The sequence below is a fragment of the Stenella coeruleoalba genome (genome assembly GCF_951394435.1).
Source record: "Stenella coeruleoalba genome assembly, chromosome: 11".
Taxonomy (NCBI): domain Eukaryota; kingdom Metazoa; phylum Chordata; class Mammalia; order Artiodactyla; family Delphinidae; genus Stenella; species Stenella coeruleoalba.
In genome coordinates, this window is record NC_137157.1 from 59,340,314 (window position 1) to 59,446,519 (window position 106,206).

Sequence of the window (106,206 nt, forward strand, 5' to 3'; positions counted from 1 at the left end):
CTCCCTCCAAAGTGACAAGAGAAAAGCCTGCTCCTCAATCTCTCCAGAGCTGCAAACTCAGCTCAAGTTAACTTCTGACTTCCTCAACCTGCACCCTGGCCTGCCGCTCCTGCTTCCTATTTAGGTGGGAGGGAGAGGACTTGACAACTCATCGAGGTGTGGGGGCTGAGGGGGGATTCATCCTCGTCTCCTTTGATGACAGGTACTTAGGAGGAGCAGGAGGCCCTGGGAGGACTGGAAGAACACTCGTCCCCCAACCACGTGAGTGCATTTCCACCAGGTGCCAGCTTCTCAAAGTCAAACTTTGTTGGAGGAGAACTGATCTAGGCAAGAGGATCTAAGGTTAGGGAAGTCTTGTCCCTAGCGGGGACCTCCTTCCCTTCTGGGTCCCCGTGTGCAAACCACATTTGTTCTTTCCCTCCCAGGCCAAGTGCCAGAGGGTGAGATCCCCTCGGCCAGGCCCCGGCCCCCCTGCACATGAAGGCTGCCCTCACCCACCCACTGGACTGAACAGCATAGTGGGGGAAGCACTGTTTTTACTGCCCAAAGGAACGGGAGCTCCTCTGCAAGCATCTCGCCCCGGGTCTGGTGGGAGCGATAATTCTATCTCATTGCTGCAAACAAGTTAATGGAGATTTTAATGAAAACACTGCACTGATGAAAATGCTGAGGCTAGAACCTACTCTCTGTCTGTGAGACAAAACAATCGGGGTCAGAATTTCTCCTTGATATTCATTCTGCAGTTCCTTTTAGACCTAACTAAAGCGAGCTGGGGATCTGAGAGGAGAAAGCAGTTCATTGTTGATTGCATCCCAGACTGTAAGAGGTCAGAGACCCTCCTGGCCAAGGAAGTAAACTGCCTAAAATGCCAATGGGTCCTGTTACCTCATCTGTCCTTCACCTCTAGACAGTCACCTTTTGTTTCAGGTGGTAAAGGCCATATGTCCTCACCTTCTCCTGTTTTTGCTCATTCTAAGGTCTCTGGATTCTAACAAGTAAGCCTTCCCTGATGAAGAGACAGTTGGGGAAGGTAGAAAAGGTTTAGGACTGAATGTCATATTTGGGTCCCAGTTCCAGATGTACTGCTAAACATGTGACCTTCATTAAGTCATTTAACATCTCTGAATCTGCTTACTGGCCTGAAATAGGGAAGCCTTTCCCTGGCTACCTTGCAGAATTGTCTTAAGGATGTGAGAGCACTTTGAAAAATTTTATGTGGTAGAGGAGTATGTGTGTGATTATATGTTTATAAAAAGATATTATGTCGGGCTTCCCTGGTGGCGCAGTGGTTGAGAGTCTGCCTGCCGATGCAGGGGACGCGGGTTCGTGCCCTGGTCCAGGAAGATCCCACATGCCGCGGAGTGGCTGGGCCCGTGAGCCATGGCCGCTGACCCAGCGCATCTGGAGCCTGTGCTCCGCAACGGGAGAGGCCAAAACAGTGAGGCCTGAGTACCGCAAAAAAAAAAAAAAAAAAAAAAAAAAAAAATATATATATATATATATATATATATATATATATATAATGTCATTATTACAGATATTATGTCTACCCTCTATTCCCCTGCAGCAACTTGTCTTGCTGTCCTCCTTTAGAAAAGGAGGACAGATTTGTGTTGCCAGGGGTTAGGGAAGGGGGAGGGGGTTGCAGGAGGGACATAAAAGAACAATATGAGGGGTTCTTTTTTAAAATATTTATTTATTTGGCTGCATCAGGTCTTAGTTGTGGCGCGTGGGCTCTTCTTTGCAGTGTGTGGGCTTCTCTCTTGCTGTGGCACGTGGGGCTCAGTAGTTGTGGCACACAGGCTCTCTAGTTGTGGTGTGCAGGCTCTAGAGTGCATGAGCTTAGTTGCTCCGTGGCATGTGGGATCTTAGTTCCCCGAGCAGGGATTGAACCCACGTCCCCTGCATTGGAGGGCAGATTCTTAACCACTGGGCCACAAGCGAAGTCCCTGAGGGGGTTCTTGCAGTGATAAAACTGTCCTGTGTCTTGATCATGGTGGCGGATGTGTGAACCTACATGTGATAAAGCTGTACAGAGCTAAATACACACAATGAAACGAGTATTGAGACTGATAAAGTGCTGTTGGCAACTTGTGATTAAAAAAAGATGTAAACATGAAAAAAAATCCTGGTTATGATGGCATAGTATAATTTTGCAAGATGTTACCTTTGAGGAAAACTGGTAAAGGTACACAGGATCACTCTGTATTATTTCTTACAAGTGCATGTGGATTAACTATCTCAATAAATATTTTAATTTAAAAAAAAGTGATTATGTCTACCCTCTATTCCCCTTCAGCAACTTGTCCTGCTGTCCTCTGGGAGGCTCCTCTTAGCGATTCCACATGTATATGGAAAAAGGATCTCCCAGCTCCTCAACGAGAAGATCCCAGCAGAGATATAAGAGGGTAAGGGTAGTTGCTCAGATATTTCTGAGCTCTCTCTTCCTCATCAACTTTGCCTTCAGTCTCAGTAGGCCTGACCCCAAATCACTCCTTAGAACATAATGTCCTTTCCATAGCACAGAAGGACAATTCGCTGACGCACGAAGCAGGACCCTCTGATGCTTCTATCCTAAAGACTAGACAATTGTTGCTAAGAAAAACTTGTGTATTGATTATGGCTGCCAAGTTTAATGAGTATTGACTAAGCCTGGGTCTCGAGAAATAAAGATCGAACACACAAATATCTAAAAATAGCTAACAAATAGCTTTAATGAACTCCGATGGATTTGCTGAAAACCAAAAATCGCTTCCCTTTTATCATGGAAGTATAGACATGACCCTAATTAATCAATTAGTTAATTATATTTGCCCATTCCAACCACTCTAGACTTGTGACATACATGATCTGTTGCTCCAGTCCTCCCTGGCACTGGGTGCACAGAAGTGCTGGATGGGTGCCACTGTTTCCTGCCACGGAGTTAACTAAACCTAGTTTAGTGCTATCTTGAATGCCCTGGGCTTTGTGACACTTGAAATTCTAATTAGTGCAGAAAAGGGCGAAGCTGAAACAGCTTGTACTCCCTCAAGTATACCTACTCTCAGGGCCCTGTAACCTAATGAGGTCTATGAAATTTAAGATCTAGAAGAGAAATTCCTGCCTGGAGCAACAGCTGTACCCAGGATGACAAGGGGATTTGGGTTAAGTTAGTCCCTCCAAACAGGGGGGAGAATACCCCCAAATGCTATGTGACGGAAACTCACATGACACTGGTCCAATTAGTTGTCCTGTGACCTACAATTAATCTAGACTGACCCTCTGCTCTGGGTTGTGGCGATGTCAAGGAAAAGCAGGAGGGTTAAAGTTCAACAGATGAGAGGACTTAACTGGTTACCTACAAGGTGTGGTAGGGCAGGTGAGGGGGGGTTTGGGGCAGTGAAAACCTCTCAAGAGCACTTCCTCGTTGCCCCTGCAGGCCGCAGAGCTGGAAGCAGAGGAAGAGACTCACGGCTCCTACAAGAGCTCCCACGAGGGAAGAAGGGGCTCCTTTGCTACTACTTTGCAGTAGGGGCAGGCCGAACGCTTGCTGAACACATTTGGAAGAGGAAGAGAGGAGATAATCGTCCTAATGAATGTGCAGAAGACAAAAGCAGCTCCAGTGGGAGGATTATAGGCTCATTATGGTTTAATATGATGATTGATCATCTCTGCCCGCCAGCATTGTCCTAGAATAGTGATGAAGGTCGAAGAGACCCATGCCAGTCAGAGCTCAAGCTCTAGTCCCCAGAAGATAGAAAACATACTTGTGTGTCAAGTTTTTTTCATTGTAAAACTTCATACCCGTGGCCCCAATCCCCTAAATTTTTTCCATAAAAAATCCTCCACTCCCCGCCCCAGTGGGCCCCACTTGTCTATGATATCTCAGCCCTGGGCTGTTCCCCCATATTCCTCTTCACCAACTCTGGCTGATCCTCTCTCTAGCGACCCCACCCTTTGAGAAAATAGCCACAGTTTCCACTGCAGCGCGGGCTGAGGCAGGTCCAAGGGGCCCTTCAGTGGGTACTGGCCGACACTCGGTTCAGGTGGAAGGCCCGGGATACCTCCCGATAGGCATTTCGAAGCAGGACATACGGGAAACAGGACTCCAGCATGTCCAGAGTCAGGAAGGAGGATTCCTCCACCACCTGGAAGAGAAAGGGCCAAGACAGATGAGGACCCCAGGTAGGGCGTACCTCAGTGACACCCTGTTCCTCTTCATTCAGTTCCCTGGGCCCTCTGGGGTGCTTAGAGTTACAAGTGAATGGGGTTCCCAAGGCACTGTCCCCCCGTTCCTCCCACACTTCATTCCACTCTAGGAAAGCAATGTGGCCTCTTCAGCTCCTTATAATGGCCTCTGTGCCCCTCCTCAGGGTTATATAAAGGGCTCAGAAGAAGAAAGCAGGAAAGAATCACTTCTCTAGCAACGGAAAAACTCCCATTCTCTCCCATTCTGGATGCTAAATCATACGTGGGTGGGCAGCACAGATGCAGGTAAAGATGGATAAAAGAGCTAAAGACAAAGCTCTGCAGAGAAAGAAACAATTACCACTACAGGCCAAGAAAGAGGGGTCTGGAATCCACACGGGTCCTCTTGGGCTGGGCCTCAGTCTCCTCCCTCCCTTAGTACAGTGCTTGGGGAACAGTAAGGATGCTGCATGAAGGAGCAGGCATGATTAATTAGTTTAATTAGAAGCCTGTGTGCTGCGGTAACCCCTGCAGCCCGCAGAGCCAAGCAGAATGATAGATGGAGATACCTGGGTAAGACAGAGGGAAGCGGGGCAGGGAGATATTAGCGAAGAGCAGCACAGCCTAGCGTTGGGCCAGAGGGCCCCCTTCCCTAAGGAAGGAACAGGGTGTCTTTCCTTCGGTACTCTCCTCACCCAAGAGGTTATGGGACTAAAAACACACTCTGGAGAGAAGTGTCCCATATCCTCTGGCAGTTCACACAGATGGGCCTTCCCAATATGTCTGGTGTTTCAAGTCCTGAAAATTCACTCAGGGAAGAGAATCTACCGTCTCTACTCTAACATGTGTCTCTCCCTGAAGCCCTTTCAAGTTTTAAAATTTGTAAGATACTGCAATTCTCAAACCATGCGCACACAATACACACAACAGCCTCAGAAGAGCAGACACCACAGGCTGAAGGAAAGGAAATCTGCCCGTAAAACTGTAGCTCTGATCTTGGGTTGGATGACAGAAAGAATTTCTTGCTACACACGAGACTTTCAAAACTTAAGCCAGGAGACAGATAGGATCTCTTTTCCAGGACATGACCCTTGGGTACAGGGAAATGAGTGGTGGCTTCAAGAAGACCCACTTGCCCAAGACTTCTATTCTCCGCTCTATTAAGCACAGAAAACCACAGGGCTCCTAACTGGAGGAAATTCATGGTAGCGGAAACAGCCCTAGAGTGAAGGCCAAGCAATGGGTTCTAGTCCCAAATCTGCCCATGTATTCTGGGGGAGACCTTGGATGTCATCTTTCCCTCCCTCTCACCTATGAATTGTGAGGACTGGACTAACTGCCCGCATCTGATCTGGTTCTGACATCTAGGATTCCATGATCCTATGAGAGAGTCATTCCTTCCCCCGTGACACCCAAGCCAGGAACAATCTGACAGTAGTGGGGATGGGCACTGCCCAGGCTTGACAGCCAAGACAGAAAGACCCCACAGACAGAAGTGCCTGCCCAGGATTTGGGGCTACCTGAGTAGCCTCTTAACTCAAAATACAGCCCCTTCCCCTCAGTCATTTCAAATTCTCTGTGGAACCATTTGCATTTAAATTGCTTTGCAGCAGCTAGGCCCTCTGTCTCTTCCCTCCTACAAAAAGTGCCTGGTCCTAGCTCTGTTCCAGCCACTCTGCAGGCCTGTGATGCCTTAAGGGGCAGACAGCTTCCCACACTTTGGGGCGGGGGAGGGTGGGACGCAAAGCAGAGGGAGGAGATGGCACGGAGCGGCAATACAGCATCACCTCCAACCTCACAGAGGTGAAAACTGCCCAAGGGAATGAACAGGCGTGCCTAAATCATCCAGAAACTAAACTAAGCAGTGGAGAGAGGGGACTAACATTTATTTAGCCTCTCTTAGGTAGTAGGCACTTTTATATATACCGTCTCATGAATCCTTGCCCCTCTATCATAAGGATAATTGACCACTTTCATGGCTGAAGAATCAGTCTCAGAAAGGTTAATTAACTTGCCCAAGGTCCCGCTGCTCTGAAGACTGTGCTCTACCTAGCATACTATACTTGCCTTCCCTCTGCCCTCCTTTGCCTCCTGTGCCTTCTCACCCCTCACCTCACCCCCGCCCCCTCAGGTCCATTCTCTTCTCTTCTCCATCATAATCCTTAATCAGCCCAGCCTAGGCCTTTTTCAAGCTGGAGAAACGGAGACACAGACACCACTCAATGCCTGTGTATTTAAAGAAGGAGACCCAGAGGGAGTCCCAGGCTTGCCTGCCCCTAATATTTGTCGGCCTGGCCAAGAGTACAAATGGAAGCCCATATACCAGATGACTAAATAAATCAGACAAACTATTCTTCCTTGTGACCTTTGCAATATGTAGTCGTCTCTCAGTATTCATGGGGTACCGGCAGGGGATTTGTTCTAGAACCAGCCCTGGAACTAATTCAGGGGATTCAGACACCAGAATCTGTAGATGCCCAAGTTACTTATATAAAATGGCATAGTATTTGCATATAACCTACAATATCTTCCCATATACTTAAATCACCTCTAGATTACTTACAATACCTAATACAATGTAAATGCTGCATAAGCCATTGTAAATACAGTGTAAATGCTTAAATAGTTGCTGGTGTGGGCAAACTGAAGTTTTGCTTTATGGAACATCCTGGAATTTTTTTTTTAATATTTTCAATCCATGGTTGGTTGAATCCATGGCTGAGAACCTGTGGATATGGAGGGCTGAGTGTACCTTTACAATTTCATGGAAGACAGGTTTGAATCAAGAATTCTTAGACCCCTCAGAGTTCTGCACCAGAATAGGGGGAAGAGAGGGAATCAGCCTCCAGCCTGGCCCCCTTCTCCTCCCACCCCCAGTCTGGGGGATCTGTATACACACATAAACTTCCTGTCTGCACATCTAAACTCCAGCCATACATTCCGTGGGCTCTAGAGCACAATCTGCCTCAGTAGGATGGACTTGGAGAAGCTCAGCACAAGCCCTACAAGTGGGCTGGAGCTGCTTAGCAGAGAATTCTGAGGCCCTAGAAATCTTTAGTGGGGGCTTCAAGGTGGGGCACAGGCTCCAGGTGGGCATGTCCTCTTCCTGTAGGCCAGAGGGGGCCACTTAAACCCAGGGCCCCGGACAGGAGCCCCTCCTGTCCACATCTAAGTGCAGCACTAACCGAGGGAATCAAACTTTAGAGCAAAAGAGTAAACATGTTGAAGAGGGAAACAGGGTCAAAGAGGAAAAGATTTTTTTTAAGTTAACTGGGTCAGAGTTCCCAGAACTTTCTGCCAAAGTCGGGGAAAGGCCACAGCTTGGGAAGACAGAAGAGACAGCAGGAGCTGTCTGATTCATGGCCCACCTGGCTCCCTGCCTTACAGCTTTTCAGCTACAATCCCATCCCTCCTCTGAGCCCCCATCCCCCTCCCCCAGTTCAGCTGTGTGCTACTCAGCACCTTCTTCGTGGTACTCTTAAGGACAAGAAATACAGCGGTAGGAAGTGGTCAAGTAAAACCAAACATGTACTGGACAGATAGTTAAGGATGAGGGACACAGCTGCCCCACCACATCAGACTCAAGAACACTGCAGGGAACGGGGCCCAGTTAGCTAGGGGCTGGGAAGACCCTGTCCTGCAGAGAAGTCCTCGAAGTCTCTACTACCTTGGGATTACAAGACAAGTCTAGAATGTTAGCCAGAACGTAAGGCCTAGACCTCCTCAGGCAGAATTAAGTTCTTAGTTAATGCTTTTGGGTGATAATAATGGCTGGGAGCCAAGGACCCTAAAGAGGAACCTCCTTCTGGCCCTTCCTCTAAGACCAACTTACACCAGATACATACCAAGCGCATAAGCAGAGAAATGGATTCCCGATTTCTGGTTTTAAGCTTGTCAGTCTCCTGGCCCAGCTGCAGGAGGCTGACGGAAGCTACCTGTAAGGGAAGAACTTGTAAGGAAGCAGATTTTTTTTTTTCGCGGTACGCAGGCCTCTCACTGTTGTGGCCTCTCCCGGTGCAGAGCACAGGCTCCGGACGCGCAGGCTCAGCGGCCATGGCTCACGGGCCCAGCCGCTCCGCGGCATGTGGGATCTTCCCGGACCGGGGCATGAACCCGCGTCCCCTGCATCGGCAGGCGGACTCTCAACCACTGCGTCACCAGGGAAGCCCAGGAAGCAGATTTTTATGGTCAGAGTACAACAGCCTCAGACTAGGAGGTGAGTTAAGAAGTGCCGGGATGCTCCTGGAGGCTCAGGGTGGGCAAGCGGCAAATCCCCCAGGTCTCAGAGATGCACACTGCCTCTAAACTAGCCAGTGCAGACAACAGGAGGTTGCTGGAGGAGAGGCTGCAAGGGGCGAAGAAAGAACCTGCAGCAGAGGCAGGTAATACTGTATGCCAGGAGATTAATCTCTTTTCCTAGGCGGCCTCCAGACACCACTGTCATCAGACCGTTTACAGCTGACTCCCCACCCGACCAGAGACAGGGCTGGGCCTCTGATTCAGACACAGCGCTCTTGGTATTCTCCTCCTGTCAGCTCCCGAATGGCTGTCCTCTTCGTTCACCTTCAGGCCCCCAACAGATCAAAGAGGGAGAAAGATATGTCACTAATTGCATCCCAGGCCCAGGTTACCTGTACTCAGCAAACAAAGAGGGTAAAAGGGGAAAGGCGGGGGGTGATTCCCTTCTCACCCCATCTTAGAGATCTGGTGTGACTCCTCTTTCTATCCAAGATGCTCAGAGCCCATTTTGTGTGGCCTGTTGTCCCAGTTTAAATAGAGGCCCTCTCACTAAGCTTCCAAGTCCCTGACAGAAGTCCCTGACAGAGAAGTCTCAGGACAAGAGTGTGATTCCCTAGAGCATATGATCTACTGCTTCCTCCTAAAAAGAGACAGATAAGGACCTAGTTTTTAAATCAGGACCGTGCTTTGCAAGAGAATAAGCTCCCTATTGCTGAGAATGCTCCAGCAGGCAGTGGGTGCTGGACCATGTTTCAGAGGTGTATGGATGGGATTCCTACATGGAGTATTTAGAATGGGGAGCTCTGGGGCCTCTTTGAACAAAGGAAAGAGATTACTTATTCTGTGATTTTCCAGAGGCAAAACTTAGATCAATAATGATAGCTACAGGGAGTCAAACTTCGGCTAAAAACTATTTTAACAATTTTTTTCAAACAAACTGGCCATAACCTATAGTAAAATCAGCTGCTTGACTGTAAGTTCCAGTCCCTAGAAATCTAGACCAGTGATTCTCAAAGTGAGATCACAGGATGGGCAGCACCAACATTTCCCGGAACTTGTTGAAAATGCAAATTTTCCAGCCCCACCTCTAATCCACGGAATCAGAAATTCTCCAGGAGATTCTGACTTACAATGAAGTTTGAGAAGTTGAAAAAAGCTTGACTTTTTATCAGTATTAGAGTTGGAAAGGGCCTTATAGATGATAAAACTCAGTGTCTCTCCAACTTCACTGTACATCTGGTCTCCTGGAGACCTTGTTAAAAACAGAGGCCTGGACTCACCCTAGAATATTCTAATTCAGTAGGTCTGGTGTAAGGATCAGAAATCTGTATTTTAACAAATTCCTCAGGATAATGTAATGCACACCAAGGTAGTGAATCATGGATTCAGTTTAATCTTTCTAGTTAATAAATGGGAAAACTGAGGACCCAAAAGTTTGGGTCTTCAGAGATCACACAACTGCTTAGTGGCAGATCCAAAACTAGAGCTCAGATTTGCTAACTCTTAGGCCAATGCTCCTTCCAAGTATTTGGGCAGAGGCTGAAATACCAGCTGTTACAGAATCTAGAAGAAACCCCTGCCTTTCACAAAGTGGCCTCTCACTACTTCATGAATAGGATGGGAGGTTAGGCTCCAAGACCTGCTCAACAATAACTGTCTATGGATTTAAGTCAAACCAATTCCCACCAGACTTTGCAATCATCCATTCCTTATAACCTATACCCACTCACCACCAGAAATTCCTTGAGGTGAGTTTCAATGTTCTTGTTGTAGAGGGTGAAGAGGGCAGCAGACACCTGGATGATGGCTTTGGTCAAGCAGTGAATATTGTTGCTGTAACCTAGGTAATTATTGACAGAGAGGGAGAGAAAGGAAAGGGAAGTGAGCCACCCCAGGCGACCCCAGCTAGTAACTTCTCATTTTTTCAGGCTGGGCCATCCCTATTTGACACCGAAAGGACTGGAAGGCATTTGAGGATTAGGAGAAGGATATTCCTATGAAATTTCACTGGAATTGAATTTTAGGAATAGTTCATTCTCAAGTGCTTTTTGAAACAGAACTTTATATCTGAGTCAGAAGTCTCTGTTTTCCAGATAAATGTCTCCGTCTCATATCCCGACCCCAGGACACTAACCTAAACTGCACTGGTTCCTCAAACCTACTCCTTACTTACCATCCTTCTCAATGCTATAGAAGGAAGCTGGGTCCATGGCAAGAAGGGGGAGGGAAACGGCAAGAAAGATCAAGAGCAGGCAGGCCACCTTATATTCTTCCTCAGGGGATGACGTATCTGGAAAGAAGGAAAAAGGAAAAGAGAGTAAGGTCAGCAAACAGGAGTTTTCTTCCAGGGGGTCCTACTTCACCGAATTACTAGGAGGATCACATGAGAAATATCTGTGAAAATAATTTGTAGAGCACTATAGGCAAGTCATTACTGCTGCAGGGGACAGTACTAGCCTCCACTGATAGTGAGAGGCCTGAGTCCTGGAGGCTTCCCCTGGTGACTGAGCACAGCTCTTGGCAAAGGGCTCTGCTGACACGCAGTTTGAGGGCACTCTGTCAGCTACCTGATGGGGTGCAGAGGCAGGAAGGAGAGGAAAGAGTCTCACCAAAACCGAGAGAGAAGAGGGAGAGCCAGTCTGGCAATTTTAAAAGGGCTTACTACCAGCCCCCTGATTCCATCCTATTCTGAGTGTGTACAAGTATGAATGTGCTAATCCGAGGAAATGTGTAATGGAAATATAAGAGACAAGTGTGAGTCCAGGGGAGGAAGTGCATGGTGTCAAGGTGATTATAGGGGAGGGGGAGCACAAGATCATTCTGGGCAACTTGGATGCTATACCACACAACCTAGTACGAATTCACGTCTACTGTGTATTGTTCGCTCATCGTTTCATCTGCATTACTCTTATTTCCCCAACCAGATTGTAAGTTCCTTTGAGCACTTGCTGAGTACCAGACTCTCACTTAATACTTTTTAGCTGATTGACAGATCAACTGGTTAGAACCTGACTAGAAATCTAAATTGCCTGTGGAAGTATTTTCTGGGAATTAGAGACTATGCTTTAAGTCTTTCCTTAGCTCCCAGTTTATAACCTCTGAATTCACAACCCTAAATAAAGGTTTCTTTGAGACTGACATTTTTCCACCCCAAAATAGGGCCCAAGCCCTCCGTTGCCCCCTTTCCCCAATCTTACCAGTTTTCAGATTGGCAATGGCAGCCACCAGAGCTGGGTCAATGTCACAGCCCACCCCTGCAGCAGATGCTAGCTCAAAGACACTCAGGGTCACCTGGTAGAGAAGAAAACAACATTCTGGAGGGTATCCCCTGGAGAGAAGTGCTTGACAGAAGCTACAGGCAGTCAAGACTCCTGGATCACAGATTCTAAACTTTTGGTGTACTATCATCTTTGCTGCGTATTCCTTTCATAGATCTCCCTAACCTACAGGGGAAAGAGGAAAAAAAAAAAAAAATCCAGTGCTTTAGCTTGGCATTCAGATTCTCCACAATACAAATTTATTTTTTCAACCTTATTTCCTCAAATGCTTCCTACAGTCAATGCAGCCAGGGTAATTTATTCACTGTCTCCAAGCTACAACTTACTTTCTTACTTGCATGCTTCGGTTCATGTGCTTCCCTCTTCTAGAGTGTCCTTTCTTCTTGAGAGATGATAGAAAATATATATATTGGTCCCTGCCCCTGGTTCCTGACACAGGGCTCCTAAAACCCTTGTAATTCCCTAAGTGATAAAAGCACTAGGAACATTTTTTTGGTCTTATGTGGCAGCTCTGGGTGTGCTCCCGAACAGCTCCCGGAGGCGGCTGCTCCCCAGAAAGACCACGCTTGGGTAGAAGTTGGGAATTTCCAGCCGCACCACACCCCCACTGCTCCAGAGAGGGGAGCGGGCCTGGATATAGGGTTAATAATTGATCATGCCTACGTGAAGAAGCCTCCATAAAACCCCAACAGGACGGAGTTCAGAGAGCCTCCAGGTTGAGGACACATCCACGGACCAGGAGGGTGATGCAGCCCAACTCCACGGGGACAGAAGCTCCGGCCCTCAGGATCCTCCCAGACCTCGCCCCACGTATCTCTCCATCTGGCTGTTTATCTTATATCCTTTATCACATCCTTTAATAAACTGGTAGATGTGTTTCCCTGAGTTCTGTGAGCCACTCTAGCAAATTAATGGAAAATAAGGAGGGGGATATTGGAACCTCCGACCTACAGCCGGTTGGTCAGAAGCACAGGTGACAACTCAGGTTTGCAACTGGCTTCTGAAGCGGGGAGTAGGTGCAGACTTGTGCGAGTGAACCCTTAACCTGTGTGATCTGACACTATCTCCAGGTAGATAGTGTCAGAATTAAGTCTCAGGACACCCAACTGGTGTCACAGAGATTTGGTGGGGGAAAAACCTCCACACATTTGGTGACCAGAAGTGTCAGAAGTGAAGTGTTCTGTGTGAGAGGAAAGAAGACTCACAGGAGAGAAACACGCAGGAAAGAACTGGGTTTTTCCCTACATAGGAAGGAAAAAAGTCTAGAGTTTTTCCTATTTACCTCTCCTCTACTTATATCTAAGTGACACCCACCCTTGAGGCCTAACTCAATCTCATATTCTCTATGGCGCCCTCCCTGCTGACCTCAGCCCAAGCTCATCTCTCCCTCCTTAACCTGGTGCCACTTACTTCACAGTGGTCACACACAGCACCTGGTATCATCAGTTTTCTTTTCAGATTGGAGGTGAGACGTATGGCTTATCTCATCAACTAGATTACAATTTTTTTTTTTTTAACCTCATGGCATAGAGAGGGGAGAAAAAGGCTTTGGAGTGAGAAGATCTGGGCTCAGATCCTAGCACCACCACTTACTAAATGTGTGACCTTGGCTAAAAGTTACTTAACTTCTTCAAGCCTCCATTTTCTCATCTGTAAAAGTGGGATAATGATACCTACCTCACAAAGTTGCTGTGAAGATTAAATTAGACCACATGTGTAAAGTATCTAACCTAGTGACTCACAGAGTCACTAAGACACTAATAACCGTTGTCCCTTTCGCTCTACTTCCTTTCTCTCAAAGCCAGGAACTCTGCATTTCTTTTATCCTCTCTAGGCTTTAACACAATGCTAAGCACATAGAAGGCATTCAGTTAATATTGATTGATTGATTCCTGAATCCCTCAGTGTACTTAGAATCAGGTTCCCAAGATGTAGCCCCAAACACCCACCCACAAATTACTCAGACCCCTTTTGAGGTTAAAAAAAAAAAAAAAGACTTGAAAATGTTCTGAGAGAACAAGGATAACTGTTTCAACAGTAGATAACTAAGTAGAGTGTCAACCCCACAGACATAACAATAAACACACTGCCTGTGGTGCTGGACACAGAAAGTTAACCTCAGCCACATTCTGCTCTGCCCTTTATTTAAATTCCCTACTAACTAAATAACCCTGCTCATGGCACCCATGACCTAGGAGATCAGGGACCTGGTCCATGACCTGTGGTTTTCTGGAGGAAGAAAGTGATCATTGAAGGAGCTTCTGTTCTCTTCTCCTAATCTTCTCACCCCTCTGAGGCAGTAACAGAATCTCTGACGGACAGGTCATCCCCCACGCCACCCGACCTGCTCATTCTCCCAGGCAGGCAGAGCCTAAAGCTCGGAGCTGCCTGGGAGATGCCAGCTAGACACACTCCTGACAGGCCAGAGAGTTCAGCCCCACCACCAACACCTGCCTGAACCCCAGGCTCACCGTGACACCAAAGACCTGCCCTGAAGGAGCAGCCAATCCAGTGAAATGTCACCCCCTCAGGGCCCGTGACCCCTTGACCCTCATCATCTGATTTCAGGCAGAGAGGAGGAAATGTTCACAACTCTTTTGACCTCAAGGTAAAGGAAGTTTTTTTCTCTAAGTTTTCTTTTTTTTTCCTGACTACTTCCTGTTAACCAGTTTCCTCTGCTCACAGACCTCCCTCGTTAACGGAATCAATTATAAGAGAAGTGCCCTGCCCTGTGCATTTGAAGGCCCTTGTTCCCAGCCTTCAGCTGTATTTCCTGCAAAACATACTTGTTTGTTCTAGGTGATTCAACAGGCAAGCTGACGTGAGGTGGGGGAGGGGGAATGGATGTTTAACTTGGGTGCTTACAGAGTCCCCTCCGCCTTTCCCCATCTCTAGAGGAAATGAGGCCCAAGGCAGGTGACACACACACAGAGGAACCAGAAAGTTTCAGAACTAGGAGGAAGAAAAGGCCAGAAAAAGAACGGAAAATCTGAGGGCAGACAGGGTGGGTAGGAATGGAAGAAAAAAAATTTACAAAAAGTACCCAGGCTCCTGACTAAAGAGGGGACTTGTCTGCATATAGTTGGGTATCTAATTTGGACATCTTAGGAGAAAAGCTGTAGAAACTATCCTAGAACTTACTCCTCTCCCTCCAGTAACGTTTCCCTAGCCCCCGCAGGATCTCCCCAGGGCTCCCCAGCTGTGCACCCTCTCGCCTGACCAACGCCCCTCCCTCCACAAAAATCTCCCCCAATGTGTTTCTATTCAAATTCTGGCTCTTCTCCCTGCAGTATTCTTCAGAGCCCCCTCTCCCTTACTAGATCCTAGCTCCATCCATTTTCAACAACAAAAATCTCCTAATTAGATTCCACTTTGCACTCTCCCATACCTTGATATCTGTGTCTGGGGTGACAAACTCCTTCAGGCACTCAATGGGACCCATAAGAAATGGGCAGTGGGAGGAGAAAACCTGGAGGAAAGAGAGTACAAATGAGTCCAAGGGACAGTGGCCGATGCCTTCCAACAGGTGGAAACAAAGAAACAAAAAAAAGGCCTCAGCTTAGATAAGAACCTAGCCAGCTTCCCATGCCACTTCTCTCCTCACGCGTCTAGGTTTCTTCAGCTCATCTAGCCTCAAAGAACTTCCAGGACCTCTACCGAATTAAGCTCCGTTCTCCTCAATGCTCACCAACCCTTTCCACAACTTCTCACACAAGCCCTACCCAAGGCTTTATCCTGTGGCAGCCCCCTCTCCCCCAGCTCACCTCCCGAAGTCCCTCTTGGGCCATGGCCCTAAAACTGAGGATAACTCCAATGATGGTCATACGCTTCAGTACATTATCAGCCCCTGAGGAGAAAGAAGAGCATTCAAGAAGAGAACTCAGGAGAATGGCAACGGTTTTGCTTCTTCAGACCCAGCCTAGGCCCCAGAGCCCCAAAAACCTGTCATCCACAATGCTTTTCCCACAGTTCCTTCTCCCTTTAGGAGACGTGCTCACCCATCAGCTGGGGAAGCAGAGAAGCCATCAAGTCTGCCTTGCTAAAGTTGGATCTGATCTGAACAAGCACATCCATGTTTTCCACCACCAGCTTCTGCGGCCGGGACACAGAGCCATTAAGCACGAAAAGATGAGACCCATGGTACATCTTCCCCCCAGTCTCCTACCCCTACCCTTCTTCCCCCGGGGGCTGGACCTTCTTCCCGGGGGCTTGCTTCCACGGTACCTTCAGCTCCACGATCTGAGAGGTCACATGCCACATCAGGTTTTCACTCAGGAACTTCATGCCATAGGGGCCCAGGAGTTCAGCCAAAGCCCGCAACTCTGGAATAGAGTCACAGAGGCCCCAGGTGGGACTCAGAGAACGCCGGTGCGTTTGCACAATAGCTATAGGGTAACGTGAACACCTTAAGTGTTTTCCAGCAAGGAAAGGAAGTGGGAAGTTGGAGAGCAAACGTAGCCTGAAATCCTGTATTCAGGTGAGAGGTCTGGCCTGCCTGTGGGACAATTTACCCTCTCCCCACTGGTACCCACACCAAGACGTACCACAAATGATAACTATTTACTTTTCATTCCCATAAGAATCTAGACTTTCCCAGTCCCTTTACATGGCCCTGGACTTTACTCTTGCTGGACCAGTCCCTTTACATGGCCCTGGACTTTACTCTTGCTGGACCAGTCCCTTTACATGGCCCTGGACTTTACTCTTGCTGGACTAGCTGCACTAGCTTTATCACATGTTAAGCTCCTCTCTGAGCCTCAGTTCACTTCTCTGTAAAATGAAGAAATTAATATCCACTCTGAATACCTCCCAGAGTTGATATGATAGCATAATCAGTACACATCCCCAGACTCCCAGTTGTCTTTTCCCCTAAATTCTTCTTCCCTCAAGTCTGCCCCATTACCTTATCCCTCCCTACCCAACCTGCTTCTGGCCCTTTGTGAATTAAATAAAACCTGGCTGAGGAAATCCCATGTTAGAAACACTAGTGACAAATTCAGACAGGGAAGAGCTCCAGCTATGACCTTTGGCTATGGGCGGTCCCAGCAGAGAAAACCATAAAGACCAGAAGTAACAAGAGACCAGTAGAGGAAGGGTGAGTTTAATATAGTTAACAAGAGTTCAGAGGGAAAAGGAAATCAAGGCTCCACACTCAAGTGTTTAAAGGCAGGACCAGTTGATCTCCACCTCTACCATTGACAAAGGAAGTGGAACTGGTCACAGAAGCTGACACAGAGCCTCATGTGGAATAAATACTAAACATTTTTAGTCACCTATTTACAATAGGAACAACTGAGCTGAGAACTAGAAAAGGATTTCCAAACTGGTCAACTTAGATAATTCTAAAATGGCTGACAGAGAGGCAGAGGGGCTGAACTGCCTTCTCTGGAGAAAAGACACACTGATCTACTGATTTGGATCTGCCAACTCTCCTTACTCTGGTCCTCTCTAGGCTAGTAACCCTAGGGCATCCTTCTCTATCCATCTATCTATTTTTGCAGCAGCATTGCCCCATCACCATGGTAACCCAGGGAAATTGGGGTGGGGGTGGTAGAAGGGGGAATCAGCATTACCTCCTGCGGCTCGTCAGTTGTCAGAGAGACCTAAAGCTGATTTTAGATGCTGCCTACAGTCTGTGGGAGGAGCTGATAAGAAGGGGACATCTGAAGCCTCCAACAGGTAAAGGGTAGGGTCAGCTCACTGATGGAGTCAGTATGAGGGTAAGAAGAAGGCAGAGCTGGAAAACAGAACTGTATACTCTGACTTTCATAACACCCCCCAAGGAAGGGGAAGAATGGAGAGGGCAGGGTCATTGAAACATCTCCTACCTGTCTCAGATACCACGCGGGGTCCATGATTTACATGGAGGTGAGAGGAAGGAGGAAGCAGTAGGATAGTTCATGAATCAGTCAGTCAGTAAAACAAATCTATTAAAAAGGATCTGCATGGCTTCAAGCCCTCTTTAAAAAGAGAATAACTTCCCAACTCATTCACGACACACTCCTCATCTGCCTGCCTTGAGACACAAAAGCGCTTCTATACACTGGGAAGCAGCGTGACATAGTGACTAAGCACCCAGGCTCTGGAATTTGACTGCCTTGAGTTGAAATCCCAGTTCTACCATCTATGAATGATGTATGACCTTAATCAAGCTCCTTAACCTCTCTGTGTCTCAGTGTCCTCATCTGTAAAATGGGGGTAATAAGAGTACCTACCTCAAGGCTGCTGTGAGGAGTAAAGGAGTTAAATACATGTGAACATTTAGAGCCAAGCCCACACTAAATGTCATCCATTAGCTCATCATCATTATTAAACATCAGCAATCCAAGCACTAGCTAAGGCTCTAAAACTTATCCCTCAGGAAGAATATGCCATGATGTCAGACCACTGTTTAATAATTCCAAACATCAGAATGTCCTCCTTACATTTATCCTTTACCCCTCATTATATGTCCTACTCTTTACTCTTTGTGGAAATGGAAAATAACCATTTACTACCCTTCGAAGAATAAATCCTTTCAGTGACTTGAGTGCCCCTGCCTAGCTCCTAACTCCCCGCATCTTCCCTCTCCACCTTCAACCCCCAAGCCACTCCTCAGTTCTGGGTCTCACTTGAAATCTCTTTTTACTGTCCCTAAGGTAGAATCTAGCAGAGATCTAGAAGAGTACAGAATGAGCCTCTGGGAAGGTAGGAGAATTTAGATGGGATCCATAGGTTAAGATATTGTATTGAGGGGAAAGGTTCGGCTCCCTGACAGGAGACCAGGCTCTGGGCTCACCAGAGATGTCAGAGAACTCCTCTGCGCTGAAGTTCTGCTCCCCGTCTCTGGGGAGGCTGATGAAGGCCTGCATGGCTGGTGAGAGGATAATGGTCCCACTGCTCGCCTGTCTAAGCAGACTTTCTAGGTACCTACAAGGTTGGCAAGAAAGCACAGAAGATCAGTGTTCAATCCTTTCTCCCTACCACCACCACTGGGCTCAGGAAGAGAAACTCCACCAAAGGCTGGGGTGGGGAGAAGAGACTCAAAGAAGACAGTACAACACTCTAATTAACACCCCAAGCTGTTGGCTCAAGAACAACTGGCAGTAGCGTGGTTCCGCTTTGCCTCTAATCTGCAGGGCATTTGGCTGTGCTGTCAGGCGTAACGGTGTGCACGCCCTACCACCTTTACCAGCTACTGCATGCCCCTCACCCTTGGCCTTCCTCTGTCAGGTGAGACAAGCCTAAGCTGACAAGACAAAAATTCCTACTAATTGGGCTCCTCTGAAATATACTTAGCCTCAGCCTCTCCAATGAGAGTGTTGGACTAAGGGCCTAGGACCCTGGAAGCAGGTCTCAAGTCAAACCTCCTGGACAGAGAGAGGCCCCGTGAACACTTGTCATCCAGTCTCCAAATATGCCCTCCTGACCTCCGGGCAAGCTGAGAAGGCCTCCAGCCAGTGTCAGGAGAGGGCGTGGCAATGCCTGCCACTCACCCAGGCACGAGCTCCGGGCCTAGGTCTTACAAAAGTCACAAGCTAACCACGGGTAGGTCAAAACCAGCACTCAAACGTGAGGTTTTTCTCTTTTAAGTTGAATCAGTTGTCAAGTTTTTGAAACTGAGAGATTTTACATTAAAATATGGATTTAGTGGGGCAACGATCAGATGGGGCTAAGTGGTGGCCGTCGCCTTTCAGAGGGGCATGCCCTCTCCAACTACTCAAAGTCCCCACCTAGCCCACAACACCCATTTACCTTACCTGCCAGGCCCCTGTTGGCATTTTATTGTAAACCTTGTCTCAGTCTTTCTCCCTCCTCAGGGGGTTCTTTGCAGCCGGGCGGGCTCCTGCCGAGCTGATACTGGATTAAGAACGCCACCCAGTGGCTTAGGGAGGTAGGAATCCAGCTCCTCTCCATCCTTAACCCTCAAAGGAAATACTGCTGACCCCTGCCTCCTCCAGTCTGGAGGAGGAGGCCCCTTTCGCTATGAAGAGCAATCTACTAGACGCGACACGGTCATGTCGGGAGGTAAGGAGGCAGTGCTCCGGAGAGATGGTGTGAGACAGAATGGTCTCCAGGGGGAGAAACTGGACAAAGAGAGAAATAAAAAAGAACTTCAGAAAGAGGAAGAGAGATCATTTGAAATGAAAACAGTAAGAATCCAGAAAAGGAAGGTTAAGAACGGCAGATTAAGAGGAAAAGGGTCAAATTGTTACAGAGTAGATCAATGGATGTTACATGGAAGCTTAGAAAGAGACCTCATGGTGGACAGAGGGGATCTGAGTTTGCCCCAGCTTACAGCTCCAGTCCTCGGGCAGAAACAGGCTTCTGTTTGGGGGTCTATGACCCTAGGAGCTAAAATGCCTGGTCCCGAGGTCCTACTGCATAAAGGAAAAAGTGCTAACAAAGAAGCAAGGCAGCGAGAGAGGATAAGCAACACTGACCAATTTGTGTACAGAGTGGTGATAGTCTGTTCCCCACACGAGTCCAGTGGCTGCGTCTGCTGCAGGAGGGCGTTGCGGATGACTCTGGACACATCTGCACCCAAAAACTGGGCCAGTGACTTTATGAAACCGATGTACGCTTTGACTCCTACCAAGAGCTCAGAAGGCCTGGCGATCTCCTGGGTTGTGGCATTGTAGCCAGCCAGCCACACAATGGCTCTAGGTGACAAAAACCATAATCACAATCATAATGACAAACATAGTAACAGTTATCACATTTATACTGTGTTCTGCGTGCTGTACTATGATCTAACTACACGCATTATCTCATGCAAATCTCACAGCAACCCAATAAGGTAGGTACAATTATTATCCCCATTTTACGGATGAAGAAACTGAGACAGACCACACAGCTGTGGTGGTCTGTGAAGACCACACAGCTAGCAAGTGGCAAAGCTGGGACCTGAATCAAATAACATTTGATTCTCAATCACCATGCTCTTCTGCCTCCTCTGGAGAAATTAAATCAGGTGGTAAAAGACCTGGGCTCCCAAATGCCATCTAACAGTACGTGCTTGCTTACAACCTCCTGCATTCTCAGGGCCAGCATTTGTCTTTTCTCCTCAGAAAGAATTAGTTCCAATGACTGTCAGAAATGGAAAACCACACCCAGAAATCCTTAGAGGTGCAGTGCAATCCCAAGTGGCCACGGGATGCCAGGTGGAGAGAGGGTACACTTGGTTGGCACACATCTATAGCCAACCTTAGAGAAGGTAGAATAACTGTTCACACTATTATTTTAGGGGCACACCAGGAACACCCCTCCTCACTGGACTCCCAGCCCCTTCCAAAATACCTTCCCCAGGAACCTGAGAATTCACAGTTAGAGTCAGTCCTCTGCCTGAGGCTTTCTTCCTTGTTAAAATGTAAACAGTAGGGGAAAGAGGAACATTAGACTTTGCCAACACAAGCTTTCGTCAGTCATCTGCACATCAGTATGAAAGAGTCCATCAGGTTCTCCCTAAAGCCACAGATGTTTGGGCGTTTTTTGTTTGTTCTGTGTTTTTGGAAAACTTTATGGCAGGGGAGGGGAAGGGAACAGGAGGGCCTACTCCCCAGATGAAAAGGAAAAGAGAAGAGGTACCACTTGAGGAAAAATACTACGGAAGGGACAGATGGGAGGCAAGCCTAATCTATTTTAGAGTTTTCATTGAGGCCAAACCTTTAGGCCAACTTCCAGGCTTTAGGAACAATGATGCCAGTGACATGCTGCTCCAGGGCCTAGAAACCATTGCCAGCTTCTGAAGCTTTACACATGGATGATCATCAAATTGTCATCTTCTTGACATTTTACATGCACCTGAGACACTTCCTTCCATATAGCTAAAGTGTACGGAATGAAAACAAACTAATTTTACTGTCACCCAAGCAAAAAACTAATTGAAAAATTAGCCTGCATCTCCTACAGTCAAGGCACAGACTCCTAACTGTTCTCCCTACTCCTGTCCTTGGCCCCCCTAGTGCAGACAGAGTGAACCTACTGAAATGTTGAATGAAATCATGTTCCTGCTCTGTTCAAACCATGCCTAGGCTCCCCGTCTCACTCAGGATCAAAGCCAAAATGCTTACGATGGCATAGAGCCACCTGAACCGTCAGTCTGCCACTCCTCCAGCCTCTCTGACCTCACGTCCTACCAGTCTCCCCCTGGCTCATACTGGTCTCCTTGTTCCCTGAACACACCAGGCATGTTCCCACCTCAGAACCTTCGCACTTGCTGTTTCCTCCGCCCAGAATGTCCTTTCCCCAGATAGTCACCCACTTGGCTTCCTCAATTCCTTCAGGAGTTCACTCAAATGTCACTTTCTCAAGCAGGCCTTCCCTGGCCACCCTATGTAAAATTTCACCACCACCACCACTACACACTTCCCATCTCCTTTTCCTGCTTTAAACTTTCTGCTTAGCACTTATTTTCTAATCTACCATATACCCTACGTTCTTATTTTGCTTGTCTCTCCCGCTAGAAGGTAAGCTTTAAGTGGCCAGGAGTCTTTATTTCTTTTGTATACTGCTGTATTAACAGCTTTGAGAACACTGATGACACACAATAGATGTTCAATAAATACTTGTTAAGTGAATGAGTAAATATACTACGTATTGCAAAATGAAACACAGAAGACTAGGAGATTATTCATAAAAAATTTTTCCCCTCACTCCCCTAATTTGCCTACTATAGTGCCCAATTTGAATATAAGGAATGTTCCTGCAGCTTCAGGGAGCAACAGAATGAGAGGCAAAGTGGAAGGAAGGGAATTTATTTTGTTGAGGCCTATATATGTCACTCATTATTATCTTTAATTCTCTACCAATTCTCAGTTACAGGTAATTCTCATTATAAGGTAAAGATCATTATCCTTACTCTATAGGGTAGGAAATTAAGGCTCAAACAAGTTAGATAACCTGCTCTGATGTCTTAGCTAACAGCATCGACACAGATCTGCTGACTGCAAAGGCCCCAGTCACCCTACTAAACCAGTGATGACCAGTTCTGGTTGTTCAACAAAACCACCTATAGAGGGACTTCCCTGGTGGTCCAGTGGTAAAGAATCCGCCTTACAATTCAGGGGACATGGGTTCGATCCCTGGTCAGGGAACTAAGATCCCACATGTCGTGGGGCAACTAAGCCCGTGCACCACAACTACTAAGCTTGAGCGCCTCAACTAGAGAGCCTGTGTGCCACAAACTACAGAGTCCATGCGCTCTGGAACCCGTAAGCCACATCTATGGAGTCCACGTGCCCTGGAGCCCGCACACCACAACTAGAGAGAAGCTCACGTGCTGCAACGAAAGATCCCACACGTCTCAGCGAAGATCCAGCATGCTGCAACTAAGACCCGACGCAGCCAAAAATAAAATAAGTAAAAAATAAATAAATAAATAAATAAAATAAGTAAATAAATAAATAATAAAATGAATCTTAAAAAAAAAAAAGGAACCTATAAAGGTTTGGGGTTCTTTTATTTGTTTGTTTGTCTGTTTGTTTTTGGCTGCATTGGGTCTTTGTTACTGCGCGTGGGCTTTCTCTAGTTGCGGCGAGCAGAGGCTACTCTTCGTTGCAGTGCATGGGTTTCTCATTGTGGTGGCTTCTCTTGTTGCGGAGCATGGGCACTAGGCACACGGGCTTCAGTAGTTGTGCACACGGGCTCAGTAGTTGTGGCTCGCAGGCTCTAGAGCACAGGCTCAGTAGTTGCGGCACACGGGCTTAGTTGCTCTGCAGCATGTGGGATCTTCCTAGACCAGGGATCAAACCCGTGTCCCCTGCATTGGCAGGCAGATTCTTAACCACTGCGCCACCAGGGAAGTCTGGGTTCTTTTATTTATTTTTAATAGAGATGCTTGGAACCTATGCCAGATTGACTGCATCAGAATGACCACCAAGATGGATCTAATGGAACCCAGCTTTGAGAACGACCATACTAAGCAAACAGAAGACAACAAAAGAGTGGTACCTGTTGAGTCTGGCCTCCAGATGGCTGCTGAGATACTCAGAAGGGAAGATGGTGTGTTCAAATACACAGAAGCTGTGTACATGATTCATTGTCAGTGCCAATTCTGTCAAGTTTAGGTGTAGCTTGTCCATGCTGAGTAAAATTGAGAAAGTAAAATGAGCCTCCATTACAGGTCTGGCACTGCCTGCTAGTACTTGGGGAGGATCTGTCAGGCCCATGACCCTCAGACCCCTTTCATCTTCTGGAAAAACTCAGCCTAGAAGAGTACACATTGATGGTGACTTCAAAGGCAAAGTAGAAAATTCATATTTAAGCGCTTTTCCATATCTGTCATTCCCCACCACCACTTCCGCACTCTTTTGCTGCATCACCTTCCCTCTTTCCTATTCTCCCTTCTTTGAGGTAGTGCCCTGCTGGTAGTGCCCTTAGGCCCTGCTGGACCTAAGGCCTAGGTCCTCACTTGGTGACAATGCTGCGGTTCTTCCGGTGACTCTCAGCTCCTGGTTTGTCCCTCTCAGGCTCTCCTTTTCTCGGAGTCTGCCTCTGCTTCATGGTTTTCTTGTTTTTGGCCTTGCTGATGGTAGTGGCACAGTGCTTAGGTAGAAGCTTTAGAAACAAACACAAGTGAATGGAGAAATGAGATTCGTTCCTAAAACTGCCGAGTAATCCATCTAACAGTTATAAATAGGTCCCTCCCTTATTGTCTGTTCTTTTCTCGTTCTGCCTTTCCCTCTCTTTCCTTCCATACATCTCTTCATTTGGAATTACTCTTAGAGCACGATAGCAGCCATGAGAAAACTGGTTTTCTTACTTAATAGTCACACTTGTTTTTTTTAAAATCCAAGCTTCTACTGTTTCCAAAAAATCAAGTCTACCTTGATGGGCAAAGGTGTGTCAACCTTGAAACTATGCAAAGCTGTCTGTGGTAGATTCTGAAAGTAGTTCCAAAAACGCAACTCCATTAGTAAGGCAACATCACTATTTATTCAAAATGATAACTTTGGAGGGGTCAATACTCATTTGCAAAAGTTTTGGTGTGTGTGAAAATAATACATAATGTTTTAGTCAACCTTGATACAGCACTGAGCAAATATCTTTAACTGTGTCCTTTGTATGTAGTAGGTATTCAAGTTGAGCGATGAATATACCCATGATTGTACTTGTTTACATATCTTCCTTGCATTAATTATTTAAATTTATTTCAAACATGTATTTGTACACCTTTCTCCCTTAAATTGGGACATTCCCCAAGGGCAGGAATTGTGTACCTTTCCTTCTGGGACCCTATCCCAAAAACCCAGCACAGGGCTTAGTGCCCAATAAATACCCAATAATATAGCAGCTAACATCCCCAAAACCCAGCACAGGGCTTAGTGCCCAATAAATACCCAATAATATAGCAGCTAACATTGATTGAGAATCGCATACCAAATATTTAACATATGCTATTTCATTTCACCTTTATGATACTTCTTTTAAGAAACTATTTTTGGACTTCCCTGGTGGCACAGTGGTTAAGAATCCTCCTGCCAATGCAGAGGACACGGGTTCAATCCCTGGTCCAGGAGGATCCCACATGCCACAGAGCAACTAAGCCTGTGTGCCACAACTACTGAGACTGTGTGCCACAACTACTGAGCCCGTGCGCCACAACTACTGAAGTCTGCATGCCTTAGAGCCCACGTGCCACAACTACTGAAGCCTGCGCACTCTAGGGCCCATGCTCTGCAACAAGAGAAGCCACCACAATGAGAAGCCCACAAACCGCAACGAAGAGTAGCCCCCGCTCACCACAACTAGAGAAAGCCCACACACAGCAACGAAGACCCAACACAGCCAAAAATTAAAAAAAATAAAAAGAAACTATTTTTATCCCCATTTTACATATGAGAAAATGGGAAGGTTAAGTAATAATATAACTGTGCATATGTACACACACACACAACCTGACTCTCCTCCTACCAAAGTTGCTACAAAGCCTGACTCAAACCCAGGAAGGGTGGGTAGCCTAGGAAACCTGAAAGAATCCAGGGCAACAGCGGAACAAGTTCTTCATTTTCAAATTTCCTATAAACTTAGGTTGAGCTAATCATGACCGGGTGCCATGAGTCAGTCAACGGAGGGGAGGGGAAAACAACAGACAAAGACACAAAAGCAAAGCAGAAATTTCCAGCTGAAAATCAGCAAACAGAATCCAGAAGCAAAGGGAAGAATAACACTATGATGGTGAAGTATGTTGAATTAGTGATTCAATATTCAAATCTATTAACATCATTCAAAATACTAATAAAATCAGGAAGGATGACTCCTCAAAAAAAAAAAAAAAAGACACAAAAGCAGCCCTGGGGATAAACACAGAGGAGGTGCCTGAAAATGTTCAGATAGCTACAGATTAGGGTACAGATGGACAGAAAGGTGAGACAAGACAGGTGATCTGGGGCCACTGTTCTAAGTATGTGTACACAGGGCAGAGAGAGGAGGGGAAGTAAATTAGAAAGTTAACTCATCTCTTGGAACACTTCAAATGAAAGCACAGATTTTGTTGCAGTGCAGCTGTTCAAATTAGAGTATTTTTAGACACCTCTATTGAGTCCCAAGGGAGTAAAGACTGCCGATGGGACTACACTAAAAAAAGAAGCCTGCCATAAACTCATGTACACAAAAGCCCTAGCCCTACCTGAAAGGGTTAGAGAACTTGATGTTTGAGAAGAAGATAAAGGTAGATAGAGGGGAAGGCACCAAGGGACTGCAGAGGGCAGACTGAAACAGAGAGAGGGCTGAGCCTACCTGCTCACTCAGGTTTCGCTGTTCAGCACAGACCTCCAGGACACAGTTGCTGGTCTGCTTGGCCAACTCTTCCAGGAAGGAGTTGCAGTGATGAAGGCCATGGTTCTTCAGGTGGGGGTACTTTGGGAAAGAGGACCCAAGGAAGAAGCTGTCATCACCAGGACAACCACTTCTTCCTCATAATACTGTTCTGAGGCCCAGCCTGAGCCACCCACTCCCACAGAAGAAGAAAATGAGACCCAGAGAGAGTACACATTCTACATAAAGCTGAGACATTTAGGGACTTGCATCAGATACCTAGGTTTGTACCCTTCCTGGGACCAAAATCAACCCTTGGAATTGTGTTTTGGGGGAATAAGAATGAGATGTGATTAAAGAGATGACAGGGTTTGGAGTTCAGAGTACTCACCTCCTCTGGGCACATCTCATGAGTGCAGTGGACAAAGTGAGCACAAATCAGGGGAAAAGCGATGGCATAACGCAACATGGCAGGTTCCTCCAGGGTCATAGCAAACATCTTCTCAAATGTACGAAGATGAAAGCTGCGGAAAAGGGGGAAGGACACTTACAACCAGGGTTTAGGAGCTGGTCCCTTTGAGATAGAGAGAATATTCATTCTTTCAACAAATATTTATTGATATTCATCCCTCCCTCCTTAATTTCCCTACCCTTAAGGTAGACGGGAACCCAAGAAACTCAACCCTTTCAGACATTTTTACTGGATCCCAGGACAGGTTAGTATTGGGTTGGCCAAAAAGTTCATCTGGTTTTTTCCCATAAGATGGCTCTAGTAGCACTTAGTTGTCTTTAACTTCATTCGAAACAACTTTTGTTAGATTGTATTGTGACAGCTGTCATATCAGCATGCCTTTAAAAAAAAACTTATCAAAATTGGTGAATTTTTGTGTAGCCATTTTAGTATGGAAGATGAGAGAAAAAAAGCAACATTTTGGGCATGTTATGCTTTATTATTTCAAGAAAGGTAAAAACGCAACTGAAACGCAGAAAAAGATTTGTGCAGTATATTGAGAAGGTGCTGTGGCTGCTCAAAGTTGTCAAAAGTGATTTGCAAAGTTTCGTGCCAGAGATTTCTCGCTGGACAACACTCCATGGTCGGGTAGACCAGTTGAAGTTGACAGCGATCAAATTGAGACATTAATTGAGAACAATCAATGTTATACCACGCAGGAGATAGCTGACATACTCAAAATATCCAAATCAAGAGCTGAAAATCATTTGCACCAGCTTGGTTACATTAATCGCTTTGATGTTTGGGTTCCACATAACTCAAGCAAGAAAAAAACCTCCTTGACCATATTTCCACATGTGATTCTCTACTTAAACATAAAAAAAGTTCCATTTTTAAAACAAATTGTGAAGAGCGATGAAAAGTGGATACTGTACAATAATGTGGAACGGAAGAGATCGTGGGGCAAGCGAAGCGAACCACCACCAACCACACCAAAGGCCGGGCTTCATCGAAAGAAGGTGCATATGGTGGGACAGGAAGAGGGTCCTCTATTATGAGCTCCTTCCGGAAAACCAAATGATTAATTCCAACAAGTACTGCTCCCAGTTAGATCAACTGAAAGCAGCACTCAACGAAAAGCATCCGGAATTAGTCAACAGAAAACACATAATCTTCCATCAGGATAATGCAAGACCACGTGTTTCTTCGATGACCAGGCAAAAACTGTTATAGCTTGGCTGGGAAGTTCTGATCCACCCGCAGTATTGCACCTTCAGATTTCCATTTATTTCGGTCTTTACAAAAATTCTCTTCATGGAGAGAATTTCAATTCCCTGGAAGACTGTAAAAGGCACCTGGAACAGTTCTTTGAGCAAAAAGATAAAAAGTTTTGGGAAGATGGAATTATGAAGCTGCCTGAAAAATGGCAGAAGGTAGTGGAACAAAAGGGTTAATACATTGTTCAATAAAGTTCTTGGTGAAAATGAAAAATGTGTGTTTCATTTTTACGTTAAAAACCGAAGGAACCTTTTGGCCAACCCAATAATACCTCCTTCCCTTTTCTTATACAAAATTTGCTATTCCTCCCTCAGAACCTCTGCATGATTTGGGCCCTGATTTAGAAGTCCCTCAGTATTACTAATTCACATCTCTCTCAAAACTTGACACTCAGGCTCCAGAAAACTTTCTCTGATTAATTTCATGAGGCTGATCTTTCCTCAACCCTGTATTCTCTCAACATCATGCACATTTGCCATTATTATGTTGATGTCCTTTTCACACGTGGGTATTATACCTCCCCACTCATGCTGAATGCAGATAGCAGAGCCAACATATTGTGTTGTGTGTTTGATCCCTCAAAGGGTAGAGTTATGAACAACAGTGGTCACTTAGTAAAGGCCGAATGATACCCAAGGAAGACAAACTCATTTGCATTCTCTAAAGACCCTGTTCCCCAGCCCTCCCAATTATTTTCAGTCCTCTCCACTAAACTCCCAAGTTTTCTATGTCTCTTTTAAATCACAATGTCCCAAGAATAAAAAGAAGGAGGTTCCACATATAACCGTGAGGAAAAGATAATCAATGAATTATCCCAGAGAAGAGAATGCTGTGTAAAGTCCAAATGGCTTTCCTAAAGAAAGCCAACACAAAAGGGAATCAACTTCAAATTCCTACCACTTGATAAAAGCTGGAAAGAAGAAGCTGTGGAGTTTGAGCATCCGTCTTTAAAGAGATCTCAAAGAAAACAAGCCTTTCCTGTGTATCTGGGGGAATTAGAGTCCTCCACAGAGGCCAGGCAAGAGATCGGGTCAATTGATAAAGAGCTCTGAGTCAGGACATACCAGAAAGTAGATAAATCAGAAGTTTCCACCAGCATATTCTCTACTGAGTCCAGCATTTGAGAGTGAAAGACAATGAGGTTCATCACCTTGGCTAAGTCAGGGTTCTCGTGCAGGTGCAGGGGAGCCTTAGCCACACTGGTATACGCCTATGGTTGGAGTTCGGAAAAGGGTGGAGAAAAACAAGATAAATGAAAAAGACTCCCAGTCTTGGGACTACAGTTTGGCTGGTATTTGTCCTGTCCAATCAGCAGTTTTCAGTGTTGAATCATTCCATACAGCAGAGCTTAGGAGTTAGAAAGAGAAGGGATTGTGAGGGAGAGAAAACCTTGAGAATGGGGGACCATTAACAGAAACAGACCTACCTGTAGACGGAACCAGTCCAGCCTCAATCCAGAAAATTCAAATTTTTCTCCATTATCAACTGTAAGAAAAATAGAAGTTTAAAAGGAAATAATAAAACAGCATCTCTATCCAACTGCATGGAATGGTATAACAGGTCCTCTTCAAAGTCATCTTGGCTATTCCCTGGCTCAAGAGATCAATATTTCTAGAAAAAAAGATGTTTGCCATCACTCTTCCTCCTCCAATTCCCTCCAGTTACCTTGCTTGAGATTCAGAGAGGAGAGAGTATTGACGAATGAGGACATTATGATGGACTCCTCCTCAGGACACACAGACAGGTTCTAAAAGAGAAGGTGGAGTTACCGTCAAGAAGGTATAAGTTCCGCCAAGAGAGAAACAAGACCACAAGGCTCAGTCAGTGTATGAAGGTAGGAAGAGCTGCCAAGTGCCACAAACAGAGAGAAAGAGCCAAACAAGACATGGAGGAACCTCCCTGAGTTCCCTGCCATGCTAACACCCAACTGCCTTTTACTCTTCTCTCCTATTTCTGTGCAGCCTCACTTGGGGAAAAAAATTGCTATGGTTATTAGTCCTTTTTTTAAATTTTAACAAACGTAGAGGGGAAAATCAGGCTTTTTGACACACAATCTACAGAGCATGAGATTCAGCCAGGGTGGCCCCCAGGGGAAAATGACCAGGGATCACCCCCAAATTTCCAAAGTATCATCAATTAAACATACTTGAATGATGTCACTGAGCACAAGAGCATCAAATCTGGCCAGGTACTGAAGGTGGTATTGCTCTATCACCTTGACGTGTCTTCGGACCAGAGCCCTAATCTCCTCCAACAAGAAAAGCAGTTCTGCAATGCTCCTACAAAGTCGAGGATGAGAACAGAGAGCTGTATGAGACTGAAAACGTGACCCGAAACAAAGACAGCGACAACAGGGCAGAAACTGAGACCTCCCGAGGTCACTTGATGTCCCCCCGTCCCTTTTCCCAGTCCATCTAAGGTCAAGATTCTTAACCATGCCAAGTACTAACGAGTCAGCGTAGTCCTCAGGTGTCTTCGTCTTGGTGACATTTTCTGTGTGGCGAACCAGCCAAGTGACCTCATCACGAATGAAGGACAGGGCCATGAAAGCAAAAAGGGCCTAAGGAGGGGACAGGGACTATGAGAATTTTCAACTTTATAAATGGATTTCAAAGCACAGAGAAGACTATCATGAAAATATGCATATGGAAACAACGGTGTAACCATACCAACAGTGGTATCCAATATTAAACACAGAGACTCACAAAAAACTATCTGTCTTCAATTAGTTCACAGTCAAATAGAGGATAAGGCAAGTACACAAATAGCTATAATATATGATATACTATGATAGTGCCCAAAAAAGAGATACAAGAAGTTTTAGGGTACTCTAAGAAGATTCAAGGGAATCAGCATATACATACACAAACAGAACAAAAAACTCAGAAATGCAAAAACGCATGAATGCCAAGTCATCCCCCACATAGGAGTCTTTTATCATTGAACATCGTCCCCCTCCCAACGTTTCTTTCTCTTGCCTTGGGACCCAGTAGTCCTGGTTCATCGGTTAACACAGTCTCCAGCTCCTTCACAGCCATCCGCAGAAATTGACGCCTTTGAGAGTGAAACTGGCCACTGAGGAAAGAAAGTGGAAACTAGAGAATATTGCCTCACCCACCCTTAAAAATCTTCCAAAGGCAGTGCAGAAGACAGCTGCATTTAGGAAGGGGTGTCAGCTAGGAGGAAGGTTCAATGCCACAGTTAGACCTGGTAAGGAAACACAAGAATCTGTGGGGCAGCAGCAAGTTCTTGGGTTGAGACAATAAGGCTGTACAGAAACTTGGGTGAGAACAAGGAGAGGAGAGAACAATCTCAGGAGAGATTCCTATTCCATCCCCTCTGGAAGAGCTCATTGCCCGCCTTTACCTGTTTGCAATTGCATGTTCCTTGCTTTCCTTTACGTCTGCCACTCGCTTGCCGTACCTGAGGATTGACATACACACAGAAGGGTTGGCCATACCACCAGCTAAAGGCCTTTTCCCACCTTCCCAGTCCTCAGAGATTCCAAACTACAGCCTGCAGGGGCATGGGCAGCCTTCACCATCAGGATCTTTCCAAACCTTACTTTTTACCCTGACCTATTAACAAGAGATTCATAGAGTTTAGAGATTATCTAGTTCTCATCATTATTTTGCAGATAAAGAAAATAATACCTGCAGAAGAAAACTGACTTGCCCAAGGTCACATAGGGTTTTAATGGCAAAGCTGGAACTAGATATCTTGTCCTGTGCTCCTGCCTTGACACCTTCAAGCTGAAGTACTCTTCCAGGTTTGAGGGAAATACAAAGCAGCAGTGCATAAATATGACACTGCTCTCAAGTAAAAGTAGTTACTCCAGGGCTTCCCTGGTGGCGCAGTGGTTGAGAATCTGCCTGCTAATGCAGGGGACACGGGTTCAAGCCCTGGTCTGGGAGGATCCCACATGCCGCGGAGCAACTAGGCCTGTGAGCCACAACTACTGAGCCTGCGCATCTGGAGCCTGTGCTCCTCAACAAGAGAGGCCGCGACAGTGAGAGGCCCGCGTGCCGCGATGAAGAGTGGCCCCCTGCTTGCCACAACTAAAGAAAGCCCTCGCACAGAGACGAAGACCCAACACAGCCAAAAATAAATAAATTTATTTTAAAAAAAAAAAGTAGTTACTCCAGCTCTCCCCTGGGTCCCATTCCCACCCACCTCCACTTAGAATTTAACCTTATCAGTTACCCTTTTGTCACTTCAATCTCTCTCTCTCTCTACTGGTTTATTCTCTTCTCCCAATAAGCCTCCCTTATTCTAAAAGGACCCTCGCTTGACCCTGACAATCTACTGAACTTTGCTCATTCTCCCACACCACCAAACTCCTCCAGAGAGACACCTTTACTCTTTTTCACCTCACCTTTCACTGACCCTTGAAGTCCATATGATCTTAGACACTAAACAAACTGCTCTCTCTTAGGTCACCGTCAACTTTTGAAACACCAAATTAGATGGCCTTTTCATTGTTCTTTGTTTCTCCGTAACATTTGACTCTCCTGACCATACTTCTTTTTTTCAACTACTGACCCATGCTCAAAAGTCCCACGCTACTTTAGGCTCTGTGCTCTCTATGTCCCTTATATCTGTCTTCTCTTGAATTGCATCTGTTGCCACCACATTAGTCGAATTTATAACCTTTCGTTTCTCTTCTCCAAACCACCCCTTATTGAGCTTAGCACAGAATCAAAGAAATTTAGAGTTGGAAAGTATCTTAATCAAATCAGGATTCAACTCCACAGCATTCCTGGTGGGTAATTATTTCATCCTCTACGTGGTATGATGGAAAGTGAGAGGATTAAGAGTCAAAAAATCTGGAATGATTTCCTAATTTCATCTCTTATTAATTGAGTGACACTGAGACTGAGCCTCTATTTTCTCATTTATAAAAGAAGATATTGGGACTTCCCTGGCAGTCCAGTGGTTAGGACTTAGCACTTCCACTGCAGGGGGCACGGGTTTGACCCCTGGTCAGGGAACTAAGATCCCACATGCCGCGTGGCACAGCCAAAAAAAAAAAGAAAAAAAGAATATATTAAACATATACCTGAGTATAAGTAACATGAAGATCAAATTAGATCATTTATGGCAAAGAACTCCCTAAACTATAAATCTTACATGTTAGTGTTGTTCTTAATGATGGGGAACAACACACGCTTCAGACATCCCTTCCATTCCCCAGAAGCGGTAATCATTAGAAAGTGTTTCTATATATCTGTATCTATTTACCTCCTGTAACTTCTAATTATTAATCTTAGATTTACTCTCTCTTAAGTCTGGCAATGAATTTTTAATAATACTCAGTTGTTGAGAGTATGATGAATAAGTATTCTCATAGATGGTAGATAATACATCTGTTTGGAGGACAATTTGGGAAGAGCTATTAAAATTTGAAATATGCATATCCTTTACCCCAGCAATTCCACCTGTAAGAATTTACCCTATAGAAATGTTCACAAAGATATATGTCTAAGGATGTTCATTTCAACATTGTTTGTAAAGGTTTTTTTTTTTTAAAAAAAAAAAGGAGGGAGTGAGGGAACACTTCAAATGTCCATCAATAGTGGATTGGATAAATAAATTATGTTACAACCACATAATAAAATACTGTTTGAATGTTAAAAAGAATAAGTCTCTGTAGACTGACACGCAAAGATATCCAAAATAAAGTAAAAAAAAAAAACAACTTCAGGATATAATGTAGAGGGGCTTCCCTGGTAGCACAGTGGTTAGGAATCTGCCTACCAATGCAGGGGACACGGGTTTGGGCCCTGGTCCAGGAAGATCCCACATGCTGTGGAGCAACTAAGCCCGTGTGCCACAACTACTGAGCCTGCATTCTAGAGCCTGTGAGCCACAACTACTGAGCCCACGCGCCTAGAGCCTGTGCTCTGCAATGAGAAGCCACCGCAATGAGAAGCACGTGCACCACAACAAGGAGTATTCCCCACTCGCTGCAACTAGAGAAAGCCCGTGCGCAGCAACAAAGGCCCAACGCAGCCAAAAAAAAAAAAAAAAAAGAATATAATGTAGAATGTGGATCCATTGCTTTTTATCAATTGCTTATATAAGGTTGAAAATATATGCACACCTTTACATGTTCATTATAATCTACTAGATTATAAAAAAATTATAAAAAAAAAAGAAAAATCACTCAATGGCTCCCTATCCCTTTTTTAAAAAAAATAAATTTATTTATTTTTTTTTTGGCTGTGTTGGGTCTTCGTTGCCGCGCACGAGCTTTCTCTAGTTGCGGCGAGCGGGACGGGCTCTAGAGCACAGGTTCAGTAGTTGCTCCACAGCATGTGGGATCTTCCCAGACTGGGGATCAAACCCGTGTCCCCTGCACTGACAGGCAGATTCTTAACCGCTGTGCCACCAGGGAAGTCCCTCCCTAGCCTTTTTAGAACAGGCTCAAACCCCATGACAGGACATCCAAGGCCCCAGCTTACCTCTCCAAATCTGTCTCTTGACAACATCTTCATTTTTGTAACCTGGGCTATATGAATTTCTTAGAACTTGCCATGTTCCTTTTTGCCTCGAAATCTTGATAGTTTCTCTGCCTAAAGTATCTTTCTCTGCCTTAAGCAATTTCCCTGCCTTTCCATCCCTACCCCCACCACTCCAGCACACACACACATACACACACACACACACACACACACACACACACACACACACACACACACACACACACACACGCTTCCCCTTTTTAATTCTTCAGGTCTATCTGTCTCCAGGTTTTCCTGGATCCTCCAGGGCCAGTTTAAGTACCCTTCTAAAGCACTTTAGGTTTATACATCATAATCCCTTATTATATCACAACAGTTTATTTTTCACTAATTTGCAAGCTCTTTGAGAGCAGGGATTCTGTCTTTTTTTATTTAATAAGCACATATATTGCACTTACAAAGTACCAGGCACTTTTCTACATGCTTTATAAATAGTTACTCTTTCATTCCTCATAACAACCCTATGAGGTAGGTCATAGGGAAGTATTATTATTATTTATAGACAAATTGAGGCATGGCATAGAGAAGCTAAGTAACTTGCCCAAGATCACATAGCCAGTAAGTGGTAGAGCTGGAATTCAAACACAGGTAATCTGGTTTCAGAATCCGTTATCTTAACCTCTATGCTATCTTACTAACTAATGTATCAAGTGAAGTACCTAGTAAATAGAATGTATTCAATAAATATTTGTTCAATAATTAGAATTATTCCTTAACACCTGTACTTGGGACACTTATGGAGACTAGAAAAGGATATCAGGAGGGGCTAAAAATCCCTAAAAAAAAGGATGTCAGGAGGGGCTAAAAGATTAGCTGGGACCTCATATCTCACCCTTTCAAACCGCTAAACAGATCCTCGGTGACCTTGTGCACTTGTAGCACATCCTCCCGTATGAGGGTGATGTACAGGGAACCCTGCAGACACAGCTTCCACAGCTTCTGGCACTGGCCATTGGAGTTGAGGCACCCGTGACAAAGAAGAAACCCAACTGTGGGTGGGTAAAACAGTGCAGAGGAAGACTTTTAGAATTCGATCTCCATATAACATGCTATGTCTGTTCCCACCTCATCCCACAAAACTTACTGACAATCCAGCGCTCCATCACTTCCACAGACAGGTACTCACAGGCCATCTATGAGAAGAGAGGCGGAGATGGTCTAGCAGTTATTTAACTTGGTCTACGCTAAAGACTAAGGCAGTCGAGACAAGGGCAGTCAAGCTAGAGTTTGAGTATTAAAACCAACTTTTATTTTACCAGACTGGATAAGGGCACATTGATAAGCCAATATCTGGGAAAGCTGCCAGTCATGGAGGTGAGGCACTAGAAGTGGAGTGAGGAGAAAAGAATATAGTTGAGAAAAGAAAAAGGAACTTGGACTGGAAGTGAGGACAAACAAATGGTTTGACATAACTTCTCTTCAACAATTCAGGAGAGTAATACTCAAAATCTCATGATTTCCGTCTCCCTTGGATTCTTTTACCATGTAAAGTATACGTCACTTGTTTGGTGCTTCTCATACTCTTGTACCGTCAGTTCTATTTTTATGAATACACGGCATATCTTCCTACTAGATTATAAATTCTTTGAAGCAAGGACCTTGGGCCGATAGTAGTTGAATAAAAACATTTGTTGATTAATTGACATCTATGCTCAAGTTCCTGCTGGGCTGAATAGGTGCCTAATGACCCAGTTTCATCCATTCATTCATTCTATGAACATTTATTAAATTCCTTCTGTGGGCAGGCACACACTAATCCTGGTCCAAAGAAAATCTCCAACCCAACTATGATTGTTTTAGCCACAAGAGGTGATCAACTCAGAGGCATATCCTAGAAGAGGGCTAAAGCACTCTTAGGGCTGATGTTTCCTGAAAAGAAGCACCCTCTAAAGAGATGGCCTTGGAAAGAGAATACTTCCACTGACAAGAGGAAAAGGGAACTCACTGTGTCTGAATTAGCAGGGTTAATCATGGCTGCAGGGGTGCTGATGAGACTTAGAAGCTGGGCACTACGCCACTGCTCAGCCCCCTGGTTCCTTCGGACAAACAGAAAGTGCAAAGAAAGCAGGGCTCCACTCACAGCCTGTGGAGAAAAACAAATGAATCTCCAATGTCAATGATGGGGACAACATACTTCTGCCTGAGGAATTCTCCACTCTCTCAAGAAACTTGCCTTTGTGTGAGGCCCAAACTCCTCTGTCAGCTTCTTCAGAGGGTGGTCATACTCCAAGACCATCTGACCAAGACGGGCAAAACTGGGGTCACTGGAAGCATAGGAAAAAGGAGTTACAGCCCTCCCTTAAACATGATGTAAACTCTCATGTTTGCATATAGGATAACGATGTGTACATAGTCTGGTATTCTCCACCACCTCCAAAGATACTAAACTGTGAATTACATATACAGATAACCCACTCCAGGCCCAGGTATAACTAAGATAGAATCACATGATTTGGGGCTGGTCCATGAAAGTTTCTTCATTATAAGCACCTGAAATAAGGTTGGACACATGATAGGTATTCTATAAATTCATATTGATTAGTCACAAATCAAGTAATATGGCTGGACCCAAATCTGTATACAACCCAAAAGAATATATATACATTCAAAGCGAATGATAAGTCATGTGCCTAGGTATTCATGTAGGCACATGGGAATACACATCACACATAGAACAATGTTCCACAGGCCCCTCTGATCCCTCTGGTCTTTATTTTTTTCAGCCCTTAAATACTTTTATTTGCACTAATGGAAAGGCAAAGAATTGCAGATAATCCAAAATCCATTTATATTTGGCTCCAAATGTATTTTCAAACATTACTTACCTCTAATGGCTTTAACTTTACTAATATTATTCCTACCAATATTAAAAAGAATTTTCTTTGCCTTTTGCAATAACCTCAAAAGCAGAGTGGCAGCCAGCCCAGGATTAAAAACTCATTAGAGACAGGGCAATTGTTTTACTTTGCCTGGGTTATCATATAGACTATAGATTCTCACATGAGAAAGCATGCCATCTATTTCTCTTGTATCCACCTTTACCTCATAGCACCACGTATGAGATTCTTCATCTTGTATATCTCAACTCACCCATGTCCATGCAGCATCTCATGGGCACAGTTGTACACGCCAATGAGCACCCGTCGATCCTCAATCCGTGACAGAAGTAAAATAACTGAGGTATAGGTCACTATCAAGTCCAGGTAACTCCGAGTGAAGTCAAAGTTGAGATTCTACAAGGAAAATACATAGGAACCCAAGAACAGCAAGGCCTATTAACCACTATTTCCCCAACCATTCCAGACAGTGCTAAACAGACTCTGGAAAGATCTATTTAGAAGGAGAAACTGACAAGACTGCAAATTCAGAAGGAGAAAATTTTAACAAAATTCAGGAGCTAAAAGTGAGCTCAAGATATAAGGAGGCCAGGAAATAAGGTGGCATTTAGAGGTTGGAGGAGGTAGAATAAGAAGATTTTTATGTGAATTCTGGATTAAATAAATCACATTGCTGATCTGCTTAACATGTAAATACACTTTTTTTTTTTTTTTTTGCGGTACGCGGGCCTCTCACTGTTGTGGCCTCTCCCGTCGCGGAGCACAGGCTCCGGACGTGCAGGCTCAGTGGCCATGGCTCACAGGCCTAGCCGCTCCGCGGCATGTGGGATCTTCCCAGACCGGGGCACAAACCTGTGTCCCCTGCATCGGCAGGCGGACTCTCAACCACTGCGCCACCAGGGAAGCCCGTAAATACACTTTAACTTCAACATTTTTACAAAAGAATTATAGTCCTGGAATTAATAGCCATTCATTCATTATACAGTATATATTATATTATATATATTATATTATAGTCCTGGGGGAATAGCCATTCCTCCAGTCCCATCTCACCCCACACTGTCCCAACAGAGACAATTTCCGTGGCTCTAGGATAGAAGAGAATTGCCAAGAATCTTACAATATCAAAATGGCACTGGCAGGCATCAATCGTGTTGAGAAGTTCATATACATGATCCTGGGGGCAGAATCGGAGATGAGAATGAATAAAGAATAAAAAGAAGATGACATGTACTACCAGAATTTGAGGGGAAGGTTCTCTCCCTTGGAGGTCCTAGAGAGCCACTGAATAACATAAGGGCGGGTTGCTGAGTAGAGGGAGTTCCTCCTCCGTAAGCTGTCCGTGGGCCCCTATCAGTCTACCCTACTGGATGCCCATGTCTCCACAGGCACAAGTCACTACTACATTATGCACACTTTCCCTGATCTTATCATCCCAGTGCCCCCTTCCTCCACCAAAAAAGGTTACAAGATGCAGACCATCTGATAGGCTGTTTCTAAACTACCAAAAATCAGACCCATTTTTATTGATGAATCCCAAAATCAGTCTGTTCTTTGATTCTGTCTCTTATTCTCAGAAGTTAATCATTAACAAATGGGAAAACTACCCAACTTTCTACATGTTTCTGTTTACTGATCACCTACTATGTACTAAGTACTTACTAGGTAAGTTGCATATACTTCATTTAACCTCATTTCAGTGTGAGAGGGATTCTTTTTCTTTTCATACATAATTTTACCTAAATAAATATGCAGTTTTACTGTGGACACTTCCCTCCCCGCAACATCAGCACCCACCCTCCATCCTGCCCAACCCTCAGGTAAACCAGTTTAACAACCCGGTATGTCCTTTCTTAATTTTCATCCTATTTATATAATCCTATTAGATAGGGAGAAAAAGAGAGAGAGGGGTCTTTTTGAAAATCATTTGTGTTAAAAATTTGAGATAATATTACACTGTTCTTATTTTACTTTTCTTATTCAACCTTACCTGCTAAAAGTCCTCAAGTCATCTGGTAGAGCACTAATGTACTTCTTATTAATGGCTGCATAATAGCCCATGGTACGGCCAGTTCATTCAGCCTTTTTCCCACTGATGAGTGTTTGCTTTGTTCCAATTCCTGGCCCTATCCACTGCACATTGGTACTTTCATTTCTACAAAAGTGGAACTGCTAGATCAAAGGGTATATATATTTTTATTTTTAAAATATGTTGCCAAAAGATTTGAACAGGCTCTTTACAATTAAAAATATAAAAATGACGAACAAGCACATGAAAAGACGCCCAATAATATTAGTCATCAGGGAAATGCAAATTAAAATCACAAGAAGATATCACTACACACACCCAACAGAATGACTAAAATTCGGGAGTTCCCTGGTGGTCCAGAGGTTAGGACTTGGCACTTTCACTTCAGTGGCCCAGGTTCAATCCCTGTTCAGGGAACTAAGATCCCGAAAACTGTTTGGCACGGCCAAAAAACAAAAAAAAAATGAATGACTAAAAGCAAGTGTTGATGAGAATGTGGAGCAACTGGAACACTAATATATTGCTGATGGGAAGGGAAAATGGAACCACGACTTTGGAAAAAATGTTTGGCTGTTTCTTATAAAATTAAACATATACATACCATATGATTTAGCAATTCAACTTCTAGATTATTTACCCAGGTGAAATGAAAAATGATTTGTACTCAAATGTTTATGGCAACTTGTGCATAATGGCCAGAAACTGGACACAACCCAAAAGTCCATCAACAGGTAAGTGGATAAACAGATTGTATCCATACAATGAAATAGTGCTCAGCAAAAATAGGAAATGAATCATGAAACATAAACAAATCTTAAAAACATGCTGAGTGAAGGAAGCCAGACACAAAAGAAAACATGCTATATAGATTCTAATTATATATATGAACCCCTGAAAAAGAAAAACCTAATCTGGAAAGCAGACCAGTGGTTGCCTGGGGCCAGGAGTCAGGGAGGTAGGGATGGACTGAGGAAAAAAAGGTGCAGGGAAGCTTTGGGTTGATGGTTAATTTTCTGTACTTTGTGGCGGTTGTTACACAGGTGTATACATTTGCAAACTTATTAAATGTATGGGGAAAAATGTTTCCAAGTTACCTTCCCCAAAAGGCTGTATCTAAAGTAACATATGGGGAAACTGAGGCTAAGAGCAGTTAAGAAACTCCCCAAAGATCACAAAACTAGTAAGGCAAAGTATCAGAATTAGAACCCGGAGGCCATGATCTTCTGTCTATACTACATGATCTCAAGACCTCTGTCTAGGTCAATGCTGCCTCCTTTGCTGGGAGGGCCTGTCTACAACTCCTTCCTGCAACCCAGTTCCCAAGAGATATAAGATATAACTGAAGTTTGCTTTCAGCCTCTCATACAACCAGTGTCACTACACTGTAAAGACAGAATCAGAAGGGAATGGATTTAACATCTGTTTGGCCTATTACTTTATTATATGCTAAACACTGTACTAGATGTTTTCAATGTGTTATCTCATTTAATTCTCACAAATACCCCATGTAGTAAATCTCATTTCCCCTTTTATAGATAAAGAAACTGGGAGTCAAAGAGTTTCTTGTCTAAAGCCATACAGTTTGTAAGTGATAAGGCTGAGATTTAAAACCAGGTCTGTCTGATTCAGAGCCTACCTACTTTACAATGCACAATACCTCCGTGTCTCTATTTCCCTTCCTGCCCTGAATGAGGCATACTAGATTCCTTGGGCTCAGAACTTTACCACTGCAGCAACCAGAGGTATCCTAAAATCTCCTTTGGACAAATTTTCTAATAATAGACTTTTTATATGCTTCCAGCATTCTTCTACTACCTCCACCAGTGCCTACCTTCTTCCTAATCACTACTCTCAATTCCAAATGAATTAACCTCTGACCTGACCCTCCCTCTTCACTGCATGATCTAATGAACAGCCTGGATTAGCTCCCTAGAGAAAATACAGGACACCCAAAGCAGGGTCCCATACTCTTGTACCACCTGAAAAAATACTATAATACCATCACAAACTTAAATGGCTCAGATGACTAAAATTTGTGTTATTTCTTGAATACATAAATAATAGGTGTTCATTGCAGAATAATTAGAAAATACAAACATAATTTCAATTTATTTTTAAAGCCACTCATAATCTCACTATGTAAAGAAGTTCCAGCCTTATTTATATGCATATTTACCTATGTAAATATACATTTTAGGGACATCTCCTGTCGTAAGCTACATTGTAATTTGCTTTTATACTGAAGAACATGTGAAGAGCATTTTTCCATGCCGATTAATATAAATATGTGTTATCCTTAACAGCTGTATAATATTCATTTATAGACATATACTCTGAACTTTTAACTAAACCTCTATTTCTTGAATATATGATTATCAAGTTGTCACTATCATAAGTAATGCAACAGAGTACATTCTTGTACATATACCTTTGCACTTCTGATTGTTTCCTTAAGACAAATTTCTAGAATTAGAATTGTTACATTTAAAAGTATATATTTTTAAGACTTTTGAAACACCATATCGATCTGCCCTTCAAAAACATTGTACTAAATAATTTTTCACAGTTTATGTTTACAAAAATAGTACATGCTCATTGTTTAAAACTCAATTTATCATCCATGTATTATGCTACCAAACACTGTTAACAATTAGACAAATCCAAACTGAGGGAAATTCTGAAAAATAACTAGTCTGGACACTTCAAAAAGGTCAGTGTCATGAAAGACAAAATAAGGCTGAGAACTATTCTAGATTAAAGACTAAAGAGACATGACAACTAAGAGACATGACATCATAAATTCAATGTATGATCCTTGAGACAACTAGAGGAATATGAATATGGGCTATATATTAACTACAACATTGTAGCAATTTTACATTTCCTGAGTATGATAATTGTATTAAGGTTAGGTAAGAAAATATTCTTGCTCTTAGCAGATGTATGCTAAAGTGTTCAGGGAGGGAAATGTCACGATGCCTGCAACTAACTCAAATGGTTCAAGAAAAAAAAAAAGGTAAACAAACATGGCAAAATACTAAAAATCAGGAGATCCAGGGGGAGAGTAGAACAATGTTCATTGTACCATTCTTGAAATTTTTCAGTAGATTTGTAATAAACTATTGGTTAAGAATACTTAAAATTTTAACTCAAATAATACAAAAATGTATAGTGTAATAAGTTAAAGCCAATCATAATAATCCACCCCCAAAGGCAGGTATTTTTAACAGTTTAATGTGAAATATTCCACATCTTTCATATATATATATATATATATATATATATATATATATATATACTAACACTATGTGTATATAAGTTTATGTATCTTTTAAAACAAAAATAAAATTGTATCATAGACTATTCTGCAACTCACTTTCATTTAACAATACAACTTAGATATCCCTCCATATATCAATACATCTTATTTTTTCAAGAAACGGGAATAAGGAACATAAAAGAACGTCCAAACATTGGGGACCTGGGCTAGAGAGAGCTCACCCGAAATTCCATAACGTCCACAAATGACTGGTAGTAGTTGGTGAGGAATCTAATTATCTCAGATTTTTCCCGATGTACTGGTCCTAAATGTTGCTGAGAGAAACAAAATAAAAAACACAAATTAAGAAGACAATTGATCAAAGTAACCCAAGAAGAACAGGGGTTGTACCTAAAACATTCTTAAAGAGGGTTAAAATACACTGACAGAGGAAGCTGGAAAGTCTTCGAACTCGGAAGGTTTTTAAACAGAGAATACTCTCTATCTAGGCAGGATGGTTGCATGCAGTCCTGACTGGATATAGATTGTGAAATGAGAGGAAATTTCAAGGTCTCTTTCAGCTAAAGAGGTTTATTATTCATATCAAAGTCAAAAGAAGCTGAATGAGAAGATGCTATAGATAAGATGGTAAGAAATCTAGGGCTAACATTTAATAAGGGAGAAGTAAGGGATATGACACTAGATGCATAACTCTAAGACAGTAACCGAGAAAACACTGAGGGGGAAATAGGAACAACAATAAAATATATGCAACTGCTTCATCGATAGAGCCATCTTTCTTGGAAAGAACAAAGTGTTCTTGTGAATCTTACAATGGAGAAAGGGGCAATGCTTTGCTCCAGTTTACCCTAGGAGAATCCCATCTTATCTCAGAATTCTTAAGACTACAACAACCTGAAGCCCTGTGGTTGAGCTTAGGAAAACTAAAAGAAGGCTACTCCATCCCCTGCCAAGTTCAAAGAGAGGCAGTCAAAAGAGAGTTTGAACCATCCAAGCACAGAGTTATTTCAGAGAAAGGAGAGAAGAGGGACAGCATTCTCACCGTGCTGTTTCGGACATCTATGTTGGGAAATTTCTTGTTGATGTACTTGAGAGATGATTCCATGGACTTTTCCAGTAAGAAAGGGGGCTTGGATTTGGGGTCTGAACAAGTCTGCACAAATAAATAACACTATATTTCAACCCTTTCTCCCGCTCCTTGGAAACATACCTCTTCCTGCATCATGCATTCTCACACAATCTCTCTTAGGGAAAGGGAATCTGGGAATTAATTATAAAAGCATAAGAGTAGGTCAGGAACAAGTTCCAGGACATTAAGCCAACTATCAGAAGAGCTAAATAACCTCAGCATTTCGTCTTGCTGGGTAAAGCTTAACATCTGCTCGCCCGGCACAAAGAGGAAGCTCTCTCCTCACCCCTCAGCTGAAGCCGGAAGGAGTGAGAAAAGCAGCTGCTCAGGACTTAGACTCTGTGGGAGAATCAGTGTCACAATTATGTCCATTATATAAGCATCTTATCCCAAAGGGCATTTATAGGGGGCATGGAGACAGAGAAACTATGTCCCCAGTGATTTGTTTTATTATGAAATGCACCAAAGTCCCCTCCCCCCAAGTCCCCTATTTTCTCTTCCAGAAATTCCCCACTCCCACCTGTCTTTATCTCTTAACTTCACTAGGCCCAGCCCCTAGTCCACCTCTTGCCACCAGCTTCTCCCAATTCCGAAGTTCCTATCCTAAACACACATATATATAAAACCACCGCAACAACTGTCTCAGAGCCTAAGTCCCTCAGAAGGTACCTACTCTTTTTTTAATCCAAATAGCGTATCTATTTTTTCCTTTTAGGGAAAGTACTTGCACGAAAAAGTTTTTGCCAGAGACCCAACTTTGGCTGTCTTCAGAGTGTGGGGGACCAGCACTAAACGATAAGACCCAGAATTCTAGACCCAGACTTTTATCCAGGAGACCCGGAACACAGTTATTTCCCATCCCATCTCTAACCCCAGCAGGAAGCAGACACCCTCGTTGGGGGTGAGAATCATACCAAGAAAGGCGGAAGCCCTGAAAAAAAGCCTCCGCTTCTGCCTCCCAGCACTGGCTGTCCTACATAATCCGAGTGACTGAAGGCCAGTTAAACTAGAGAGAAAGAGGAGCAAGCCTAACGGCTGGACCTGCCTCAGGGTTCCCTGCCTTACGACTGCTGGAATAGTTAGTACTAGTCCACTTGCCTATGCTTACCTTCTTGATGTTATACATTCGGATGAGAACCCCCTGACCTCGGTCATTCAGGATAGTGAGCTTCTCTGCTAATTTATGCTCGTAGGCAGAAGTCAAAGACATGATGGCCACGGAGAGAGAGGAGCATCCAGACAGCAATGCCTGATCTCCCCAAACACTTTCAGCTTGGGTGGTGACACCCTCTGGGCGGAGGCACCCAGCCTGGTTGGTGCGCTGGGCTTCCCATTGCCTCTACAATTGGCTCATGGCTGAAAGCAGTCATTACACCTCACAGGCCTCCAAATCTTCTGTGCTTCCTCTTGCACACTCAGCAGGGGAGACTTCCTCTTTCTAGCTGTGCAGCATTTTTGGTAAGACTGTAAAATGTGTGTAAGTGGGGGAGAGGGGCAGGCTTTCAAGGCTCTTCACAGTCTGCCACCAACCTTTCTGGCCTTAACCTTCCACTAGTGCCCTATATAAAGCTCCACACCAGACAAAAAGTATCAACCACCCCAGGCCCATCCACCTTTATACTTTCCCTCTTTTATATCCCCATCAAGAATGCCTATGTTATTCTCTCCTGAACCTTAAGCCTATTCACATTTTAGGGCCTAGATTAAATTCCAACTCCTCCAAACTACCCCATTCATTGTCAAACATTATATAACACTGTATTCCTTGTTATATTTTTAAGTATATGTCTTATCTTCCCAACTACATCATAAGCTCCTTAATGACAGGAATTGTATCTAACACTTCTTTATATCCCTCTAGCACAATGATTCTCAAAGTGTGGTCACATTAGCGTCACCTGGAAACTTATCTAACATGCAAATTCTCAGGTCCCACTCCAAACCTACTGAATCCAAAACTCTGGGGTAGTATCCAGCACTCTGTTTTAACAAGCCCTCCAGGTTAAATTCAATGCTCTCCCAGGTTTGAGAACCACCACTTAAGTACAATGATTCTTAAAGGTGCTTAAGAAACTGAGATCAATCCCTGTCTCCTGAGATTCAGGATTGGCAGGTCTGCAGTGGGGTCTAGAAGTGTGCATTAACAAGTACTCTAGGAGGTTTTGGTGCAAATGTTCCGTTGGACACATATTGAGAAACAATGATCTAGAACACCACCTCTTAGACACAATAGCCACTCAATAAATATGCTGATTTATTTGTTGAATTATTAAGACTAAACTGGGAAATAGGCCCCATAAAGAAGAACCAAATTAACTGAGATTAACAAGAGTAAATTAATGACAGACTTTAAATCTTAGAAGATTAGATAAATTTTAGCACTATAATATTTTGTCATTCCAAGTTAGGCCTTAACTCCCTAACTCAAGAAAATCAGCTCCCTTTCAAGTTTCTTTCAAAGCAAAAAGCAGAAAGTCCTCAGAAAATTCTAAACCAAACAGAATTGTCTTCATATCTACCTCCTTTCTAACACCTTTTCAAATAAACAAGAAGATGGAATAAAATTTCAAATATCTCTAAGGTAGACTTTGCATTTTCGGAAAACAGAATCTGCCTTCCAGCTTATTTACTGCAGTTGAGTCCCTAGAAGGCTATGGGCCTAGCATAAGGTGATAGTGGCCCCAAATATTTGAATTACCTGCTGTTACCAACGAAACTCAGGTTCTACTAAAGAGATCCATGAGGTTTCTATTGGTCTTTCACCTTGATGGAGGAGAATAAAGGGCAGGCAGTAAGACACCAATATCTACGGAGCTGACCAGCAGTATAGCAGCAGCCTCCTTATGGGTTAGTATAGCTCCTATTGGATCTTTCTCACTTGCATTTCTTATCCTCATCCAAAAAATTTTGTTAAAGACACTCCATGCCAAGCCAATCTTACGCTCTGCTATCCCCTATTATGTACTCACCAGCTTAGTGGGGACCATGTTCTCAGTGTCCTATGTTCATTTTTCATTTCTGCCTTTCTCATTTATGGATGCTTTCCCTCTTGCTGACCCAAATCCCAGTCAATCTTCTGGATCCAGCACAAACAATCCCAAGTCCAGCCCTTACTGAACTCCTATAGCACTTGATCTATAGCACATATTTCACACCTAAATTAGTTTTCACCTTTAATTGCCCAGTTCATATTATACTGCCACCTCAGCTGAACTGTAAGATTGCTAGAGCCCAGAAACACTTATTTGCCTGTACTTGGCATATGGGAAAAGCCTACATTCTGGAATCAGACAGAATTCTGGGTTCAACAGTTGAGTACAGTGGACTGAGCCTTATGACTTAGAGGCTAGGATCCCAGGTTCTAGAGCCAGATAGCTTGAGTTCACATCCCAACTCTATCACTTAGCAGCTTTGATCCAGTGTCTCTGTCTGTAAAATTGAGATGATATTAATAGTTCCTACCTCTTGGGAGTACTGTGTGTGTTAAGTAAGTTACTGCATGTAAAGTGATGACCTGGTTATTTACTATGTACCAGGTACTTTAAGTGCTTGACATGTATTACATCAAAGAATAGTAATAATGATACTCAAACACTTGCTAGCTTTTTTTTTTTTTCAGAGAAAACAACTGACAGTATTTATTGCCACTGATAAAATACAAACTGTCAAGCAGAAATGACAATTCTGGAAAACCTGTATCCACTACTATGAGCCTGACAGATTCCCGATACTTAAAGTCGTTCCTGGGTCTTCCCTGGTGGCAGTGGTTAAGAATCCACCTGCCAGTGCAGGGGACCTGGGTTTGTGCCCCGGTCCGGGAGGATCCCACGTGCCGTGGAGCGGCTATGCCTGTGAGCCACAACTACTAAGCCTGTGCATCTGGAGCCTGTGCTCCACAACGGAAGAGGCCGTGACAGTGAGAGCCCGCGCACCGCGATGAAGAGTGGCCCCCGCTCGCCGCAACTGGAGAAAGCCCACGCACGGAAGCGAAGACCCAACACAGCCAAAAATAAATAAATAAATAAATAAATAAATTTATTTTTAAAAAAAAAAGTCGTTCCTGATGAAATCAACACTTACTAGCTTTGTAACTTTAAGCTATCTACCACCACTGAGCTGGTCTCCTAATCTATACAATGGCAGTAATCCCTCATACAACTGTGCAAGTAATTATATGACATGGTGTATGTAAATATTTGGCTCAAGACCTGGTACACTGGATTAGGAGCGCCAAATATAAATTTTTGATTTTTTTTAGCATGTAGTGAGCTTATGTTGCTTTCTGTGGAATTCTATTTGGCACCCCATCAAGAAAAAGGCCAAGTTTAAAGATGAGACTAATCTGCCAACAGGTAATCTCTAGGGAAACTTCACTGGAAACATTATGTGGCAGGTCCTGCTGGAAACGGGAGGAATCCTTCTAAGGGGAGTTCAATTACCCCAGAGCAGGGTCTAGTAACCCTGTCTACAAATCAGAATACCCTGTGGAACTCTTTTAAAGCCACAGTTAGCCAGACCCCATTCGTGAAGATTCTAATACAACAGTTCTGGAGTGGGGCCAAAGGCTCTGTCACTTTGAAACTACTCAGTGATTCTCATGCACAACCAGGCTTGAGAACCACTTCTCAGGACCTAACTATGACATCAAATACTTCCAGACCTCTGAGAAACCACAGAACATATGATGGGACAAGAGGCATTGATTAGAAAGTTGCTTCACACCACCTGAACAGAAAGTTGCTTCACATCACTTGACTGAAAGGTACTGTGCTTTCCCTCCCGTCACACTTCAGCTGTTTGCCTTGTTTTGCCTTACAGAAGGACTGTTCTCCTGTTCAAGTGACCCTGCCTTTCGGATTCTTGAGAGTCACTGCTTCAAGAATAAGTTCGGTCTAAAAAGCCTTCAGACTAGGTTTAAGTGTCAAGCTAGCATCAAGGTTGGAATACTGTTGCCAAGTCTAACAAATGGCATTAAACCAAACGGCCTCCATTAGAGTGCTGGCCTCTCTACATGGGATATTCAGCTAGCAATAATTAGGTGAACGGTCCCAGGGCACCAATTCTTGAGGCCTATGCCTGAAGCACTCTTTGTTTATTAAGACCAGCCTTTCAGTCCAATCAAACTTCAAATTTTTCTAGGCTGCTGGCTAAAAATGAGGGTTTGAGGTTATCTAAAGACTACACTTAGGTATTAAAGCTCTTTTTCCATTATCTTTGAGAATCTTCATTGTAAAACAACTATACCCCAATAATAATTTAAAAAAAAAAGAAGAAGAATCTAAAGATAGCTATGCAGTGTCGGATTATACTGCGCCTTTATATTCAGGGAGCCAATTCACTTCAGAGTAAGTATTCACGGCTCTAACATAACCATTAATATGCATTGTAAGCTTTAAAAAAACACCTTGGCTTGTGTTCCTGAAAGGTACCTGAGTTTAAATCCCTAGACTTAATCACCTAAATGCCCTCAGGAAAATCTGACATTTAACAGTCTAGCTCTGTGCCCTTTGTCTATGCCCTAGGCATGATGTAAAGTAGAATTGAAATGGGCTATTCTAGGCACTTCTCTATCCCTACTGCTTATGGCAGTCTGCCTTGATCTTTTTCCCCCTTATCAGACTGTGCTGTCTCTGCTTTGCAGAAATCTCAACTGTAGCTGTTGCCTGGAAACTTGGGAGTCCTTGAAGTGAATGTCTGCGATGCTAAAGACAGCTAGCCATAAGGGAGTGTAGGCCTCCTATCGGTAGTAAAATGAGGCAGATTTGAGACTGTGTATTCTTAGTTCACTTCTAGGAGTCTTCATGTGTTAATACCTACAACTTTAGAGATTTCGGATGAGCATTCTCAGATAATTATAAAGTAGCCTGAACTTGAATATGGTAATGTTCATTCTTCCAAATCCCTCTCCCCAAAAGCATCTATGCTGACCTATCTGACAAGTAGCATCCTTGTCTGGAAAAGAGCTTAATTTAGACAGGTTTGGCAGAGAGATGGAAGGGGGCAGTGCTGAACAGTGAAAGAACCGGCTGCCCCAGCCCTTGCTTTCTCCAGCACTCAAGCTTATGGTGTTAAACTTCACCTTACCCCAGTACTGTGAATTTTCCAAGGAATCCTACCTGTTTATTTAACACACTAATGAAGGGCAAAAAAAACTATCTAAAACAAGCTATATAATATGTACAAATACTAATTTTTGGCCTTCCGAGGCAGATAAACAGTGAATTTATCCTATTATCCTACTATCTAACTGGCTAGACTATTGTTTAGTTATCCAAAACTTCCATAGGTAAAACTTGAGACACCCACATCTTTCACACTACGCTTTCTCTGAGAACAGAAAATAGACCTATGTCAACATTACTTGATCCTAAATGTCAGTATTTTCTTTGCCAACCCATGGCTCCTGCTATTTAGGGCTCATGGAGCTAGAAGTCTTGGAAATATGTCCTTATGACCCAAACCACAGGATGTCAGTCAGCAGGTTACAGTACCACCTGGCATCATGTAGAAAGGTGAGTTTTCCTGATAACTCTTAAGTCACTGGAAGGAGAAAACTAAGCTCAGAATATAAAAGGTTAAAGACCCTTTAAAAAAAAAAAGAACAGGGGGCTTCCCTGGTGGCGCAGTGGTTAAGAATCCGCCTGCCAATGCAGTGGACACGGGTTTGAGCCCTGGTCCGGGAAGATTCCACATGCCACAGAGCAACTAAGCCCGTGTGCCACAACTACTGAGCCTGTTTTCTAGAGCCTGCGAGCCACAACTACTGAGCCCACATGCCACAACTAATGAAGCCCATACGCCTAGAGCCCGTGCTCCGCAACAAGAGAAGCCACCACAATGAGAAGCCCGCACACCACAATGAAGAGTAGCCCCCGCTCGCAGCAACCAGAGAAAGCCTGCGCGCAGCAATGAAGACCCAGCGCAGCCAAAAATAAATAAATAAATAAATAAAAGAACAGGACTTCCCTGGTGGCGCAGTGGTTAAGAATCCACCTGCCAATGCAGGGGACACAGGTTTGAGCCCTGGTCCGGGAAGATCCCACATGCCGCGGAGAAACTAGGCCCATGTGCTATAACTACTGAACCTGCACTCTAGAGCCCGCAAGCCACAACTACTGAGCCTGCGTGTCACAACTACTGAAGCCCACATGCCTAGAGACCGTGCTCCACAGCAAGAGAAGCCACCTCAATGAGAAGCCTGTGCACCACAATGAAGAGTAGCCCCCACTCGCCGCAACTAGAGAAAGTCCGGGCACAGCAACGAAGACCCAAGGCAGCCAAAAATCAATAAAGAAAGAAAGAAATTAAAAAAAAAAAACTTCTGAGTATACATAGTACCTGCAAGTTCTTAATGTTGGAACATTGTATGTCTTCAGCATTTCCAGAAAGGAATGGAGGGTAGAATACAGGCAAAACCTAATAGCCATTTAACAAGAACTTCTTCCTTTTAGAAAAATCCAAAGAAAACTAAAAAAGATGGCTAACTGCAAATATAATGCTTGTCTTGTGGTCCCAATCAAAAGGCTCAAAGAACATGAGGCTAACTGTGTCAATAGAACTGAACTGCTATAGATGACAGCAAGTTTTTCATTTGGGGGACAGATAAGTGGAGTCGAGTTCTATTGCCCCCCCACCCTCCATATCTCATAGCTATGGACACCTTAGCCAAATGAGGAATGAAAAACAAAAAGAAGTTTCCACTCTGCTTCTATAACTTCTGGTCTGCTTTATTTCAGAGCCATTTAATCTTCCAAAGGTTACTTCTCCAAGTTTGGAACCAAGTGAAAAATTTTCTGATGCCGCCAATCAGATTCCTGACCCTGATGTCTGGAATGTAGGTAAGCAAGGGTGAGACAGTGAACACAGTCCTAAGTGAAGGCCTGGACCCTAAGTCCTCTATAGCTAGTAAGTACAGAAGCCCTGCAGTAATTAGTCTTAATACTACTCCCACAAAATCCTTCACCAAAGCAATCAAAAGAGTAAATCTCAGAATTTCATCTCTCTCTGGAGAGGCAGCCCAGTAAAAAGGAGTCTAATTAAATCTAAATTCACTTGTAACAGTTAAAAGATTCTTATCTTACCAATACCCAGTCACTTTCCATAGAAGTAATTTTTTACTTGTAATCTGAAAGATTAGGATCTATCCTATCTCAAGTGATATCCTTTCTCTAAGATGCAGCATGTTATATTGGAGAATTCACTCGCTTTTCAGTCAGATCTAGGTTCAACTATCTGCTCTGGCCTCAAGTTACTTCTCAAACACATCTTCCTCATCCATAAAAGGAATAATATCCACCTCATAAGGTAGATTAACATTAAATAAAGATGTATGTATGTGTTAGAGCAATGCAAGCCCCTTTAACAGATAAAGTCCAAACTGTGTTAAATGTCATGATTTAACACAACAGAAGTTCCCTTGTATACAATCCAGTGCAAGTATTTGGTAGGAGTGGTGATTCAAGAACAAGAGGCTCTTTGACTTTTGACTGTCACCTCCCACACCTGGCTACCCAAGCTGCCACAAAAAGAGAAGGGAGAAAGTACAGCTACCTCATAACCACCTCAGCCCACAAGAGAATATTTCTACTCACATCCCATTGGCAAAAACTAGTAACAAGACCATACCTATGTCAGGGAGGCAGAAATGTCACTTCCCAGCAACAGCTATGGAAGGGAGACTCAAATCTCCTGCCAGCTAGCCTTCTCTGCAATAATGTAAAAATGCTTAGTACTTGTGTTACTTCATCCTGATTTCTTTCTTTCTAGATAACACACATCATTCTCCTTCATTTGTCCTTAAGACATTTGCTCCAAAAATGCTGGTTTGTGAAAGGTAAGATAAATCATCCTATAGAAGTTATTGGAATAGAGAGTGGAATACCTTTAATACCTTAGGAGAATGGCCACTAGATCACAGGCATGGCAGATGCCTAAGCTTCAATTACAAATTTTAAAAGAGCTGTATTCATGGGCTCTGAGTATTTCCATTCCTTTCCTAAGGCTCCACTTAGGACTTTAATCCATCAAGGACTTGATTACACAAGGTTCTCAATTCTGTGTAAGATTTTCAAGGAAAAAAACCCCAATTCCTAAAGCTACAAAGGGGAAGGAGCTAGTATACTATACATGGGCAGGATCCCCAACCACACAAACTTCAAGGGCACAGCCAAGAGCTAGAGGAGCCCTCAGTGGAGCTACCCACTGGATACACAGTGGGGAGGGAAGGTGCAAAGGAACTATATAAAAGAGATGCTAGCACAAAACCAGTAATTCCTACCCTGACATGTAGTAGCATCAACTATTTTTGTTAAAGTAATTTTAATCTCCTAGAACTGGTTATCTAGACTAATTCTCTAGTTCTGATTTCCAGCTAACTTTCCTCCTTTGGTCATCTTCTACAGCGATTCAAGAGACATAAAAAAAGAGACTATGGATGATAAACATCCTAACAACCATAAGTCCTGGAGAAAAGGTAGAATAACTTTTTTAACATCACAGTTTTAATATATATTAACATAGTTTTAACTAATATCACTAACATTGTATTCTAAATCTTTAAAGATTCTTAGACAAGATTTTCTTCTTTAAAAATAAACACTTTCAAAAAATAAATAAATACATAAATAAAAATAAACGTTTTCTATTCAAAGTCCTCCTCCTCTCACAATAGAATGCAGGGAAAGTCCTGATGGCTTTAAATCAGACTGGAGAAAGAGCTGTCTAGAACTCTATTTGAAATGCTATTAACACACATCAAGCTTAGGTCTTCCATAAAAACGCTTGCTATCAAAATGGCACTGCCTCAATGTTCTCTTTCTATCCTTAGGTCAGAAGAATTGATGGGGAAGTTGTAGATTAAAGAGCCAGCAGATGGAAGATTTATTAAGTCTTTTTTTAAAACTTTGGGGAAATCTTTACTGTCAAGTTTTAGGTAACAACTCTTGTCACTGTTGGCATCTTAACATGTTTTTATTTATTTAAATGAAGAGTATTTTTCCTATGACAAGCTTCCTTTGGTTTTTTATTCTTCCTTGCTGTCATATCCTCGTATTTCAACTAAAGGGCTGGAGGGCTGACTTGCCTATTTCTCTTTGTAGGGGAAATACAGTCACCATGTGGTCTATAATGCTATTCCTTAGTTAGGTTCTTTATCCCCCAACCTTTTTCTCCTACCTCCGAGTCATTTACTGTATGACCATCATATCAACCTTCTTCAATCAATTCTCCATACGAATCTTCCATGCTTAAAGGATATAGTTTTTATGACAAGCTGAGTTTGAAACATGGCTCCAAATCTACCTTCCTAACTCTGCAGAAGTCAGTTTACATCCATGTTAAATATGTTTTATTCTTTTTCACTTGGTTCGTTTTAAAATGTCACCCCTTGCCCTTCAACTATTCAAATCCCTGTTCTAGCTTTTTTTAAGTCCAATTCTTAATCGTCACCTCATTTAAACCTTCCCTGTCTCCGACCTCAACCAAACCACAAACCTTCGTGAAGGAAGGCAGAATCACATACTGCTTTATATTTGCTACCTCATTAGCCTAGTGCTGTGCATCTAGGAGATATTCAAACACTTGGTGCTTAAACTGAACCAAGACCCAATTTAAAACAGGCCAAAATTAGTTCCTCTTAACCTGCAATTTTTATTGCAGCTAGCTAATCCTTTTAAAATAATGAGTTTGGGGTTTTGCTAGTTTACTGACTAGTCCAGGTATATTTAGACTTAAAGAGTCCTATCCCTACCTAAGTATTTTCTAGATCCTTTTCAAATGATCTTTTTTTTTTCTTCCGCTAAAATAGAAGGGAGAACAGAGAACACTAGACACTTTTAGCATCTAGCACATTCCAGTATATTTGGTACAAAGTGGAGGGGGTAGGGGGCTACTGACTTTCTCACTTAGCTTTACAGAATATAAACAAGATTTACTTTTATCTCTTGACTAAGACCTTACACATATTTTGAATTTTTAAAATTATACTTTGGTATATTAACACCAGACTATATAAAAACAAAAGGTTGTTTCCCAGGAAAAATGGCCCTAAAAGATAAAAATGTCTTCCTTTATCATATTTTAGCTATATGGAATCTTCCCCTACAAGAGCATGCAGTCTTAACTGGGGGACCATATAATTTTTCCTCCAAACCAGGATACTCTTGAGCTTGAAAGGGGGAACAATAATTATCCTGGGATAACAGCCAGACAAACCGAGTCAACTACCCTAATAAGTCATCACTTATTAGGCAGTTGTATCATTCAAAACATGGGTGCCAGATTTACTCAAATCTTGCTTTAAGAGGTTTTGAGTCCCTTGGATAAAAGCACAATAGAATCACTTTTCTTGGTTTCTAACATAACATTTGGTCAAAGCTTCAAAAAGACCAAATTAACTTATGGAAAAATACTTTGTAAAAAAAGCAAAGTTTAAAAATAATTGCCTCGAAGCTTGCCTAGACTCCCCAAAGTCCTAACTATTTCCCCAGGCTCCCATAACAGGTGGCTTATGTCTCCTTTTAACCTCCTTTCATTCTGATTTATTACTATTAAACTATAGCACGCTTTAGGAGAGGCATGATCTTACTATGTACAAGTCCTATGCCCATACAAAATCAAAGCTACTGAATGTGGAGAATCTACACTTTATACCCAAGGTGTAGTAAAAAGAGATTCAGTACTCTGGGCTAAATATTTATACTGAAAAAAAATCAACCTTTCAAAACCCTTGGTAACCAGGTTCACTCATCTTCACAGAAAAGTTCTATCGAGGTGATTTAAATTATGTTTGTGTAACAGTAATAAGACTTTCTGGCTATTAAGTTTCGTCCCTAAAATCGGGTTTTAGGGTTTCTACTCTTACATTCACAGTATGAACTATGGGGGAAAAATTGCTAAGGCGCATTACTCACGTCCTAGATACGTACCAAAACGTATCTCATTGGTTCCGCATCTTTTATCCTTTTGTTGGTCCATACTTTATGGGCCTTTTTGTTCAGGCTTTCCAAGCAGCTGTGGTATAAAAAAGAGAAAGAAAACAACCTCAAATAGTTTAGTCTCTTCCTCCCACGTATTCTCTTACAAGACAGATGATGTCTTACAGTTGCTGCAGCCCCTGACAAAATATACCTGTGCTCTCAAGTCAAATAATCAAGTATCGACTAAGTTTGGGACACTATGTTAAGAACTATAGTAGGGGCTTCTCTGGTGGCACAGTGGTTAAGAATCCACCTGCCAATGCAGGGGACACGGGTTTGAGCCCTGGTCCGGGAAGATCCCACATGCTGCAGAGCAACTAAGCCTGTGTGCCACAACTACTGAGCCTGCGAGTCACAACTACTGAGCCCACGTGCCACAACTACTGAAGCCTGCGCACCTAGAGGCTGTGCTCCGCAACAAGAGAAGCCACCACTATGAGAAGCCCCTGCTCGCCACAGCTAGAGAAAGCCTGCGTGCAACAACTAAGACCCAATGCAGCCAAAAATAAATAAAAATAAAGAAATTTATTTAAAAAAAAAGAACTAGAGTGGGCTTCGTCCATTATGAGGGAACAATGTTGACAACTATAGTTAATATAAGGCAACAGTTCTCAAACTTCAGTGGGTATCAAAATCACTTGGAGGGCTTATTAAAACAAAGATTGTAGGGCATCTTACCCCTGAGTTTCTGCTTCAGTAGTAAAGCCCAAGAATCTGCATTTTTCTCATGTTCCCAAGTGACGCTGATGCTGCTGGTCTGGAGATCACACTCTGAGAACAACTGGTATGACACACAGTTTAAGTGCTGGGAGGAGAGGAGGTTATAAGAAAACATAAGAACTTAATCCTAGGCAGAGGTTAGGAGAAGGCTTCAAAAAGAAAATGACCTTTGGGTTTAAACATTTGACATTCCTTAAAATAACATCAGAAGAATAGTATTATTGGAATTTTAGAACTGTTCCATACAAGACTAGCCCTTTACACAATTTTTAGAAGGTAAAATTTCCTTAGCGTAATTCTGCCATCCTACCATCTTTTCAACAAACTTTTAAGAAGTTTCCATTTTCTTACCTATCTATTCATTAAGCCTTGCCAAAGCAATACTAACAATGGTTTGCAAACTTGGACTTACAATTTACATCTTAGATGCCAGCACCAGTAAGGGCATGAGGGGCTATTTGTTGCTGAGTCCCAGGGAAAGAAATTACCTAGAAGTCAAGGAAAAACACAGAGAACAGATTGCTCGAGTACACTGGCAACTATTACAGGCAATGTGGATTACACAGCTATATAATATTTACATATTAGGACACAGAATGAATTTAAAGACAAAAATTAAAAAGTCACTACTGTTTTGTTTTTGTTTTTTTGTGTTTTTTTTTGCGGTACGCGGGCCTCTCACTGTTGTGGCCTCTCCCGTTGCGGAGCACAGGCTCCGGACGCGCAGGCTCAGAGGCCACGGCTCACGGGCCCAGCCGCTCCGCGGCATGCGGGATCCTCCCAGACCAGGGCACGAACCCGCATCCCCTGCATCGGCAGGCGGACTCTCAACCACTGCACCACCAGGGAGGCCCCACTACTGGTTTTTCATTTATCCTGTATCATCCTGTGTTTGTGGAGGGGGTTGCTGGCTATTCTTGGCAAACTCCCATTAATGACCCTTTTTTAAACATAAATTTATTTTCAGTGGCTCCCTGGTGGGAACACCTCTCCCTGCTACTTTGCCTGAAAAATTGTAACCAGCCCCAACTTCTCACCCTCCTTTACAGCAATACTTCCCAATCTAACCTCACCAATAAGAACATCTATTATGTTCCCCCATAGATCTCTTTTTGAAATATTTTGCAATTCATTTATTGAATAATTTTCCTATTTTAAATTATACACTTAACAACCAATCAGAAATCATAATTAGATGAGGGAACCAGGACTTAGTTGATAAAATTTAAGCCAAAAACAAAGAAATTTAATGTTTTAGTCTTCTGATGGGCAAAAGTTTAAGTTTTATCAGGCTTTCTGAAACACTGAAAATCTCTAAAGAATCTGAAAGACTACTGGGATTCCTTCAGTCCTAAAAACTGAGAAAACTCATCTTCTAACAAAGTTGGAGTTTTTTTTTCAGTCATTAGCATACAGATGTCTCTTTACTCATTAGTTCAGTCTTTATTTTTAATAACTCTAAAAATATAATTTATAATTTAGGGATAAATGCAAGCATATCCAGAGATAGAACCAGCAAAGATCAGATTCAGTTTAGGGTATTAATTCCAACTAGCTCTTAGAATGACCCTGTGTAAATGCCTTGGTCTCTCTCTCTTTTTTTTTCCTTTTCAAATACATTCAACCTGGCTGGAAAATCAGTCTGAAAGAAAGCTCAGCAGGGATATCAGATAAAGCAGGAACTTTCTGGGTTGGAAAGGAATGAACAAAGCATTTAAGAATAGAAAGAATAGATGTGTGATGCATTTTTATTTTAATATCTCCACCATTGAAAGACAGGTTTGGTTCTTTTGTTTGTTTGTTTGAAAGTCAGTGGGCTCATTCACTGGTGCTAAATGGAACAACTTTATCAGTTGAGGATCCTGTCACCCTGACAAGGCATTACTGAATGCACTGAAGCCTGACTTTGGATTCTGGTTTGGTACCCACTCCCCGTCCTCTCAAGCTCTTAGCTCTTTCTTCCCCAGAAGTTTCAACCTTCAGGTATCTGAATGAAAAGTTCGGATGGGTCACAGAAACAGTGTCAACAATTTCACCAGATTACCTCAATTTAAAGCCCGAAAAATCGGGCTTCCCTGGTGGCACAGCGGTTAAGAATCCGCCTGCCAGTGCAGGGGACACGGGTTCGAGCCCTGGTCCAGGAAGATCCCACATGCCGTGGAGCAACTAAGCCCGCGAGCCACAACTACTGAGCCTGTGCCCTAGAGCCCATGAGCCATAACTACCGAAGCCCATGCACCTAGAGTCTGTGCTCCGCAACAAGAGAAGCCACTGCAATCAGAAGCCCTCGCACTGCAACAAAGAGCAGCCCACCACTCGCCGCAACTAGAGAAAGCCCGCGTGCAGCAATGAAGACCCAACACAGCCCAAAAAAATGAATAATAAATAAAGCCTGAAAAGTCACATTTCATTTCAAGTCACAGTGGCCCCACTAATTCTGCATGAATAATGTTGTGATAAATCCAGAGGTTTAAGGTTTAGGATTTCGTAAAGATTACGTTAAGATACTCTGAACAATCTGAAACGGATTCGCCAAAACAGCAGCTTTTCCTAAAATGCTTTGTGCTAAGCTTGTAAGGAAGCTTTCATTCTTAGCAATCATCTTTCAAGAAGTACTTTAACAGCTTGCTCCTCCTTCACAGGAATCATCTAGGCCACCCAGGTGAAGAACAGCTTTTGTAAGTTCAAAACAGTGCCTAGGTCAGTGGTTCTCAACCCTGACTGCACATTAGATCATCTGGGTAGATTTTTAAAAATAACTATGCCCAACCCTTTAATTGGTCTGGGAGGGGAACGTGGCACAATATGTTTTAAAAGCTCCCCAGATGATTCTAATGTGCAGGCAAGATTAAGAACCAGTAGCCGGGCTTCCCTGGTGGCGCAGTGGTTAACAATCCGCCTGCCAATGCAGGGGACATGGGTTCGAGCCCTGGTCTGGGAAGATCCCACATGCCGCAGAGTAACTAAGCCTGTGCGCCACAACTACTGAGCCTGTACTCTAGAGCCCATGTGCCACAACTACTGAAACCCACGTGCCTAGAGCCCGTGCTCCACAACAAGAGAAGCCACCGCAATGACGAAGGCCATGCACTGCAACGAAGAGTATCCCCCACTTGACGCAACTAAATCCCGCGTGCAGCAATTAAGACCCAATGCAGCCAAAAATAAATAAATAAATTTGTTAAAAAAAAAACAAACAGTAGCCTGCAACAAGCCTGCTTGCATCAACACATTTCTTTTTAGGGTCTTAATATGAACCAAAGGCTGTGAAGCACACTCTATTCAGCCCAAGGGATGATAATTAAACAAAAAACAGGACTTCCCTGGCGGTCCAGTGGTCAAGACTCCGTGTTTCCAGTGCAGGGTGCTTGGGTTCCATCCCCGGACAGGAAACTAAGATCCTGCAAGCCGCGTGGTGCGGACAAAAAAAACCCCAAAAAACCCGGTAACAATGTTTACATATTATTCATGTAAAGATAAAATGTCCCACGACCCTTTTCACTGAAGCCACATTAATTTCATGCTGTCAGGATAAGTTCTCCTAAATCATATTTAGGCTCCAGAAACCACTGAAATGTTCTAAAACCCCCAATATTTCAGCACCCAGACTGAGCTCCCAGACTGCCTACCTTGGGATTTACAAAAATTTGTCATATCACATCTCTTACTTCTTGGTTTTGAAAACTATTATTACCAGATCTACCTGTAGTGTCAATCTCTTCCTTTTTTCTGTCTAATCTTCAAAGGCCACATGTCCTTTTTCTCAAAGCCTTCCCCAGGTGACTCTGGGCCCCACTGATTTCCTCCTAATATGAATTTACAGTCTCAACAACTTTTTTGGCATCTGTTACGCTACCATTTAACCTTTCACTTTGGGGCCTATTTTCCTAGCACCTTGGAGACAAGAACCACCGCTTGCACCTTTTCTTTTTTTTTTTTTTTTTTTTTGGGTATCACATTTTCCAGAACAAAGGCTCACAATATATGTTTCGTTTTCCACTATCAAATTATAACTTTCTGGCCCTTTTTACCTCGAGCTCTCTCCTCAACTCTAAAACTCGCTTTAATCTGACTAGGGCATCCATCCCACCACGCATTCTCAGATAAACCATTATCAACTTTCGAATTTTGAAATTCTGCCTACAATGCGTGCTAAACAAAGACAACTAGATTCCTGTCCTTGGTGATTCGTTTTGGGGCGTTGGGGTGGGTGGGAGAGGGGCCTGTTGTGTCTGCTTATCTCCTTTTCAATTTTCCTCTTCCTTCCAGTCAAAATCTAAATTATCTTTCTCTCTGGACAACTTCCACAAACAAGGCTTCGTTCTCACCAGTACCCATCGATGGACCCCTAATGAGTCCCGCCGCTCCTCGAGCGCCCATGTCTCAGCACTCGTTCTCCTTTCTAAGATGGCCACCCCAGAGCCCGGCGGGGCAGCGCGAGTTCCACCCACGCAAGGTCACGGTCATTCCGGGGGCCAGAGGACGACGGCCCGAGGTGGGGGGCAGGGGTGGGAGAGCCGAGGAGGCCCTCGGCACAGCCCGCGCCTCGCTCGGTCAGAGTCCAGCCTCCGTCACCGGAAGTGGGGGCCCCACCCCCACCCCCTAACGTCAGGGGCCGGAAGTGAGCGTTGCTGGGCGCGGGTGTGGGGTGAAGGCGAGTGTGAGCGGGAGTGTGACTCGGCCGAGGTAGGAATGGCGCGCGGGCCCCGGCTTGGGGCCTCCAAAGACCTCACCTTTAGTGGGCTGGGATACCTTCACCTTCTAGGATCTTCCCTTTTCTGCCCAGAGCTTTCGGCCTCGTGGGTTCTCAGTGCGGCTGTTTTGGCAACCTGTGGTGCCGCCGCTGCTTCGTCCCCTCGAGGTCCTCCCTAGCTCCTGTGTCTCCATTCTTTTAAGTTAATTCCCCACCTTCTCTTATTTAGTCCCATTGTTTAAATCGACTCTGTTTTGTTTAAAGGAAGAAAAATGATGGTTTTACCGAGACCCCAGCTCGGTTAAGAGTGTAACCAGTTGCTTCAGGCTGCAGCCAGCCCCCAAGCTTGCCTGCTAAGTGTCATTTGTCCATTACACCAATGTCTAGTACTAGGAAAAACGTAAAAGACTCACTTGTTAACAGTTTAATACGGAAGATACTTAGATGGACAGGGCTGAATGATGAGGCTATAGATTCCAGTGCCCTTAATCTTGTGTAATTTAGTCTTTTTGCCCCCAAAGGATAGGGTGGCTCCCTACAAGTTGATGAAACTGGCACTGATTGCTCCTTTAAATGACTTAAAATCAAGGAACATAGTGCTTGATTCTTTCTTCCAATTCTCTTTTTTTGTTGTTGAAAAAGTATAAAGTAACTGTGTAACATGTCAAAAGGAATGTCAGAATTTCTTAATCCAGACATGAAAAATATTTTTTATGACAGTTTCACCGATGATTGTCATTTACAAATGAGCTCTGCAGCAAATAACTGAACGAGTTCCAGCTGATCACTTGTATTTCCTATCATAGGTTCCAAGGCTGCTTATGTCATAGAATGGAGGGAAGGGGTGTGGAATTGTATGAGGCGGCAAAGGAGAGCTGGCTCTAGAGGCAATAGATGTAAACCTAGCCAGTTTTCAGAAGTTTCCTATGGAGATGGTTTTATATAAATTTAGTCTTTTCTATAATGATAAGTTTATTTAATCACAGAGCTCAATAGGGGGGAATCTCAGGTGGAAGAGGACTGACACTAAAAAAAAATTTGTCTTTTAATCTTCCACATTTCTGTTACAGACTTGTTCTTTTATGACTGTCAACTATAAAATGGACAGTTCTCGAGTCCTAACATTCAGAAGTTTTGCCTCAATGCATAGAGGGAATGAGTATTAACTGGAGAGATTTAAATAACCAAGTCTATCCATTTTAGCATAGGAGATTTGGGGAGGGGGGTAAAGCATCACTGGAAAAAGTACGGTACTTCCTAATCATGTTTAAGAAAAGTCATAGAAGTAGTAAACTAGAATGTCTCTGGACATATTGGATGGATTGAGTGTACGGTCTGACACAGGCTTCCAGCATCCCCAGGTCCCCGGGGGAGAAGCAAGACTGGCAGCCTGCCCATCCTGTATTTTTGACGACTTGAGAGGAGAGCTTTAACATAGTACCCTTTTCCTTTGTTTATCCTGAAGTTTAAATAACAGTATTCTGGTGGGCTTGACTTGCCCCCTCTAATGTTAAATAGCATCAAACCCTAATAGATGGTAAACAGTGACAGGGTGTTGTAATGGCACTTAACATAGACTGACATCTTATCGCCTGAATACAGTTTAAGTTAGTAGTCATATTTGGTTTTTCTTAACTGTGAGCCCTAGAATTTATTCCAAGAGTGTGAATTGGGCAAATGATGTTAAAATGGTTCCAAGTAGTAAAGAATGCCTTGAAGGGGAGAAATTTATTGAGGGGGAGGGAGGTGCTATAAGGGTTTTTTATATTGAACTTGGGTGACTTCAATTCTACTTTGAATCCAAGTTTGACTCCACTTCTTAGGGCTACTTTTGATACATTTCATTTCTGATTCCCTGATCCATTGCTTTTTTTTCCCCCCCACCAGCACTTGGATTTGGCTCCTTCATTTCCAACATGGAAGAAACTTACAGTACGTACTTCTTTTTGCTTTTAGAAAATAAGTTAAATTACTTACATGTAGTTTTCTGTCTGACAAGACTTTTACTGTGTTGGGAAAGATTCACTTTTCTCACTAGACGGCTGAGAAGAAAATGTCTCCCCAGAGACTGTTTTAGTAATGTAGAGAAATGTCCAAATTTGAAATACGACACTTGAAATTTAAATAAAGAAGTATGAGAAGTCATCAAGCTTTGAGAAAGCTGTGGTTGGGACACCTGTGTTAAACTATATTTTTATTAAATGAAGCATTTTCATTCCTCAGGACTTCAGTTTCTCCTGTTAATGACACAGGGATAGTCATTAACTAACTGGTTTCTTTCTATTTTGTGGGATAATATGATATACATAATGTTGATGTACGCTGAGTTTTTAGACTTAAAGAAATCCTAGGGAGGATTCTTGTTTCTCGAGTGATCCAGGAATCTAGATGGCCCAACAAATCAAATGGGAACCAGGAGACCTAGGATCATACAAGTGTAGCACCAAAAGAGACCTGAAAAATCATTTCATTCAACATTCGAATTTTACAACTGAGAAAACAGAACCTAGATTAATTGATTTGCCTTAAAGTTACATAGGTAGTTGGGGACAGAGTCAGAACCAGAGTCTTATATGTTGTTTATGTGTAGTGCCCTACTTGCTACTACAAAGCACTATGGTTTCTAGACCCTGACCAAGTTTGAGGAACATCTGAGTGGATAAAACTCGTCAACAAGGCCTCCTTTGTTTCCTACTTTCTGTCTTGTTCAGAATCTCTATAAATTCTAACTAAAGGGTATTTTAGTCCCATTCTACCTTCAAGGAAGAGTCCGATAGAATCTTTATCACCAACATGTAGAAACTACATGGAAACAATCTTTATTAAATATCTACAATAGAGATTCTTAAACTTTAGCATGCAGCAGAATCACCTGGGAGGCTTGTTAAAACACAGGTTGCTGGACCCCACCCCCAAAATTTTTGATTCAGAAGGTCTGGGACCCAAGAATTTGCATTTCTAACATGTTCCCAGGTGATGATGCTAATCTGAGGACCATACTTTGAGAATAATGGATCTGATTCTCCTTGATCTTCCTTAGGGCTTCCTCCTTCACCCCCTTAATTTTTCTAAAAATGTGTTAATTAAAATCTGAGATTTCCATGTGAGATAGATATGAGAGATTTATATTTATTTATTCTTGGAAGCTTACTACTCTATTAAATTAGAAAGCAACATCTCCCCTTTATATCTCTATTCATTACTTTTGTCAGTGGTGATTTTTTTTTTCTTAGAAAAATATCACCTGGTTCTTTTAATTACTGTATTGCTACATAACAGACTTTTTTACGTAGTGATAATCAGTAGATGTTTGTTAAAGAAAGAAGGAAATGGTGAATTTTGCTGTATGTTTACAATTTTATTTAAGTTTTGTGATTAAGTTTAATAAATAAATAAGTTGGCTTGTGAAGAAACAACTCCTTTAAGTCTATAGCATTTCTTTATCTATGTCTTTCTTAATAAAGCTTCATTGTTTTAAGACTTAAAAAAAAGAAAAATATCACCTGGAAGTAGGTTAGAAATGCACAACCTCAGGCCTCATCTCAAACCTGCTGAATCAGAATCTGTATTTTAACACAGTCCCCAAGTGATTTAGCACCGGGAATCATGTTAAAGTGAGAAACAGTGCTTTAGAATATGTTTGACCTTTTTCCCAAAGTGACCTAAAACTGTAACATTAATCTGATAGACTCCTGAAAATCTCCAGCTTCTGTCTTTGGGCAGTACCTCTTAGCTGATGATACACTCGTCAAGTCTAGTTCCTTATTTCTGTGAAGTTTCCTCCATTTCTCACCATGGGTTCTGGGCTCTATGCAAGTGTGAGGAACATCTGAGTCTACGCTCTTGGAGGAAGATTGTCCACAGGGCCTGCTTTGTTTTCCAAATTAAGTTATATTCCCAGAAAGCCACTCAAGATTTTTGCTGAGCAGTTTGATAGTATTCATTACAACTTTAAATGCGTGTATACTTCGTGTAGCACTCTTAGGTATCTGCCCAAGGGAAATACTTGTACAATGCACAAAGAAGTATATGTTATATTGCTAGTCACAGCATTGTATATAAGAGTAAAAAACTGGAAACAACTTAAATGTCTATCCGTAAGGGAACTGATTAAGAATCTATGGTACATCCGTATGCAGCAGTGAAACATTTCTTAACATACTGACATAGAAGGAGTTCAAAGATATGTTAAGTTAAAAGAAAGCAAATAGCAAAATAGGTACAGGAAAGCTTGTCACAGGCTGTACTCTGGATGAACTTTGAGGACATTGTGGGAAGTGAAACAAATCAGTCACAAAAAGACAAATGCCATATGATTTCACATATATGAAGTATCTAGAATAGTGAAACTCATGGAAACAAAAAGTAGAATAGTGGTTGCCAGGGTTTACAGGGAGGAGGAAATGGGAGTTATTTAATGGGTATAGAGTTTCAGTTTCGCAAGATGAAAATTTCTGGAGGTTGGTTGCACAACAATGTGAATATACTTAACACCACTGAACTGTATACTTTAAAATGGTTAAGATGATAAATTTTATGTGTATCTTATTACCATTAAAAATTTTTTATTAAAAATAAAATTTAAAAAATTTTAATCTAAAAAACCAGTTTAGGGCTTCCCTGGTGGCGCAGTGGTTGAGAGTCTGCCTGCCAATGCAGGGGACACGAGTTCGTGCCCCGGTCCGGGAAGATCCCACATGCCGCGGAGCGGCTGGGCCCGTGAGCCATGGCCGCTGAGCCTGCGCGTCCGGAGCCTGTGCTCTGCAACGGGAGAGGCCACAACAGTGAGAGGCCCGCGTACCGCAAAAAAAAAAAAAACAAAAAAAAACACAAAACAGTTTAGAGCTGACCTAAGTTATCAGAGACCAAAAAGTAAAGCATTTTGGTAGGAAGCTATCATTATCAACTCTGATGAATACCACTGTATGGGCAGTAAAATGTGTATGAATCATAAAGTACGTCCAGTCTCTGTCAGCTGCTGACATGGTGTATCGTTTGCTAGTGATGGAATGGATTAAATGAAGGAAAACTAACAAGAATTTCATCCGTACACTCTTCCCGGGTGTCCTGAAGCTTCAGAAATATGAAAAGATTGCTGGTCAGGATGAGCCTGGCTGGCATAATAAGCCTGCTTGTCCTTTAAGACTTTTCGTTCCTATTCATTCTGTCCTTCAAGTCACCTTTCTGGCTCATTTGCATCACGATCATGGTTAGCAATTTATCCCATGTTTACCACTCTTCCAGTGAAGCTGTCTGTTTCAATTCCCCACTAGCTTCTGATTTTCATAGCAGTCTCCTGGTTTATAAGCTTCTTATCAAATGTGAATTATTTATCTTATTTCACTTTTATTATTGCCTTCAGTGGTGGCAACAGCATTTTATTAGGTTGCCTCTTGTCCTCATAATATGTTCAGAATGTGCTTAACCATTTAATTTCCCTTCTTTAACCAGGCTTCTTAAAATTTGGGGCTCAGCCTGGACATTTTGCAGAACATAAGGATAGTTGTACACGTTCAGAGAAACTTCTCTAGTTTCTATTCAAACTATTGAAATGGTCCCTAAAAGTATAGTCTTCTAAGGGTACTTTTAAATAGCGTGATATAGGTTAGGGGCTTTCTTTCACACAGCAGCCCCTTTAAGGTATCTGCATTTGTCTTAATAACTTCGGGTTCTCTTTTTGCAGATTATTCTACTTTTTTATCTGGCCAGTTTGATAATCACTAGGTTAAAGAATTCTCTGTCTTTCTCTCATTATGTTCCAAAATATGAAAAGTAAAACCACCGATCTGGTAAAGGTATTGGTTTCATTTGAGAGGTAACTAGATTAACCAAGATCAGGAACTACTTATAGAAGTACATTAAAGCAGACAGACGAAAAAGAAATCTATCAATGAATATTTCTCAAGCTTCCATAGAACGTATAACTGATATAGAGCAATGCTTACCAACTCTTTTCATGTCATAGCATACTAGTAAATAGGGATGCTAGTGTAGGGGATTAACTACCCTCAACTTACCCTAGGACTGGTTGGGGAATAGGGGACACGCATGCAATGGACCCCCACGGCAGTGTATCAGTACACTGTCCATTCCAACCTTCAACATACTGGCTGGGAAGCTCTGGTTGAACTAGCTAGAGATAAGAATGACCCTGAATTAGCACTTTTTTTTCTTTTTGGCTGTGTTGGGTCTTCGTTGCTGTGCGTGGGCTTTCTCTAGTTGTGGCGAGCGGGGGCTACTCTTTGTTGTGGTGCGCGGGCTTCTCATTGCGGTGGCTTCTCGTTGTGGAGCACGGACTCTAGGCACACGGGCTTCAGTAATTGCAGCACATGGGCTCAGTAGTTGCGGCACACAGGCCCTAGAGCATGTGGGCTTCAGTAGTTTGGGCATGCAGGCTCAGTAGTTGTGGCTCGCGGGCTCTAGAGCGCAGGTTCGGTAGTTGTGGTGCACAGGCTTAGTTGCTCTGCAGCACATGGGATCTTCCCGGACCAGGGCTCGAACCCGTGTTCTCTACACCGGCAGACAGACTCTTAACCACTGCGCCACCACGCAAGTCCTATGACACTGAATTAGCACTTTTAGAAAAGGAAAAGATGTTTCATTTAATTTTTTTGTTTATAATAAGGGTAACCAACAATGAAAACAGCAATATTCATGTACAACCAAATCTGAACCAAGACCCCACCCCATGACTGCTGGTTTTGCTGGACTTAATGAAGATTCGATGATAACGCAGTTTTATCTTCTCACAGTTACATTTTTATTTTCAGATGTTTAGTCACCCTTTCAAAAAAAAAGTCCAAGCCGTCGTTAGGCTGTCTTGTTGAACTCTTACAGATTCTGTTGAAAAAATCCAGTGTGCCGGGGATGCTGAAGTTTTACAAGGGCCTGTTAAGCTTTATACTTACCCTGTTTTTCTCTCTTTCAGTCGATACCCTGGACCCTGAAAAGCTGTTACAATGCCCCTATGATAAAAACCACCAGATCAGGGCCTGCAGGTTTCCTTATCATCTTATCAAGTGCAGAAAGGTAGGGTATTATTTTCTTAATTTGCCCTGTGATGCCCTCCTGAGTTCTTTTTAAAAGCCAAATTTTGTAACTATCAAATAATTTTAGCATAAATGTTTTAACTGAATGCCAGAATTGCTTTGGGTTAAATACCAATATTTATAGAAAAGAATTAGTTTATTTCTTGGATATGTAAGTTTTTTCTTATTTTGGTTTTCCCCCCACTAGTGACAGAGCACCCTTCATAAACAGCTTCTCAAGAATCTTCGCAGCCTTTGTAAAGAGGAAACACTAATTTTTGCTAGCAGTGAGAAATCCCTCTTGCCTTGTGAATTTGATGTGTTCATTGTCCTGATAAGGATTGAGTATTGTAATACACTTATTTCTGATTTTTTTGTTTGTTTGTTTAGAAATTTTAGAGAAGTTGAACAGCTAGAGGTTAACCCAAGGAAAGATCATTCCTAAAAATAACTTTCTCCAAGTTTCAACAGTAAGCATCTTTGGGGGAAAAAAAACCAGCTCAAAGATTTTTTTTTCCTCTGGTCACCCTTTTGTAGACTTAGCTGATGTAAGCTAGTTTAATGCTGATATATTAATTGAGGCAGTTTGAAAGGATTGTTAGAATATAGATGTCAGATACAGAGGCCAAAGTTCTGCCAGGATTTATGCTTGGAAAACAATTTTAGTATTTAATCTAAACCTGCATACAATTCAAGTATGCATTAACATTCTTCAAAGGATGTTTCTCTTGCAGTCCTGGAGGCATGATTATAATGCCATTGTTGATTATTTCTCAGCTCCTTTTAATCTCTAGAGCAAGGATTCCTTAAGGTTGAACCTGGGCAATATGGACTAGCAAATACTACCACAACTTCCTCCCCTAGGCTCTCAAAAATGTTCCAAGGATAAAGGTTGGGAAAGGGGTCCAAGTGGTAAGAAGACATTGTCATAACTCCCCTATTCTAATGCTCTTAATCTTCAGCTACAAAACCTTTGCATTCGAATGCCTGATATCCCTTACAAAAATCATGGAGATACCTGCCCTCACAATTTTCTCCATCCCCTATATTTTTCCACCCTTCTCCCCACTTTACATTATTTTTACTTTTCTGAGTATCATTTATGATACATCTTTTGCTTCTCCTAATAAATTTCTTAATTGCTGGTAAACTTACCATAGGATTTGGGTGATATTAAACATTTTGTTTTGTTTTCTTGTTTTGCATTAAAATAAAGAACTTGGTCAGCAGAGTTCTCTATCATTTGGACTTTTCCTTAGTGAAATAGCTGAAATAAAGGTCAAATTGTTCAGAGCCTCATTTCAGGCATCATTACTTTAAATAAGCGTTCCTGTGTTAATCTGAAAAATCATTGGGTTTGCCTCTTCTGCAGCTCCCTTCCAACAGCTGTTTTCCTGCACTATTGTACTGCAGTAGCAGGGGCACTACTGCAATGCAGACTAAGTGTGTTTTAGTGTTGCTGTTCGTCCTGAATATCAGCTTTCAAAGATGTCCAGAGAGCTCTACCATTACAGGCTGTGCCACCTGAATCTTGTGACCCTGAGAAGTAAACGGGGTGAAGATATGTTTCAAATACCCCATCCTAAATTCACTGCTTACTTCCATACAAGCCACTTTAACCCCAATATCTGTGTTGTCAGTCTTTATAATCATAACAAAGAGGCTTAGCTTTTGATGATTCTGAGGTAATGTCTCTATGGTCCATATGAGTGATAAATAATTCCCTCTTAATGTTCTACTATGAGTTTACCTACCAAGTTAAGCCACAAGTTTATTGACGGACCCCTTTAATTTTTTTCACAGAATCATCCTGACATCGCAAACAAACTGGCTACTTGTCCCTTCAATGCTCGCCATCAGGTTCCTCGGGCTGAAATCAGTCATCATATCTCAAGCTGTGATGACAAAAGCTGTATTGAGCAGGATGTAGGTAAGACTGACTAGCTAAATGTTTCAGTGTTGGAGGTTAGCCCCTTCAAATTTATATGACGCTACGTTATCACCTTGATTTTGGCTTTCATCATTTCAGAAGAACAATGGTTTTCTGCCTTTGAGATTTTTATTTTAGCAGCAAAAGGTTGTCAGGTTGTGTTTGTCAGACTGCTTTCTCTTCTGAACAACCTGATTTCATTTTGCTAATAATTCATCTAAAAATGAAAATTCTTTTATTACCATAAATATGGCAAACATCTTTGTTTCTGCTTCTCTTTCTTGTCTTCTGTTGGCAAGGGGATAAGACCTCTCTGTTTAGCTTTCATCCCATCCATTTTTCAGAAACAAAGACCCTGCAACCTTTTAAGCCACTAACCCCTTTAAACATAATAACTTGGCAGTGTTCCCTTGTTAAGTCAGAATCTCTATTGTCTTGCAGTCAGCCAAACCAGGAACCTTGGACAAGAGGCTCTGGCTGAGAGCACATGGCAGTGCCCTCCTTGCGATGAAGACTGGGATAAAGGTGAAATGCTTCTACATCTTTTTCTTCACAATGTCAAAATCTCAAGTCATTTGCTTTAGACAGAAGGAAGATTTTCCTTTTTTATGAACATACCATGTTGTTCAGAATGACTTGTTATTTTTATTGGGCCCCAATACAAGCACATATTTCTCTCTGTGCAGACACGTGGAACAGCCTATCCCTCTTGATTGGAAAAAGCACTTCTTTACATCTGTTTTTTTCCATAAATTGTGTTGTACCATCTGTGTTTGGTTGCTACTAGGCACATTTATTATTATTTATGTCACTTGTGTTTATATCCTTCAATTAAATTCTTGCTACTCTGTCACTTAGGCCAGGTACTTGATCAGTTATTACTTCTCTAAACTTATGTTTATTATTTCTCATCTTACAAATTCAACTAGCATGAATTGGTGTTTTACCTAGTAGTACCACAAACCATGTTTTGCTTCCTTTGGCAGATTTGTGGGAACAGACCAGCACCCCATTTGTCTGGGGCGAAGCCAACTACTGTGGCAACAACAGGTAAATGAAAGGGTCTCATTCCCACCTCTTCCTCCCAGAATCACAGTGCTCTGTTACCAATAGAAGCCACCAAAGCATGTATTGACCTCTTTCCTTGATGATGTTACTTGGTGGTAATTTAGTCTAGATATAGTTTTGGTGGGGTTTTTTCCTTATTTATTCCTTGATTCATAAAAAGGTCACATGCTTTGTGTTAATTACCACGGGAACACAAAAATACTAGCTTATAGTCTAGTAAGGGAGACAGTGGCGCCAGCCATTCTTATGTCTTAGTTGGAGTTTTTGCTAAGTTCACATTATTTTAATGCTTTGAAAAAATTCTCTAGCTATACCACATGTATCATTTTTACTCTGGGTAACTAGTGTCTAAGGAAAAAGTAATCTTAAAAGTTCTATTTTTTTAATAAATTTATTTTATTTATTTATTACTTTTGGCTGCGTTGGGTCTTCGTTGCTGTGTGCAGGCTTTCTCTAGTTGCAGCGAGCGGGGGCTACTCTTCGTTGTGGTGCACGGGCTTCTCATTGCAACGGCTTCTCTTGTTGCAGAGCACAGGCTCTAGGCGCGCAGGCTTCAGTAGTTGTGGCTCGCGGGCTTCCGTAGTTGTGGCACGCAGGCTCAGTAGTTGTGGCCTGTGGGCTCTAGAGCTCAGGCTCAGTAGCTGTAGTGCATGGGCTTAGATTGCTCCGCGGCATGTGGGATCTTCCTGGACCAGGGCTTGAACCTGTGTCCCCTGTATTGGCAGGTGGATTTTTAACTACTGCGCCACCAGGGAAGCCCAGAAGTTCTTGACTTGAGATTGGGCAATCCATAATACCAAATGGGTAGGAAAGAAAACGCATCTCTTCTTCCCACTGATTTTGTATCTAATTTAAACCTCTTAAGATTTTTCATTACTATTTGATCTTCAAACCTTAAAAGATTCCCTGGCAGTCCAGTGGTTAGGACTCCGTGCTTTCACTGACGAGGGCACAGGTTCAATCCCTGGTTAGGGAACTAAGATCCCATAAGCTGCGTGGCAAAAAAAGATCATGTTTCAAACCCAAATGAGAATACTTCTGGATTAGAAAATGAAGGAATTAGATGCTAGACTTCATTTTTTTCCTCAAATAGAACACTTATCAATTTTTATTTTTTAGCTCCTGAAGTCAGTTAGTTATAATAAATGTATCTTAGTCTGTGTATGCACTGAGATAGAAAAACTTAAAGATGAATTCCATTGGTACAATTTTAATTTTATCTCAGTTCTGTGAGATTTGTTGCCTTGTTTGGTTGTCTTGGCATTTTATCTCTTTTATCTGTTGAGTTCATGAGCCTGTCATACAACTGAACAGTAGATGGCATTGCTGTTTATCTCAATTTCTGGAAAATGAAAATGGTTAGACTCATCTTAATGCCTGTACAGAAGACTGAGCTTTCCAGAGAAGCTGGTAATCATTCTCATTGTGAGAATGTTTTGATGGAAATGTGTTTACATTTCAGAATGTAGGTTGTTGTTTTCCCCCAAATTACAAAAAACACATTTGATTGTCTTGTGTGTGCCTGCCTGAAGAATACATATAGTCAAATTCATCTTTCTTTTTGCAGCCCCGCAAGCAACATAGTTATGGAACATAAGAGTAACCTGGCTTCAGGCATGCGTGTTCCCAAGTCTCTGCCATATGTTCTGCCATGGAAAAACAGTAAGTGAAATAGAGGCAAAATGCTTTTACTCTGTTTGTTGTGCTAAATACAGTTGGTCTTGATTATTCAAGGACATGTTCAGTCTGAACACCTAGTACCCACATGACCCTGAGAGTGAGTGCCTCCTTAAATCTTGCACCCCGAGCACCTTACTCACTTCCCCCTACTCCTGGTTAGTAGCAGGAAAGGACAAGATCACAGAAGCATAAAGAATATTTTCAAGATGGGGTGATCACTGACATCGAATACCATGGGTAAATTTGGGGACCAGTAAAAAGGCTATTGATTTTGACTAGGAGGAAATCATCCCTGATTTTCAGGCCATAATATTGATAGGGAATTAGGATTAGAAACTGGATTGCAGGGGCCTAAAAGGTAATGGGTAGAGACAAAATGAAAGTAATAAGTCGTAAGAACCACCATAAGAATGGTATTCAGATGTCTTTCCTAGGCTTCAGAGACCATGCTGAGTAAACAGGTATGAAATTCATGTCATACCACCCTAGTAAAGAAATTCCCACATATGGTACACCCAAGGTGCTGTCATTTTTATTTAATACAAACTTTCTTTTCCTAATGTTGCCCCCAAATTCAGATTCTCTTGATTTCAGTTTTTGCTACTGTTTGAGCTAATTTTTAAATGGCTAGAGTATCCCCTTTAAAACATTTCCCTTTGGATACTTGCATTTCTCCAAAAATGAGATCACCAAATCATATGCCATAAGGCTTGATAGGTAGAGGACTGTTTCCTTTTTCCATGCTCTTGAGTGGAATCCAATTGCTAATTTTAAATTCTTCTCCTTTTATATTATAATTCCATATACCCCAGGAATAAGTCATTCGTGTTTAGTAAGAATAGGGGATGGAGTGATTTTCAATTGACATGGCGTATTTATTTTGAAATATTTCTACTCCATAGATGGAAATGCACAGTAACTGAGTATCTATCTCAAGTAAGTATTCCAGTTTTATTTCACTATTTTTTTTTCCAGATGGTAGCAAGATTTAACTGGACATAAAGCAATTTGGGTCCAATTTTCGTTCAGATTATGGTACCAAATTAAAGCTTTGTATGTGCCTGTGTTTTTAAGTATATATCCTCTGTTATGGCTTTACACACTAATGAATAGGCATTTACTAGTTAAATTAGAATTCTGTTACATGCCAAGTTGCTTTCCCTAATGTTAGTGCGCACTGCCTCTTTCCTTTTTCTTTTTTTTTAATCAAAGTTGCATTCTAGATCTATCATGCCTTTTTAATGGACTGTGATTAGTCAAACAACTGTGCTTCACTGCTCTGTAGTTCTTCCCCTGTGCAGTACAGTTTAGTACTCATCAAAAAATTCATACTCTTTTGAATGAGAACTTTAAAGTTTTGGGTCTCTAAGAGTCTCTCACTGTTGATCTTATCTGAATATTTGATTCAGCAGAACCTCACAAAATCTATATAAAGAGTCCAAAATCTTTTAGTTTTCACAGATGAAGCCTTTCTCTGAGGTCACCCCATGTACCCATAGCAGAGCCAGGTTTGATGCTTCAGATGCTGTCTTGGCTGAGGCTGCTCGGCCACACTGCTTCTGGCAGAAGGAATACTGTTGGGCTGGGAATGGGTTGATAATCCCCACTGTCTTGCAGATAGTAGGCCTTCAGTGAATATTTATTGAAAAAATGAGTAATTGGCCTGTTGCCTTCTAGTCCATTTACTTTCTCTGGACAGTGAAGTAGATGGATCTTCTGCAAGTTAGGGTTCATTTTAGTACCAGAACTGATGTTTCTTCTGGGAAGAAGCAGAAAAGAGATTCTAAAAGCAAACACCCCTTAGCTATGAACAATAATATTTTATCAGTTGCTTGTAGGTACTGGCCATTTTTCTTGGTAGGTTCTGACATCAAATTATTGAATATATCTGGAAGCCAGAAAGTTGGATTTGATCCCAGAAGGGAAAGACACAACTGCACTGGGGTGTGTCAAGAAAGCATACACAGACATGGGTAAATGGTGAACTTTGAATCCTTCTCTGACACACTGCATGAGATGCTTGTGTTCACAGAGTGTGGATAGTTACCTAGTAAAAATGGCTACTCTACAGTGAAAGCCTGGGAGAAACTTCTATCACTTAAGACTAAACATTTTTCTGCTTTGGAACTTAACTCTTTGCTAATAAACTCCTTACACACTGATAATTTTTTTTTCTATGTAACCCGTGAGGAATAAGGGAAAAAAAATAGGTAAGAATCCTTTAACAACAACAAAAAAAGAATCCTTTAACAGCCAAAGACCTTCTTATCCCCTTAATAAAAATAAAGCATCATTTTTTGAATACCTGTTGTTGCAGAACTCTCTTCTTTGGATAGATACACACACAAAAAAAATGTTTAAGACATGACTTATTCCCTTAAGAAACTTAAGAATGGGTGGAGAATTTTTTTTAATGCACATGCCTGAAAAGGGTTTGTTCACCTTGCACTTAAATGCTTTATCCCATTTGTGTTTTTATCAACAACTCCAATTTTTACTAGGTAAGTGCCTCAAAAGCAGGTAATACCATGATGTACATTGTAACAGCTCAAAAATATGATTGAATTACTGAGTAGATGGGTATATGAGAAGAGAAAAAGATCAATATAAGTTAATTGGAATTAATCCAGAATTGTCTGCAGAAGTCAATTGCCTGGATGGTCAATTCTGATTTTCTCCTCACCCGTGAAAACTGTTGACACAACAAGTGTGCGTTGATCTCTGTATAGAATGTTTTTAATTCAATTAACAAGTTTCTGTGTGCTTAGTGATACTAAAGAGCTAAGGGTCAGAAAGTACTTGGTGTTCTGCCATTAGCAACAACAGATTCTTCCAGCAGACCAGGAGACTAATTGGGCTGTAGTTGTGTGGCCCATTGTCAGATGTAGTTGATGCTTTTGTCATTGATAGGAACTAAGAACTCTTTTTTTTTTTTTCTTATTTCCTTGCAGATGCCAGACCCTAGAAGACTCTTTGCTTCTTCCTGCTACAGTGGGTTCTTCATTTTTTTCTCCTAATCTAATTATAGAAAGATAAATTGTTTGTGACTTTCAAACTGACAAGTACCTTTCTTTTCCTCCCCGCTTTGAGTCCTTACTCATTTGATGCAAGAAAGAATCCTCATGCTCAGAAGAACTGTTTCAAATAAACCATCATTGTAAATAGCTTGATAGTTTGGTTAAGTACCTGCAGCCGCAAGATCAGAACTCATATCTCATTCTACATTAATGAAACAAAATCATTTAAAGTTATCTTAAAGGATCCAGCTAAAGCAGGCAAGAAATTTGGGTTGGAAAAAGTAACTGTGTATATATTTGTGTTCTCTGACACACATGAACCAAATTCCTTTTAACATTTATAGGAATGGACCTTTTCTGATTAGTGCATTTTTTATTGAGTCTTTGATGTTGATAGCATTTATATATAGAAATATACCCTATTCTTGTTTAGAATCTTTAGGACATCTTGTTCCCTGAATATTTGTAACCTAGGGTAGGTTTCTTTTATTTCTTTTCTCTTTCCCACATTCCAGCTAGAAATTGTACTAGCTGTCAAACCAGGTGTGGATTGCGTAGGAGTGAAGATTGGAATGGAGAGGAGGAACCAATGTACATGTGGAGAAGAGATAGGCTTTTCATCTGTGTGTGAAATTTGATTAAGCTTCAAAGCTGAAATGTGTGAAGGCCCTGCTGACTACCCTGGGACGTGTGTATAATAAGTTAGATTTCTGAACTCAAGGCTCTGGCTATCCTAGCATCTTGTTGACCCTCACAAGGAGACTTCATAACCTCCCAGACCAGTTTTTTGTTTGGTTGTTTTTTTTCAGGTTTGGTGTGGTTTGGTTTTAAAGCCATTTGGCATGGGAAGAGATTTGGGATCTGGTATAGATAGGGAGTCAGATGAAGCATACTGACCAATAATTCCAGAACTGATCTGTTGAGCATTGTTTGTAGGGGGAGTGGGCTCTTGTGGAATGCCTCTTCCACAAGTTTCACACAAAACAGGATTCTGTCTTTAATGAAGCAGAGCTATCTGTTTATTTAGTTCCAATCTCTAAAAACAGATTCAAGATAAGCCCTAGTACAATAGTATTTCTTCTTCTACCTGTATGAATAAGTGAGTAAGTAGACCATTTCTTCTGGAGTGGGTGGTATAATGTATTGAGGAGGGGAAAAAAACACCCATTATTCTCCTAATTCTGGTTACTTACGTTTGAGTATCAGTCAGCAACTCACATTTAACTTTATTTAAAAATAGTTTTAACTAGAAAATACAAAACCCTTTTGATTTCGTTTGGGTAATGACAACCCAAACTGTGTACACTACACTTGTAACCCAGAGCTCCTTCCTAGTTTAGGAAAAAGGGGTATGAGTCATATTGCAAAGAATTAGCTACTTGAGTACAACTCAACAAAGGAATTAAATAGAAAATAGTTACTTTGTGTTTTTTAAATATCTAAAGGGGCAAGAAAGGCTAGCATGTCATTCATGAAAAACCTTATGTTATTTTAGGAGGACACCTCTTTGCTCACCACTACGAAAACTTAACCACAACACATCTGACCTTTGCGAGTGTAACACTCACTATGGGAGAATGCCTGCCTATGTTAATTTTGTTAGCTTACAAAATAGATAACCCAGTTTTTCTTTAGTAAACCAATGATTAAAGCAGCCAATTTGTCTTGTCCAGGAGCTTTCAGAGACTGCTTAGGATTTTTATTGGGCCTAGGATTCACTAGACTGGATTTAGTTTGCTGAAGATTTTTGGACATTCCTAAAAACTAGAACAAAGAAGTGACTGTTTAACTCTTGTCAGAAGTTGGGAGTTGGGAGAAGAAACTTACTTATTTTTGAGACCTTCTTCAGAGGCTGCCTTCCCTTTGGAATGTGAACAGTGGAAGGTAAACACTTGAATATTGTACCTTAATTTCAGTTAAGGTCAAGTGTTATGGTTAAAGGTTAAATGCAGACATGTTTCAAAATTTTGAGCTTATGTTAGAGAGCCTCTGAATCCTGCATATTGATCTTATCCAGGGATTCCACACTCTACCCCAAGGAGAGCATTTGCTTTCTGGAAGATTACCTTTCTCTGTAGGTATTCTGGATGTGACACTGTGATTTGCAAATGTTCTTACCGGGAATAAACAAATGTAGGTAATAAATGATGCTTAGCTCTCCTGGTAGCTGTACCTGAGCTAAACGAGGAGAGTATTTGGATTCAGTTTCAAATAGTGCACTGCAGTACCCTTTCATTGTTGAGAGAGAACAGTAGCTGCTTGTGTTAGTCTCTTAATACCTATACTGACATTCTTAGAGTCCTTTAGTTGTACTTTTCACAATTCATATTAAGCTCCAAAGTAGACAGAAACCAAGGAGATGACATTATACTTCTTACTACCATTTTTAAAGAGGCAGGTTATAAAAATCAAGGTGATTTGTATGCCATATATATATATATATATATATATATATTCTTTTTTTTTTTTTTTTTTGCGGTACACGGGCCTCTCACTGTTGTGGCTTCTCCCGTTGCGGAGCACAGGCTCCGGACGCGCAGGCTCACGGGCCCAGCCGCTCCGCGGCATGTGGGATCTTCCCGGACCAGGGCGCAAACCCGCATCCCCTGCATCGGCAGGCGGACTCTCAACCACTGCGCCACCAGGGAAGCCCTGTATGCTATATTTTAATTGATTGAAGCAAGACTGGACTTGGGAAGAAGATACCTCTAAGGAAATATCTGTTTTCTTGTGCCAATTCAATGGGTAGAATAAGGAAAACTACTGAAATTCCATGAAAAAATTACTGTAGTGAATGCTCATTCTTTCGACCACTGTTGTCCTGGTACTGTTAAGGTTCAGAACATACTCACATCCTACTTTACAGTCATGGCCTCTTCAAAGGCCACTGAAAACACATTAAGCGGTTACCTCGTACCAACAGTCTCAGCTGACTTTCTATTCCAGCCATACTGAAGTCTGATAAACGCAGACCTGTGTATCAGCGGGGCATTTATTTGCCCTTGACATAGCAATTCCACTGCCTGGTCCAACTCACTTTTATCAACTTGGTAACTGGTGTGACAAATACAAAATCTCAGGTGGTTTACAGATAGGGAGAACAGCATCCTAGGCCAGACAGGCACCTAGAGGAAAGCCATAAGGTCAGCAGATTTGCATTTGTGTTTCTCGTATTTAAAGATGTTTTTTGTTTTTGCGGTACGCCGGCCTCTCACTTTTGTGGCCCCTCCCGTTGGGGAGCACAGGCTCCGGACGCGCAGGCTCAGCGGCCATGGCTCACGGGCCCAGCCACTCCGCGGCACGTGGGATCTTCCCGGACTGGGGCACGAACCCGCATCCCCTGCATCGGCAGGCGGACTCTCAACCATCTGCGCCACCAGGGAAGCCCTAAAGATGGTTTTTTATGAAACTAAGATAGTGTAAGCACCTTTGATGAAAGTTAAAAAGACAAAGTTAGTTGTTTTACTTTATACTACTTATATATACACATATATGTGGAAGAAACAAATCCAGGTTGTATTAAAAGCTACTGCATATGAACCCAACCATGCCTCTTAATTTTTATTGAAATACTTGTCACTGAAATAAAGTATGCTTTCCCAGTTCATCTGTTTCAGTCCTGTTTCCTCAGGCTTGAGTTTCAGGATTTCATTGGACAGTGTCAGGGGCTTAGATTATTTAGCTCCTTGTGTTGGTTTTCTCTAGAGTATAACTTTATAGCAGAGGTGCAAATTGAAAGTGATGGAAAGTCTTGATCTTGAAATTAGAAGTTCAATCGAGGGGGCTTCCCTGGTGGCAGAGTGGTTAAGAATCTGCCTGCCAGTGCAGGGGACACAGGTTTGAGCCCTGGGCCAGGAAGATCCCACATGCCGTGGAGCAACTAAACCTGTGTGCCACAACTACTGAGCCTGTGCTCTAGAGCCCGTGAGTCACAACTACTGAGCCCATGTGCCTCAACTAATGAAGCCCACACATCTAGAGCCCGTGCTCCACAACAAGAGAAGCTACCACAATGAGAAGCCCATGCACTGCAACGAAGAGTAGCCCCAGCTTGCCGCAACTAGAGAAACCCCATGCACAGCAACAAAGACCCAATGCAGCCGAAGATAATAAATAAATAATTTTTTAAAAAAAAAAAACCAGACTCTTGGGCTTCCCTGGTGGTGCAGTGGTTAAGAATATGCCTGCCAGTGCAAGGGACATGGGTTCGATCCCTGGTCCGGGAAGATCCCACATGCTGTGGAGCAACTAAGCCCATGCGCCACAACTACTGAAGCCTGCACGCCTAGAGCCTGTGCTCCGCAACAAGAGAACCACCGCAATGAGAAGCCCACACACCACAGCGGAGAGTAGGCCCTGCTCACCACAACTAGGGAAAGCACGCATGCAGCAACAAAGACCCAACTCAGCCAAAAATAAATAAATTTATGGAAAAAAACCCCAAAAACCCACAGACTCTTAAAAAAAAAAGTTCTATTGAGATATCCTTTTGTTGAATTGGAGATTTCAACAGAAGAGCAAGTGTTTTAGCTTTATAAAACCCTTGAAAAATAAACATTAATATGGTTCTGCTAGGTATGTAGTTTTCCTATCCACCTATCATATCTCGTATACTCTTAAAGCTAGAAGGGAGTTTAGAGAGCCGCTAATCCAAAGCTTCATCTTACCTATAAAGAAACAGGCCCTGTACAAATGTGGAACATGACATATTTTTTTAAGGAAAAAGAATGATAAATACAAAATTCAAGATAGTTATTTTCTCTAGAGGAGAAGCCAGGAGGATGGGATCAGGAAAAAACACAGTATATTTGTAGTATTCTGTTTAATAGGTTGGGTGGTGGGTTTCCCAGTGTTTATCTTGTTATGCTTCATATGTGTGTATTAAATAGTATATAATTTTAAAACATCTAAGAATACTTGCTAAAATCATTGCAGAGTGCTTACTGTAAGCAAGCCACTGTTCTTAGCGTTTTACATATTTTAACCAAGGATGAGGGGAAAACAGGCCCTGAAAATTTTCTCTTTACCAAGGATACACAGCTTGTTAATAGTGACCATAACCTGCAACTTCTGATTCCTAAATTGCTGCTTTGGGCTTCTGTAACCATTCTGCTTCTCTAAATGTTGATTCTGCATTCAACCTCTCATTCTCTCAGGCTGTGCGTTTCCTCCGCAACTCATTTCCATGTCTACCAGTTTGGATTCCATGGTCAGTCACTTAAGTGGCCTAAGTCAACACCCTGAGTTCCCTTGACCCTGTTGTTCTTCTTCTGTCTCCGCTTCACCAATTCTCAAGTCAAGCAAAACCCACCATCTCTTTATTTCCTCTAGGTTATCAAGCGTAGTGACAGAAAAATCACATAAATATGCCAACTGACTCCACTGCAGGTGTATGATTTCTTAAGTACCCATTCCTGTTTGGCTTTTTTCAGCTTTACCTGGTAACTATTGCACCCTTTTTATTGTTCTCCTCAACTTTATAGTCCCTACTTCCCACCCCTACTTTCAGCAGATGGCATTGCCTCTTACTCTCTAGAGAAAATACTGGTTATCAGACTTAACTTCCTCTTTTCCCATCCCTAGACTTGAACTCTTGTGACATCCATCTTTTCCTTTACATCAGAGGTATACTTCTTCTCCAAGGCTAACTTCATCCCTGTACTATATCCCAGCTATTGATGCATAACAAATTTCCCCAAAGCACAGTGGATTAAAACAAAACTAGGGCTTCCCCGGTGGCACAGTGGTTGAGAGTCCGCCTGCCGATGCAGGGGACGTGGGTTCGTGCCCTGGTCTGGGAAGATCCCACATGCTGCGGAGCGGCTAGGCCCGTGAGCCATGGCCTGTGCTCCGCAACGCAACGGGAGAGGCCACAACAGTGAGAGGCCCTCGTACTGCAAAAACAAACAAACAAACAAACAAAAACTAAATGTTATTACCCTCCCAGTTTCTGTGGGTGAGGAATTCAGGCGTGGCTTAGCTGGGTAATCCTGACTTGGGATCTTTCATGTAGTTGCAGTCAAGATGTCAGTCAGGGCCACAGTATTCTGAAGACTTGACAGGCTGGAGGGTTTGTTTCTAAGGTGGCTCCCTCACATATTTGGCAAGTCAGTGTTGGTTGTTGGCAGAAGGCCTCAGTTCCTCGCCGTGTGGGACTCTGCACAACCTGTTTGTGTGCCCTCACAACATGTCAGCTGCCTTCCCCCAGAGTAAGTTAAGAGCAAGGAGGAAGCTGTGAATTCTTTTGTGACCTAACAACTTTAGAAGTCACACTCCATCATTTCCATAACATGCTTTTGGTTACACTGGTGAGCCCTTTTCATTGTAGGAGGAGAAGTCAAAGGAGCATGAATACCAGGAGGCAAGAATCATTGAGCCATCCTGGAGGCTGGCTCTCAGACACTTTTTCTGTCTTCCAATATCTTCTGGAAGTTATTCCCTCTTTTCTCTTTACCTTAATTCTATTTCTTTTTCTTTGTATGTTATATTTTTCAGTAATAAATAGGTTGTCTTCTTTAATCTTTAACTCTTTAAACTACAGTAATTCTAATGTTACATTTCATTCTTTTAAAAAAAAACACATACGGGCTCCCCTGGTGGCTCAGTGGTTGAGAATCTGCCTGCTAATGCAAGGGACACGGGTTCGAGCCCTGGTCTGGGAAGATCCCACATGCCTCGGAGCAACTGGGCCCGTGAGCGACAACTACTGAGCCTGCACGTCTGGAGCTTGTGCTCCGCAACAAGAGAGGCCGCGACAGTGAGAGGCCCGCGCACCGCGATGAAGAGTGGCCCCCGCTCGCTGCAGCTAGAGAAAGCCCGCGCACAGAAACGAAGACCCAACACAGACAAAAAATAAATTAAAACAACAACAACACATACACTCTCCCCCGTATTAATCAGGGTTCGGTTGCAGAAAACATCTATTTGAGCTAGTCTAAGCAGGAAGGGACGTGTTACGGGGCAGTAAATGGATCACAGAATTATTGGGAAGACTGAAGAAACAAACTCTAGACTGGACTTCCAGAAATAACACCCAGGAAGCTGCTGCTTCTACTACAGTAAGGAAGCTGCCACTGCAGCTGCCAGTTCAGGAAGCACACTACCTCTGCCACTGTCAGCATCCCCAAATGGATGCCCTGTACCCTCTCTTAATCGCTGCGGGCTTTAGAATCATACAATGGTTCATCTGATTGGCAGAACCGAAATCACGGCTGAACCCTAGTTACAAGGGATTATGGGAATTGTAGTCCAGCTTTCCAGAGCGGTACACTAGAAGAGTATCATGTTAAGCAAATCAATATATAGAAACCTCCACACTCCCTCTCGAGCTATTGTTTGCTTGCTTCTTCCCTTCAGTGCCTGATTTCTTGAAAGAATTGCCTATATATAGTTGGTCTGCAGTTCCCACTTATCCCTTAATCCATTGCAGTCTGCCCACTCTGTTCTGTCTCCACCCAACCTACTAATTTGCAGGACCAGTGGTCTATTTTAGTCCTACTCCCTTGGACATTCAAGAAGCAGCAGGTTGTTTCTTGTGCTGCTTGTGGTAAGAGCCATATTGATGTGATGCACAAAAGAATTACTTAAGGCCACTCTCCTGGAATAGGCCTTGGACTTGGAGGCACTTAAAGCCTTGAGCTTCAGCTGCTATCTAGACCTGCTCTCCCTCATACGTGACTAATCTAGGTTAATGATGTTTCTGTTCGCCTCGTCTTTTCAGAATCCCTCACATTCAATTAGTCACCAGATCCTGGAATTTCAATACCAATGATGACTTCTGAAGCCAACCAGTTCTTTGTATCTCCACTGCCACTGCCTTATTTCCAATCATCGTCCCTGCCTGGATTATTACAGTAACCTCCTAAGTAGTCTTTCAGCCACTAGGTTTTTCCCATTTCAGTTTATCCTCCACCTGCCTTCAAGATATTTAGTAATCGGTTTCCAGTTTACCTAATGATAATAGCAAAGGCTTTTTAAGCACTTGGTCTGTGCCAAGCACTGTACAAAGCACTTTATATGAACTGTCACATTTAATTCCCCATGAAGTAGATATTATTATGTCCCCACTTGGTAGATAAGGAAACTGAGGATCATAGAATATATAAGATTTGGCCATTAGTTACTCCATGGAGGAACTGGAATTGGAGTCAGGTCTGCTACCCCGCAAAGGCAGTATTCTTACTCCCACCACATTTTACAGTTGCTCCAGCCTCATCTCTCCCGACCCTGTTCGTAGTCCAGCCATAGTGAACTCCCCATCCCTCTAGCGCATTGTGCTCTTTAATGACGACACCTTGGTGCATCTTGTTTCCCTCGCGTTCCAGTGATTCTCTGCTTAGCATATTCCACCTTCAAGTTCCAACTCAAGTGTTATCTGGGTAACTCCAGGCTCTGTGGTCTAGGCTCCTGCTGTTCTCTGTTAGTACTCATTTTGAGTTGCGTTGTGATTAGCTTCTAAATGCCTGTACCCGCCAGTTTAGAATAGGAAACAGAAACCACTCTCCATATCTCCATATTTTAAGCAGAAAAGAAATTTAATACAGAGAATTATGAAGTGCTTACCAAATCCTTGGAATAGCTGGAGAAGCAGGCTGTAGCTGAGGCCTCCAGGAATGACTTGCAGAACACTACCAAACTAACCCACCAAAAAAAAAAAAAAAAACTAACCCACCAACGGAGCTACAGCCTTGATGGCCATGGGGGTACCGAGTGTGAGAACGTAGCACTCTAGTACAACCCAGGGATCAGGAAGCTGCTGACAAACAATCCCACGACATATATAGTGTCAGACTTCTTGCGGAGCTACTGACCAGTGTAAACATCCAATGCGTAGTCAGCAGAGGGAGGAAAAAGGAAACTGCATAATCAGAACCTGGAGCACTGAGGGTTTGTTCTAGGGTGGGCTGGGGTTTTTGAATGTTTGCTTTCAAAAAGTAAGATTGAGGTAAGACTTTTTTTTTTTTTTAAGGAAATAGTTATTTTCAAAGTCCACAGGAAAAGATAACCATATGCCAACCTCCCCACTCCAAAAAAAAAGCCAAAAATTCTGTAGCTACAGTACTTGAGTACTAAGTGCACAGGCAAAACCATTTGAGAAAAGCGGTTACGAAAGCAATTAAGAGAGGTACTGTTAAACTGGGAGTCAGTACAAACTTACCTTGAATCGAAGACCAGCCCTGTGACCGTGGAAACATCATTTAAACTGTTTGTCCTTCATTCTTCTTTTCTCTGACCTTCAAGATTTAATCCAACCCTAAATTTTGGGTTTGTTAGTTATTCAACTGAAAAAAGCATTTTTAAAGTAAAGAGGAGGAAGATTATGCAACCATCTCTAGGACTCTCTGTACTTTTGATCATTCTGTAGAAGTTCCCTGTCGGGGCTTCCCTGGAGGCGCAGTGGTTGAGAGTCCGCCTGCCGATGCAGGGGACACGGGTTCGTGCCCCGGTCCGGGAGGATCCCACATGCCGCGGAGCGGCTGGGCCCGTGAGCCATGGCTGCTGGGCCTGCGCGTCCGGAGCCTGTGCTCTGCAGCGGGAGAGGCCACAACAGTGAGAGGCCCGCATACCGCAAAAAAAAAAAAAAAAAAAGTTCCCTGTCAACCTTAAAACATTCTCTGAGGCCATCCAGATGAGGCGAGAGAAGCAGTGGGAAAGAAAGGAACCTAGAAAGTGGAGGGGATTTTGCCTTCACCATATTGAATCAAATACAGTCTTTTAAAACACACAGAGCAGCTTCGAAGTTCCCTAATTTCCCAATTTGGAGTTTTGGTTAACCTGTCCCCCGAGTTAAGGGGGAAAGAGATTCTTCAAAGATTCTAGGAGCTAGAAGGGCTCATCACAACCTCAGAAGCCAAGCTTGTTATAAAAAGTGCGTTAAGAAGCATCCTCTAGGCTATGTTAGCTAGGCCAGAGATTAAATGGCGCCTTCCCAGGTCCCTGCAGCCTCCTTTCGGCTATTTGAGGTGCTTGCTGTATTTTTTGGCCTAATTTTTTTTTTTTCCTGCAAGACTTGTCCTTCATCTTCTTGCTTCTCTGATGTAAATGGCTTTTCAGAACACCATTCCCAGACAAACCTTCAAGTGTTAGCGGAGGGTCAGTTTGCCAATACTGTTTTCTGTTGTTATTATTTCCTTCAAAATAAGAGACTGGTGCTGTCTTCAGAGAATGCTATGGCATGACAGGAGTTTTGTGCAGCCGTTCATTTCTCCCCTGCTAATATGCTTCCTTCGTTTGCTTCAAAGCTTGTTTACCAACTCTAGCTTGGTCCCTGGACTCTCCTCCCTTCACCCTGCCCCCTGCATTGTGCATTTCAAAAGGTAGAGAAAAATAACAGCCTCTTTTCAGCCGTCTCCAGTGAAGACAGTAGAATTACCAGGGCCAATATGTCAAATTGTACGGCCTTCACCAAACCTTTGCCCAGAGATATTTCAGGTTAGTAAAAGAAAAAGCCACTTCACATAGAGCACAAGGGCCTCTAACAGACAGGGAGGTTCCAGGGCTGCCTCTCCTCAGTGCACACACACACACACAAAAAGAGAGTTAAGAGTGAATAGGCAGGGTTTAGTTCTTAGCCACAGATGATACAAACCCCAATGATACATCTATTGCTACCTGCCGCCACATTAAATGGGATGTACACATGAAGATTTGCTATAGTTACAGCCCTACCCTCAAGCCGTTTATAGGCAAAGGCAGTGTTTCTCAAAGCATAATCCAAATATCACCTACATCATAATTACTTGGGTGCGTATTTTAAAATGCAGATTCCTGGGCTTTCATCCAGATTTCCTGAATCAGAATATCTAGAAGCAGCACACAGGGATCTAATTTTCACAATACACCTCGTATAATTCTTAGGTACAGTAAAGTTTCTGAAACCACATATTACTTTGAATAAAGGCTTTTTAGGAATTTACAAGGAAGATAATTATACTATTTGAGTTTTCAGGCTCCAAGTCCTTAAAAAATCTGCACATTAATCACAAAGCAAAGAGTATAGCATAGTAGCAATTAAGAACAGGAGTGTAATACAGCGCAGTGCCCGAATCATAAGATCATTTAAAGGTATAAATGGGGGAAAATGCATTAAGGTTTTTAAGAGTGTTCACAGTAAGCCCTCAATACATTTTAGCCGTAATGAATAAACTGAGGGCACCTAATACACAAATGACGTGACGTACATGGAGCACAAGATTATCCCCATACGCGGTCTTAACGCCTCGATTTCTTCCTTCTAAAACAAAAATTTGAAAGCCATTAAAGGACATCCTCTCAGTCAAGGTCAGGCAACCAAAAAGTAAAGCAATGGCTGCTTTTTACTTAACCTGGGTAAATCACAGTATCCCCTGGGAAAGGAGAGTAGATTTCTAGATCTGCTGTCATTTGCTTGCCTAGCCCTGTAACCGCCGCAGATTGATGTTATTGTATGTCCTGATCAATCCTGAGGGTATTTATTGACATTGTCCCATTTCACCAATAAAAGATTCATTTGAGAGCTATCGCTACTTATAAATGACCTTCACCTCTGAAGATATAGCCTGAGGACTCTAGGAGTTAGCTAGCCCATGGTTTCAACATGGACTGAATGACGCTAATGGGTTGTAGTGGTGTTGTCTCTGCTAGGAGCATAGGAAGATGAGAACAGCCAGTGAGTATAAAGAGAACAGTAGAGGATACCCCCACTTTCTCCCATACCTGGGTCAGGCAGGGGATAGACAAATAAGGGCAATTCTTTTTTTTTTTTTTTTTTATATTAAGGGCAATTCTTTATCTAGGATTTCCTTCTCCTGGCCTCTAAGGCTAACGGGTACCTAGTGATTTATGCCCAAGCATAAGCCCACCTGCCTGCTGCTTTCTGTTTGTGGACATAGCTAACCTGTGTGAGGAGGGGCATAGACTTCAACCTCCCTACACCTCTGGCAGCTGAACAAGGAGACAGGGCTCTGTATTCAGCCTCTGAGTTTTCGATAAAAGACAGCATATGGGGGAAACTGTACCCAGGTCTCCCTTGAATCCAGTCTCCGAAAAAGGCAGTCTTCCGAGAGAAAACTGTAACTTCAACAGATTCTGAGAAGGAATAATTTAACCTTGGAATGAAGGTGGAGTAATTGTGCAGTTTTATTTAATTCTATGTCTGAAGAGTTGACACAGAGTTGTCGATCTCCTTGGTGTCCAGCAGGTGGAGATACAGTCTAAGGCTGCCCGGGACTGCAGTGGAAATTCCTGGGCAATAGGTACATTCCAGAGTCTTCTGAAGCCTGTGGCAGACAGTAAGCAGGGTGCCTTTGCTGCTTACCAGTCCCCAGTCATCCTAACCTGCATATTTCTCTTCCTTCCCTTTCACAGAAACTTTAGCCTGAGACTATGACCTGTCAGCTTTTGGTTTCAGACTAGGAAGGGGTGATACAAAGAACTCTATGGTGGAGGAGAGATGGGACGAGGGGGATCATAGAGACATTTGAAGTACTTTCCTGAAGTCCAGGATCTGTGCTGTTTAGCACAGATTCTGTGTTGGCAGTGAGGTGTCATTCCTGCCAATCTGGAAATGGCAGTATCTTTAAATCCATGGAGGGACCACCCCCCTAAAACTCAAATAAACAAATGGTGACACAAACCAGGACCAGGAGACCAGGCAGGCTTCAGCATAAGTATCTAACTAACCTTCTGGCATCTGCGGATGCCAGGCACCAGGTAAAGATATGGGTGGGCGCCCTCCCTGCCATTGGGCACTAGGCCATGGCCACCAGTTGGGTACCATCAGCCTGCCAAGGTGAAGGGCATCCCAGGATGTTGTGCCCATCAGCTTCCCCTGCCACAAACTGAATGGAGCCTGAAACTTACGAGAGCCCTCCTCCATAGACTCAGTTCCTCCTTGAGAACAGCAGGAGAAAGGGAAACAGGGAAGGGCGGTAATGCTCTGCTTAACCTAAAGACAGTAGCAGAGGCTCTTCACTCCTCCACTGGAAAAGAAGAGTCTGGAAACGGACCTTTCTGAATAGGACCCAGAACTTGAAGTTACAAGTTAGTAGGATAAAACAATGTATGATGGAAGTAGAGTGAAGGCAGTGTGGCATCGTGGAAGGAGCTAATTTGGGATAAGGACACCTGGATTCTATCCCACGTTAGCTGCATGACCTTGGGCAAGTCATTTGTTTTCTCTGGGCTTCAGTTTCCTTGTCTGTAAAATGAGGACATTGGGCTGGATGGTATCTAGAATATCTTCCTTCTCCGACATGTGCTATTCAATTTTGAGAACTGATTGACTTTCCCTTGTTGAGGGTGACTAGTCTAGCACCACAGACCCCCATGTGACTAGACATAAGCTACGTCTGAGCTAAGGGAAGCAAGTACTAGAGGAGTGGGGGAAGTGAAAGTTCTGGGTTCCCAAAGTGCCTCCAGACTCACTATCTCTATTCCCACACTACGCCACAGGGATTCCCCACCACCACAGAGACATGAAGTTCAGAGGTCCAGACCTCCTAATCTTCTGTCTACTGAGAAGGCTGGAGGCTCTTGTTGTCAACCTTGTAACTAAGAGAATCTAAAACCCCTGTGTCAAAAAGAAAGTGACACTCATCTGGGTAACATCCATTGAATTCCTATCTACTGAGTTTGGATCGATCGAATGCAGATCTGTCTCTGATCTCTGCTCCATTGCCCCCAGAGCTGCCCTTCCTCACTCAGGTCCCTTCCTGCCCATTCAGATTCTCAGTGGGCTGAGTGCTGGTTCTGGCTGCCTGTGCAGGGTTCACCTGGTCCCTAGGATAGGACCTGTGCCTGAATTTATCCTGTGAAGAGAGGTATCCCTTTACTTCCCCTCCAAGCATTGTCTCACTTCTTTGCCCAGGTGAGTTTCCATAGGATATTGGAAACTCCTCATTTACCAAAGCTTCCCTGTATACCCAGGCTTAAGAAAATATTCCACTTCAGAACTGAGAACAGGGAGTTTGGGGAGATTCAAAAATGACAAATAATCATACTCACCTGAGACCTGAGATCTACTCCCTGTCCTCCCCTCCACCCTGGGGAATCTTAAATAACACCCTCAGGGAGGAAAAAATGGTTGGAATAGTCTGACAGATTAACATCATGTTGCATTTCAAAGGGAAGTTAATTTCACCACTCATACTCCACCATATATTTGAATATGCTATAATCTTCAAGGCGGGGAGGGGCAGGGAGATGCAATAGCTTGAAGTAAAATAGGTATAAAACATGAATCCCACTTTCAAGGAATTTATAGCCTATATTATTTATCTATTAACACATAACAAAATTACCCCCAAAATGTAGTGACTTAAAACAACAATAAACATTTACTCTAAAAAAAATTATTTTTAATTTAAAATTTAAAACAAACATTTATTCTCTCACACAGTTTCTGTGGGTCAGGAACTCAGAATCCGCTTAGCTGGGTGGCTCTGGCTTGGTGTCTCTCATGAGGCTGCAGTCAACATGTCAACTGGGGCTGTAGTTATTTGAAAGCTGAACTGGGGTTGGCCACCACGTACTGCAAGATAACTCACGTGAGTGAACTTGACTTCTAGCAAGTTGGTGCTGGCTTTTGGCGGAAGGTCTCAATTCCTCTCCACAGGGGTCTCTCCATAGGCCTGCTTAAGTGCCCCCCCTGACATGGCAGCTGGCTTTCCTCAGGGCAAGTAATCCAAGAGAGAGACCAAGGTAGAAACTGCCGTGTCTTTTATGACAGCCTTGGGAGTTACACATGACACTACCGCAGTATTGTGCTGATCACACAGGCCAGCCATGACTCAGTGTAGGAAGGGAACACAGAAAGGGCATGAATACCAGGAGGTGAGGTTTGTTGGGCCATCTTGGAGTCTGGCTACCATATAAGCCATCTGGGATCTCAGTGTTGTCATAAATAATACATTACGCTAAACAAAAGGGGTAGAATATTTATAAACCTGCAAGAAATTTGAATACGCCATGATAGGGCAAATTTCATAGTTTTTCACAAAATGCCATTAAGCAAATGACTTCAGCAGATTCTGTTTTCATTGAAACTTGCTTCAGTTTTACCTTTAAACTCCTTGAGAACATTCTTCAGAGTAGGCTAAGAGATTGCATGATTGCATTGCGATCTTAATCTTTATTCGAAGAATGTAAGCCATGCTGCTATAACCAAGAGATGGGCAAATAGAGGGGCTCAGATAGAGTAATAGTCCAGAGGTAGGTAGAGAGTCCTTGACTGGTGAAGAAAGCTTGCATTGCTGATCCAAGGTGGCTGCTTAGTTTGTCACCATGTCCCAACAAGCAGAAGGAAGAAAGAGGAAGTAGAAGATCATCAGCTTTCCTTTTTAAGAACATGACTGAGAAGTGACACACGTTGCTTTATTCACATCCCATTGACCAGCACTTAGTTGTGTGTCCACCCCCTAACTGTTGGAGAGGCTGGGCAGAGTACCCTAGCTGGCAGCCACACACCCTGCTAAACTCAGCGTGTGGGTGGCCAGGTGGAGGGGGTCATATTACTAAAAGGAAGAGGGGACTAGATCCTGGGCTACAGTGCTCTCTGCTACACCTACAAAATTTCATTCTTTGGGGATAGGTCAGGTGACCGAGGTTAACACGTAATTGGATCACATCTCCAGCTACATTTTTTAAAATATTAATTAAAAATATTTTTAATATTAATTAATTAATTTGGCTGCACCGGATCTTAGTTGTGGCACACGGGATCTTCGTTGCCATGAGAGGGATCTTCGTTGTGGCACGCGGGATCTTTAGTTGCGGCATGCGGGCTCTCGTTCCCTGACAAGGGATCGAACCTCGGGCCCCCTGCATTGGGAGCGGGGAGTCTTAGCCACTGGACCAACAGGGAAGTCCCTCCAGATACATTTCAAGAATTGGATGTACATTAAAACACGATAGCAAGAAGTGCTATCTTGGGACTTCCCTGGTGACACAGTGGTTAAGAATCTGCCTGCCAATTCAGGGGACATGGGTTCCATCCCTGGTCAGGGAACTAAGATCCCACATGTCGTGGGGCAACTAAGCCCGTGTGCCACAACTACTGAGCCTGCACTCTACAGCCCGCGAGCCACAACTACTGAAGCCCGCACGCCTAGAGCCCGTGCTCCACAACAAGAGAAGCCACCGCAATGAGAAGCCTGCACACCGCAACGAAGAGTAGCCCCCGCTCCCCGCAACTAGAGAAAGCCCGCGCGCAGCAACGAAGACCCAACGCAGCCAAAAATAAATTTATTAATAAAAAAAAAAGAAGAAGAAGTGCTATCTTGATGGAAGACTTTCTTGGTTTTGTGGTTTTTTGGCCACACCACACAGCATGTGGGGTCTTAGTTCCCTGACCAAGGATGGAACCCACACCCACTGCAGTGGAAGCACAGAGCCTTAACCAGGGAAGTCCCTAGAAGACTATCTTGTTAAAATAAATAAATAAAAACCTTAACTTATTTGTCATAGAGTTCAGAAATTAGTTTTATAATATCACTGTTAGGTTTACAGTTACTTTTTTTAAAAAGACTCAGTTTATTCACGTAATGTTTACTGATCTAGGCAAAGTGTTAGGCAATGATGGGGAAACAGAAGTAAACAAGATCCTCACAGAATTGAGTCTAGTGGGGGACGCAATTAAACAATGAGATACAATACAGTGGGGTAAGGGCTATGACTAGTGAAATCTGGGGTCCTGGGTAGGGGATTAACGAAGGCTTCTTGGGGGAAGTAATATCTGTGCTGAGAACTGACCTATAAAATACATTCCATTCTATTCAGAGAGCGCATCAGACTGAATAGTTTTCAGATTCCTCAGACAAACTGAACGAGGCTTTAATCTGTGCAGTCAAGCGCTGTGGTAGGTAATTTTACATATAGTATATTCGTTTAATTCTCCCAATAAATCTATGAGGAAGTTGTTATCTCCATTTTACAGAGGAAGACGCTGAGACCCAGGAAAGTTAAGTAGCTTCCCAAGGTCACATATCTATTAAGTGAGGGAGGAGGCATTCAAACCCAGGTCTTCTTTCCAGTATAGTATACACCTTTCCTTTGCAAATTAAAAGTACTTCAATTAAAAGCAAACGTTAGCATTAAAAATTCTATGGAATATGCTTTCATAAAATATTTATAGTTGCTTCTATCGTATGTACATCCAAATGTATTCCATTTCTAAATTGCACAGCATTTTGTAAATTCCCTGCATAATTAAGTGCTGGACTGTGTAGTCCAGACTATGAGTGCAGGAATTCAGAAGAGTGGGACGTTACTGAGAATTATAATGAGCTGGAGAAACGTATGCAGGGCTTGGGTGGGCCTTGATGAATGATACAGAGGTCAGTGCATTCCAGACGTGGGAATCACAGGAGCAAAGCTAAAGATAAACTGGGCACAATAGTGAGACAATATGGAAACACAGAGACTCAAGTGACTGGAATAGAGGTTGTATTGGAAAGAGGCTTTTTATGGTCCTCACAGGTGGGGGAAGAATGAGGCCTCGATGTCGATGTCAGTTTACCCTCATTTAAGTGGTCCTGGTAGCTGTGGCCCTAACCCCTCCCCTTTTCTAGGAAAAAATATATCCCAGCATTCCCAAGGTCTCCCCTGCTCCTCTATTATCATATTGTCACTTTGCGTATCAAGGAGTATAGTATAGGGCTTCCCTGGTGACGCAGTGGTTGAGAGTCCACCTGCCGATGCAGGGGACGTGGGTTCGGGCCCCGGTCCGGGAAGATCCCACATGCCGCGGAGCGGCTGGGCCCGTGAGCCATGGCTGCCGAGCCTGCGCGTCCGGAGCCTGTGCTCCGCAACGGGAGAGGCCCGCATAATGCAAAAAAGAAGAAAAAAAAAAAAAAGATGTATAGTATATTATTTTCCTAATGCTGGTCTGGGGCCTGTACCAACTGACAGACACACAATCTTTGTTCCATTAAAGTTTCCAGACTAATGGGGCTACAAACAGACAATTCAGAGAAAAGAATGGGGTAACCTTAGTCCAAAATAAGAGCATCATGATTCCCCTTAAATGTCAAAGTGCTTATAGCTACACCACAGACGGGCCATGACAAATTTCTTTACATGGAAGAGAATACTAGGCATGGGATGGTTCCAGGCTGGGTGGGGTTACTTATGCCCCCAAATCCCTGCGATTAATCCAGAACGGTCACCTGGAAAGGGGCTGACAGAAGGGGTACCTTTCCTCCAAAGGAACCCTGCCTCTCCTCTCTCTCCCTCCCTCAAATGAGCATTGAGTAGGAAGCTGACCAAAGGAAGAGGTAGGAGGTGCTGTGAGGGTCAGACAAGACCCAGCAACCTGGACCCAAGCCAGCGGAAACCACCATTGTCTGAGTTGCTTTCTCAACTTCCTGCCCCCCTCCATCTCAGGCCTCCCGCTCCGTCACTGTGGTTCCCAGGTACCACAGACCAAGAGGACAACAGACCACCAGGGTTCTCCTAAAGTGAGAGGGGACATCATCCAGACCTGTCCCCAGTGGGGAGGGGCAAAAGACATGACATGGTCGCAGGCCTTTGAGATCACGAGAGGAGGCTGTTTCCAGATCTTAAAGGAGATCCAGGATACCCTTATCTCTTTCAACCCCACTTGCAGCTCACAGGAAGATCTGGGGTTTTCTGGCAAAAGTGAGCAACAGCTGGATGGGGGAAGAGGTGGATGGGGGTTGCGGCTACATAGGTATCTGTGCCTCTAGGCATGTCATAGTGGGTTTATCTGTGGGAGAGAATATGGCAGACTGGGTGTGGCAGTGGGTGTGTCCTGAATGGGATGAGGGCGACAACCCTCGCAGGCATTTCTCATCATTACTCAGTTAAGATCTCCCTGTTCTACCAGCCCTGACCCTGAGGCCATTTCATGACCCTGATGAGACCAGATTCCCGGTCCCAGCTGATTCCCATTCCCAGCCACCGGCCTCCAGCTCCTTGGTCCCTCCCCCATCGCCACACTCACTCCTCTGGCAGGAGAGCTGGCTCTCGGCTGAGAACTGAGCTCAAAGCGGAAACGGGCAGTTTGGGAGGTGTGATGGTGTGATTTGTGTCTCTGACTTCACCCCAGGCTGGAGCCCAAACACATGGACCCTCCCCTCGAGTACCCCTCTGGCAAATTTCCTCCTCCTCCTCCTGGAAATCTCAGGCTCTTCTAGCTGGTCAGAGGTCATGCGGGCGAACCAACCCGTGTCCACGTGTCCACTACCATCCCCCTCTCTATCATCCCCCTTCTCTACCACCACTACCACTACCCCTCCACCTCCCACAGACTGGTAATGGAGGAATGCATTGACTTTACAATCACCATAGGAGGCGAGATTCCCCTATTGGCCCCAAACAATAGGGAAGTCCCTCTATATATCTAATTGCCTTCTCTCCTGCTGTTGGGCCCAGTAGTTAGTGAAAACAAAGAGCAGCTAGCTCACTCAGAATTCTCCCTCTAGCTTCTCAAGCTCCTTTTGCAGATTTAAGGTAACCCCCAACCCTATGGGGGTGTTTCTATCGCTAAAGACTTCTAAGGCGCATTCTCCAAGATATCAGTGTCATTTTCCCCCTCCTACTCAGTAACATGTCATGTGGCCTTGGTGCGTATCTTCATCTCCCTATTTGTCAAGGGCTGGAAAGCACACCCCACCCTCCCTCCAGCTAAACCAATCTAGAAATCCAGAGCCAGCAAAGATCTTCCTGGGAAGTGAGGGTCCCCTAACTCCAGGGTCTCCCACCTTTACCAGTTAGAAAATCCTACTAGAAATCTAATTTCCCTTTTTCCGGCTTTTTCAGATCCCTCATTAACCAAATGGCCTTGTTAACTTTAGAGGGTTGTTAGGAAGATGAAATAGAGACATCGATTTGAAAGATATAAAATGCTGCCTCACAGGATTTTTTGGGGGGCGGGGGTTAAATGAGGTAATACATGTAAAATGCTTAGATGTGTACCTGGTACTTGGTAACTATTCGCTAATTTTTCCCACAATACCTCAAAAATTGAGGAGGGACCTGAGAGTTTGCCCTTCCTAGACATCTAGAGCTCAGACTCTCGTACAGCCTCCTCAGGTGGGAAGCTCAGCTCTCTAGGTTTTAATTTCTGAAGGGACACAGTTGAGTGAATGAATGAGTCCATCCTCCGTTCACTGTTCTGGGGTCTGGCCTTGCGTGGCCTGGCTTCCTTCCCATCCCCCACTGCAGAGCCTTTCCCCCAGAGCCCTGAGCTCATCCTAGTTACCAAATGTTTGTTTAGTTGTAGCCCCACACAAGGACTCCAGCCTCCACGCTGGTTTTCCCCGCTGAGTTCCCATAGAGGAATCTGAATGTGTTGGGGATGGAACCTCAGGGATCATCTAGTTCAATTCCGTTGGCTTATGAAAGACAAAATGGAGCGCCAGAAAAGGGGAGAGTCTTGCTTAAACTGGTACTTCCAAGTCAAATACCTGGATCTATCCCAGGGGCTTCCTGGCTGCTGTCAGGGCTAGAATTCTCATCCCTTTCTTCCTTTCTCCCCCTCAGTGGGGAGAATAAATCACTATTTTTAACTGCCTAGAACAGAAGCAAAGGCTGGGGAAGGGCTCAAGGATGTCTCTCCACACACTCCCTGTGGCTTCTCCTTCATTCTCTCAGCTCGGCCCTAACTCTCACTTCTCACCCCTTCTTGCATTCCCCCACTCCCCCATCTCCTCCCTGCTCCCCAGTCACACTTATTTAACTTCTGTGCTAACCTGCATATCCTCGGCCTGTCACTTAACAATAGATTTTGGTTTTAGTTTTTGGTATTTTTTTAATACATCAGTGGCTCACTGGGAGTATATACTCTGAATCCATGCAAACACCCAAGGGGCCATAGTAGGGCCCCTGTGACCGGCAGCTTCTGTGAGGCATCGCCATCCCACAAGCCACTTGGGCATCTTTATGCCTCCGCCAGTGAGTCTCAAGGATTCCATAGGCAAAGCGAGTGGGTTGGTTTCTCCTAAAGAGAAGCCTGATCGCTTGGGTTTGAATCCCAGCTCTTCCACTTACTCTGGGCAAGTTACTTAACCTCGCTGTTCCTCGGTACCCTCACCTTACCAGATAGGTCAACGGTACCTCCCTCATAGAGCGGCAGTGCCAATTAAATGAGTGAATACATGTAAAGCTCTTAGAATAAATAGCGTAGGAAAGACAATAACTCCGGGAAGCTGTGCCCTCACCCCCGCCCCCATACATACCTGGGTCATGCGGCCCAGTTCCCCTTTCTTCCCGGGATCCCGTTACCCTTCTCCAAACCTGCCCATCTGGCCCCTGTGCAGTCTTACCCTTACCCAGCCCCCTTCTCTCCCCTGGGGCCCAAACCGGGGTGTTGGGGAGGGAAGGAGGAAAGGAGGGAAAACGTGGCCATTTTAGGGCAGAGGAGCTGTTCAAGGGGAGAGGGAGTTAGGGGAGTGGACCCGGAGTTCGAGGCTCCTTATTGGGAAAGGCCCCTGTCTGATTCTGTGAGACAGAGGCCAGGTCTGGGCAGTCAGCCAAGTGCAAAGAGCGGGCCCCAGGCCCTCATCCTGGCCCCGAAGGCAGCACCGGTGAAGGGACTAGATGCTCGGTTGCTTTGGGCCCTTCTCCGCAGTCACAGCACTGTCCCCTACGCCAACCCCACCCCTTCTGCCTAAACCTTCGTGGCCCTTAAGATGGCTGGACTCAGGAGTACCACCTCCGTGTGTGTGTGTGTGTGTGTGTGTGTGTGTGTGTGTGTGTGTGTGTGTGTGTGTGTGTGTTGGAAGCAGGGGGCTCCTGCTTTGGCTTTCTCTGGGACACTGCCCACCAGACACAACCCCTGCTACTGCTACCTCCCCTCCACGTCCAACACCGGAGCTCCTCCTACAGGAATTCAGCCAGTTCTGGGGAGACGACTGCCGGTGAGGGGGGGCTCAAGGGTGAGTAACAGTTCCCGTGGGGATCGGGGCGCCCATGACTAATCAATGGGAGAGTGAGGGAGGAAACTTACATTCCTTGACTTGTAGGGCAGTGGATGGAGGTGGGAGGTGGGGCAGGGGCAGACTGAGGCAAGGACAGCCAAGTAGGGACACAGAGATGGAAGCCAGGCTGGGGTGGGGGTGGGGTGTCTCTCCAGCCCTGATCTCTGCGCACCCCAGGCTGAAGGAGAGGCAGGCCCCAGGTAACCAAACACCTGGGCCCCTGCTTTGCTCAGAGAGCTTCCCACTTGCTGGCCAATGAGCCCCTCCCGAGATCGCTCAAGTCAGCTTACAGACCTTGAATGGGTTGAGGGAGGGGCTCACTGGCATCTCATTTGCATTCCTCAGCCCCCATTCCCACTCATCTAGGGGTCCCGATGCCCAGAAATCCAGCTTGGAAAAGCTCTACGGTGCCAGGTCGAGGGCTGCGCTAAGGGCATAAGAGCGGAAATGAGCTGGGAGCCAAGGTGCCGTGGGGAGGAAGGAAGCCAGTCTGCCGCCACCGAGGAGTCAGGAAAGAGAGGGAACAAAGAGCCAAAGGCTTCCTGCCCCCCATCCCTGCCTCCCCCTCACACACCCCACCAGCCTCCTTCAGCCCATCCCAGCATCTTGGGGCTGGGGAGAGGGAGAAGAGGGGTGCAGAGACCCACACCGGACACCCAGTAATGCTTTCAGCTCCATAGCCTTCAAGGCAGGGCGCCAGGGGCTACTCTCACAGCAGCCCCTGCACCCGCTGCTGGGTGATCATCGTCCCCCAGCCAGCTCGGAAACCCCTTGCCCCAGTTTCTTCCACTGGGGACGAGAGTGACCCATTCCTCTCTCTGTTCCCTGGCTTACTTTCTCTAGCCTTCCCGTTGTCTGTGGTTGAAAGAGAAGGCCCTGGGTTAGGGAAGGGATGGGGTGACGGGGAGGGCAGGCAGCTGTCTCACCTCCCACTGCACTGGGAAGGGAGCAGGGTGGTCTCACACACGCACGCGCACGCATGCACACACAGGTTTTCACCTCACATAAACATTCACATCACACGGCATCTTCCCAGTCCTGCCAGTGCAAATGGTCAACATTCACGTGTAGGGATAAAAAAACCTGGGCCAACGTGGGCCCAAAATCTATCCTAGCCTTGGTGCTTCTCAAGGCCAGTTTCTCCTTGCTCCTCCCCCGGGGCTTTCCCCGCTGAGCACAGCAGAGGTGGGTTGGGGCCACCTGAGGGTGCCCCATCCCCAAGCCCGCTTGTGAGACTCGGTCAGCACTGTCTGGGTTTCTGGAACCCAGCCCCCCTCCCTGAGGTGATCACATGGAAAATGTCCAGCTGTGGTTGCCTGGAGAGATGAGCTCAGCCAGTCTGAGTGGGGCTGGGGGCCTGGACTCAGCGTCAGACTTTCCACCTCAGACGTTTCCCCTCCCCCCACCCGCAAATACCACCCCAGGGACTCTGGAGCAGGAAGGGGGCCAGAGGGACTTCTGATACACATTCTCAGCCCTGCACTGGTTTGGAGAAGGAGGGGGACCACTGAGTGCAGACTAGGCCAGACCTGGATGCACCTCTGGTCTGTTTCATCCCTGCCCACCCATTTCAAAGACAGAAACCCAGAAAAGAGGGCCACGGGAGACTGCCCCGCAATGTGATGAGTGGGAAGGACGCTGACTTCAGAAATCTGTGCCCAAGAGATGAGGGTGGGGAGGAAAGGGAACCAGAGGAGGAAGAGTCAATTCAAGGACCCCCAAAGGACATAGAAAGTCCTAAATGGGAAGGGGGTGGGGAGCAGACAGGTGGCCTGCGGGCTGTCTGACCATCGAAACTGCCGACAAGAGGCCAGAGGGGAGTGTTCCCCCTTTCTACCCATCTCCCACTCCCCATGGCTCCGCACCAGGCCTCTCTCTCTCTGCCGGTCCTCTCCCTCCATTCCCCTCCCTCCTCTTTCCTTCTCCTTTCCTTTCCCCTTCCCTCCCTCCTACCATCTTTCGGGGGCCCTCCTTCCTACTTCCTCCACCACCTTCATTTCACTCCCCACTCATCACTCGTGGCTCGCGCTCCTTGGTCACTCTGCCTTTTGTCTCTTTGGAAGCCTCTCTCTACCTCTTTGCTCTTATTTGTGTCTCCACCTCAGCCCAATTCCCCCTCTTCTTCCCCCTCTTCATGCCTCCCAGCATGGCCCCCTGAGCTTTGTACATAATTAGCACCCAAAGATGTATATTGAATTGGATCACTACTCTTACTATGCGACTTGCACAGTTCTAGACACTTTATTTTCTTTTTTATAAATTTATTTATTTTATTTATTTATTTTTGGCTGCATTGGGTCTTTGTTGCTGCACGCGGGCTTTCTCTAGTTGCAGCGAGCGGGGGCTACTTTGTTGTGGTGCACAGCCTTCTCATTGCAGTGGCTTTTCTTGTTGTGGAGCATGGACTCTAGGTGTGCGGGCTCAGTAGTTGTGGCTCACAGGCTCAGTGGTTGTGGCTCGTGGGCTCTAGAGCACAGGCTCAGTAGTTGTGGCGCACGAGCTTAGTTGCTCCGCAGCATGTGGGGTCTTCATGGACCAGGGCTCGAACCCGTGTCCCCTGCATTGGCAGGCGGATTCTCAACCACTGCGCCACCAGGGAAGCCCCAGTTCTAGACACTTTAGAGTAGACAGATCTTTACTGATTAAAAAGTTGAAGCCAGGGAAGGTTTTGAGCTGACAAGGAACATCCTTAGAGCCTTGGTGAAGAAGATTAATTTGTCTGCCTGCAATGAGTAGGGCGAGTTGTGGGGAGACGAGACCCTTTTTCACGTCCTTTCTCTCCCCCTCCAGCTGTTTCCCTCTGGCTCTTCCTCATCCTCACAGGCTTCCCCACCTGACCGCAGCTTCTCCCTCTCTCCCTTCCATGGATCTCCCTCTCCTTCCTTCAGTTTTCCTTCTCTGCACCCCCTTTCCACCCTCCCTTCTCTCAACCCCCCCTTTCCTAGAACATCTGTAAGCAATCGGCTTGTGGGGGGGGGTAGGGTTGAGAGCTCTTCCCAGCCAGCTGTGGAGGGTGTGGCCTAAAGGAAGGGCTGATCTCCAGGAGGTGAAAACTTAGAGCTCCATCCCACCTTCCCCTCCCCCAGCCACTCAGCTCTCTACCCAAACCCCAAACTTTCCTTCTTCCCCTATCAATCTCTACCACACACCCCTCCTCTATCTTTGAGACCTGAAGGCCCTAGCCCTGCCCCTAACCCCACAATTCCGTCATCTGGGACACTCTAGTCAAACCTAGATCAGAGAGGTGTCCCAGTGCCCAGGCTCTGAACTGCTGGACAGCTATTGAAAGGGATCTAAGCCAGAAGGTCAGGGAGCTCCGCTCCTCGGCTTCTCCCCTGGGGCTCTGAAGTCCAATCTAGGGTTGAGGCCAGAGGTGAGAAGAGATGGAGGCTGAGAGGGCATAGTCCATTCGACCTTGCTGCAGGTAAGACAGGAAGCCCAAGATATTTTTATACATCAGACTTGTAAATTGTATCCACCACTACCTTCTATTATATTAATATCTCAACTCAGTAAAGCCACAAGCTTGAAGTCCAGAGGTTGTTTAAAAATCTTTTAGGGCTTGGTTCCCCCTCCAGCTATAGCTACGGAAGAGAGGGCTGTGCAGAGGAGCTCTCCCTCTCACTGCGCTCCTGAATCTCGGCCCCAGAGACTTCTCATTTTACCCTTGGGGTTGGCTGCGGGGAACACCTGGATCCCTTGCAGGGATCACGGTATACCCCCATTTACCCCCTAATTCATTACCCCAACATGTTATATCTCCCTGAAGGGAAGGGCAAGGGGAGGGACCTATTCTTAGCCCTGTACATGATGCCGGGCAAACAAGTGTGCTCATTATGAGGTGACGATGGACAGGAAGGAATTGGCAGCCAAGGAAGGAGTGTGTTTGTTTGGGGGTGGAGGGGTGAGAAGTGCTAGAAGTCCAGAGAGCTCGTGGGAAGACCTACACCTTTTCATGAAAAGCAAGAAGGGGCACGTGCTAGCCCCCATCCCCAACCTGATGCCGAAGCCAATTTATTGTGTGTGTAAGGACAGATGGCATACCTGTGCTGTACACACACACGCGTGCATGCATGCGCGCACACGCACACGCACATCCTGATTCCAAACCGATCAGAGATGCTGTCTTTTTTTTTTTTTTTTTTTGGCTACACCACATGGCCTGTGGGATCTTAGCTCCCCAACACGGGCCCTCAGCAGTGAAAGCGAGGAGTCCTAACCACTGGACCACCAGGGAATTCCCGCTGTCCTCTTTATAGAGCCAGAAAAAGCTGAAGCTAGTGAAATAGTATGTCTGTGTTTTGGGTGCAATCTCTGGCCCTCTTGCCCTCCTCCTGGCCCCTTCCAATGCCCTAACTTTCTGTCTGGCATTGGTAATATTTTCCCAAGAGCAGGCTAGAAATGGCAAGCGTCGTGGGGGTGGGAGGGAACGCCTGGCTCCTCCTCAGCTCCTCACAGCCCCAGCTGGGTGTGCACTGGGAATCCTGGTGCTTCAGGTCCCTCCCTGATGGGCTCCAGATGTGCTTACATCTGGAAAGGCCATCCCAGGAAACAACGCTCCCGCCCACACGCTCCCACCCCGGATGGATCTCTCCTTCGGCTTCCAGGCCCTTGAGCCCAGAAGCTTCAGGCACTCCTTTCTTCTCTAGAGGTAGGTACATGGCAACAAAGGAGAGAAAAAGGATGGACAGCAATGGGGGTGGGGTGGGTGAGCAAATAAAATGAGGTCAATGCTTAGGACACCCCAGAGAATCTTATTTCCCTTTTAACTTCCTATGTGAAGTTGTTACATTTTCCTGCAGAATTCTGTTGCCTCAAAAAAATGCCAAAAAGTAGAATAGGAAAACTGAAGAGGCTTTGGAAAAGAAGACACTAGCTTGGATGGTGGAAATTCCTTCCCATTAATCTGATTGCTCTGGACCCCTGGGCCTTGTATTTTTTTACCCCAGTGTTCCCTTAGCCCTGCCCCTCTCCCACCAGTGCCCCTCCCCTAATCCCTGTCCCTCTGCCCCTCCCAAACCTAGTCCAGCCTGGAAAAAGTCCCAGTTTTGTCCCTACAGAGATACCTGAGCACGGTCTCAAGCCTTAGGTTCAGAGCCCTAGAACAAGAGAACCAAAGCATCTCATCTCCCAGGACTGGTCTTGTCCCCATGATGTCTAGCAAACATCCTTCATCCACCCCTCCTGTGCTGTGAGCAAAGTGGGGGTAGAAAGGGGAGGGGAGTCTGCGTTTATTTTAGGTCAGGACATGGGGGAGGGATTCCCCCCCCCCCCCCCGGGTCAGACAGGGAGTGGGGATGGTGGTGGGTGAGTCACAGATGATGGAACCGTCAGTTCCCCTAAGCAGAGACCTGAGTCAGGGTGGCGAAAGAGCTTTAGGGTTCATATGGCCCACTCCTGTACTTTCCGATTTCTCTCTCTTGGACACACATACATTTCAATGCTCCAACTTTAGCAGGTTCCAGACCCAGACTCCTGGGATAACCAGGATCTTACTCTACTTCCAGAATCCTCCCCCCCAACCCTTGCAGCTCCATAATCTGTATACCTATCCCTCCGTCCTTCCCTCTGGGAGACCGAACTCCCACTCATCACCCCACCACAGGGCAGGAGGAGGGGGTCCCAGGAGCCGCAAACCAATAAGCTCCTCTGATGCCTTTGTCCAGCGAAGGCTTCCCACTCTTTTTTGCATCATATCACATTGAGAACGTTAGATTTGGACCATCCCCAGAGGTAGTGAGAGAAGTCGCTCTGGCCAGAAGCCACTAGCCTGGGGTCTCTGGTGCTCCCAGGTCTTACCAGGCTGCGAAGGTTGAGGGGATTGATACCTGCCTCAGCACACCCACAGCCCATCTGTGTGTGTGAACACACACCAGTTGGGAAGTGTTATTTCAGGAAGACCTCACCCAGCCTATGCCACCCCACCAGGCTTCTTACAGGCCCCACAAGGCTCAAGTCTATTCCCCGAAATCAGGATATCCAGCCTCAGTGCTCTCAGAGTTTCCAGGCATTTGAGAATCTGGAAGAAGCAACCCCAGAGAAATCACACACACACACACACACACACACACACACACACACACGCACACACTTCCATCCTGTTTCCGAGGATTAATGAATTGTGCACCCAGTCTTCCCCACCCCCACCCTAGGAACAATGGTCCTATGTTAAATATCTCTGCTCCAGAATCTTCCCCCTGTAGAAACCCAGCCCAGTTTAGAGGACTAAACTAACAGTGCAGTGGGAAAAGCAAGGACTTCGGGATCAGTTGGGATGAAATTTGGATTCTACCTCTTTCTTTGTGTGATCTTGTCTTAGTCACTTCACTCTCTGGGCCTCAGTTTCCTGACAGTAAAATGAGAATCATAATACCTGCAGTGCTGGAGATATTCGGAAGGTGAAATGGGATAAAGGCAGGTTAATGGTCAAGCCCAAGGCCAGGCATATAGCATGTGCTAAATGAACTGTTATTAATATTCCTCACCCCTCTCCCATGCCACTGACACTCAGCGTGGCTCCTGGCTTTAAAACTTGAACCTCTACCCTGAACTCCTCTGCGGAAATTCAGTCTCCTAGTTCTAAGCTCCAGCCTTCAGGGCAGGCAGGCTGGTGACAGCAGGAGTCTGGTGAGTGTCCTGCCCTTGCCCTTCACCCCTTCTGCCCCTCTGTCAAGCAGACCGTGATTAATAATAATCAGTCATCACAGCAAATAATTCTTACTGAGCAATGAAGGGACAGAGGGTAGCAGAGAGGTCAGAGCCGAGAGAGAAAACAGAGACACTTGGAGACACACAGACTGGCCAGAGACAAGCTGAGAGATACACAGAGAAAAAGCTGACAGGAGACAGAGCATTTAGTGGGCAGTGGGCTGAGAGGAGAGGGTATTGGGTTTAGAGTCAAAACACTTAGGTTCCAGGCTCACCACTAACTAGCAGCCATGTGACCTTGGACAAGTCAATTCACTTCTCTACACCCATTTCCTCTTCTGAAGGAGAGGGTTGGGCTGATGATCCCTAGGAACCCTCTCCTGGCTGACCTTTCTAGGCCAGCTTCCAGGCCTGGAGGGCTGCCTGAAGCAGCTCCAACTGGGAGGGAACCCCAAGTGCAGGCCTGACCCGGAGCAGAGGAAGGGAGGGCCAGGCAGAGGCAGGCATGGTGAGATGGAAGGCAGGAGGTGTTGGGGCCACTGGGAGAGGACTTATAAGGGCAGAGAGAGCCAAGAGAGGAGGGATATTGGGGAGAGTAGAAAAGCCAGCCAGAGAATGACTAAGGGGCTCCCGGTGTAAACAGGAGCGGGGAATGGACAGGGAGGGGGCCTGTTTGACTTGGCCAAGCGGGGTGGGGGGGGGTGGAGTGGGGAGGAGAACTGGGGCAGGACGCTATGTCCCTTGTCCCTCACCAAGGCTCCTGGGAGGAGCTGAATCACACACCTCCCTCCCTGTATCCCTCCCCACCCCCACCCCAAGCTCCCAAATCCTGGGAAAATCTAAAGAGCTTGTGCCTGGGCTGAAACAGGAGAGATTTGGGTTCACACACACATGCTCTGCTGGGTTATACAGCAGTCAGCCCGCAACCTCTTTCCTCCCAGAGAGGGTCTCAGCCCTTGGCTTGAGTAGTTTTCACCTAGAGGTTACCTTCGCGGCAGTGCTGTGCTTAAGATCCTGACCCAGAGATTCTTTGGGTTCCTCGCCTAAGAGGGGGTCAGGACCTGCAGATGTGAGAGTGGGATGGGAGCCAGCACCACTCCACCGTCTGACCAGCTGCCTTCTCCCTTGGGCTGCAGCTGGCTCTGGAGAGGGGCTTTTAAAAAAACAGCTGGGCGATTTGGGACAGGAAGTAGAGTAGTAGAACGAGGAGGAGACTCGTGGCGAAGGAAAGAGCATTGATTCTGAGTCCCCCAAGCCAGAGTGGGGCAGGGGACTGGAGAAGAGAAGGGGCAGGGTTCCGATTCGGGGGATTATTATTCTGGAAGGGGAGGAGTCCTGGAGGAAAAAGACAGGAGGAGGGCTGGAAAGGAGAGGAGGTTAGGAGAGGATCTAGGCCCCTTGGTCCCCCTCCCCCAGACTAAGATAAAGACTAGAATCCTGAAAGGTGATCTCATCACACAGAGCCAGGGCTGGGGGAAGGGATGGGCAGGGGGTCACTGCCTTCTCCTGCTACAGTCCCTTCCTCTACATCCACAGGGCATCTTGGGAGAATGGGGTCCTGGGTTCCAGCTCCCAGAGCCTA

The 106,206-nt window shown here is 44.1% G+C and overlaps 2 protein-coding genes and 1 pseudogene across 6 annotated transcripts; 2 read left to right on the top strand and 1 right to left on the bottom strand.

The window, feature by feature from the left end:
* Nucleotides 1-2,688: 2,688 nt before the first annotated feature.
* On the bottom strand, nucleotides 2,689-61,150 carry NCKAP1L (NCK associated protein 1 like). 4 transcript variants are annotated; one of them, XM_079937228.1, is made up of 34 exons: nucleotides 60,972-61,150; nucleotides 57,056-57,131; nucleotides 56,602-56,728; nucleotides 55,873-55,957; nucleotides 43,862-43,972; nucleotides 43,041-43,133; nucleotides 38,631-38,687; nucleotides 37,764-37,906; nucleotides 36,847-36,937; nucleotides 36,619-36,756; nucleotides 35,758-35,806; nucleotides 35,506-35,662; nucleotides 31,516-31,572; nucleotides 31,128-31,224; nucleotides 30,600-30,709; nucleotides 30,296-30,428; nucleotides 29,815-29,896; nucleotides 29,576-29,634; nucleotides 29,214-29,359; nucleotides 26,812-26,944; nucleotides 26,403-26,522; nucleotides 24,076-24,221; nucleotides 23,616-23,747; nucleotides 20,108-20,326; nucleotides 18,463-18,593; nucleotides 15,909-16,006; nucleotides 15,683-15,776; nucleotides 15,449-15,531; nucleotides 15,073-15,153; nucleotides 11,604-11,697; nucleotides 10,580-10,696; nucleotides 10,137-10,246; nucleotides 8,013-8,102; nucleotides 2,689-4,127 (listed from the first exon to the last, which is right to left on the bottom strand). In XM_079937228.1, exons 4-34 carry the CDS (start codon nucleotides 55,885-55,887, stop codon nucleotides 3,996-3,998), a joined length of 3,318 nt encoding a protein of 1,105 aa, XP_079793354.1. In that variant the 5' UTR covers nucleotides 55,888-55,957; nucleotides 56,602-56,728; nucleotides 57,056-57,131; nucleotides 60,972-61,150; the 3' UTR covers nucleotides 2,689-3,995. The 4 variants fall into 4 exon arrangements, with proteins under 4 accessions (XP_079793354.1, XP_079793355.1, XP_079793353.1 ...); XM_079937229.1 differs by lacking the exon at nucleotides 43,862-43,972; XM_079937227.1 differs by lacking the exons at nucleotides 55,873-55,957; nucleotides 56,602-56,728; nucleotides 57,056-57,131; nucleotides 60,972-61,150 and adding an exon at nucleotides 45,057-45,184 and having other exon boundaries at nucleotides 15,683-15,773.
* On the top strand, nucleotides 50,368-53,711 carry LOC307194368 (gametocyte-specific factor 1-like; annotated as a pseudogene). Its single transcript has 5 exons — nucleotides 50,368-50,460; nucleotides 51,400-51,512; nucleotides 51,685-51,786; nucleotides 52,715-52,781; nucleotides 53,350-53,711. The product of its transcript is annotated as a gametocyte-specific factor 1-like (transcript).
* Nucleotides 61,151-61,215: 65 nt separating the features above from the next.
* Nucleotides 61,216-76,529, top strand: GTSF1 (gametocyte specific factor 1). The gene is made up of 9 exons (XM_079937230.1): nucleotides 61,216-61,329; nucleotides 63,224-63,268; nucleotides 68,265-68,365; nucleotides 70,168-70,294; nucleotides 70,736-70,819; nucleotides 71,281-71,344; nucleotides 72,930-73,024; nucleotides 73,945-73,978; nucleotides 75,994-76,529. Exons 2-8 carry the CDS (start codon nucleotides 63,253-63,255, stop codon nucleotides 73,959-73,961), a joined length of 504 nt encoding a protein of 167 aa, XP_079793356.1. The 5' UTR covers nucleotides 61,216-61,329; nucleotides 63,224-63,252; the 3' UTR covers nucleotides 73,962-73,978; nucleotides 75,994-76,529.
* The last annotated feature ends 29,677 nt before the right edge of the window (nucleotides 76,530-106,206 follow it).

Excerpts from the sequence above, each read along its gene's own strand:
- GTSF1 (XM_079937230.1), top strand. Across the intron at positions 70,820-71,280 it reads CGATGAAGACTGGGATAAAG|ATTTGTGGGAACAGACCAGC; the intron begins GTGAAATGCTTC and ends TTCCTTTGGCAG. Across the intron at positions 71,345-72,929 it reads AACTACTGTGGCAACAACAG|CCCCGCAAGCAACATAGTTA; the intron begins GTAAATGAAAGG and ends TTCTTTTTGCAG.
- NCKAP1L (XM_079937226.1), bottom strand. The coding sequence starts at position 45,158 with ATGTCTTTGACTTCTGCCTACGAGCATAAATTAGCAGAGAAGCTCACT. Across the intron at positions 37,907-38,630 it reads GCCAGTGCCATTTTGATATT|AATCTCAACTTTGACTTCAC; the intron begins GTAAGATTCTTG and ends TTTTCCTTGTAG. Across the intron at positions 29,635-29,814 it reads CTCTCTGAATCTCAAGCAAG|TTGATAATGGAGAAAAATTT; the intron begins GTAACTGGAGGG and ends TTTTTCTTACAG.